Source organism: Ostrea edulis, chromosome 1 (genome assembly GCF_947568905.1).
Source record: "Ostrea edulis chromosome 1, xbOstEdul1.1, whole genome shotgun sequence".
NCBI lineage: Eukaryota > Metazoa > Mollusca > Bivalvia > Ostreida > Ostreidae > Ostrea > Ostrea edulis.
Window position 1 is genome coordinate 31213623 of NC_079164.1, and position 144179 is coordinate 31357801.

Genomic DNA, 144179 nt, shown 5'->3' on the forward strand with positions numbered 1-144179 from the left:
ATAGTCCCCTTCTCGACGAATGCTCGTGATACACCAGCCTCTGATAAAGGTGACAATAATTCACAATACTTGCAGGAAAACCCTCCCTTACTTACGCTATAGTAAAGCCACGGGAATCTAGATTCGTATTTAACACTTGAAAACTGTCTGATAGAAGAGGTGCTTGTTGAGGGACAATCATCTTCCGATTCTGAACCTTCACTTTCACAAACTGCTTTCGGTTCTTCCGCTACATGGTACCGATGGTACAGGCGTGGAAATATCGGAATGTTCAGACGGCTTGCTAATTGCCAAGGTCAACGAGGTTTCAGATCGATTTCTCGCTTGAAACTGCATTCACACACACACACACACACACACACACACACACACACACACACACACACACACACACACACACACACACATCTTGATTGTTGGGATTCTCTCTCATTTCATTCACATTTGCAAAAGGCTTATTATAGAAAAACCGCTTTATTGGCTTTATGTTACAACTATCAGACATTTTAATTTTCTTGCAATAATATTTCGAGTTATGGTTCGATATGACGTATGGGTTAATGTTTGCAAAACGCTTGCACATATGTACACAAAACTTTACATTGGAAACGCCTTAAAGACACCGATTTGTCATTTGATAACTTGTACTTTGAATCATTCCATTTCCCTTCATGATATCGAAAAACAAGACACTTTTACGTTTGAATAAAAGTGAGAATTTTTCTTGACAAATTGGGAAAAATGCTACTATTTTGCAGTGGAAATGGGGCCCAATTTCGGCCCTCTACAACAGGGTGGAAAATCCCTGGGTTTAAACTGGGTAATGCACAATTTGCCACTGCGAATTTGCAAGTCGCCCTGGGACTGAAAATTGTCTATATACTACTCAAAATTTGATAAGGATCACAAGGTTATATGTGTGTAATTTACCACTAACATAACAAAAGACATAAATTTGACTCAGAAACGTGTTTACTCAGGTTATGAATGAAAATTCATGAACGGCATGAACTTTTATCAATACAAAATGCTTGAAATCTGATTACAACACCAAAAGGCATTTCATTACAAAAGGTTAACAGCAAACCAGAGAAAGAATTACACAGTTTTTGGGGATAGTCCATCATTACACTTAGTCGATGAAGTGTTAATACCGGGTATGACCTCCCCTTGCATCAATGACGGCTTGACAACGTCGAGCCATGCTGTCAATAAGCACCCGGATGTTTCCAATGGGAAGGTTGTTCCACTCTTCCACGAGGGCGTTTCCGAGCTCTGCCAAAGTCGTGGGTTGTGCTCTACGGCGTGAAAGGGCAACCTGCAGCATGTTTCATACATGCTCAATCGGGTTCAAGTCCGGCGAGCGCGCTGGCCAGTCCATACGGACAATTGTCTTCTGCTGAAGGTACTGCTCCACCACCCTGGCGAGATGAAGACGGGCGTTATCATCCATCAGGATGAACTCAGGGCCAACAGCACCAGCGTAGGGTCTGACGTAAACATCGAGGATCTCATTCCGGTACCGCACCCCCGTCATTGTTCCTCTCTCCAGGACATGGAGATCTGTTATTCCATCCCTGCTGATTCCACCCCAGACCATGATGGAACCACCACCATAACGGTCATGTTCACTGATGTTGGCATCATGGAAACATTCACGTTGTCGTCGCCACACTCGGTGCCTCCTGTCTGTAAAGTCCAAACAATACCTGGACTCATCGGTGAACAGAACTTGAACCCAATCGTTCTGTGTCCAAGTGACATGATCTTCAGCCCAGTCCAATCGCTCCCGCCGGTGTCGAACAGTCAGAGGGACTCGAACACATGCCCTTCTCGAGTTGAGACCTGCATTGTGAAGCCGATTCCGTATCGTTTGAGTGGACACATTCACCCCCGAGGCGTTCAGGAGGTCGTTACGTAGGCTGGTTGCTGTCCAGAAGGGATGGCGTCGTGCCTGAAGAGCCACAAAATGGTCTTTGCGTTGGGTTGTCGACCTCTGACGACCACCCCCATGTCAGTGGGCTGCTGTACCAAGTTTGCTGTCGGTTCCAGGCCCTGTTTACAACGCTCTGGCTGACGTTTAGTGCATTTGCAACGTCACGTTGTGAATAGCCAGCGTCAAGCATTCCAATACATCTGCCCAGTTGTTCTGTCGTCAGGCGACGCCTTACACGTTGAGGGGGCATTGTGTTGATAAACATAGTGTAAACACTCAAGTGAGTTTGAAATTTTAGAAAGAATCAGACACCGATGCCTGAGTGAAAATCGTGCAATGGTAGCAAAAGCATAAACTGTGATGAGAAACGCATTTCCCATGACATGAAATGCACGTGCAAGTTTGTTGAAGACGTTTTTGATTTCACTTGGACACAATATTGCCAGTTATGCAGTTATTAATTTTTTAAACAGAAAAATATCTATGATCCTTATCAAATTTTGAGTAGTATATTTGCGGGAGATTTGAGCAGCAGTGAGAGGTCAATAAATTGACACACCCGATTTTGAACTTGAGTTTGCTGGGGATATGTTCCCCATGTAGATCGTGAGAGCGTGTTTGTTGGGCAAGGGGGTACTGGTAGAATTATAAATCGATCTGAGGGTTGAAGTACTCACTCTGACTGTCTTGACACGTGCCGTCCATGGTCTCCATGTGGGTAGGGGATCTAATGCGGGTGCCAACGCAGGGACGACGGACAGAGTAGACTTCCTCCGGCTGGTCGGGGTGGGAATCACCAGACTGGACAACCTGGGTGGTGGTGGGGAGGGGGCATATGCAACCTCCGCAGGAAGCTCTGGCTGCTTCTCTGTTAGGGGTCTCCTCCGAACCCCCCTTTCCTGGGAAGGAGTGCCGATTGTCTGACGGCAGTATTTAAACGCAAGTTTCTCTCTGGGGTTCTGACAGGTGGCATTTGTTATTGATTAGTCGGTTATATGGTGATGAATTAAACAGATGTTGGCGGATTAAAAACGCAATTTTTTTTGGCAAGTAACTGGTGTTTATGCAGGTCACTTCCGGTGTTGCAGACATTGATTAGTTCTTACCGATAACACTTGCACAAGGCAGTAGCAATTGAATGTAAATGTTTGAACGATGTAAACACTGTGTCCAAAATTGATTACTTGATATAAAATCAAATGATCCTGATCACTTGATTTACTTCATTTCTGCATTTGAGAATGGAGAAGACTTTATCATATTGTCGATATAGAGTGTTAATTCGTGATAAGCTATGTCTGACACCCCGAACTTATCTAGAACGAAGAGAAGTCATTTAATTATTTTTCTTTCTGGCCTTGACTCATTTTACTGTACAGTACAGATGGTTAGTGCTCATTTGAAAGAAAATAGTTTTCCCTGCATGATGTGATCAGAAACTGTTATATTTTCTATTGTACATTTAATTCCAAAGGAATCGGAGGACCAATTAAAGGGCTCTTTGTTTACGACTTCTTTTCAAAACGGTACTTGTGTATGTTTACACATGTGTAATGATTTGTCATGATGCTGAAAGCTAGTGTACATTCAAATTTGATATATACTCCTGGAGTTTTTCATTTGTTGAATTGTATGTATTTAGCAGACTGGGATCCTTGTTTGTAATGTTCGTAAGCTATTGTACAACAAAGCAATTTCTGTCTGCAAATGTACTTATCTTTCCTTGATTTTTCGTTCTTTATCGACATTTTTAGAAATAAGGACGTTTGTTCAAGATTGCAACTGAGTATATATTATGCACATTTTCAACTCTCCGATACATGTTTTTTTTTTTTTTTTTTTGCAAAATTTTATTTCTTTTGTAAATTGTTCTCTAATCTGCAACTTAGTCGAACAGGGAGGATTCAAGCAGGAAGAGCTTTATCAATGATATCTATATAAAATAAATGATCTGGGCTTTCCTTTTTTCTAGTATTTCACCGGTCGCAGTAGCTCAGTGGTAGAGCGTTCGCTCAGAGTAACCCCCTCCTGTTTCGGAATGAAGAAACAACCCATGGTTTGTGACTGTGACGTTGTGGACCAGCTTCTTGCTAGATTTAGATGACCCTATGATACGCATTAACAATTATAATTACAAACACATATGTATACATGAATGTCGTTGAAAAATTTATACATAGAGGATATCTATATTGCGTGTTTGATATTTGGTTTATCCAACGAGTTGTTATGGTGTATTTATTCGCGAGGCTTGCCGAGAGAATAAATACACCATATCAACGAGTTGGATAAACCAAATATCAAAATACGCAATTATAGATGTTCTATTTATTTCATGCGTCTTCTTTTCACTCAATTTTGAGATGATCCCCAATATGGTAGAAACAGCTGATTGAAGTTGTTTTGAATCTGTGGCTCAGACGTCGTGCTTAATCTGTCTTCCTTACGCGGGAAAAATAGTGCGCTTGTAATCCATTGATATATAGTGCAAATGGGCATTTTTATAAAAGAAACCATGGATTAAAATTGTTTTAGAGGGGATTATAGTTTATAATTAATAATAGGTTTGCCATTCCAACAAAGTAACAACTATTGACCGAGTATTTTTTTTTTTTTACGTAGGCCTGACCTTCTGATGAAAGTTTGATGTCGTCGTCTTTTTCAAACAAACATGTGTAACAACGATCAATGAACGTAATATTTTAATGCCACGTTATGAGAATGTTCAACTGTTTGCAATGAAAAGTAGAAGTGTTTGTGCATTTGGATTTTATTTACGTAGTTTCTTTGGATCCGAGGGCGAGAGGAAATCTTGAGGCACTTTAAATAGGCCTAGCCTAGTAGGTAGAGCTGTTGAGATTCGTTACATTCAATATGCTCCAGAAAAAAGAGACTGTGCTTGTGAATACTTGGTACCGCAGCATGTCGAGGTACTTTCGATTATGCTTGTCCAGTAGGCGGTCGATTCCTTGTCGATGATAATAGTGTGCACATATATTTGTTTTCTGGTCGTAAGTTTTGAGTAGTTATTGACCGAGCTTGCATTCTTATGGCCGGTAAATTTGCATTATATGTCAGTGGGGACATCATTTTAATTTTACTATAAAATAGATTCTAAATAGATACAGAATATCAAGTTTTACGCTTTATATCATGCATCGATATGCATAAACACAGAAAATATGTCATCCAAGCGGGGACAGTGTCAAAAGTAGTTCGGACCGGAAGTGCTTTATCAAACGGGTGTTTGATAAAGCTAATGCTTTATCTCACTCTCAATATACACCACACGTATGAGATAAACTATATTATATTTCTGCTGCCTTCACCTGTGACTTGCTTAAATCGTTTACGACTTGTTCTGAACTGTATGATGTCGATTGACAAAGAAGGTATTGCAGTCTCATATTAATTTCCCTAGAGGTGTTGCATGAAAGATAGAAAAAATTAAGTTATTCAGATATATGACAAAGCCAATTGGAACGTATGTCTTGATTCAATAATTTTTAAAAATAAGTTTAAAAGACGTGTATTGACAAAATTAGCCAAAATATTTCGAATTTAAATCAAGCAATAAGCGATTTATATGATTTTTAGCGTTGAAATGGAGGGGTATCCCCGAATTTAAGAAAAACTGCCTCTGTGAAACAAAATAAATTTAGCACGAACATGTTCTTCGAGTTTTCCTCTAAAAAAAACTGTCACTTTGAAATTTTGTTTCACGATGGCATTTTTTTGTAAATTAAAAAAAAATCGAAACGACTTCACTGGTATTATTTTCAACTTCACCTGTACGTTAATTTTCATTAGTGATGTATGGTCTGCTGCGTGGTTCAGTGGATAAGGTCGTCGACTCTTCTCTTTAAAGATGTTTTCTATTTTTAAAACGACCGGGTTCGACTCCCTCACGAACACATTTTTTTTTCTTCATATTACGTTTTCCATCTAGATTTTTTTTTCTTAATTGAAACACGCTTCTAGTTTTTATAAATGTTCCATGTGCCGAGTTTGAAATAAGCTTCCAACCTGGACACTGTCTAGTTTGTGAATAGGACTCTCAACAAACACGCCGAATACAGCATGCATTACCTGTGTTTTAATAGTCAAGGTTGCTTGCTAACGAGAACTTGTATGTTTTTCTGAACGAAAGTTGTTGACAAAGGCATGGTGTCTTTTACGAAAAACCGTTGTGAACTTTGCAAAGTTTTGGAAGAAAAACTTTAAGGCCAAACGAGGTAAATAACCGTTAAACAGTTTGAGTTTATATGTATTCCAGTAGCAAATTCCTATGTTGAATCAAATTTTACAGGTGCATGTACATTGAATAATGTTGAATTTTATTAATGCGTGTTAAACTTCCCATATATTGTTTTGTGACCAGAGTCATGTACAGTTGCCAATTGTTGGTTGTAGAAAATAAAACATACGAGTATAAGAGCTTTTGGACTGTAGTAGTATAGAATATTGAATATTTTATACACTCGTAACATGTAACCGTATACATTGTATCTGATACCCAGGAAAATAAGAAGACAATTTAATTTTCACGATTTCAAAAATTATCTTTAGACTACATGTATAATGTATTGACAAATAAAATGTATTAGGCTTGTCCCTAATACTGTTGAATCCTTCAGGTATTTAAATGGCTAATGCGCAATGAGTATAAATATGAATGAAGGTCAGTTCTACGTCACGAATGTTGGCACGGAGCTCCGATTAGGGAAAATTCCCGGTTCTGTGCAACACCCTCTTTCATTCCTTATTTCTACTCTCAATCTTTCTAAGTCACTAATTGTGTGAGAAAAATGTCCAAGTATTATCGTGAACTTTTAAAGTTTGTAAAACTGTGAATAGCACTGTCTGTGGGCATAAAACGGAGGGGGGGGGGGGTGTCACTGTGGTTTGCTTTGCATTAGCGGATGTGCCAAGGAATTGGAACTGTACATGTAATTAGATCTGAGCAACAAAAAAACCAAAGGTATATTTGGTACATTAAACGAGCCCCCAATTTAAATCCGCCACGGTCACAGTCGTATTTGGACGTACGTCAAGACGTAGACATGACATCAAACATCGTTCTACCCTACCTTTCATCAACATTGGACTTCGTTATACATTAGGCCTTATGGTGCACTGTATTTTGGAGCTAGGAGAACACTAGATAAGGATGGTAATCCCCGTACATGAAAGTTTACAATCTTAGTACAAGGTGTGACTTTGCGAGATATCCACCATTTCTGACTAGGGACTGGGATCTGGGAAAAGAGTACCAATTCATTTCCCATAGACCTCAATGCTAACCTTTGGCCCTCTCACTAATTAACTATATCGATTTTAAACAAATGACCGCAAACATTTCAAAGTTCATTCCAAGTGTTGATAAAAAAAAATGACAAAAAATATATTGTAATGAAATCAATAGATTAACTGACCACCAGTCAGAGTCAGTTAACTGGTACCAATACAGATATGGTAGAATTACTTCTTCCATCTTACACAATGCTTGTCATTATAAAGGAAATGACCCCAATAATTATATAGTAAAACAGATTTTGAGCAATGAATGTGCATCATTTTCAACGCCTGCCACTATTTATGGTAAGGAAAGAGAAGTTTTGGCAAAGAAATTTATATGAAAAAATGTATGTTGCAGAACACAAAGGTGGTAAGTTGAAAACTTCAGGTCTTATAACTGATTCCAGTAAACCCCATTTAGGTGTTAAGTTTGATTTTTGAGGAGTTCCAGATTTTCTTTAAACTTGCAAAGGCTCCTCTGGCTTTGGATAGACAGTGGTCAACATCGATTTCAAGATCTTCAAAAGCAATGTAATTTCAGTTCTTTTATGTGGTTCAGAATCCTGGAAAGTCACAAAAACCATCTGCAATAAACTTGATGTTTTCCAGAGGAGATGTTTAAGAATAATTTTAAGTTTTTTGGCCAAATAGAATGCAAGGTGAAGATAACGAACAGTGATCAATCTCATAACTCCTACAAGCAATACAAAATAGATAGTTGGGCAAACACGGACCCCTGGACACACCAGAGGTGGAATCAGGTGCCCAGGAGGAGTAAGCATCCCCTGTTGACCGGTCACACCCGCCGTGAGCCCCATATCCTGATCAGGTAAACGGAGTTATCCGCAGTCAAAATCAGTGTGCCAAGAACGGTTTAACAATCGGTATGAAACACGTCAGACAGCATTTGACCCAATGCGAGGTTGTATTAATATCAAACAGAGAAATTTACAACAAAACTAATTAAAACAACAACAGTAGCAGAGGAAATTAAGAAGAGGAGGTGGCGCTGGCTAGGCCATGTTTTGAGAATGGATCCCACATGTTGCTCTAAGATGGACACTAGTAGGGAAGAGAAAAAGAGGTCGCCCAAACGAGACATGGAGGAGAACAGTAGAAAGAGAGATGAAGGAACAAGGATAGACTTGGGGAAAAATAAAGACTTGGTCTCAAGACAGAGTATACTGGAGGTCTCTAGTGGAAGCCTTATGTGCAAACCAGCACGAAGAGGACTAAGTAAGTAAGTAAACCTCATTTAGGTGCTTCACCAGATGGAATGTTACAATGTAAGTGTTGTGGGACAGGAGTACTTGAAATTAAATGTCCATACAAATTCAGAAATTTCACTGTAGATCAGATTTTCAATGAAAATTATCATGTTCAAAAGGATGAGAATGGGTGTATGAAATTAAAAGAGACCTCAAACTGGTACACACAAATTCAGACTCAAATGGTAGTCGCAAATGTACAGTGGTGTGATTTTGTATTTAGAAGCTGATGTCAAAAATGGAAAACACAAAATTTACAGTGAAAGAATTTACTTTGATTCATCACTGTGGAATTCATTGTTTACGGGGTACTGCTTCCTAAATGACAATGGCATACATTTTTAACCTGCTTTCTAGATGGCCACCTCAAAAACTTTCCAAATACATTGGACATAAAAGTTATCCATGTAATAAAAATCTGAGAAACTCTTGTTTTAGATATTCCAAACGGATCATCAATAAAACACTCAACGAAGCCTAAACGCAAACGAACAAGGGTAAGGATAAATTCCTGGAATAAAGTTAATTTTCGTGCTGGACCAGGTTTTCCACGTCTGTTTCTGTGATTATTTGTCTCATGAGCAGTAGATTGATCTGACCAATATTTCAATGTAGGGCATTTTGCAGTTAGAATATTAAAAATACCAAGCAGCATTGCCAGTGTTGGTAACCCTGTATATAACCTAACATTTTCATCATTTTTAGTAACAGTGTCTGTAAACGCTTCCCTCAAAAGAGTGGTCTTGTCATTAAGTTTTGACTGAAGCCGTTTGATTTCATCAGACATACTTTTAATGTCGTCCATCGTTGTATCTATCTTGGGGCCTGATGCCTGGTTTTTATAACAAGATCAGGTGAATTCAAACAAATTTTCATAACACTTTATCAAACGAAAACATAAACATCTATAATAATTACCACATACATATCCTGTTGGACATCTATCTCTTTAGAAACAAATGGGATGTCATCTTCCTCATAGTAATGTGAATTCTCAAAAATGTTCACAGCATCATCACCATCATTGTCATCACATGCATCGCCAAGGAAATCACACTGTGTAGAGTTACTGGTTCTTCTGTAAAATATTTTCCCCATTGAAAAATGTCATTTTGAATTTTATATTTTAACAATAATAAAAGCTATCAGTGCATGTTTATTTAAGAAATTTACAAAAATAAAAGAAACATACATGGAGCACTAGCTGCATGTCAGAAAATCTTATTCCAAATAATGAATTTGATATTTGAAAAATGCATTGTAAAAATACAAAGTTTACTGTCGTCTGTTTAGGCTCCTATAATGGTTACTTGATTATTATTCGTTGTAAGTGCAAATAGTTCTACTTATCTACTTAAGCATGCTTTTTTGTAATTGTTGTAAGGGAATAATGTTGGTACTGATGATTCTGGCTCAAAATGGCACGAACAAATCTTTGTGTACTTGTTCGGTACCCAAGATTTCTCTCGTCTGATAATCCTTATCCACTGCTGTCTAGCTCGCGGATTAGTCATTTTCGGCAACGAATAAAAACTTGATGTCTTTCATATGAGGATATTTGTCCAAGTTGGTGTATTTCCTCGTCGAAGACGTACATCCCGGCACGCAACAATGATACACGGGCATAGTTGTCAATGTATACAAACCGTGACGTAAATCTGTCCCACCTTCTAGTTTATAATGGGACAAATTTAACCTCCTACCTTGAAGAGCGTCGTCAAGGGAGAGTATCTCGAAACCGGCGTATTGGGTCACGCGCTCGTCTTTTCCATAACTGGTAAGAAGACTCGGACGTGGATCGGCGCATAGATTGCATCAAATCGATGCATATATTCGCCGGAAGCGCACATGTGGATGAAGTTAAAAGGCTAGAATAGAATCCCTGTATGTGTTCTTTAGATTTTTACCACAGATTCAGTTTTAGTATTATTAACGTCTTATTAGTCCCCTACCGACGAAGTCGAAGGGGACTTTACGGACTTTTTGGGTTGTGCTCACATAATTATATTCATTTGATATTTGGTACATTGCCTTACCATAACAAGGTACAGATCAAGTTCGAATTTCGTTTTGGTCCGTTGATTTTTCACTAAGTTATGGCCCTTGGACCTAGAAAAATAGCATGAATTATCAGTTTTCCGGACTTTTTTTTATGTGCTTGCAAATATTCATTTGATATTTGGTACATTGCTTTGCAAAAACAAGTGACAGATCAAGTTTGGATTTCGTTTCGATCTGTTGATTTTTCACTAAGTTATGAATTGTCAGTTTTTATAACTTTTTTTGGGGTTGATTTTACAGATATTCATTTGATATTCAGTACATCATGATTTCTTTACCATAACAAGTTACAGATCGATTTTGAAGTTTTCCTGGTCTAGGCTTTGTACCTGAATAGTAGTTGATTTCCAACCATCTCATAATGAACTTCGAATATTGTTGCGGTCCAATAATTTTTGTCTCCGGTAGGGGACTATATATTGCTATGAAATACTTTCAGAATGCTTGTTCACTCTTAATACGTAAATATATAAGTGGAAATTGATAGTGTTAGAATACCTTAGACATGTATGATATCTTAGCTGCATTTGAAAGCTCATAACGTACGTCTTTGACATCATAGTTACATTCGTGTACACATTGGCAACCGACTCTGGTTCATTTGCGGTTACGGAAATGGACGAGTAGTTACGATTGTTCTGAGATTGGTGAAAAAATATTATTTCTTGTCTAAGGTTCAGATTTGACCCAGATTATTTCCCGCACTTAAGTCATTAGAGTTCACAGCACGAGTCAGCGCCGATACATACACTGCATTCACTGTTTAAGCCGCGCTGGCTCGCTATTAAAGAAAATCTTCAAAACTTATTTTTCAAAATAATGTTTCTTAAACTGAGGAAAAATGCCCCTATGGTTTATCAATTCAAAAGGAGGGGATGATAGTTTTAAATTAATGAAACCAGTGACTGGGGGCGAAGTAATTTGTTGTTTTTGTGAGAAAAAGTAGCGTCAATCAACCGGAATTATGTCCTATTTTGGCTGAAACAGCAGACTTTAAACAATACCAAACCATTATTATATATAGAATATGAAACCTTTAAAGGATCTGGTAATCAATCAGGTATGTCCATGTTAGGTGATAGTACCTTAAGACTATTACATCTTCCTTCCTAGTATTATTCTCAGTAGATGGTACTATGAACCCTATCAAATGATTTTGATAGAACGATATGCAAAACGGTATTTAGATTAAATATCTTGCCATGACTTTTCATTTATTCTATTACTTTTATTGCTTGATTACTTCATAGCCATAACATAACTCTTCACTAAAAAGATTAAATAATTAGGCTCAGTGTTTTTGGAGATTAAACTACGGATTAATATTTTTTCAGATTCGGAAACAGCACCATATCCGACCCCAACTTTTCAAAAGGTTTGCATTTTTACATATTTCCGGTGTTGACATAGCGATCGAACGGTCACAATGCACCTGGGGTAAGTACGGTTCTCGTTGCTTTATTAACAATATAATTTTAAGGATTAACAAGATCTGATGAAGGAATGATTAATATCGAATGATATGCAGATATATCATGTGACCAACAGGCGACAAGGCTTGTACAATGCGCCGGTAAGCATGGGGTCATTTGTAGCATATGATATAACAACTGGTACATTTTTCTGTTGTTCAGAACTTGTTGGAATATTTTTTTATTGTTTATGTGAAATGGTAGATAAAGCAGGTCGGCAGGGGACTAGAAAAGGCACACGGTACAAAAAAACTGTAATATATAGACGTGTGTAATTGAAGTAATCTTGGCAAATGCACCTACTAAAAATGTAGTCAGAACAGTTTGAATAGACGTCTATCAAACATTATGTCTGCAAAACTGTTTCACAGATTGGAACAACAGAGAAATATACTGTTAATTCGCAGAGGATGTTCCCCTCTCGTTACACTGAAATAAAGATAGAGGGAAATATATCAAACAGTTATGTACATAGTATAATAGATATATGAAATTCATTTCAGAGATATACTTTGCAGTTTTACGTGCACAATGTGCATATTTGTAGTGTTTCTACGCTTCATTGTATGAAATTATCAAAGACAAGAGTTTAAATCAGCATGTAAAATTTGCACGTAAATCATGTATATAAATGAACTAATGTTATGCATGTAGTTATGTAGAAGTGTCAGAACTGATCCCCCACCCTTAAGAAATATCAAAATAAAGCTTTGTAGTTTGTTATGATTTAAAACTTTAGGTTGGATTTGGTCATTTTGCGCTATGAGGTTTAAACACCTGTCTCGTTTTAAACGTGGCGTTTTTAATTTATACTTGTATAATGTTAGAAAATTCCTTGATTATATGTTGCTTGAAATCAAATACAATGGGATATCTTGTCAGCAAGTTAATGAATTGTGCAAGGTATAAACTTATGAATTTAATACAATATTTAATCCTTTTCAGTAATTGAAGTTCTAGTCCCCGATGCCCCTAAGATTTAGGTGAGCTCACTTTTCATCTCAGCATCTTGTTTCTCAACATATGCTGTGTATAAAAGAGATATTTAGATCAATAGTGAGCTCGTCTCTTTCTAATGATTTAGGGGACATATTAGCATACATGTTTTATTGATTGATTGAATATTGTTTAACGTCCCTCTAGAGATATTTCACTCATAGGGAGACGTCACCATTTGCCGGTGAAGAGCTGCAAAATATAGGCCTATGCTCGGCGCTTATGGCCTTTGAGCAGGGAGGGATCTTTATCGTATCACACCTGCTGTGACACGGGACCTGGGTTTTTTGCGGTCTCATCCGAAGGACTGGGGCGCCCCATTTAGTCGCCTCTCATGACGATCTAGGGGTACTGAGGACCTATTCTAACCCGGATCCCCATGGGATGCATACATGTTTTACGTATGCTATGTATAAATATGATCATAATAAACAGCACTTTAAGACGTTTCAGTTAAAATTTGGATTTAACAAATAAAACACATTATACTAACAGCTTAATTTTATGTCATTACTCTTTTAGTAGAAATTCGAACGTGCAAATAAGTACAGTGTATCAGAGAAAGATTTGGCAGAACAGGAACACCTTGTTTCATACCAGGACCATGAAAAGATGGACTACAGCAGCAAGTGTGCTTTACTTCATGATTTTTAGAAATCATCAATCACTTGATCAGCAGAATTTCATCCTACTATGTCTATAACAAACGTCACACAAAAATTATACATTGCTTCTCATTATATTGATGTAAAGAAAATATAATCATTCTGAATTTGGAGTTCTCTCTTATAGTACATAGAGTTTCAAACTAAAGTATGTGTTGTTTTCCCTTTAAAATAGGGTAAATATGGCACAACGTGATTGAAGAATAAATTTGATTTTGTTTTTCAAAATGCGTGTCTTCCTGTAATGACAGCTGTAGTTTTTCGCGGACCATGTCACTTTATTGTTTCTGCGTGAAAATGCAACGCTAATCAACGATGCCTTGTTTTGCTGACCTGACAGATCCAAAGAGATACTAACTCTTTTTAAATATGAAACCCCTACCGATGCTGGAAATCAGGTATGTCGATTCAAATTGAAAGTGCTTCCAACATTTTGCAAACATTACAAGTTTTTGTAGATCTCCTGTCATTACTTACTCACCAGACAGTCATATATAAACATGTATATTTCCAACTTTTTTTAAAAAATATTTACAGATTACCGTTTCATAAGCCATCATTGTTATGCAAAACGTTGGTTGGTTTATAAATATCTTGTCTATTTCTAGCATGCTCTTCATTTTATTTTGATAAGTAAGAAAATAATTTGACTGCACTTCAAAATCACAATAGAACTATTCAATAGTAAAGAGTAAACGATTTTTACACTGTATACTAGATATTACGACTACGAATAAATAGTTGTTTCGATTCGGAAATAACACCGTGCCCGACCCAAACTTTTCAACATGTTTGCATTTGTTAAATAGTTCCGGTGTATACATGGTCATCGAACTCGCACTATATGCATTCCAGATGGATACGGTTTTCATGGACCTATAAACGATATGGTTTGAAATATTAACAGGCTGATGAAGGAATGTTTTTTCTTGAATAATAATCTGAAATTCGAAATGGTCGAATCTCCTATCAGCATGATGTGCAAGTGACAAGGCTTTGAAGATACGCTGGTAAACATGGAAAGAGTTGTGACTTCGCAATGGGTGCTTAAGCGTTTTACAGCTTGTAAAATTATGTTGCATAGAGTTCGATCACAAGCGGAGCAATACACGTTGAATAGGGATTGATTGTCCGCCATTCATTATTCAACTCAACAGTTTGTTTTATAAGGACAGAAAACATAACCGTCTTGGCTGAGGTGAGAAAAAATTTGGGTACATTTTTCTGTTGTTCAGAACTTGTTGGAATATTTTTTTTATTGTTTATGTGAAATGGTAGATAAAGCAGGTCGGCAGGGGACTAGATAAGGCATACGGTACATAAAAACTGTAATATATAGACGTGTGTAATTGAAGTAATCTTGGCAAATGCACCTACTAAAAATGTAGTCAGAACAGTTTGAATAGACGTCTATCAAACATTATGTCTGCAAAACTGTTTCACAGATTGGAACAACAGAGAAATATACTGTTTATTCGCAGAGGATGTTCCCCTCTCGTTACACTGAAACAAAGATAGAGGGAAATATATTAAGCAGTTGTGCACATAGTATAATAGATATATGAATTTCATTTCAGAGATATACTTTGTAGTTTTACGTGCACAATGTGGATATTTTTAGTGTTTCTACGCTTCATTGTATGAAATTATCAAAGACAAGAATTTAAATCAGCATGTAAAATTTGCACGTAAATCATGTATATAAATGAACTAATGTTATGCATGTAGTTATGTAGAAGTGTCAGAACTGATCCCCCACCCTTAAGAAATATCAAAATAAAGCTTTGTAGTTTGCTATGATTTAAAGCTTTAGGTTGGATTTGGTCATTTTGCGCTATGAGGTTTAAACACCTGTCTCGTTTTAAACGTGGCGTTTTAAATTTATACTTGTATAATGTTAGAAAATTCCTTGATTATATGTTGCTTGAAATCAAATACAATGGGATATCTTGTCAGCAAGTTAATGAATTGTGCAAGGTATAAACTTATGAATTTAATACAATATTTAATCCTTTTCAGTAATTGAAGTTCTAGTCCCCGATGCCCCTAAGATTTAGGTGAGCTCACTTTTCATCTCAGCATCTTGTTTCTCAACATATGCTGTGTATAAAAGAGATATTTAGATCAATAGTGAGCTCGTCTCTTTCTAATGATTTAGGGGACATATTAGCATACATGTTTTATTGATTGATTGAATATTGTTTAACGTCCCTCTAGAGATATTTCACTCATAGGGAGACGTCACCATTTGCCGGTGAAGAGCTGCAAAATATAGGCCTATGCTCGGCGCTTATGGCCTTTGAGCAGGGAGGGATCTTTATCGTATCACACCTGCTGTGACACGGGACCTGGGTTTTTTGCGGTCTCATCCGAAGGACTGGGGCGCCCCATTTAGTCGCCTCTCATGACGATCTAGGGGTACTGAGGACCTATTCTAACCCGGATCCCCATGGGATGCATACATGTTTTACGTATGCTATGTATAAATATGATCATAATAAACAGCACTTTAAGACGTTTCAGTTAAAATTTGGATTTAACAAATAAAACACATTATACTAACAGCTTAATTTTATGTCATTACTCTTTTAGTAGAAATTCGAACGTGCAAATAAGTACAGTGTATCAGAGAAAGATTTGGCAGAACAGGAACACCTTGTTTCATACCAGGACCATGAAAAGATGGACTACAGCAGCAAGTGTGCTTTACTTCATGATTTTTAGAAATCATCAATCACTTGATCAGCAGAATTTCATCCTACTATGTCTATAACAAACGTCACACAAAAATTATACATTGCTTCTCATTATATTGATGTAAAGAAAATATAATCATTCTGAATTTGGAGTTCTCTCTTATAGTACATAGAGTTTCAAACTAAAGTATGTGTTGTTTTCCCTTTAAAATAGGGTAAATATGGCACAACGTGATTGAAGAATAAATTTGATTTTGTTTTTCAAAATGCGTGTCTTCCTGTAATGACAGCTGTAGTTTTTCGCGGACCATGTCACTTTATTGTTTCTGCGTGAAAATGCAACGCTAATCAACGATGCCTTGTTTTGCTGACCTGACAGATCCAAAGAGATACTAACTCTTTTTAAATATGAAACCCCTACCGATGCTGGAAATCAGGTATGTCGATTCAAATTGAAAGTGCTTCCAACATTTTGCAAACATTACAAGTTTTTGTAGATCTCCTGTCATTACTTACTCACCAGACAGTCATATATAAACATGTATATTTCCAACTTTTTTTAAAAAATATTTACAGATTACCGTTTCATAAGCCATCATTGTTATGCAAAACGTTGGTTGGTTTATAAATATCTTGTCTATTTCTAGCATGCTCTTCATTTTATTTTGATAAGTAAGAAAATAATTTGACTGCACTTCAAAATCACAATAGAACTATTCAATAGTAAAGAGTAAACGATTTTTACACTGTATACTAGATATTACGACTACGAATAAATAGTTGTTTCGATTCGGAAATAACACCGTGCCCGACCCAAACTTTTCAACATGTTTGCATTTGTTAAATAGTTCCGGTGTATACATGGTCATCGAACTCGCACTATATGCATTCCAGATGGATACGGTTTTCATGGACCTATAAACGATATGGTTTGAAATATTAACAGGCTGATGAAGGAATGTTTTTTCTTGAATAATAATCTAAAATTCGAAATGGTCGAATCTCCTATCAGCATGATGTGCAAGTGACAAGGCTTTGAAGATACGCTGGTAAACATGGAAAGAGTTGTGACTTCGCAATGGGTGCTTAAGCGTTTTACAGCTTGTAAAATTATGTTGCATAGAGTTCGATCACAAGCGGAGCAATGCACGTTGAATAGGGATTGATTGCCCGCCATTCATTATTCAACTCAACAGTTTGTTTTAGAAGGACAGAAAACATAACCGTCTTGGCTGAGGTGAGAAAAATTTTGAGTACCATGAAATGTCAAGAATAACCATGTAGGTTCTAGATAATCTCCTTGCAATATATGTAAAATATGAAAGTAAGATAAATTTAGGATGTACTCATTATATTTCTTCAGTTCTTATATTGTTTATATAAAATGTGTATTAGTATGCATGGGCATATGAATTAGGGATTGGGAGAACGTTCCTTTGGTGGAAGGGCGTATGTATGATTAGGACATACAGAACACATTATCTAAACATATATGCAATGACCTGATAATTATTGCTATCCAGTATAAAAAAAATAGATAGAAACTATTTTCAGTCGTCATTTCAAGGACCACACATGTACACTTTTGACGACAAAATTACATTTTTAAAAAAGTAAAGGGACGTGAACTAATATCAGTTTAACATGCACTTGTTTCTGTCATTATCAAAATTAGTAAGTAGCATGTATTTTGAGCGTCTTAGCAGACCAACGTGTACCGATACTTGTACATATAACTGTTACAGGATATCCGTAACAGGTACGGTGCACCTATTCTTTGTTGAGTAACACCTATAATTTATATATACATGTATAGTTATTCAACACCAGATTTACTTTCTGACATATAGGATATATACTACATATTTATTAATTGAATTTAATAATTAATACTATTTTATACCTGATAAAAACTACATGCATTCACTGTGTGGACAAGGAAACATCAAACTAAATCGATATTGGTACATGGTGACTTGATACCAACGTTTTAAGCCACAATTCAAGGTCAACCGACATTAAAATCTAATGTACATTCTTTCGCATATTACGTAAATCCGTCAATTAATGGGGGCACCGGTAGGGGACATGTATTGCGTATGCAATATTCTCGGAATGCTTGTTGAAAGGTTATTATGTTGGAGATTGTAGATGCAAAGTAAATAGTAGAGGGAGAAAATAAGACCATGCGGCGTTTAAGACGTTTTATTGTTCAGCTCTGTGAAATATACCGGTTGTTAAGGCGGCATAGTAAGACATAATCAATAAATGACTGTTCAAGACCACATGGTCGACCGTCTATGACAACACTGTGTCAAAAAGCGTATGTACGGCAACATCGCTTACAGAATATGTTAATGACTGGTGTGAATACGAAGAGGAAAACGACTGAACGTCAGGGTAGCTCCATTCGCACTCGTATAGTGTCCATTACATATGGCGGGTGTGACTGGTCAACAGGGGATTCTTACACTTGATACCACCTCTGGTATATCCAGGGGTCCGTTTTTGCCCAACTCTATTTTGTATTCCTTAAAGGAGTTACAAGATTGATCACTGTTCATTATCTTCACCTTTCCTTGAACTGTCATGGAATCCGCTGCTTACAATTTAAACCGCTTCACTGACGTTACAGAGTGCAGTCACGTGTACCAGACAGAGGCTGAATCAACACCAAAATTGTACACGGTCATGCTCTCTAACGATTCTAGATTTTACGTTAGTAGTTACCTCCATGTAGACACGAATTAAATCGGATCACACTCGTCCTTTTTCGTAACAGGGAAGAAGATTGCATCAAATCGATGCATTTATTCGCTGGAAGCGTGCATGTGGAAGAAGGTATAATATTAGAACCGAATCCTTATATAACGAGTTAATAAGAAGCTAGATTAATTTTCACCAGATATTCAGTTTTGGTATCATTAGCGTCTTGTAAGTGTAACTTGATAGTGGTAGAATACCTTAGATATATGTATATCTTAGATGTATTTGTTTTAGCCCCAAAGCTCGTGTTTCATAACCGGTTGCGGTAGCTCAGTGATAGAGCGTTCACGTCGTAACCGGGAGGTGGTGAGTTAGTCTCACTAAGGCCATGGCTGCGTCAAACCTTAGACGTTGAATAGGCAATGATTGCTCCTTCGTCAAAACGCTCGGCATTTAGAAGTGAGAAACACGGGTCTTTTGGATATGATATTGTAAACGGAGGTCCCGTGTCGCGGCAGGCATTGGCATGATAAATAACCCTAACTGCTACGTCCTTGAGCGCTAAGCATAAGTCTAAATCTGTGATATTTCACATACAGCTGGTGATGTCTCAATTCTCGACGGGACGTAAAAAAAAGCCAAATCCATCAATCAATTAGTCAATCGTGTTTGAAATTGTAACATCTGTGACGTCATAGTTACATTAGTGCACACTTAACAACCGACTTTGATGTCGTCGATCTATATACGAGGTTTCTGAGCGGTTACGGAAATAGCCGAGCAGTTACGATTGACAATAATTGTAAATGCTGACGTCATCGGTATGTTGTGACGTAATTTTGTTGGAAATTCTCAAGTTTTCTTTAAATAACGCGATACAAAATAGCCGCAGCGAATTACCAACAACTGGAATATTTTTAAGTCAGCGACGAATGTCCAATGACAAATTGGGCAATACAAATCTTCTGAGATTGCTTTTATTTTATGCACATAAAATCCATACAACAGGTTTTGTATAAGGACCAAAAACACAAGCGCCTTGACTAAGGTGATAAAGACCCGTGAGTACCATAAATTGATAAGAAAAATCTTGTAGGTTCTAGATATAGAAACCATTGGGTAAATCAGAGTAAGTGTTATCTACTATCGCGTGGAAACAAATGCAGTCTTCATGCAATGTATGTAACATATGAAAATAAGATATATTTATCGTATTTGTTCAACATATTTTAGAGTAGCATACCCTACCCATCAACGACCCCATACGACAGAGGAGACCAAAAATAGGGAATTTTTGAGAAACGACGAAGTTCTAGTGGACGACATTCAATGAAGACACCTCGTATCATAGGTTCTCCCCGGCTGAGTAGACTGGTAGTTTATCCTTTTGGTAACAACAAGGATGGCAGGGACTCTTCTCTTTAGTACTGAGGTCAGAAGGCAATTGCAATTAGAACTATAGATGCAACAGGGACACTTGTCTAACGCGAGCATACTGGAAGGACAGTATTCACCATTAAACAATACAAGGAAAGTCACCCAGATAAGAGTGCGCAATATTAATAATGAAAATGATAGAATTAAGGTGGATATTGAGGTACATCTATTTTCTAGTGCTTTGACTTTTCTGTTAGTGAAAGGAATAGTTAAAATATGTTGTATACTGCATTTTTAAAATCAACTTATGTCTGTTTAAAACGTAGATGACTCAGAATAATTTCCATTTCAAGAGTGGGAATAATGAAATACGGTATAGAAACCAGTTCTTGACGTGAAGTCTGAAGCTAATAATCAAACTAAAATGCGAATTGTGTAAGCTGAAATTTGCATATCGTCTTTAGAAATTCTTCCCAGGTGCATGTAATTTGTTAGATATGCAATCTTTATGGATTTTATTTTACTGAATGCTGTTTAAGAAAGTGCTAATATTCTGTCCATGGACAGGTATTACATATGGGTTTTATTTTTAAAATTCTTTCAAAAATAGTGATGCGTGTCGCTATATTGCAAATATTGGACTTTTGCTAGAAGAGCTGACCTTGGCAGTCAACGGCTAACTTTGACGGTTATACCTGTATATTGAAGCACGATGTCGTTAAATATAATTTAGCACTTTCTTAAACAGCATTCAGTAAAATAAAATCCATAAAGATTGCATATCTAACAAATTACATGCACCTGGGAAGAATTTCTAAAGACGATATGCAAATTTCAGCTTACACAATTCGCATTTTAGTTTGATTATTAGCTTCAGACTTCACGTCAAGAACTGGTTTCTATACCGTATTTCGTTATTCCCACTCTTGAAATGGAAATTATTCTGAGTCATCTACGTTTTAAACAGACATAAGTTGATTTTAAAAATGCAGTATACAACATATTTTAACTATTCCTTTCACTAACAGAAAAGTCAAAGCACTAGAAAATAGATGTACCTCAATATCCACCTTAATTCTATCATTTTCATTATTAATATTGCGCACTCTTATCTGGGTGACTTTCCTTGTATTGTTTAATGGTGAATACTGTCCTTCCAGTATGCTCGCGTTAGACAAGTGTCCCTGTTGCATCTATAGTTCTAATTGCAATTGCTTTCTGACCTCAGTACTAAACAGAATAGTTCCTGCCTTCCTTGTTGTTACCAAAAGGATAAACTACCAGTCTACTCAGCCGGGGAGAACCTATGATACGAGGTGTCTTCATTGAATGTCGTCCACTAGAACTTCGTCGTTTCTCAAAAATTCCCTATTTTTGGTCTCCTCTGTCGTATGGGGTCGTTGATGGGTAGGGTATGCTACTCTAAAATATGTTGAACAAATACGATAAATATATCTTATTTTCATATGTTACATACATTGCATGAAGACTGCATTTGTTTCCACGCGATAGTAGATAACACTTACTCTGATTTACCCAATGGTTTCTATATCTAGAACCTACAAGATTTTTCTTATCAATTTATGGTACTCACGGGTCTTTATCACCTTAGTCAAGGCGCTTGTGTTTTTGGTCCTTATACAAAACCTGTTGTATGAATTTTATGTGCATAAAATAAAAGCAATCTCAGAAGATTTGTATTGCCCAATTTGTCATTGGACATTCGTCGCTGACTTAAAAATATTCCAGTTGTTGATAATTCGCTGCGGCTATTTTGTATCGCGTTATTTAAAGAAAACTTGAGAATTTCCAACAAAATTACGTCACAACATACCGATGACGTCAGCATTTACAATTATTGTCAATCGTAACTGCTCGGCTATTTCCGTAACCGCTCAGAAACCTCGTATATAGATCGACGACATCAAAGTCGGTTGTTAAGTGTGCACTAATGTAACTATGACGTCACAGATGTTACAATTTCAAACACGATTGACTAATTGATTGATGGATTTGGCTTTTTTTTTTTACGTCCCGTCGAAAATTGAGACATCACCAGCTGTATGTGAAATATCACAGATTTAGACTTATGCTTAGCGCTCAAGGACGTAGCAGTTAGGGTTATTTATCATGTCAATGCCTGCCGCGACACGGGACCTCCGTTTACAATATCATATCCAAAAGACCCGTGTTTCTCACTTCTAAATGCCGAGCGTTTTGACGAAGGAGCAATCATTGCCTATTCAACGTCTAAGGTTTGACGCAGCCATGGCCTTAGTGAGACTAACTCACCACCTCCCGGTTACGACGCGAACGCTCTATCACTGAGCTACCGCGACCGGTTATGAAACACGAGCTTTGGGGCTAAAACAAATACATCTAAGATATACATATCTAAGGTATTCTACCACTATCAAGTTACACTTACAAGACGCTAATGATACCAAAACTGAATATCTGGTGAAAATTAATCTAGCTTCTTATTAACTCGTTATATAAGGATTCGGTTCTAATATTATACCTTCTTCCACATGCACGCTTCCAGCGAATAAATGCATCGATTTGATGCAATCTTCTTCCCTGTTACGAAAAAGGACGAGTGTGATCCGATTTAACTCGTGTCTACATGGAGGTAACTACTAACGTAAAATCTAGAATCATTAGAGAGCATGACCGTGTACAATTTTGGTGTTGATTCAGCCTCTGTCTGGTACACGTGACTGCACTCTGTAACGTCAGTGAAGCGGTTTAAATTGTAAGCAGCGGATTCCATGACAGTTCAAAGAAAGGTGAAGATAATGAACAGTGATCAATCTTGTAACTCCTTTAAGGAATACAAAATAGAGCTGGGCAAAAACGGACCCCTGGATATACCAGAGGTGGTATCAAGTGTAAGAATCCCCTGTTGACCAGTCACACCCGCCATATGTAATGGACACTATACGAGTGCGAATGGAGCTACCCTGACGTTCAATCGTTTTCCTCTTCGTATTCACACCAGTCATTAACATATTCTGTAAGCGATGTTGCCGTACATACGCTTTTTGACACAGTGTTGTCATAGACGGTCGACCAGGTGGTCTTGAACAGTCATTTATTGATTCTGTCTTACTATGCCGCCTTAACAACCGGTATATTTCACAGAGCTGAACAATAAAACGTCTTAAACGCCGCATGGTCTTATTTTCTCCCTCTACTATTCACTTTGCATCTACAATCCCCAACATAATAACTTTTCATAGTTTTGAACAACGCCTAGACACGTTCGTGCAATGCAACAAGCATTCCGAGAATATTGCATACGTAGTACATGTTCCCTACCGGCGCCCCCATTAATTGACGGATTTACGTAATCTGCGAAAGAATGTACATTAGATTTTAATGTCGGTTGACCTTGAACTGTGGCTTAAAACGTTGGTATCAAGTCACCACGCGGGTACGTTAAGGCAGGTTATGAAAATCTTTACTGGGATAAAATCCGCGGAATAACATGACGTCATAATTGAAATACGTATATCACTAAGTATATATCAAATCCCGATTTTATTTTTATGTAAGTTTTATTTATGCATGAAATAAACCATACAGCTACTAAGATCCAAAGAAATATGGAATGTTATGCTGCTGTCGTGTAATTTCTGTCTGATCAAGATGAAAGTAAACTTATGACGTCATAACTATACATCGAGTGACGTTGACACATGTGAAGAATTTATTAAAGTGTGCCGTGTAAATATCAACAAAATGTTGAGTATTTGAAATATATGACATGGGATATATGGGATGTATATGTGAAACGCTGAGAAATTATTGATATTATGAAGGTATGTTGATTTCATTCAATGACAACTTTGTTTAACGGAGAAAATATTCCATTTAGCATGCCGATCCGATTTTCTTCTGTCACACACTTAAATAAAACTGCAAAAGTAGCACACTACTCCGCATACTTTTAGAGACTTTTTATACACCGTGTGAAAGGTCATAAACTAATGTACACGGTAATTACTGATAGAATCGTCTGTTAAGAAAACTTTTAAAGAAAACTGAATAGCATCAGTGCAAAATGTAAAACATGGGCTAGATGGTTTCGTGCTTAAATGTTTCATAATTATTTCTTACTGAAAGTGGTAGGATTCTATCAGTAATTTTGATAAACTATGGGTGTTTTACCGTCATTATCGCCAGTTAGACCAATATTTAAATCCTGGGGTAATGTGCTACTTTTCCATTTTCTATTAAGGTACATCCATGATCTCTTTATAACAGTAATGCAATGACGTCATACGAAAGCGCATGTTTGTCATGTTGTTATGATACAAAATGTTCTCATGTAAACAACCAAAATAGTGTTTAAAAGTTAGTAGCTCCCTCTCTCTGTGTAGGACAGATTTTAAAAATTACGCAGTTTACGTGCATAAATTGAGCATGACCTGCCTTAGCATACCCGCGCATGTGTACCGATATCGATTTAGTTTGATGTTTCATTGTCCACACAGTGGATGCATGTAGTTTTTATCAGGTATAAAATAGTATTAATTATTAAATTCAATTAATAAATATGTAGTATATATCCTATATGTCAGAAAGTAAATCTGGTGTTGAATAACTATACATGTATATATAAATTATAGGTGTTACTCAACAAAGAATAGGTGCACCGTACCTGTTACGGATATCCTGTAACAGTTACATGTACAAGTATCGGTACACGTTGGTCTGCTAAGCCGCTCTAAATACCTGCTACTTACTAATTTTGATAATGACAGAAACAAGTGCATGTTAAACTGATATTAGTTCATGTCCCTTTACTTTTATAAAAATGTAATTTTGTCGTCAAAAGTGTACATGTGTGGTCCTTGAAATGACGACTGAAAATACTTTCTATCTATTTTTTTTATACTGGATAGCAATAATTATCAGGTCATTGCATATATGTTTAGATAATGTGTTCTGTATGTCCTAATCGTACATACGCCCTTCCACCAAAGGAACATTCTCCCAATCCCTAATGCATATGCCCATGCATACTAATACACATTTTATATAAACAATATAAGAACTGAAGAAATATAATGAGTACATCCTAAATTTATCTTACTTTCATATTTTACATATATTGCAAGGAGATTATCTAGAACCTACATGGTTATTCTTGACATTTCATGGTACTCAAAATTTTTCTCACCTCAGCCAAGACGGTTATGTTTTCTGTCCTTATAAAACAAACTGTTGAGTTGAATAATGAATGGCGGACAATCAATCCCGAACGAGTCTAAAGGCACCTCCCTGCACACCATGTGACCATAATTGTGACGTCACACACAAAGTGAAAGTAGGCCTAAATTCTAGTAAGAAAACGGTCAAATCCCCGTCTCAGTAGTCTTTTGCTTTTTAATTTAATGTTATGATATTTAATGTGTTACTCAAGGTAACAAAGATATTAACTTGCTTGGAATGCTAACTCAAAGTATAAGTGGTTAAAGATACATAGACCGATCGAGCACTGTGGAATTTAACACCCCCCCCCCCCAAAGGCCAACTTTATGTTGCAAAGTACACCGAAATTTAGATAAGAAAAATATGTCAACTGCCTGTGATATTTTGGTAAATTAAGACATACATGTAAAAACACAATAATGACCACATAGAATTAGAATATTTATTCAACCAATTTGTGCCCCCAAAAGAGCATAATGATGTACACTGACAAAGTCCAAAATCACAGAAGCACATGACAAAGGAAAACAAAGACAATTGCACTGCATGATGAACAGAGAGTTAGCCATTACATCTATCAATGCATAACAAGAAGTACTGTGAGCAATGCTCCCTAAGAATACCCCCCTTACCCCAATCTCCCAAAGGGTGTTGTTAATAGGTATAAATTACCTCTTTCCTGAGTGTAAAAATATGGTCTGCCTTTGTAGAAGAAAATGGAGAAAGATATAGTCCAAACACAAATCCATGGTATAAACCTATAATTTTGACATTGAGATCAAAGGTCGAGGTCATAAAGAGGTCATGAATGTACATGACACATAGTATCATGGTGATACATCCATGTCTTATGGTATGACTATATGTCAAAACCCTTTGATGATCTCTTTAATTCAATTGAAAATACCTTTAAATCATTTACAATGCTTTTGTTTAAGGAAATAATGCGCGCATCAATTCTTTTAAAGAGAGCAACAATTCAATTAAAGATATCATTAATTCAGTTGTGGATATGTTGAATTGAAGATATCTTTAATTATATTGTTGCTCTCTATAAAAGAATTAATGCTCTCTTCAAATGAATTAAAGATATCATTATATCAATTGAAGAGAGCAATAATTGAATTAATGAGCGCATTAAATCAACTATTGATCTCATCAAATGAATTAATGTGCACATCAATTCAATTATTGCTCTCCTCAATTAATATCTTTGTTACCTTGAGTAACACATTAAATATCATAACATTAAATTAAAAAGCAAACGACACTACTGAGACGGGGATTTGACCGTTTTCTTACTAGAATTTAGGCCTACTTTCACTTTGTGTGTGACGTCATAATTATGGTCACATGGTGTGCAGGGAGCTGCCTTTAGACTCGTTCGGGATTGATTGTCCGCCATTCATTATTCAACTCAACAGTTTGTTTTATAAGGACAGAAAACATAACCGTCTTGGCTGAGGTGAGAAAAATTTTGAGTACCATGAAATGTCAAGAATAACCATGTAGGTTCTAGATAATCTCCTTGCAATATATGTAAAATATGAAAGTAAGATAAATTTAGGATGTACTCATTATATTTCTTCAGTTCTTATATTGTTTATATAAAATGTGTATTAGTATGCATGGGCATATGCATTAGGGATTGGGAGAATGTTCCTTTGGTGGAAGGGCGTATGTATGATTAGGACATACAGAACACATTATCTAAACATATGCAATGACCTGATAATTATTCCTATCCAGTATAAAAAAAATAGATAGAAACTATTTTCAGTCGTCATTTCAAGGACCACACATGTACACTTTTGACGACAAAATTACATTTTTAAAACAGTAAAGGGACATGAACTAATATCAGTTTAACATGCACTTGTTTCTGTCATTATCAAAATTAGTAAGTAGCATGTATTTTGAGCGGCTTAGCAAACCAACGTGTACCGATACTTGTACATGTAACTGTTACAGGATATCCGTAACAGGTACGGTGCACCTATTCTTTGTTGAGTAACACCTATAATTTATATATACATGTATAGTTATTCAACACCAGATTTACTTTCTGACATATAGGATATATACTACATATTTATTAATTGAATTTAATAATTAATACTATTTTATACCTGATAAAAACTACATGCATTCACTGTGTGGACAAGGAAACATCACACTAAATCGATATTGGTACATGGTGACTTGATACCAACGTTTTAAGCCACAATTCAAGGTCAACCGACATTAAAATCTAATGTACATTCTTTCGCATATTACGTAAATCCGTCAATTAATGGGGGCTCCGGTAGGGGACATGTATTGCGTATGCAATATTCTCGGAATGCTTGTTAAAAAGTTATTATGTTGGGGATTGTAGATGCAAAGTGAATAGTAGAGGGAGAAAATAAGACCATGCGGCGTTTAAGACGTTTTATTGTTCAGCTCTGTGAAATATACCGGTTGTTAAGGCGGCATAGTAAGACAGAATCAATAAATGACTGTTCAAGACCACCTGGTCGACCGTCTATGACAACACTGTGTCAAAAAGCGTATGTACGGCAACATCGCTTACAGAATATGTTAATGACTGGTGTGAATACGAAGAGGAAAACGACTGAACGTCAGGGTAGCTCCATTCGCACTCGTATAGTGTCCATTACATATGGCGGGTGTGACTGGTCAACAGGGGATTCTTACACTTGATACCACCTCTGGTATATCCAGGGGTCCGTTTTTGCCCAGCTCTATTTTGTATTCCTTAAAGGAGTTACAAGATTGATCACTGTTCATTATCTTCACCTTTCTTTGAACTGTCATGGAATCCGCTGCTTACAATTTAAACCGCTTCACTGACGTTACAGAGTGCAGTCACGTGTACCAGACAGAGGCTGAATCAACACCAAAATTGTACACGGTCATGCTCTCTAATGATTCTAGATTTTACGTTAGTAGTTACCTCCATGTAGACACGAGTTAAATCGGATCACACTCGTCCTTTTTCGTAACAGGGAAGAAGATTGCATCAAATCGATGCATTTATTCGCTGGAAGCGTGCATGTGGAAGAAGGTATAATATTAGAACCGAATCCTTATATAACGAGTTAATAAGAAGCTAGATTAATTTTCACCAGATATTCAGTTTTGGTATCATTAGCGTCTTGTAAGTGTAACTTGATAGTGGTAGAATACCTTAGATATGTATATCTTAGATGTATTTGTTTTAGCCCCAAAGCTCGTGTTTCATAACCGGTCGCGGTAGCTCAGTGATAGAGCGTTCGCGTCGTAACCGGGAGGTGGTGAGTTAGTCTCACTAAGGCCATGGCTGCGTCAAACCTTAGACGTTGAATAGGCAATGATTGCTCCTTCGTCAAAACGCTCGGCATTTAGAAGTGAGAAACACGGGTCTTTTGGATATGATATTGTAAACGGAGGTCCCGTGTCGCGGCAGGCATTGACATGATAAATAACCCTAACTGCTACGTCCTTGAGCGCTAAGCATAAGTCTAAATCTGTGATATTTCACATACAGCTGGTGATGTCTCAATTTTCGACGGGACGTAAAAAAAAAAAGCCAAATCCATCAATCAATTAGTCAATCGTGTTTGAAATTGTAACATCTGTGACGTCATAGTTACATTAGTGCACACTTAACAACCGACTTTGATGTCGTCGATCTATATACGAGGTTTCTGAGCGGTTACGGAAATAGCCGAGCAGTTACGATTGACAATAATTGTAAATGCTGACGTCATCGGTATGTTGTGACGTAATTTTGTTGGAAATTCTCAAGTTTTCTTTAAATAACGCGATACAAAATAGCCGCAGCGAATTATCAACAACTGGAATATTTTTAAGTCAGCGACGAATGTCCAATGACAAATTGGGCAATACAAATCTTCTGAGATTGCTTTTATTTTATGCACATAAAATTCATACAACAGGTTTTGTATAAGGACCAAAAACATAAGCGCCTTGACTAAGGTGATAAAGATCCGTGAGTACCATAAATTGATAAGAAAAATCTTGTAGGTTCTAGATATAGAAACCATTGGGTAAATCAGAGTAAGTGTTATCTACTATCGCGTGGAAACAAATGCAGTCTTCATGCAATGTATGTAACATATGAAAATAAGATATATTTATCGTATTTGTTCAACATATTTTAGAGTAGCATACCCTACCCATCAACGACCCCATACGACAGAGGAGACCAAAAATAGGGAATTTTTGAGAAACGACGAAGTTCTCCTAGTGGACGACATTCAATGAAGACACCTCGTATCATAGGTTCTCCCCGGCTGAGTAGACTGGTAGTTTATCCTTTTGGTAACAACAAGGAAGGCAAGAACTATTCTGTTTAGTACTGAGGTCAGAAGGCAATTGCAATTAGAACTATAGATGCAACAGGGACACTTGTCTAACGCGAGCATACTGGAAGGACAGTATTCACCATTAAACAATACAAGGAAAGTCACCCAGATAAGAGTACGCAATATTAATAATGAAAATGATAGAATTAAGGTGGATATTGAGGTACATCTATTTTCTAGTGCTTTGACTTTTCTGTTAGTGAAAGGAATAGTTAAAATATGTTGTATACTGCATTTTTAAAATCAACTTATGTCTGTTTAAAACGTAGATGACTCAGAATAATTTCCATTTCAAGAGTGGGAATAACGAAATACGGTATAGAAACCAGTTCTTGACGTGAAGTCTGAAGCTAATAATCAAACTAAAATGCGAATTGTGTAAGCTGAAATTTGCATATCGTCTTTAGAAATTCTTCCCAGGTGCATGTAATTTGTTAGATATGCAATCTTTATGGATTTTATTTTACTGAATGCTGTTTAAGAAAGTGCTAATATTCTGTCCATGGACAGGTATTACATATGGGTTTTATTTTTAAAATTCTTTCAAAAATAGTGATGCGTGTCGTTATATTGCAAATATTGGACTTTTGCGAGAAGAGCTGACCTTGACAGTCAACGGCTAACTTTGACGGTTATACCTGTATATTGAAGCACGATTTCGTTAAATATATGTAATACTGACTTGTTAGTATTACGTTTTAGAATATCTGTACTTCGTTCATTTATCTGACAATTATTGAAATAAAAACAAAAGACTAATCATTTCATCTTTGCATGCATGATTAGGTGTCAAATCTTCACTCGTACATATACCTTGATTCATGTTGGAACTTTAGAAAAAGTCTTTGCAGTATGAAAAATCGATTGTAAATTTATTATGCATAAGTCTTGTATTTTCTTTTATTATAAAAGTTGTTATACAATTTTATTCAGTCAAACTCACAGGTACGACACAAATCATGCTAAACATGTCACGAATTCTGAATTATATATACACCTGTATTAGCGACAGACTGACACCTCAACTGTATGACAAACGGGATGATTTCAGCTTCTCCGACCATCGTCAACTTCCCATCATTATGTAGCAATATTCCATTATCAGCTTGTTCTGCGTATGGTCAGTTTTTAAATTGAGGCAAGCTACTGACAAACAAGTTGATGGTAAAGGGGTTTCAACAATCTCGATTAAAGTCAGCATTTCGCAAATTCTATGGTTGTTATAAGGATCTAGTTTGCCAATACAACCCATCATTGGGTCAAATGCTGTCTGACGTGTTTCATACTGATTGTTAAGCCGTTCTTGGCACACTGATTTTGACTACGGATAACTCCGTTTACCTGATCAGGATATAGGGCTCACGGCGGGTGTGACCGGTCGACAGGGGATGCTTACTCCTCCCAGGCACCTGATTCCACCTCTTTTGTGTCCAGGGGTCCGTGTTTGCCCAACTATCTATTTTGTATTGCTTATACGAGTTATGAATGATTGATTGAATATTGTTTAACGTCCCTCTTGAGAATATTTCACTCTTTTGGAGACGTCACCACTGCCGGTGAAGGGTTGCAAAATTTAGGCCAATGCTCGTCGCTTATGGCCATTGAGCAGGGAGGGGTCTTAATCGTGTCACACCTGCTGTGACACGGGACCTCGGGTTTTGCGGTAAAATACGCTCTTGATCGAGTATTGAAATGTAATACTAATACGTTATGATACCCTAGTGTGGCCAATCCGTTTTTAATACTGATATGTAAAAACAAAACTTGGTGGGGATGGAGACCAAACTAATGAAAGCCGTCAATTTTAACAGGTTTTTACCCTACCCCCTAGACCCTGGGGTGCAGAAGTCCTGAAATTTATAATTTATACCCTCCTTGTCCCAAAGCTACTTCATACCAAACTTGAAAAGAATTGAAATGGTACCGGTAGTAAAATGTTCAATTGTTAACGCATAACGACGGACGCTGAGCAACTGCAATAGGTCACCTGTGTGACTCAGGTGACCTGTATTTGTTGGGACATTATTTCATATAGACTGTTTTAGAAAGAGTACGGGTATGAAAATGAGCCAGGCTTTGAATTAACTGGCTACCGATCATGCCTACGTTCAGAAACGAAGTATTTTCAAGCTGTGGGGTTTCGCTTCAGATGAAGCTTTAATCAATGCTTAAAGATGTTTGGACACAAGTTTATATGGGAGTATGCTAGAATTTTTTTATATTTAATTTTTGAGACGGCAATGCAAGAATACAGCGATTTGCGGCTTCAGGTGTGAGATTTTTGTGCGCTGTAAATCGAAGGTTTTATGAGTTGTGGATCTGTAGCTCTTTGGTCTGCCGCAGTATATTCTTAGAGAGTTATGTTTTAGTTGCTAACGCATAGATCATGGTTTAGTCAATTGAGTGAATTTTAGTGACTTTATTGATACTACTGTCGCCCTTCTCGTAAAAGTTCAATATTGAATACTGTGTCACCAATATTCATTCTCATCTGTATTCAGAATATCCTTCTAAGGAAGCTCAGTTGATCCGACACTGCAGGCCATGTATATCCACTATTGTTTAGGTCTAAAAATATCCATTCCTCATCAGACTTACCATGAGAGGAATAAATGATTGTCTTTATGAACCTAGTTGGACTGCATGTGTTAGTCTAAAAGTTTCATCAAGTCCAATGAAACTCGAATGATTAATATCAACATTTACAAAATGCTAACATTGATTTTGTATAAATGATTTCGAAATTTCAAGAAGACCACACGATATTTTGTACTTATGCTTTCCAGAACTGTCTGCAGTTCGACGAGGAATGCTATTTAAATGACAAGGAAGATAGGTCAGTCTCAAACATGGTTTTCCTCCAGGACAAGAATGATAGCGTAGACGATAAAGCATCCGCTTTGAGATTGTAAGGAACTGGATGTGAAAGAGGGAAGACTCTCAATGTAGATTATGGTTAAGATTTGGTTCCCATCAATATACATGTAACAGAAAATTGTATTGATATAAACTTAAGTTTAAATTGGTTCTCAGATAAGGTAATCCCATTTTTGTCAATCTTTGCTCCCTTAAGGAATGATTAGATAAAAGTTTGTGTTTTTTTAATCGTGTTAATCTAGGAGTAAGAAGTCAACATCAAAGTTGACCTCTCGAAATTTTCCTCATTACCTCTATTCCCAAAATCCCGTGGGGATCTGGTTTAGAATAGTTGCTCAGTACCCCTTGCATGTTGTAAGAGGCGACTAAATGGGTCAGTCCTTTGGATGAAACCGCAAAAACTGAGGTCCCGTGTTACAGCAGGTGTGGCACAACAAAAATCATTCCCTGCCGTAAGCACCGATCATGGGCCTAAATTTTGCAGCCCATCACCGTGAATGGGGACATCTCTCTCTCTCTCTCTCTCTCTCTCTCTATATATATATATATATATATGTGTATGTGTATACACACACACACACACACACACACACACACACACACACACACACACAGATTTTGGATTTTGACTACTTTATTAGTTGAGGGAATTTTGGTGATTTTTTTTTGCTTCTGTGGAAGGGTGTTTTAAACCATTGCATCTATTTCGCAAAGCCGTCTTCGTGGTCGTTTCTTCCTCTTCGTTTGAAACGATTTGTCATGTGTTAATCCATATAATTTCATCTTCAGTTCTAGTTGCTGAAAAGATATCTAATGCAAAACCAAAAAAAAAAAAAATAAAATAATAATAATAAATAAAAAAAGATTTTAAACTTTAAAGAGTTGTAAGGCGCAGTTCCTTTTTCACCACTTCACCAGAAAAATGAGGAGTGTGTATGGAAATCAGTCATTTGCTTTTCCCCTTATGACCTCTATTCTCAGTATATTCTTCACATTTTGAACTAGAATGTTAAGGTGTTGGTAAATGTACTTCTATACCATTTAATGTGGCTCTTGTCGGTGCCGTCACATGCTATTCTTTTCTTAATAAAGTTTATGTCTGTTTCTGCTGCATTTGCGGTATTTGAATAAAAGTTGGATTTACTCTCGGACGTGTGTCATCATCCAATCTTTAAACACTGCATCTAGTTCGCAAAGTTGTCTTCGAGGTCGTTTCTTCTTCGTTTCAAACTGTTCGTCATTTGTTAATGAATATGAAGTAATCTTCAGTGCTAGTTGCTGAAAATATACAAATACAAAACATGAACTCATCATTGAGAACAGAAAAAAGTTTGAACCATTAAGACGGCAGGAATCTTAAATGATTCAAATGATTGTCTGTATTGTTGAAATCAGTTGTATAGAAAAGTTCATACCACTCTACAAAGCAGGATAATTTATTATAAGCCAGTTACAGAAAACACGATGTTGGTGGGTGAGATCTATTTTTATACCCCTGCAACAAGTTGTGGGGGGGGGGGGGGGTATACTGGAATCGGGTTGTCCGTCTGTCTGTCCGTCCGTCTGTAGACGCAATGGTTTCCGGGCTCTAAAGCATTATCCTTTCCACCTACCGTCACCATATCATATATATGGACTACCCATGGGACGAAGATGTTCCCTATCGATTTTGGGGTCAAAAGGTCAAAGGTCACGCGCACTGGACATCGAAGTAGCAATATGGTTCGGTTTGTCATGCCATTTGTTTTTTACACTCAGAAAAGAGGTAGTTTATACATATTACCAACACCCTTTGGGAGATTGGGGTAAACGGGGGGTATTCTTAGTGAGCATTGCTCACAGTACCTCTTGTTCAAACACTCATCGTCATCCACACCATTAATCCTAATAACTCTTGGCATTTTATGCCCCTGTAATAGCATTTACTTTCAGGTCTCTCCGTCTGTCCACAGAAACTTCAACTTAGGCTATAATTTGGAATGGTTAGTAATATGGCTTCCATATTTCATATGTATATTCCTTGTGACTACACCTTTCTTAGGTAACGAATTTTGATTACTTCTTGACTTTGGAGTTTGACCTACTTTTGAAAAACGTTAACTTAGGTCAGTGATAGAACCTTCAATTTCACATGTGTATTTTATGCAATAATTCATACACTGGGAGAGTATCTACATGTATATATAGATTAATAGATAGTTCGATATTGTAATAGCGCATGTGTTTTATTTCATTCTATGAAGGTGTATGATACTGTTCTAAGGTATCCTAGAGTTCCATTTATGTATTATATAAAATGTTATTCGATGATAAATGACACCTGTTTGGAAATCCGTGTTTTGATTTATTTGTCAACACTAAACCACTGAAGTCAAGGGAGTGTTGGGGTTCATAGAAGGAAAGTTTAACTTCAATACCTTTGTTATATGTACTGACGTAAAACATAAAAAAAGTACTTTATTGTTTTTTGTCATGACTTCATGACAGTCAGCTTGTCCATCAACTTCCCATATTTATGTAGCAATTTCCATTAATACCTGCATATGGCATTATGTCTCTCAACTATTATATCCGGATAGGGCCATTTGCAAAAGCGTGACTGCGCGTTAGTCACAACACGCCGCCACGCCAACTAGCAACGCGCCTTCGCGCAGACAAGCAACGCGCCTTCACGCCGACAAGTAACGCACCGTCACACCAACAAGCAACACGGTGCGAAGGCGTATTGCTTGTTGGCGTGACGGTGCGAAGGCGCGTTGCTTGTTGGCGTGACGGCGCGAAGGTGCGTTGCTTGTTGTTGTGAGAGCGCGAAGGCGCGTTGCTTGTTGGCGTGAGAGCGCGAAGGTGCGTTGCTTGTTGGCGTGAGAGCGCGAAGGCGCGTTGCTTGTTGGCGCGTGAGCACGAAGGTGGTTTGCTTGTTGGCGAGAAAGTGCGAAGGTGCGTTGCTTATTGTCGTGAGAGCGCCAAGGCGCGTTGCTTGTTGGCGTGAGAGCGCGAAGGCGCGTTGCTTGTTGTCGTGAGAGCGCCAAGGCGCGTTGCTTGTTGGCGTGAGAGCGCGAAGGTGCGTTGCTTGTTGGCGTGATGTGACTAACGCGCAGTCACGCTTTTGCAAATGTCCCTATCCGGACACCATACTCAATTGATTCGATGTGCGAGAGTATGTTCAACGTATAATGTTTTGAATCAAGACAGACTAATAACAAATAAGTTGATGTTTCAACAGTCTCGTTTGAATTCAGCACTTTGCAAATTCTATGTTATAATGATCTTATTTGCAAATACAACCTGTCGCCAGGTCGAGTGCTATATGACATGTTTCATAGCAATTATTAGACCGTTCTTTACATACTGATTTGAACTACGGATTATTCCATTTACATTATTAAGGTAGAGGGCTAACTGTAGGTGTAACTCACCAAAGACTACGAAGATATTGTCAATGAGGAACTATGGCTTCTTTTTATATCAACATCAGAGTACAGATGGATGTTGTGAACTTAAGTCGAAACAGCATACACATTTTGTTATGTATTGATTTCTGATTATTGTATCAAGTAATGCCTACACTTTATCACACCTGGATGAATCAGATGCTATTTTATTCTGCCATCTAGTTCGGATTCATTGTTTGTAGCTTTCAAGTACTACTGCAACTTTTTTTTTTACATTTTCAGTGAATTTGCAAATTGTTAAATTAAATACAGTCTCGTGTGGTAATTATTGCACGTGCTATGTGCTTTATAAATATCTGTGCATCGAAATTCACCGTGCATCCGTTATCTGTTAGGTGTATTTGAATGTTTTTGCCTGCGATGTTTTCTTATTATACGTGAGAAGAAGAAATCTCTTGCTGTGGCCTTCAATTCGACATTTCGATATATCGATGACGTTTTGTCTATTAACAATAATAACTTTCATTCATATGTCGATTTGATATATCCCTGTGAGCTCGAAATGAAGGACACCACAGAGTCGTCCACTTCTGCTTCATACTTAGATATTTTATTGGAAGTAGACATTAACGGCAGACTGACAACTCAACTGTATGATAAAAGGGATGATTTCAGCTTCTCCATCGTCAACTTCCCATATTTATGTAGCAATATTCCATTATCACCTGCATATGGTGTTTATATATCTCAACTGATTCGATATGCAAGAGCTTGTTCTGCGTATAATCAGTTTTTAAATCGAGGTAAGCTACTGACAAACAAGTTGATGGTACTGGGGTTTCAACAGTCTCGATTGAAGTCAGCATTTTGCAAATTCTATGGTCGTTATAACGACCTAGTTCGTCAATACAACATATCATTGGGTCAAATGCTGTCTGACGTGTTTCATACTGATTGTTAAGCCGTTCTTGGCACACTGATTTTGACTGCGGATAACTCCGTTTACCTGATCAGGATATAGGGTTCACGGCGGGTGTGACCAGTCGACAGGGGATGCTTACTCCTCCTAGGCACCTGATCCCACCTCTGGTGTGTCCAGGGGTCTGTGTTTGCCCAACTATCTATTTTGTATTGCTTGTAGGAATTGAGATTGAACACTGTTCGTTATATTCACCTTTCATACAGACTGTCCAACGACCCTAAAATTTCTAATTTTAGTTTTGTTATATTCAAGGGAAATTTTGGCTGTCAATTCCTATTTTTTAAAAATATATTTCTATTCTAGCAAATTTGAAGACGCATTCAAACTAAATTTGACCATTGAATCCATGTGTCAAGCTGTTTATTGCTCGTGACTTTGTAACAATGATGTGACTATCAAGGGTATAGCCAATATTAGCTGGAATACGCCCTTCCTGCACGGAGAGTGTTTTTGTGAGGTTCTTTATTGTCAAAATCGCGAAAGTAAGATCATTGAAATATCTGAATTGCTCTAATGTTCTTATGAAATTCTTAATTTTAGCCCTAAGTTTTCGTAAGTTAAGCCGTAAAATTAGCCCTTATTTTTTGTCAGAGAGTGCTGCACAGCCTGCTTATGTGAGCGAATTTACGCTGAGCGCCAAAATTTCAATTCCATAAATATTGTGTTTCAATTGTAGTTGGAATAGATTAAATTGCACGACCTACCACTGCTTTAAATTTTAATTGATTGTTTAGAATTAATTAAAATGCCAAATATTTTTAACACTGCTACACCTGCTCTGCGCCATTTAACCTTTACTTTACCAAGCGCTATATTTAGGCATGTTTACGAAACTATTCTAAGACGAAGACCATTTTTGGATGTGTATCATAGTCATAAAATGCGTTTTATGGAAAAATATTTCATAGGGAATATCTAAAATTTCCAACATTTTAACTTTATTATATGTATCCAATGTGTTTCATTCATCGCAAGTTCGATATGCTTGATCAATTTGTACCTCCTTAAGAAGAAATTACTTTCATGCTTTAATTTGGAATACGTTTTGATAGATTTTGTCTGTAACAGCTATTCAATGTATACAATCTTTTTACACAGAAAAATGAGTGTCGCGATTCCCGTTTTTGTACCAAGGTTACATGTTTTTCAGCGTCACGACATCTTTTAAATAAACGACCTTAAAATTCCATTAGAATAGGCATGTTGCATACTGCTGACTTATTACAAAGCTTGTCCTATAACCAGTACAATTGTACGAACATATTAATGTCTTGTTGCAAAGGAGAACTGCTAAACGTTGGGAATACCAATAAGGTACAAAAAACATTGGTGTTTCCATCAATTGTCGCCCGGGGAAATTTCGAGTGTCAACTTTTTGTTTAAAAGAATATGCTGGAAGAGATCTTTAAAATTTGTCATTAGACAAAATTGATATACAAACTTTGATAAGAAAAATGTGTCAAATTCGGTAAGAAAGTACTGGAAAGATTTACACGGGTTTTGTTGGTAGTTTTATGCCCCCGAGATCGAAGATCGGGGACATTTTGTTTTTGTCATTCTGTCTGAAACTTTAACATTGTTAATAACTTTTGAACAGTAAGTGATATTTCATTTAAATATTCCTTGTGACAAGACTTTTGCGTGGGTACCAGCATTGTTGACCCTGTGACCTTGACCTTGGAGTTTGACCTACTTTTTGAAAATTTTAACTTTTGAACAGTAAGTTATAGAGCTTTGATATTTCACATGAGTATTCCTTGTGACAAGACCTTTCCGTAGATACTATACCTTTTGACCTTGACATTTGACCTACTTTTAAAAAAAACTGACATTGGTCATACCTTCTAAATGGTAAATATTAGAGCTTTCATATTATACATGAGCATTTCTTGTGACAAGATCTTTCTACTGGTACCATATTTGTCCTTGTGACCTTGACCATTTTCGGAATTGGCCATTATCGGGGGCATTTGTGTTTCACAAACAGATCTTGTTTGTTTTCAATATTCATACGAGTAGTAATACATGTAAAATATAGTTTTCATTGCCTTGTTTTTAATAGCAGACCTTTTGATCTGTAAGGTTTATCTATTATGAACAGTGATATGACCTTCAGAAAACGGTTTCTGTGTAGGATTTGAATAACAAGAAACCACTGGGCCACATCGGTCACCTTGGTCGTGGTCTTCCTCGGCTGTTGTGATTTTAAAAAGATTTTTATACCACATGCATGGAGTTGCAAAGGGTATAATATTTTGACCTCTCCGGTCCGAGCTCATATCTACTAAACCTTTCATTAGAAATTGATATATTTGATCACAAATGTTCTTTGGGACAATTACCTTTAGTACAAGGTCTTTTATGATCATTTTGGAAAGGTCAAGGTCACTCAAAACTTAAGTTTCTTATCTCATTATTTCTTCATATAAAAGTTCCTTCGCCTAAACTATTAATCAAAAATTTATTATAAATGATCACAAATATATATAGAGACTTTTGGACCAAGGTCGTATTGGAAAGGTCAAGATCATTCAGAGATACCTTATAATTTTCTTTAATATAACAGCTTTGAACAAGTGTTAATCATATTTCACTTAAATAATTGATAGGCAAATAGTTTTAGACAAAGGTCATTTTGTAAAGGTCAAGGTCAATCAGAACATATACCTTATATATGAAAAACTTTATTTCAATGATATTTCAACAGTTATTGGTCTTTTGAACCAAGGTATCTCGTGGTTTATTTTGGACAGATCAAGGTCACTCAGAACATGCACTACAGGCCATGAATATTCCCCGAAAAACACGAACCCTCGTGGACCAAAAATCCATGTTTCATCATGGGCCTAGAAAGAAATCGGTGCCTTCGACGTTGCTATTTCTGCACCAGCCTTGAAACCGAGAGCCCTCCGCGTAACACGGTGTCACACGGACGATGGAATTTCGTTCATAATATGTGCAGCATATTTTTTCTACAAAATATCACTACAGATCATTTTGTAAAGGCCAATGTCACCCATATTTAAAAAAAATCATTTCAACAATAGTCCCATCTTCACAAGTCAAGGGTTATTGATTCGTTACCTCGCACTAACCTTTGACAGCAGACGCTATATAAAAGTTGGGCTCATTAAACCATTACTCAGTCAACTATAAATAAAACATCCAATGAAATATCTGCATCTTGTTATGGTGTACTGTATTGATAAACACGCGTAATTATAATATTTACACTACTAATTTCGTTTATTGATAGTAGATCAAGTTGGGAAATCTTTTTTGTTTAAGACAATATTGCTTAAACGATTGAAATAGCCATAACTGTAAATATCAATACACGTGTTTTTATTTGAATCTCGCTTTGCGTTGTTAGTAATAGAACCGCATTCTCATTGGTTCCCACCCATTCGTGGGAACCAATCAGAACAAACTGATGTCAAGGGTTAGTGCGAGGTAACGAATCAATAACCCTTGACTTGTGAAGATGCAATATTTCAACAGTTATTGATTATTGTGCTTATAACGATCTAGTTTGCCAATACAACCTATTATTAGGTCAAATGCTGTCTGACGTGTTTCATACCGATTGTTAGGTCGTTCTTGGAACATTGATTTTAACTACAGATAAGTCCGTTCACTTGAACAAGATATAGGGCTCACGGCGGGTGTCACCGGTCGACAGGGAATATTTTCTCCTCCTAGGCACCTGATCCCAGGGTCCTTAGTCACAAAATATCTTACGATTATGTCGGGAAAATAATTCTATCTGAAAATCAAATACCGATCACAAGGTCATAATTATGTGTACATGTTTTATAAACCATGGATGTACTTTACATATTAATTAAGAAAGTCTACAAGAGATGTAAAATAAGAAAGTTACAGTGTTTGTAAAGTTTGATCTTCGTCGTAAGATAGTTTGTGAATAGATCCCACCTCTGTTGTATCCAGGGATCCGTGTTTGCCCACCTCTCTATTTTGTATAGGAGTTATGAGATTGATCATTGTTCGTTATCTTCACCTTTCATATTTTAAAGCAATACAAGCTGTAACTGACAGTAAGTGAATTGAAAAATAACAGGACAAATATTTAACATATATGTGATTGAATATATTTAACTTAGTATAATCAGAAGCAATAAACCCGTCCAATTAGTAGAAAATGTTGATTCATGAATCACTGTCATCCTGTCGGTAATTAATCTCCGATGTGCATTGACCTAGGAGGTCACCAGTTCGGAAAAAAGCGAAAGAGAGACACCGAGCACGTGTCATATTTGTAAACAATTTTATAGAAAATCCACTATCAAAATTTCATTTGAGTGGCACATTTACGTAATTATTACTTTCTTACACGTATAGTACTTCTTGTCATTCATGAAACGATGTAATATTTTAAACAAACGAAACGTGTAGTTCCTCACGTCAGTTTCCATCTTTGTATGTGTTTGTTTTGCTGTTTTTCGCCACACTCAACAGTTTTTCAGTTATCTGGTGGCGCCCAGTTTTTATTGGTGGAAGAGAGAACCCAGCTACAAGCTGGTCTCCACCGATCTTCCTAAAGTAAACTTGGAAACTTTCTCACTTACCGGCGCGAGTAGGATTCGAACCCGCGCCGACCAGAGGTGAGAGGCCGTGTGATTTTGAGCGCGATGCACTAACCACTCGACCACGGAGGCAATCATCGTTCCTATTTCCGTGTATACAACACAAAGGCGGGTTATATGAAACGCTCATTGTAATAGGTATGCTCTCAAACAATATTCCCTTTTTTATTTTGCTGAATTTTTTTTTTTTTTTTTTTTTTTTTTTTTTTTTTTTTTTAGATCTATGGGATTATATTAGTTATACCACTTTGAGTTGATTGATGTATAATTGGATAGTTGAGGGAAAAATGTCGTCAGTAACAGTTTGTATTGTTTTAAGGAGGTATGCTACACCAGAGAAATTTGATATGGATGAAAAGGGGATATGTACAACAATATTTTGAAATTGAAAACTTTCAAATTTACTTTATTTAGTAAAAAATTACAGTTTTATTTGAAAGCAATTTGAGAAAAATTTAAAACCCCAGCTGGACTCAAACACACGCACTACAGTTCAGCAGTCGACGTGCTAACCTACTCAGCCAGGCGATACTTTTTTAAATCAATAGACAAATATTGCTGATATTTATATTTTCCACCATGTTTTAAAAGGAAGTCAGCCATTATGCCGTTGTAGAGTACCCCTTAATCTCGGTTGAGATTCGGCTCGGCTGAATATTTTGACTGACACCTTCGCCGAATCTCGGAGCAGTCCTTCATGATTCATGTCTGGAAATTTACTTTCAGCTTCAGCCAATTCTAGCAATTTAAAATGTGCACTTAGGTGACACTGCTGTTCGCTTCAATTAAGTGATTTGACTGTTAAACTAACTCTCTATCACTATTAATGCTGTATTACTTACCATTTAGGTATAAAAATCCCAAAATGAAAACAGGCACTACATGTTCCGTTCAAATGAAGATTTCCATGACACAATATTTTATCTCCTGGAATTGAAGAGTTCCTATAGTCTGCTTTATCTAGTAACTGATACATCGTATCTCTACATACCTACTTGCATTCCGCTAATTCAAAAAACAAACTATAGGAATTCTTCAATTTTGGGAGATAAAATATTGCGCCATAGAAGTCTTCATATTGAACGGGAAAATTAATGATGGTTTATTTTATGGAATTTACATATTTAGACGACAAGTAATACAGTATTAATAGTGATAGAGAGTTAGTTTAACAGTCAAATAACTTAATTGAAGCGAACAGCAGTGTCACCTAAGTGCACATTAATTGCTAGAGCTGGCTGAAGCTGAAAGTAAATTTCCAGACATGAATTATGAAGGACTGCTCCGAGATTCGGTGAAGGCGTCAGTCCAAATATTCAGCCAAGCCGAATCTCAGCCGAGATTAGAGTACCCCCTTAACATATCTTACACAATTGATATTTCTAAACAATATTACATATGATTTAAGTAATGACATCTACTCACATAGATTAAAATAGCATAGTATAGCACATAGGCATAAGGAATTTGTTGTGTTTTACGAATAGTCATGATTTATTTCCCTGTGCGTGCAGATTCGTTGATTACGAACCGGTACGCTATGTTGCTATAGGATACAAATTTGATCGCGATATCTTTCTTGATCGAAGATGATCACCGTTTGAGCTACGATTGGACCCCAACTGGTGTGTGTGTGTGTGTATATGTATATATATATATATATCTATATATATATATACATACATGTATACACACATGTATATGTAATATATATATATATATATATATATATATATATATATAGAGAGAGAGAGAGAGAGAGAGTTATATATATAGAGAGAGTTATATATATATAGAGGTTGATGACAATGTGGCATTTGTAGGATGTTTGTATCATAACTATCTTGACAGATCGTGGTGCATTGCAACGCATCGCATCAAAGCATGGTGTTTACCTTGCAAAAGATTGACCGGGATCATCACGATTTGGGAGCACGATTAGATGCGATATGTTTCGGGTTGTTACGATGCGAGATGATTGATGCGATTATAACGACTGAAAAGTAATCGTGTTAATCGTTAAAACATTTGACAGTCAAAATAATTTCTACGATCAACACACTGACGCCAAGGTTACGTACGATTTGATACAATCACCACGATTAAGACCGATTTCAATCATGTCTCGAATCGTGATAGTGGAACGTAGGAGTATCCAGTATTCTCTTAAACAAAAGCGTTCTTGTAAAAGCACATTCAGTCTACCGACCAAGAAGTGCAAACCAACATGCCCACTTTTTGCAAGGGTGCATAAAACTTGAAATTTGAATCTTTAAAAAAAAAAAACACCTGCTTTTGTATGTGGAATATGAATGTGGCTTGATTTGATAGTTTCAGTCTGCTGTATGATTAAATCATTCGGTTGATATATGATGCAAACGTAATTTGCAGTGCATTATTATACTGTATATTTCAACCTTGATCTTGATACGTGCAAGTGAATTGAATCAGCTGTTCAGGTTGGTCCAAGAAGTATCCAAAGGGTATAATGTTCACCTATATGTACATGTAATACATTAAAATATTTTAAGCGAAGAAAGTAATTACTACAATACAGATAAACATATTTTTATTCATATCCCGTATAGCATATATTGGCATAAAACAAGCGGAAAATGGCAGTATATAGCATTGAAATTGGCAGTGTGATTTATATTTCATACAATGCAAAAATACCACACATGTCATAATATCAGTTATATTGGCAGTTGTTAAGATTTGTGAATTTCAATTTAAAAACCCCCCCAACTTTTTTGTCAATTGTCTCTTCTCAAGACAGATAACAATAAGCCTACAAACTACACGTACTCGCACTACTACTTCAACACTATATAGAATCAAACAGTTTTTTGTTCCGGGGATTATAGAAACAAATCAACGCTGGACATAAAATCTGATTAAATACACTAAAATGCTAATATAAACCTACATCACAAATCCTTATCTGAAATGCTCCTTTGATGTCTGTGATGTGTAAGCTATGCAATATTTATGGGATAAACCAAACTTTTTCCCATATGAAATGAAGAAAAAAGTGCATACATTATTTTGATGGACAAATATCAAATGTGAAATGTTATTTTAATAGTTCTTTCACAAATCAAGATGCGTGAATTTCTGTTTCATAACTTGTTTACATATCTGTATTACCAAACGGTAAAAAAGATTTCATTGTCATCTTCAGTGAGCATTCCATTTCTGTCATAAGCCACATTTAATAAGAAATTATGGAGGAATTACAAAAAGTAATATCAGGGTCAAAGGAACCCCATTTCTAAAAAGCCTTATGATAATTAGAATGAGAAAATAAAATTCACTACCTTAATGGCCTAACAGGAGACAGGTGTAAGGTATAGCTACGAGTTCCAAGTCAAATCAATATCTGATGATCAATATACAATCGCATAGTCATTCTAAATCATAATTGGTTAGAGTTTTGCCACACCAGTCTTTCATAAGATAATACACATATATTTTTGTGTTAAAATACAGAAATAATATAATGATTACTAGTATGTCTACCAATTTGGATACGCGGCTGCCAACAGCAATGCTTTGCACAGTCTACACAATTTCTGAGGTTATTGATCTCCCGTTCACTCAGTAGAATTCTCCGAAGAATGCGACTCAAAAGACGAAGGAGATCCGTCAGATTTCCGAAGTAATTCCTCCAGCATATTTGTTGTCACCGACAAGGGGGATAGCGTAGATGAAGACCTATCTTCACTTGGAGAAGGGGAAGGAACGGATGTAGGAGAGGAATCTGATTCTGCCTCGGTTTGAAGTATGGTCAATTGGTCTGTTCCTAACAAATCTAGGAGAATATTGCATTGATCCAAGCTTAACTCTGCATTGGGTGGCAGTTGAGTAGATCCAACCATGTCTTCAATTTGTGGGATGTATGTTTGTTCAGGAATCGTAAGATGCAGTTCCTTGCACTCCACTTGATCTGGGAAATGAGAAGTCTGCATGAAGGCCGAAATTTCGCTATTTCCCTCCTGACCTCTTTTCCCAGCATACTCTTCACATCTTGAACTAGAATAGTGTTCTGTCGATTCAGTTTCCAGTTTTGTTGTACTTTGAGATGTTTTCATGTGGTCCTTGCTTTTGGTGATTCCAGATATTCTCTTGTTAATGAAGTTCCTTAAACCTGTTTTTGCTACATTTGGACTGCAATTAGATTTACTGTCAAATGTAGACTGTCGATTGATCTGACGATTCCCAAACCTTTTATCTGCTTTCTGTGACAGACTGTTCTTCATTAAATCATCAACCATTGCATCTATTTCGCAAATCCGTCTTCGTGGTCGTTTCTTCCTCTTCGTTTGAATCGATTTCTCTTGTGTTAATCCATATAATTTCATCTTCAGTTCTAGTTGCTGAAAAGATACCAATACAATGGAATCTTATCAAGAATGGAAACATTTTCAATTATTATGGAAACAGAAATTGTAGTTCGTTTCAAATTTTCATTATCGTTGTTATCATATCCCGTGATGCCTCATTCTAAGTATCTGTATGCATTATCATACTCATTTTATTTAGAAAAATTACTTACAAATATCCTTCTCAACATTTTCTGGTATTTAGCCTCTATTGCCTTCTGGTTGGCTTCAAATGAAGCCAGTTTCTTTTGGTCACGTTTCAATTCCTTTACATATTCCACTGATGCTTTTAAGATAGACCCTTTATTCAGTTTCATTGCTCTACAAATTAGAAAATAAATATGGATTCATCTGTTTGACGACTTATTGTTGAGGACATATGATTGCCGAATTGTATCACAGTATAAATGACGAGTGGGATTCGTTAGAATACAACAGAAAATGAAGAAGCTCGTTTGCCCGTTTGTTCATTTTTACTAGCACCCTCGGGTGTTGGCATATATGTTATTGTTTTTGCAGCTAATGCGCATGCTTGGGCGCCATAGTGCGGCAATCTTGGAAAATCTTTTGATAAAGCTGTTTTAAAAATTAACACAAAAAATGTTTAAATACAAAACTATAAAAGGCTATAGCAATAATCAAGATTATTTGATACATATCAAATAGTCCACAATTAATTAAGATTGGTTAATACAGTTCGTACCGTTTACGAAATAAACCTGGTTCGAACTATCTTGCCTCTTACAATTCCGCCTAACGGGGAAAGAGTTAACTTTTCATTCTGCTCAAACCTTAGATTCAACACATTGGGAAAAATGATTTTCTTAATGACAGTCCATTGCCATCGAGCTAATTTATTAACATCGTGCAATCGTATACGCAGCCAAACAATCCTTTATCAGTGCAGCAACAGGATGAAGCCAAAAAAAAAAAAATAAAAAAAAATGGGACAGATAGAAGCAATACCGATCGATTGGATTTTGATTTGTTTTGTCCATGGTGAAGATAACGAACTGTGACCTATCTAATTCCTATAAGCAATACAATAAAACATCTCTTCCAACAATAGAATCGTCACCACTGTCGGCGATGGGTTTTTAAACTTTGGCCTGAGTTAGGCGTTTTCTCGGCCACTTAGCGGGGAGCCTCAGCCTCAGCGATTTTTATCGTGCCACCTGTGACTCGGACCCGCGGTTTAATTTGACGACCTGTTACAACTGCGATGGGTGCTGTGGACCTTTCTATCCTGGATCCCCACGGGACTTTAGTCCGAGACTAGGAGGGCAAGGCAGTGAAGCACGGCAACGTTACGGTCACCCCCCCCCCCTCTTTTAAATGCAGGAGGTACCCATTCACCCGGTGATGGAGGTTTAATCCCGGAAGAACGCTACTAGCCTTTCTCAAGGTCAACCTGAATAGAATCGTCACCAGTGTCGGCGATGGGTTTCCAAATTTTGGCCTGTGCTCGGCCGCTTTGTGGGGAGCGATTTTTATCGTGCCACCACACACGGACCTTTCTAACCGGGATCTCCACGGGACTGGAGCTCGAGACCAGGACGGCACACCAGACAGGCAGTGAAGCACGACAACGCTGGTCCTCCCCCTCCCCTGAAGGCAGGAGGTACCTATTCAGCTGGCGATAGTCGTCTAATCTCTGACGAAGGCTACCATCCCTTCTCAAGGTCAACATGGTGAGTCGCTGCATTTATTTGATATTCCTTAATATTCACTCAGTTCAAATTCTACCGGCTGTCGTAAAGCACTCGCACAACATAGCCCATAGGGCGATACCATACTCAGACTTAGTTTCTGTATGTATCTTCTGGCAGCCGCCATATGTAAATTCATATCCTGGTCATGTCCTACACCACCTAATATACCTAACATTGCCGGTGCTCTATTATTATGTATCCCAATGGCAAACCTATGGCACAATTTTGATTGTATCTATTTGGCCAAAATGCCATTCATGATTCAAGGTACTTGGTTAACGTAGGTTTCATGACCTTTCATAGGCATGGCTAGCGAGTCGGTCAAGCAAAGGGCACCAGATAGTCAGATCATGCTACAAATTCCAAGGCTTGCTTACTCTTAATTCGTCCCATTCTGTAATCAGTTCATTATGTCGCGTTACTTGTATTTATTCAATTACATGTCATACACAGATGAACCTGGATAACGTTCAGGTATACCTGATTGTGCCATGTCGGCACTGCATAGACCAGGGGCTCGGACCTCAACCTACCACGAGGTTCAATTTGCAATGTGGCCAACCACTACATTATCTCGCTAGGTTTACTTGCTAGGCATTATTGGGCCCAAGTTTCAGGGTAGGCATCGCTATTCACGGCCACAGGGGTTCACGGGTTTTTACTACGCACAATCGTAATTTTAGGTACCAAGGACCTCACCGGTCAATTTACGCAGAGTTATTAACTTCATAGTACTTACCTATTATTAACATCCCTATGCAGTATGCAATTACGTGGTATTCTTGCTATTTCAGCAATTTGCCTCTTTTTATTTTATGTAGTTTACTGATGATTTCGACAACGTACGTGACGTGGAGCGCTATATGCTATTTCGTACACACGTTTCAGGTTTGTGCTAGAAACAGCATCACAGCGTACGATTCGCAGTATATTCTCACCTTGTCGTTCTTTGGATATTTAGCAATTTTCATAGCACAGAGACCCTAATTACATATCATTAGTTGCATTTAATTGCAGTTTTTGTTTCCGATAATTGTCCACAATCTCAATTTAAGTTCGGATTTGCAGATTGTTGATCGGTTCGTTGTTGTTTATTCTCAATGTCAAGCCTAACCAAAAGTTATTGTTTGGTTAACCTTAAGTCAATCACACTCCATTCCATTTTCATGTAAATAATTGACTGGTTTTGTCTCAGATGTATTCGGCGTTGAATTTTTCTTTCCATAATTCATTCAATAGGCATTTATTGGAGTTTGTATGGTTCCAGCAGTCGAGAAACCACGTCAGGAAGTGTTATGTTTTGTTATCCAACTTTTTCCGAGGAGGCGTGGCTTTGAGGGTAGAGGCTTAGGGGTGTTAATGGGCTGGGTCATTTTCGTATTTTGGCTCGAGTAATCGGTCTTAATTTTAATTCTTAGCTGAGTTTGGGTTAATTCTCACTGGCTCTGGAACGTTTGGATTAGTTTGACGAATTTATGAGGAATTTCCAGTCGAAAAAGTTTGATCCATTACAGTTTATTGTTTTATCTTAGGAATCGTCGAAAATGGTATTTAACAATGTGCCATTCTGCTATCATTACCTTAGTTTTTACGGAAGTATTTTCCTTCAGTAGAACTGGGAGATGGTTTGCTAAATTGGTGTTTGGAAATTTTGTCCAATTTTTGCTTTCCATCATAGGAGTTATTCAGAGCTGACAAGTCTTATAGTCCACCTGAACTGCGACCACTTTGTTGTTAATCTTACGTCACCTTTGAGATTACACATTTTGAAATGGTCATTTCAGAATTCAGTCTAATTTAGGTCAGGAATCCTGAAGTTTTAGCTATTCTCTTGAAAAATCCAGGGAATTTAAATAATTTACAACTTTCATAATCACTATCAAAATGTGTCAATTCGGTGATACCAGTGACCTCTTGGTTAAGTCACCATGCATTGCTTGAGAGTACGCAAGGGGGTTCGAAGGGGGTAGCATAGAGATAAACGCTCTCCCATAGTGCCTCCAGGGGGCCTGGGTGACGGACGAGAGTGCACGTCGCCCACCCCGCAGAATTGAGATGACCTTGTTAATTTATTACCTTCGAGGTTACACTTTTTGCAATGATCAACTTCAGAATTCAATCTAATTACTGGTCGGAAATCCTGAAAGGTTTAAATATTCTCACGAAAATTACAGGAAATGCAGGTAATCTTCAAGTTGAGAGCGATTACCGAAATGTGTCAATTTGGTGATAACTTGGTCTTAGTAACCATTGCTTGAGAGTGCACAGGGGGTTCGGAAAGGGGAGCGTAGAGATAAATGTTCTCCCCTCGCGCCTGCGAGCCCGGGGCGACGACGAGGGTGCACGTCGCCCACCCCACTGTTTAAGTGCCTCCAATTTCAAGTATGCATGAAGAAAAAAGGAAACAAACATACAAATATCAATTTTTGTGGGGGACATTGTTCCAATGTCTGTGGCGGACTGGGGAGTGCGTTGGGGGTAGTTGATCACTAATTCTGCGCCAAACCCGGCTCTCCTCCCACTTACTACTAAAGCAGGGGGCAGGTATTTCACGTGTACCCTCCAGACGACCATTAAACTAGGTCAAGGGTCGGTGGATAATCATAGAAAATACTAATTTCTTGCATAACTTGCTGAAGTTTAATTCGTGGGGCTCTCAGCTAGTTCATAGCTGGAGCCACATCCACCTCCTACTAAGGGAGGGGATGCTACAGGCTAGTGCATGTTGCGACAACTGTAGAAGGGTCTACAAGCTTGCTCCGCATTTGCTAATTAAACCAGGTAGCACTCAGGAGACCGGTGAGATGCACAGAGATCTCTACCTCCCTTAGAACGTGGGGACTCGTTCAGGTTCGGGCACCTATGTCCACATAGGACCCCTGTGTTGTCCCTACTTTGGTAGTCAAACTGGCACACTGGCCGCCTCCCCAGTTCCCCACAAAACGTTTGCATGCGACCCTTTCCACCATATATGTAAATTTGCATCCTGTTTCTGATCCAATTAATAAATATTAAACTTGTATCACTCTTGTCATTGCAGCTGCTAAGCAGCCTATGAGGGATTACAGGGCAGCCAGTTAAGCTTCGACACACCTACTGGTCTATTCAGATATTAGGTTAAGGTCACTATTCAATTCGGGTAGTAGGTCAGATGTCTTGCGGCTGGTTGTGCTGTATATTAAGTTTATTTTAGCACAATGGCTTCTCTAGGTAAATTTAACACACCCTAGGTCAGGTCATGGTCATAAAGCCAATTCTTTTATTAATGCAGCTAGGTTACACAATGCATGTTTGTCCTACTGAGCTTCGACTACATGTATAAATAATATTGTTTTCACATTATGATATAACTGTCGATGATTTAGTACTATACATTTAGCTTCGAGTACCTTTAATAATGATAAACAGCATGTAATTTCTTTACGTGTGTTTTCTTTCTTTATTTCCTATGAAAAACTTATAATTACCCTACCAATATTTTCACCCAAAATGCATCCCACGGGATTATATGGTAGTACAAGTGAGGTACGATCTAGAAATATTTCAGGAAAAATTGGAAATCACAATGAAAAAATGGGTTGGTGGGTGTTAAAGAACAAGAAGTTTACTTTGCCAAGCCCGATTCGGGAAATCGTTCTTTTCCAACTTAAATGGTCCAATCAGTAGTGGGCAGAGGCGACTAGGTTGCTATATTCATTTAGATATGGATTTGGACTTTGCCATGAAAAAGAGGAATATGCGTAATACTGTACGTGCATTATTTTTTCGCAATGAAGAATACTTTTACAATTCTAAAAAAAAACATGATATGTAAACTACATTATATTTATTGATATTCTTAAATTTTTGACAACCTTCCGCTCGCGCCGGTAAGTAAGAAAGTTTCCCAGTTTGCTTTCGGAAGGTCGGTGGTCTCTTCCCAGGTACATTGTATCTGGGTTCTCTCTTCCACCAATAAAAAATGGGCGCCACCAGATAACTGAAAAATTGTTGAGCGTGGCGGAAAACATCTAACAATCAATCAACCGTATGAAAAAGTCATTAGCATGTATGCGGCAAATTATTGGTTTTATTTGAAAATTAAATACTTTTTATTATATCCGGATTCCTTAAAATGACCATGATTTATTTATTAAAACTTTTTATATTTCTATCATGCATTGCAATGTGCAGTGTAAACCAACTATGCAATAAAATTCCCAAACATTATTTTCAGAAAATATAGGTCCTACAAATCTATAAATTCTAAGTAATCCTGTAATTCATTTAAACATTTCTTATAGCTTATTTGTATAGCACTAGCATTCTAATCTTTTTTAAAACAAGGTTGTTTATCTTGCAACATTACGTGTACATGTACCATTTTGATAATACTGACATAGTGAAACGTTAAACATTCAACTTACATTCCTTTTAAGACGACCTATATTTTCTTGACATTTTTCTTTGTACCTGTATTTGAACTTTTTTGTTTTAATTTTGAAATGAAGAGAATAAGAAATCGTCTTCATTACCTGAATATATGATTGTTTTTAATGATTCTTAATTAATATTCACAATATTATATAAGAGGACCTACAATATCACTTTAGCATTATTAGGCATTCGCTAAAATTTAATAAAGCTAACAATTTGTTTTCGCTATGGAAAACTAGAGTTATTTATCTTGGCTGTCGCGAACAGTGTCTGGTAGCTACAGACCCCGTGGTGTACTACTTCACCACGTGGATTGTTCTGTTCTTCACTAGTACCGTTCCGTTCAAACCGTTTAATGTTCAGTTCCCAGACCAAATCGTACCATCCCCATCTAAAACTGTTCGGTCGCTGAAACCGTTCGTTTCTGTATGATTATTTGGAACTCGGCTAGCATTTTTGAGTCCTTGTAGACAACATTGCTCTCAATGGATGGAAATAGAGTATCTTGATACGAAGCAGTAAGGTTGTGCAACGCTGAACTTTTGATAATGAAAGTCCGTAAACATCTGTAGCTAGCCACTTGCTCAATATGTGTTCACCAAAACAGGTGCTTTATAACCCGATATCACAACGGTTCGCGGTAGCTTAGCGGTAGAGCGTTCGCTTTTGTAACGGGGAGGTCATAAGTTCGAGTCCCACTCGTGCCATGACCACGTCAAACTTAAGCCGTTGAAATAGGTAGTGATTGCTTCTTCGACATCTCAACCCAATCGTTCCGTTTTCAATCGTTCGTTCCCGGATCAAAAGTGTCCAAACCGCTCAGAGACCGTTCCCCTGGTGTAGCAGTCTTCTTCCGGGTCTACATTCTCGTTTAAAACATAAGGAAAAGGACGGGTGCTTGCTTATTATTAAGATTGCATAATTATCACTGTAATAACATTTTTTTATATATAAAGTTTGGATTTCAGCATTTCTGGCAAGGCTTACCAGATGTGAAATGTTACAATAAAACAAAGAAAATTGTAAATTGTAATTCACTTCTAGATTAAACTCATGTCTGATTGCAGGTAAAATTACACTTTTAACGTTTGATTAATCAAACTTGTAACGGATATACATACCAAACGCTTGCACATAGCTCTATATGACCACAACACTGGTCTAGTTCTCATTAAACCTGAACAGTGGTTTTTTTTATTACCCCTAATGATCAGAGAAAGTGTGTGTGTGTGATAGGTATACAGAAACCCACAAAAGCGCACTTCAAGAAACTAGCACGAAATCAACAGTTACATTTAGTTCTTGGGATACTTGTATGCTCGTTTTTGAAAGAGTATTGTGAATCCTTTATAATCTCACGATCTGGTTTATTTCTTAAAGCGTAACACATTAAAGTGAACAAGTTCCGGAAGCAATAGACGGTGTGGTTAATATTTGATTTACTTTTCCAATGTCACTTTGCCTCCATGTTACTCCATGCATGTGAAATACTCATATTATTAGAAATGAACACCAACGCCAATCATTGCAGTCTATGGAGAAAACGAACAATTTTCATTGTATACGAAATAGTCTCATTGGGCAAAATTTTTCATGCAATAATATCAAATTATGCTCAAATTATGGGTATTTCTACAATTTTTACACTAGTGATGAAGAGTAAATGAATTTCTTGCATTCATGATATTTTTAATTCTAGTGGTTTATTATACATTTTAGGATGAACATAATCCCTGTATTTAGTACTGCTAACCGACGGTGAAAGGACCAGTATAAAAAGAAAAACGGTACGAAAATACATTTAAAGTGGTAAAGTACCATACAGGAAAAAGAAATGACACTGCCGTGGCTTCATATTTTTTTAAAGTTCAAAGTTGGAGCTCTGCTAAAGTACTACTTAGCTGAAAATGAATAGCCCAGTTGTGTTAAAGAGTCGATTATTTGACTAACTATGGTGTTTTAATGATACTTTTTAGCTCTTCTGATCCAAAGGCTCAAAGAGCTAATGCTATGGCCATTTGTGCGGTGTGCGTAAACTTTTTAGAAAAAGGGCTATAACTCAAGAACCCCTTGGCCAATTTTTTTCAAATTCGTTACAGGGTATCATTGGTCCAAGGGCTTTCATACATACTAAATAGAGGGATGTGACCCTTTAACAAGGGGAGATAATCAGGAAAATACAAACAAAAGTAGTGATTGCTAAAAAATCTTCTTCTCAAGAACCACAGGGCAGATTATCACCAAACTTACACATAAGGATGAGGATATGTTGTAGATTAAAAATTGTTCAAGGCATTACCCTGGGGCAAGGGCGTGGTCTCAAGGTCACTTCAAAGTTGACATAAATTAATTTTTTTTTTAAATTCCTTAAATCTTAGATATTTTAGTCATTATAAGGACTAAGATCATCAAATTTCGACAGTTGATGCATCTTAGGACCTTGTGTCAAGTTGTCTCAAAAGTAGGTCACGGTGACCTACTTTTTGAATTTTGCAGGTATTTATTTTAAAATTAATTTTGATGCATATCTTGGACACTTTGAAGCCTATGATCATCAAAACTTGTCAGTTGGTGGATCATGGGACCTTGAAATGCGTCAACTGAAAAATAGGTCACCGTGACCTACTTTCTGAATTTTATGGCTTATCATTTATAGATATATTTTAAGTTGTTATTTCAAATACGGAGAGGTTTAGAATCATCAAATCTTGTAAGTTGATGCATCTTAAGGCCTTGAAACATATTTTTAAAAAAAGTAGGTCACAGTGACCTTTTTGAATTTTGCAGATATTCAAATTTCACATTTTCAATTTTAGATGCATATTTTGGGCACTGTAAAACCTAGGATCATCAAACTTTGTCAGTTGATGCGTCTTCAGTCTTCGGTTTGTGTCGACCAAAAAGTAGGTCACCGTGACCTACTTTTGGTATTTGACAGCTAAATTACTATATTTCAGACACTATTTGACCTACAATCATCAAACTTTGTCAGTTGATGCATCTTGAGTCTTCGGAGTGTATCGACCAAAAAGTAGGTCACTGTGACCTACTTTTGGCATTTGACAGTTATATTTATGTATTTCAGTCACTAATTGACCTACAATCATACACTATTTGACCTACAATCATCAAACTTTGTCAGTTGATGCATCTTGAGTCTTCGGAGTGTATCGACCAAAAAGTAGGTCACTGTGACCTACTTTTGGCATTTGACAGTTATATTTATATATTTCAGTCACTAATTGACCTACAATCATCAAACTTTGACAGTTGATGCATCTTGAGTCAACGGAGTGTGTCGACCAAAAAGTAGGTCACCTTGACCTACTTTTTGAATTTGACGGCTATATTTATATATTTCAGATACTATTTGACCTACAGTCATCAAACTTTGTCAGTTGATGGGTCTTGCATGTTCGAAGGGTTTCGACCAAAAAGTAGGTCAACTTGACCTACTTTTGGAATTGGACACCTATATTTATATATTTCAGATACTATTTGACCTACAGTCATCAAACTTTGTCAGTTGATGCGTCTTGCATGTTCAAAGGGTGTTGACCAAAAAGTAGGTCACCTTGACCTACTTTTGGAATTGGACGGCTATATTTATATAATTCAGATACTATTTGACCTACAGTCATCAAACTTTGTCAGTTGTTGCGTCTTGCATGTTTGAAGGGTGTTGACGAAAAAGTAGGTCACCTTGACCTACTTTTGGAATCTGATGGCTATATTTATATATTTCAGATACTATTTGACCTACAGTCATCAAACTTTGTCAGTTGATGGGTCTTGCATGTTCAAAGGGTGTTGACCAAAAAGTAGGTCACCTTGACCTACTTTTGGAATTGGACGGCTATATTTATATAATTCAGATACTATTTGACCTACAGTCATCAAACTTTGTCAGTTGTTGCGTCTTGCATGTTTGAAGGGTGTTGACGAAAAAGTAGGTCACCTTGACCTACTTTTGGAATCTGATGGCTATATTTATATATTTCAGATACTATTTGACCTACAGTCATCAAACTTTGTCAGTTGATGGGTCTTGCATGTTCGGAGTTCGCTGACCAAAAAGTAGGTCACCATGACCTACGATTGGAATTTGACAGCTATATTTCAATATTCAGATACTAATTGGCTTAAAATCATCAAACTTTGTCAGTTGATATTTCTTGGGTTCTCAAAATGTGTAAACCAAAAAGTAGGTCACATTGACCTACTTTTTTTTAATTCTTAGGATTTAACTAAAGATTTAGAATACTAAGAGGCTAAGAATAGAAATGGTGGGGTTGTACAATTTATCAGAAGAGCGATTCTAGGCCCTTGGGCCTCTTGTTTGTTGTTTTAATTTGAATCTGTATTTTGTTAATTATGATCTAATCAAATAATTTCCATGTTATAGAATTCCAGTGTTTGTTGTAGTTGTTTTATCGCATACCAACTGGAAATATGAATCACATTCTAGTTTTGCATTTAGAGATCAAAGACGAAATCTAATTTTACTTGATGTTTTAAAAAACAACCCAAAAAATTACGCTTTGTATTTCAGCTCTGTTTGTATGAATTAACTTTATCTAGATATTTTATTTATAAGCTTTGCTCTCCCTTCAAGATAAATATTATCCCGTGCGGATCCGGGTTAGGATAAATCCCCAGTACCCCCTTGCTTGTCGTAAGAGGCAACTAAATGGGGTGGTCCTTCGGATGAGACCGCAAAAACCGAGGTCCCGTGTCACTGAAGGTGTGGCACGATAAAGATCCCTCCCTGCTCAATGGCCATAAGTGCCGAGCATAGGCCTAAATTGTGCAGCCCTTCACCGGCAGTGGTGACGTCTCCATATAAGTGAAAGATTCTCGAGAGGGACGTTAAACAATATTCAATCAATCAAGATAAACATTAAAAATACATACGGATGAGTCGTTGGTGGTAAAAGAATCGCCAATTCTTTGATTCTGTCGTTGATATTGTATCTTCGTCTTCGCTCAACTGTTAAAACAAAATTTGAACATTCTGATTTACCAATACTTTGTCATTAGCAGTTTATTGTTTGTGATTAAAACACTGCGATCATAACGTCATATTTTGAATATGTGATGCGTTACTGAGTTCTCAACTTGACATAGAAACCTATACTTAAGTCTGTAAAACATATGTATACATGTATGTTGTATAAATATCTGCTATTCTATAAGAATAGAGACACATTGTAAGCATGCGGTAATTTCTGCATACACGGTTTGTCTTCTGGATATACTTGTAAATATTTTTTTAATACATATATATGGAAAATACAATTAGCGCTTAACCGTACCTGTGGAACAACTGACAAATCGAAAGACTTTTCAAAAATATTTTCGATCAGAATACAGGCATATTGAGTGTCATGTGCCTGATACACCGTCTGTGGTGTCCACGTATTGATAGAAAAGTGAAAAGAAACAATGCGACTACTGAGTTAAAGGTTAACAAAATAATTTTTTGAGTGGATTTTTCCATGCATATATCTCTGCAAACTGTAACACGGGCTGCTTGCTTTCGTATGAAATGCGTTTTGCTTGTAAATAGCAAATTTTATTGAGTGTAATGTTTGCCTTTGTTGCAAGGAGATGCGAATGTGGATTATACAAAAAGATGTATCTATAGACAGGAACGCTTCAAATCAAAATCCCAAGTACAGACACATCAAAAACCAAACCAGAAAGATATTTATTCATCGAAAATTGATGAATAACAGTTTTAAATATTCCACATCTGGTTTGGGTTAAAACGTTTGATGTGAAAGTCTTACTAATGTTGTGGTTGTCCTTTTTGATTCTGTCTTTTTTCCTGATTTGCTCGTCTGTTTTTGACCCAAATCCTTTTGCATGGCTACCCTCTACTGCAAGTGATCTGTCCTTTATTATATGACCGTCTTCAGGATTGTCTTTACTCTGAAGTACAGATAGACACAAACTATAAATCATTTCTTGAGATATTGATAACCGCTCTTTCCTACAGTATTACATGAGAGAAATTACCACACTCATGACAATTAGATACACTAATGTTTGTTTTTGAAATGGTTGAATCTATGAAATACCGAAATAGTGACGTTTAAAGATCTTTTTTAAATTAGTATGTTTGCTTTCTGACTGATCTTGGGACATCTGTAACGACCATTGTTATAGACAATGATGTGGGAATGTCCTTGGAAGCCGAATCACATGTTTACATACCTCTCCCACCTATCCTATTCTACCGATGTACTTACCACAGCTTGTTCAATACAATAAAGATCCTCGTCATACGATGAATCAACCTGGATGGAATTGATGACATTACCGATTAAGTTGTCTACCTGAAAAGACGAATCTTTATCAAAACTAAGATTAAGGGTGGATGTGTATTATCAACAGGTCAACGGTCGAGAAGGTATGAACTGTTAACCTGTGTGATATACATCTTAAATGCTACACAGTTCTTCTCATGCAACGCTTGGATTTGTCATATTGACTAATTAAAAGATAAAGGTGGTTGAGGGTCTTTCTACTATCTTCAATATTTAAAGCAATTTGACGGCAATGAGAAAAAAAAATGTTTTGGTTAATATCTGCAAGAGTTATCTTTCTTTTTTCCACGGAAAAGTGGCATTGGGTTATTAGCACAGACAACTAGAAATTTCCAGAATTGATGGCTGTTTTGAAAAATGTTTCCTACCTTGCACCCTGACGAACAGTATCAATAGATGTTTTACTAATTGTCGGTCAAGCAATTTTAGAGTTGGTAATGTACATATAATTTTGATGAATAATGATAATAAAAAACTGTAAAGATCGATTTTTACGTTAAGGGTGACAACCAAAATAGTTTTACTTTTGATGGAATCGATTTTCTGTGTTTTCTTTAATTACTTTGTGCCACTTCAAGAGTACATCACTTTCATTGAAGTGTCATCAACTACAGGCACGGTTGTAGAGAAGTACATATTGTACATGTATTTAAGGACCAGAACACGTTTTGTTCCAGCTCTCAGTACCACAGTCATGTGGTCGCAACCGAGGGAACCTCCTCTACGTCTACTATATTTATGAGCGATCGAAACTGATACATGTACATATAGATCATCTTGCCCTACAACTCTACCTGTGAATTGCAATTAGGGCTTTGACCTCTAGTTATGAGTCACGCGGACGTTGACTGGATTAAAAATAACCCAGAATACTGGTTTATAACAATTGTCAAAGTAGTAACAACAAAAAAGAGAGAAAAGAAAACTGTTTAAAATAAGAATTGATCAAATGAATACTTTATTTGATCCAACGAATGTAACATACGTCGTCAATGTCCTCCATATTTGTGATAGCTCGACGTAATTCATTGGAAAGTGGAATGGTTTCCTGAGAATCATGCTGTGGATTTTCCATCAGAGTGGAGAACATAGCTTCAACATGCTCAAAGTCATCCGCGGTGGAAAAGCTAGAATCTTCCAAACATGCCTGGAAATTCGACGATTCCGTTTGTTCTTCATTTGATACTGTAGCATTTGATGTTTCTTCTTTCGTTGTTGACTAAAACATTAACAGTTGATGAAAATGATAGTCATAAATGTTTTTTGTCAAACATGAATAAATTTGAATCAAAATATTTCGATTATTCAGAAACAGAAATTCAATATCATTCGTAAAAGTTAGCACACACATAAAGTGTAACAAGTCATTTTGAAATAAATAACTTTCCGGCCTTTACATTATACAATCAGCACATCAACTTAACCCCTTGAATTTTCGCAACAACGAAGTTAATACGTGCTTCAAGGAATCAAACTACAGAATTTATTCCAGGGAGTCCAACTTTTTCAAATATATTCAAAGAAAAAATACACATGTATCAAAGTAATTCAGTTTTTGTTTTGTTCTTTATTATTATTATTGTAATTCTTTGATATTTATTTCCGTGTCTTTGTGTGCATTTATTTATTCACTATATGACGAGGGTCTAATGTGTTATGGAGTATCTCTTCATCTCCAATCCCTCTAATCAGCAATGAAGTCCTCCATATACATGTAGGACCAAGCGTGTGATGCTCTTAAAAACTCGTGTAAATATATCTTTTTCTGTTCATATTGTGCTCATAATTTGAAATAAGCTATCTTTGTTTTAGAATAAAGGATCGTATTTTAGAGAATATTTTCTGGGACATAAATTGAGGATGTGATGAGGCCCACACCAAAGTCTTATACAATATATTCATACACACAGAACGTGATGGCCGAGGGAAGTTTAACACCCAAAATTCGGCGTTTATATCTAATTTAAGTTATCACTCTCCGTCTAAACAGCAAAACACCATATATTACGTTATTTTAAAAAAATAAAATGATTTATAAAATCATACATGTATTTTGTTAATTTTTTCAAAATGTTCTCATCAGAAATGGCACAAATCTAATCGGTATTATTCAACAAGATTACACAATCAGGGGAATGTCCTATCGAATGGAGAAAGTCAATTATTATACCAATTTTTCAGAGGGGGTTGGTAATGTTGCAATTAATCATAGAGTCACCTTGCCAAGTTACTTAATTCGTTGATTTATGACACATGCATGGATGAAGTTTAATTGAGAATGTAATAACATAACAGATGTACTATTTGGGTTTAATCCAAAGAGGAGTACCAATGATGTATTCCCTTCACATGGCAACATTTCAGAAGCAAAAGGAGAAAAACTGAATTGTTGATCAATAGACTATACTCAAACCTTTTGGCGGTGTGAATGACATATCTTTATGAAGCACATAAGCATTCTAGTAGTATAATAAGTAAACATATGATGGTAATTAGAAGTTTATATACAGCCTTAAAGCTTATGTAAGGAATAAAGGAAATATGATTTACTTAGGTAGGTGTCATTCAGGGCGAGACCCTTTCTCCATTAAAGTAGAGCTGTAATGCTATTGTTTATTCAATTGATACAACAGTACAGCCCATCAGTATTTAAATGTAACAATAAATACATAGTTATCACTTAAAGGGAAAGGCAACCCAAAAGATTTTTACATGATAAATGATAGGATTAATCATATGATAAAGATTTGTCATACAATTCTGTTGATATATGGCCTAGATAAGTTTCAGTACTAATTTGAAAACGTCAAAAATTGAAATTCCCGCGATCTATAGAGGCTGCCATGATGTGTAACTCTTTTGTATTCAAGACCACAAAAATCAATAATTTTGACGTCACACCGTCTGTTCCGGTTTTGATGAGATTCTAAGATCATCCACAGGTGCTTGGGTTCAGGACCCCCCCCCCCCCCCCCCTTACGAATAAGCTATAGTTTTTTCTTGAAAATATTTCTAATATATGTCAACAACGTCTTGCATACCCATAAAGTCCCAAAATAATTCAAAATAAGCCCTTTGAAAAAAATACCCTCACTGGTTATTTTAACAGAACTTATAATAACCAGTGAGGGTATTTTTTTTAAAGGGCTTATTTTGAATTACATGTATTTTGGACTTTATGGGTATGCAAGACGTTGACATGCATTAGAAATATTTTCAACAAAAAAATTAATTAAATCAACTCCTGTAGCTTATTCGGAAGGGGGGGGGGGGTCGTGAACCCGACTCAACCAAGTCATTTGAAAAGAAAAGACTACGTAATGACAAGTTGAGGTTCAAGACATATGTATGAAGAACGTTTACCATCTGCCTTGTCTTCGACTCGACCGAACGTCTTCTTTTCTCAATTTCTTCTTGCGAAAGAATGGGCTCCAAACTTAACTGTTCGTGACTTGTCATGTTTACAGTGGTGCTGATGAAATAAACCGGAATAGACGGTGTGACGTCATAAATTAAACTCCAATGGCCACTCTCTTAGAGGCGGGTAATTTAAAATACATGATAGATTAATATTGATTTAATTGTTAATCAAGGATTTTTGTTGTTAAAGACTGTCATTTACAATATCAGTAAGCAATACTTTATTCATAAAAGCAAATATGTGGTTTGGGTTGCCTTTCTCTTTAAGAAGTCTAAAAAGGGGGAAGAAACCCCTGATCAAGTGTTCCACAGTTCCATACGTCCAGTGTCTTGTAGATCTGTTTATATATGATATTAAGCAGAGTTCAAAGTACAATACATAACTAGAAAGTAATATAAAACAATATTGAACTATAATACAAAAGGCATCATGCACACGCATATATATTAAAGCGACAATTTAGCATTACGTGATGCAAGGGCATATTAAAGATATTTTCCTAGAGCAGTCAGGGTAGGTGTCTGTTGTGAAGCCAACTTGACGATTTGTAGTAGTATTTTTGAATGTATTTTTCCCTTAGAGAGGAGTATTTCGGACATTGAGGGATAAATTGAAATTCATTTTCAATTTGTTGGGTGTCACAAACATCACATAATCTATGCTGCCTGCACTCACCCTGGTATCTTCCAGTGCGAGGAAAATCTAATGAGAGAGATATGGTTTTTTTTTAATTGTTGTAAATACAGGACTTTCGAGATGCGGATCCACTATGACTTTTACGCGCGTTGAACGTAATTTGTAGGGCATGTCACCTCCGAATTACAATAACAAATAAGTGAACAAACATGAAATTCTTCAATTGCTATCAAATTCCTGCATTTAAATGCTATCTTTGAAAGAAAGGAATCACTACAACCATTTTAAAGGAAAATGCAATTGATTAAATTATGCGAGTTGGCGAGGGAAATAAATCTAGCGAGTATCTTGAGGATATCGTAAAACTTCACGCCTTGCATCCAATGATACGCGTCTAAATGCGCCTTTCCCTTCCATCTCATTTACACCCAGGTACTAAGCACCAATAGTGACTTAGATCGTCATCGTAGGACTGCGCATAGCGCATAACTCCTTACGGACCGTCTGCTAGCGAAACACCATATGTATCGATGTCAATTTGGCCCTACAATTGGTGTATAAACGTCAAATATAATCGGTCGTTCCGGCACATCCCGAAAGTTCCGTATTGGTTTTGTTAAGTATGATTGGATTCTACAGAAGTCATGAAGTACAGAATTATGCCATAAATGAGTCAATTTTTATTTATTTTACTATATATTTAATTGGAAACAACCACTTTTCTAAATCATTTTCATTAACTCACCAAGATTCAATTTATAGAAACTTTTACACCATTAACAGCATAAATATCTGCAGTTTATATTATCTCTCTTACAAAGAATTATACAGTGTAAAGAAATGGATGCTAAAAATTGATGTTAAAGTTTCATTAGTCACATTTCTACAATAGAGGTTTTGAAAATCATGAATGGAAATTATGTCCAGATGTTTTGTAATAAATATTTTAGATTTCATAAAAGTTGGAGCAAAAATGAGTTCAGAATTATTGTTCACACCGAGGATATTTTTCAATGAAATATATTGTGTAAAATGTGAAAGTCGACTCACCTATGGCACTACGCTGTACTCCTTATATGTAAATGACTTTGTATCTTGTCGTTTAGAAGACAATTTTGATGATTTATATTTAGGCCGCAATAATTTACAGAATATTTATTAATGTACGTAGATGATAAAGTTTTATTTGCTTAATCAGTATCAAAACTACTGAATTTATTGAATAAGTTTGAGGTCAACTCAATGTCACGGAACCTGCCTGTAATATCGCAGAAACGGAGAATAACGCAGTGACCGTCGTTCATATGACAATCGACAAGTAGAAATAGTAGATAAATTAAGTATTTAGGGGTTGTTTTTAATTACAATGGAAAATCTAGTATTATTAGGAAAGGAAGGCAATATGGGGTTACAAAATTTGTGTCAGAGCGTCAGTTTTAATGTTGTTGCTGAATCGTATCTATTTGATAATTATACTATCCCTATACTAAATGATGGTAGTGAAACATGGAGATTTCACAAAGCTCCAAATACAGAGAAAGTATTTACACAATTTTTGTGTTGTAAACTTTAAAGAGGTGTTAATAAAAAATAACAATAAATGTTGCAGTTTTTAATGAATTAGTTGTGTTATCAATAAAGTATAGAAGATATATGGTTATCAAATATTAAAGCACTTTGTTTAAAGCTGTATGGTCCGAATTACAATATTTTTTTCCATCTCGTAAAAACGCTATTAAATCATCGCACGTATGTAGTTATTAGACTTTACGACATATCATAAATTATTTCACCTGTTTTAATCCAAATAATTTGATTTTAAATCGATGTTTACAAATAACCGCGTCACTGCCATTTCAAGTGACAGTCACGTGACCAGTTCAAACTCTCAGATCATCGGTGGTCTTATCTGTGTAAAGCTGTGTATTTTGTTATAACAGTACCGTACCATAAGTTTAATAGAAATAAAAATATCAAATACCTCTTAGTAATTCGTTGTTTACGCTCTTTCAGCCTTAAAACTAGACTTTTGCATATGAGTTAATACATCATGTTGGGATTCCCCTGACGCGCGTGGGTCTATTTATAGACGTCTATTATGGGATGATTTATATATGTAGCCACTATATTTACTTTCTAAATAATATTCGCACTGTTTTCTTTTACATGCAGATGTTTTCAAGCATGTAATTAAGGGAAAGTTAATAACTTTATAAAGTAATCAATCTGCTTTAAAGTAATTATGATGCTTCTTTAAAGCTTGTATGTGTTCGGGGATGATCTGGCGAAAAATTGTATATTGTGATCGACGTGAATGATTCACTTCAATAATCTTCATACCATATGTTAGATTGATTGTATCTTTTCATTCATATGGAGACATCACCAAGACCGTTGAAAGGCTCCAAATAGGCCTATATTCGGCGCTTACAGCCATTGAGCAGGGAGTTCTTTAGCATGTCAAACCTACTCATTCTCTCACCAGATGGCGCGTTACGCAAGCTTCACTTACACCCCTGTCAACGCTTGGAATCAAGTGACAATATAATCACATGATATAAACAATAATTCTCGTTTCCTTTCCCTTTAAAAGGTCCGGCAACAGGTGATACAACAAGATCTTTTCATAGCCCACTGGCACTTTGTTAAGTACGTTTTTACCATTTACTGTAAATGTATTACATTTGACTGTGTATTCTATTTAACTTTATAAAGTAATTAATCTGCTTTAAAATAATTATGTACAAAACTAATACATGAACATCGGGTCATACAGCTTTAAGACTAACAAATGTATTTTGAAAGAAACATACATAGAACTAGTAATCCTAATTGTTCGCGAACAATTAGAGGGCTTTCCACCTACGATGATTTAAAAAGAGATATTTAAGAATATTTAAGATGATGTTAGAAACTCAAAACGACCTTGAAAATAAAAATAATAGTTTTCACGATGACCTTGACCTCATTTTGAAGGTCAAGGGTCTTTATGCAAATGATACCATGTCTCTATCTATATTAATATAAAAGCTATAAGCTTAAAAAAGGTTAATCAAGACATTCAGGGGCAACAACTTTGTTTAGCGGTTTTCGGTTCCTTTCGGTTAGCTTCTCAATGCTAAAAATACTATGAAAGACCTTGAAAATGAAAAAAACCCAATGATTTTGATGATGACCTTGACCTTGACCTCATTATGAAGGTCAAAGGTCATCGGTCTCAATGCAAGTGGTCCCATGTCTCTATCTATATTAATATAAAAGTTATAGGCTTAGATAATGATATTGGAAACTTTCAGGGGCAATAATTATGCTTAAGGGGTTTCGTATCCCTTTGATTATTTTTTCTTTGCAAGAGGGTTTTACTGTGAATTCATTAGCGATGGTTTCATGTCTCTACGACTTTCTGTTAAGTAGGAATAGCGATAACAAGGTTTTTAACGCGAGTCTCCGAAATTCACAGAAGGGTCAAAGTTCAAAGTTATAATGCATACTATCAAAACCAATCAAGAAGTCAATACTTACCCATATAAAATTCCAACGCTATCTTAAGCAGGAAAGAGAGTATAAAAAGTGCTATTTTTTCCTCTTTTCTGATGACCTTGACCTTTGACCTTGACCTCATTTTCAAGGTCAAAGGTCAAGTATACTATTCCAGTTGGTCCCATGTCTCTACGACAAACCGTTCTGAAGTTCGACATGTTTTACGAATAAATCGCAAAACGTAAAGAGGCATTAACTCCCTATAGGGGACACCGAATCCCTTCATTTGAAATTTTTCGCTTCTACTAATTACCCTCTATGCTTTAGAAAAGGTTTCATCTTCCTATCATTTACGGTTAAAAAGTAGAAGCGATAACAATGATTTCTGCGAAAGGTCCAATAACTCCGTAAGGGGTCAAAGTTCAATTACGTTGGGTGAACTGTATTCGTTTCTCAAGAAGTACTATATGATGGACTATAAAGTTTTTCGATAAGTCTTAAGACGAACATTTTTTTTTTGACGGCAGGAAAATAATAAACAGAACAATAACAATAGGACTTTCCACAGAAAGGTGGAAAGCCCTAAATATGTTGATAACATGTAAGGAAAGTGCAAACTGGGCTACAAATCTTACGGATTTATTTATTATCCTCTAAATGTTATGTCTATAATTATAATTTTCTACTAACAATTTTGAACTTCGGGTTTTTAAAAAAAAAAAGTTTTCTACAGAACAATGGAAAAACTCATCCAAAAATATCGGCACGGTTTTTAAAATGGTCAAAGGAAAGTACATGTATTTGAATAATGAGAGGACGAATATAATTTTGTTTTGATGTGTTCTCTATATTCAGATATGAGAATTCCATTTGTATATTTGAAAATATCGCTGGTTCAGATCAAACCTTTACAATTACGAAGTACCAATAACCTAAAAAAAATTTTTAAAAAATTACGAAATCTAGTGAAATTTGTGACAAATGCGTTTGAGAGAAAGAGTAATTCATCTATTCAAATGGTAAATGTTAGAATTGTGTTGATCTATCTATTCACGACCACTAGCTATCATCACTGTTACAACAGTTTTGAATTTTGTGAATACATGTGACACGTAGAAATCAGATATGACATGATTGGTTTTTTTTTAATAAACACAATGCATGCATTTGTTTTACAGTGTGGTTTTTCAAATATATTTTGTCACCCAGTGCTTCCTGGGGAAACTTTCAAATCACTCAACTGTATACAACTATATTTATATCATCTAAGTTCCTTAAGGTCGCATAAACCGTTTTAAATTGCTTTTAAACATGCGTAGAATGTTGAATAATCAAGGTTTCATAAGATTTTTTTTTATTTTGATGTACTTAAGAAATGAAACTTATAATTCTTTGTTTGATGCATGTATCAAACGAAACATTGGACGGAAAACTTCATCAATCCCCCCCATACAGAATGCGGTCATATTCAATTACAAAGTTTGAAGACTCGTTTTTTTGTTTTTTTTTCTAAACTCGATAGGCAACATAGTTCTTGTTTATTACTTTCCCCAATATATACTGTAAATTTATATATGAATTCCTAAATATGGTTTGATATGATATGGTTCCCAAATAGGACTTCCAATTAATTGAAATCAAAGTTCGCTTAGCTATATTTCAGTTTTTTCATCCGATACAGAGCAAATGGTTTTGTATTTGTTTTGAACATATTTTATTGATGAAATCAAAAGGATTGGGAATAAGTTCTAACAACTTACAAGTCCCTTTCCTAAAATATTACAATATGCTATGCAAGGTAATAATTAACAGGTAAAATGCACAATAATTAAACGAATCTACAAGTTTCTTCTACAAATTTATGAACATCTGAAAAAATATTTATATTAGTTTGCAGAGGCAATTTGACATCACCACATAATAACAATTTTGTATCAATATTAACAAAGTCAAGCACGAAAAGGCGATTAAAAAGATGGTGAAATGGTGAATAAGATTCATATTGCATGTAATACTACACATGCATCTTTCTAAGATTCATGCACATCATTGGCAGAAAAAATGTTTTTAACAAAGTCACTCGATTTTTTTAAAATCAAGTACAAACGCTGAATAGTACTCTTTTGTCAAAAATTGGAGAAGAAAAATTGGGAAAAAAAAGAATTAAAGGCTATCAAAGTATGAAAAACATCTAAATAGGTCTATATTACATCGTTGTTTTCTGTCTGCTTCTTGGTATAATATCTTATATCTATACAGGATTGCACAATTAGTTATATAAAGTAGCATACATAGTGGTCCTGCCTATAACATATATACATAGCATATATAGTTTGAAAAGTTGATCAGAATGTCATTTACGTTTTGCATCTTTTGATACCAAGATTATAAGAAATTTAAATTAATATTTATTGTTACTTTTTAAACCGAACGTTCATTGAGGACTGATAGATAATGAATACACCTACTCTTTCATAAATCTAATTGATTTTTATGTGGTACATTCGTGTGCTAACAATTTCTAGGAATTAAATGTTCAACTCTTTATTATTAAAGTATACAAACAAATATGAATTATTTAGCAATAATTTACATCCACGATGTTGATATCATGGATATGAAATAAAATTGATTGGAAATGATATTTGTCGTTTGATACAAATATTTAAAAACTTTTTGTTTGTTATGTATGTGTTCGTAAATGGGCCATGTTCGTGAAATCGGGGTAAAAGACATACCTCTTCAATAATATCAAAAGATCCAAATGAAGCTGTTTCATTAGTATTTTCGTTTGATGAACTGTCCGTGCATTCTGTCTGAAACCCCTCTCGGTACTGCTGGTCCATTAGTATTAACTGCTTACGAATTGCATGTAACTGTTTGCTAGCTTGAAACTTCGAGGTCATATTTTGTGGTTATCTTCTTTTTTACATGGAGTTAAAAGAAAAATATACTTTATCTGTCCTGGTACGTCGTTTGAACAACACTGGATGTAGAGCATGCTATATCATCTTTTAAAAGAAGTTAGAACGTGAAGTAATCTTCACTGCAGTGAACATATTTCAAAGACAGGCTGTACGAAGTTGACATTTGTCCCGCCCCCTGTGTTCACATATCCATTATTGTAGAGTAAACTGTCCACTTTTTGCCCTAACCAAGCGCAAAATTTGCGACAACGTCTATATTATATTCTTATCACTCAGTTGCCGCATAATTAAAGGTGAAAATACGATCTTAGATGACTGCTGTGTCTATGCCTGTTTAATGCACGGGTCCTGGTTGCAGTGACGGCATTACATAAAGTTTTACAATTTCTTTAAAACATGCTTCTATTGAGAATGCCTGATGCATAAAATATTTTCTATACATGGATAACTGATTTAAGAGAATGGATAAATGATTTAAGAGAAAAGCAAATCTATTGATTTGTTATTGTAATTAAGAGTTTGGCAAAACCTCTTAAAGAGCTATAGAACACTTTGACCTTTTCATACTATATGATGTTACATTTATATGCACAACCAGTATTGCAATATTCATCATACGCCAATGTTTTATCTATCAAATGTGCTATTCTTAATGCAAAATCAGAAAGGTTAAAATATTTTTATGAACTGTAACATCTTCGACGCTTTGATATTGATATAATAGAACAAAAATATTGTACACCTTTTTACCGTACATATTTGAAATTGAACTTGAAATTGAAGTTATATTTTGTTGATCGTCAAATTATCTATCCTAGTAGAGTAGCGATGGGTGAAGTCCTCATGAGAGAAGTTTGATAATTTGGCTATCATATGCCTTTTTACCATCGGATTATGCAATCATTATCCTTCAGTTTAATGATATTTCTGTGTTATATTTTGGCTCTAATAGATTGTCAATGTACACACATGTAGTTATTGGAATATCGCGGGGTGTGTGTGTTAAATGCACATACATCTGTAATACATTGAATTCATTGATTAATGAATAATTAAGTAACCAATTGAACTTGTTTCATGAAAAACAATTGTTCTGCGTACAATATCAATCCATAGATTTATGTGGACGTCTGGGTATACGCCTAGCTACGTCTCCTCTGTTACTTCCCTAGACTTGCTCAAGTCTCTATGTTGTTTTTATTACATTATCATTTCATCCAAATTTTACTGTGTTTCTCTGCTCTCTACCATACTTAATGTCACCAAACATGTTTGGCATTATCAAAAGTATTAAAGAGAGCACTGATTATTAAACATAGAGACTTGAGCAAGTCTATTACTTCCCATACACCGAAACATAGTGGCCATGACATGCTTGTCGTTGTGGTCCCAAGTAGTGGGAAAGGGCTAAAATAGACTGTTCCTGCTGCCCAATCCCATTAACTTATTTTGTGAATAATTATTGTTTAAATGTACTTAAACAGTATTGACAAACAGGATAGAATAAGGCTGGTGGTACCATTTTTTCATTATTTGTGCTGAGTTTTAACAAGATGTATACTATCTGTGATAAAAACAGTGTTTTGTGGAGAATACTTTTTAAAAGATGTACATTTCGTCAAATTGTAGGGTTGGAGAAGGGGGTATGAAAAAAAACAACCGCCCACAGCAGACACCTGGAGATAATTTAAGCGCAATTAAAGCATATAATATAATCAGGCGTGCAGCATCGTTTTTGAAGGAGGAACAGTCAGAGAAGCTGATTTCATCATTGTTTGAAAAAAAAACAAACCAACAACTGACAAGCAAAATAATACATAGTCTAAATCTTTAGTTTAATCCATCAGTTAAGTTTTACATTTCCACTACAATTCAATACTTTTATTTGAATTAAAGAGGGGGGGGGGTATAGATAGATAGAAATATGAAACAGAATTCAGCAGACATATTACACTGGAGATACCGATTTGATACAATTAACTTATTCCTTTCATTGGTACCTGTTGTACAGTTAGCAACAAGTTATTTTATCCACGTCGTGATTGACACTTATAATGTTAGGCATATCTAATTGTATTTTGTTCAACTTCTTCGATTGTCAAAACTGTTGATAAGAATTACTGATATACGACAGGTAAAGACACCCTGACCCAAATCCAGGACAACGCGACCGATAGCGATAAACACACGACGCGTGTTACCTTCAGGCTTCGCTACGGAGTTTAATTTACAGATGATAAATATCAATGTTATACATCTCTGTTTAAGGGATTTCTGATACATTCTATTTAAAATATATTATAAATTTTCTTCTTGCAAGCAAAAGTGAATATATTTTGATGACCATGTTTAGTCGCGAAATGACGTTAATTTGACAATTTGACACGCTACATGATTTTGGCATGGATTTTCGTATAATGGGCAAAACGTTTTTACATCAGTATTTGAAATAATAATAATACCTTTAGAAATATTGTTTTTTTTATCCATTTAAGTTTTTCCTTGTCTCAGAATCATGTCAAGAAACTGAATTTCAAATACATATTTGATTTTCATGCAAAAATTGAAACCAAATCTAAGCAACAAGCACTTTTATTCTTATAATCAAAAATAAATCTAGATAGCAAAAGTGCAAAAAAAATTCTCCATTAGTTTTTATTTGATCGATGTTGATGCAAATTCGCTATAGCAATCCCATATGAAAAGTTGTCGTAAAAGTGACTCAGTTTCAGGCTGAACGCTGTTGATGTCCAAAGACAATGATAATATCTTTATTCTCTTAAACTGAATTACAGTGCAGAGGTCGAAGTATCCACGTGTCGGCATGTAGTGGTAAATTAATCTTTGAATGGTGGTAATTAATGAATATTTTTTCGCGGAAGACGTCAAATCCGGATTAGGTAACAAGGGTAGTTAACAACTTGCCAGGGATTTACGATTTAACTAGGTTTATGTATATTTGGTCAAGATAACTGTTTTGAAGGGGTGGGTGGGAGTAATGTCAGTCGAGAGGCTGTCTGCCCGTAACGAGCATCATATTGCTTCTTTTGCATGCATGTTTAAAGTATTGCTTTCATCTCACTTATACTGCCTATTTTAACTTTCAATTAAGTTCAAATGACATTATATAGCCATCCATATAATTAGTCAAGCAATCAGCGGCGAACCCAGCGGATATCATGCGTTGCTGAGGGTCCCATGGTTAGCGTGTGGGTTTGGCTGGGTTCCAGCAAAATATCAGTGGGTGTTAATTATCCTGTGAGGATTAAAAGAATTATTTCTCGAATCTCTGAGGTATCATTTTCTTCTTCTTGAGAAGGTGTGAAAAAATACGTAATCGGACCTTTTATTTTACGATCAAGAATGAAATGAATGGGTCCCAAGAACAGGGCTGATATGTTCCGCGGAAGAAATCAAATCGGTTTACTAATCAAGAAGCAAACATAAAACCATGATCCAGTTCTATCTTTGCATTACAAAAATAAAAATAGACAACAATAAATCCGAGATTTAATGTCTGACATCAATACAGTATGGTGTCAAAATGCTTATGGTATAATTTATGGAAAGCTAAAGGGATCAACATTATATCTTTTTTACCATGTTTTTGTAACAACGCAATGAGGCAGGGGGTCTTGGAGCCGCCTTGAGGCCCCCAGTGGTTCGAGGGCGAAGCCCTGATGGGAGCCTCAGGGGCGAAGCCGGAGGCTCCTGGATTTTACAGATTGTATAGGGCTTGAAATAAGTCTGTCATTTGTACTATTTTCTATCATTTTTTATAAGGTAAAATTAATAAAATGTAGCAAATTTTAAGGGTTTCTGGAAAAATTTAAGTTCTCCCAAGAAAGTAATTCAGGAAATCAAAAGATTTTGTCATATATTTCTCCGGTAGTGAAATAAATTATTGCTTCCTTTATCGTTTAGTTCATTTTTCTTAACAAGATACCACCACTTACCTTGAAGTAGAAAATTTCAGCCGACCCCCCCCCCCTTAAAATCTGCCACTGACCACTGTAAAATCTTAAAGATCTAAGGGGGATCCCATTGGGGGTCAACATTAAAGTTTTTGTTCCAATGTTACTAGTACAAAGAACTCTTGAAAAATATCATACCTTAATTGATAGATTAATTTTTTTAAAATTTGAATTATTCTAATGAAGTCTCCCAAGCGAATTTTGAGACTTAATGTTTTTGCTCGGTTCTTATGATAGTCTTCCGCTTTCTTGAGTTTAGTGTAGGCGAGATAACTCTTGAATCTCTGATAAACTTTCCCCGGTATAGAATCTGGTTAGACTACCCCTGAAAATGGACCTAATATAGAATTTTCCCCGGGAAGAATTAACCAGGGCCCATCTTTCCCCTAGGAAAATGCGACCTAGTATAAAATTTCATCCCAAATGACAGCACACCTTTTCCGGTTTGTATGTTTATCAGTTTCCGGTTCTATTACTAGAATGTACAAAACAATGTCAAGATCTTATGCTAAAATTCATTTTATAGAATTAGGTCCTTGTCAAATTATTCAATTAATTTAATACCTTGAGAATAAGTTCTTGTATGTATTTTTCAAAGACAATTTCCCGATCTGAATGATCGATTTGCTTGACAAATACATCAACAAACTTTAATGAATTGTTATAGTCTTTGATTTAGGCTGTTTCTACTAAGTTTGGGGATGAATGTAGGTGAAAACGACATTACAATATATACAGTATTGCAATGTCTGACTTTGAATACTGCGATATTCATTGCAATATAGTGCAGTTACGCTGAAAGTGATAAATTGAAATAGGAAATTCTTAATTCTTGAAGTTCAAAAGTTTTTGAGAGATTTTTTAGTCCTGAATAGAAAAATAAGCATTGCAGCTCATAACAGTTTATTGTGTATCAAATAACCGCTAAGATTATATTTTAGTATTATTGATATGTTGTACGGTGTGACCGTTGAGACGAGCGAAGCCCATTAGCATCTTGCAACACGACTTTTATCGGCCTCTTCATTTAACGCGGGAAATATAACGCGCTTGATGTAAACAGTCACAAATTGTGACGTCATATTAGCTGCAATTTTTTTTTCTTCTCTCGAACCAAGCAAAAATAAAATGTTTGAAGCTATGAGAAAGCTTGTCTGGAATTTAGAAACGTTTATGGTACTTTCTAAACAATCTAATTATTTTAATTACGGGTTTGTCAATGAAGTATACCGCAGTGACGGCGACATTTTTTCGGAAGCATTATGGGTGATACTCATCTTTTTTCAACTGATGAAGAGTAAATCATGTGACTCATATGTGTAATCATTGGAGCGAGTTCGTCGCGTCGCTTGACTCGCTATGAGTATTGTTTCATAAAAAAAATGACATTCAATCAAAAGGTGAACACACACCAAGCCTGACTGGAGTGAGACAAGGAACCTTCAATAGAAACTCTAATATGATTACGGTGTGACCGTTAGGGCGAGCGCAGCATATCTGAATACATTTTCAAAAAATTTATATTGAAAACAAGGAAAACTGATCTGGTTCACTGTCAATACGTAGGATTACTGTCTTGCTCTTCTCGCCAATGTAGGAACCAGTTTTGCGGGAAATGCAACGAGCGTGTTGTGACGTAGCCTGGTAGTTGTGACGTGACTGTTTACATTTCTTTAGACAATATTTTAAAAAGAAAAAGAAAGGAGGAAGAATATGATTTTCATCCTTTCCTTTCAATTAAGAAAGGTTTGTAATACTTCAAAGATTTTTTTAAATTATTATTTTACGAATCGAACCATCCGCCATTTTGTACGGGGGACTTCTGGGATTGGCGTAAAAAAAAAAATTCTTGTTAGAGGTTGAGATTTAGCTCGGATTATTTCCCACGGTCTAGTCATTAGAGCTCGCAGTACGAGCCAGCGCTCCGCGCTGGCTCGCTATCATAGATTATTTTGTTAAAAATTATCATTTTTCCCTTTCTTTAGGGCAAAATGGTGCCAAAGCATGATATAGTCAATATTTACAATTTTTCGTTTCATTCTGCGAAGAGTGTTGTTGGTGATTTAATTTTCCGTATTTTATTTATCTATCCGTATTTAAACTTAATTTACATATCCGATAGCATTCTTTCATTGACATAATCGATTACGTGTATGAAAATCTTTTATTCTAACATTGTCAATTAATTTTAAAAGTTTTATAAATACAGATGTATTCATATATATCGTCAAAAATCGGTATTCTTTTTTAAATAGTGGTATATTGTCATCGTGGGTTATACCGCAATATACCGGTAATATTGCACGCCCCTAACTCTTATATGCACTTGTGTACAATTTTTCAGAAGATTTGGAGCTTATGATGTTACCCCATTTAACGTCGACTTGTAACAAATATATTTCATATCAATAACCAAATTTAAGTTAGTTGGTGCAACATGGATACTCCAAAACTTTAATATGTACAAAAGATATATTTTGACTTTTTCAAATGCTTAAGAATATAATCTAAATAAAGTAGACTGCATTATGTCAATCAATATTTAAAACCACATTTATTTGCTTATATTAACAAAAATTTCTTTTCGTAAAGCACCTCAGTGTCAGTTATTTACGTTTCATTCAAGTTTATTCAGTTTCATCATTTCATTTATTTTATTCACAAAGATTGTATGTCAGACACAGCCTAATATTAGACACCTCCTCCCCTTGTAGCTAATATTCATTTCCCTACATTATTTAGCATCCAAAAGATATTGCTACAGGATAACCCAAATAAGATGAATTAAAACTTTCTCATTTAAAACATTTTATATAGCATTTAGCAAATAAGTTTCGAGACCCCATGCAAATCGGTGAGAAGCACAGCATTGCCCGAGTCGTTAAGATGGGTACCGTCGTACCTGAATAGATGTTTCTCAGCAACTGTAATTGTGGGGTGTCTAATAAATAAGACCCCTTCCATTTTTAGAAAGTGCATGACCTTGCGGTTGATATCCTTTCGTATATCATCAACATTAGAACCACTTTTGGCATTGTGCCAATACAAATATGACAGAATGTCTGATCAAGTGATGTCCGGGGTCAGTACTTTGCAACACAGGAGAGAACATTTAATGCTATCGAATAACTCCAACCCTGGCAGAATCCCCAGATCATTGAATCAGATTCAGGATTAGCCTCTAATGTACCGTACAATGAAGAGTCGAACCGTTCCAATTTCATGCCCCTAACCCCAAACCAAAACATAAATGTCTTGGAGTAAGATGCCTCCCTCCGGAACGACTGTTAACGCTACAGGCAGCCCAATGGAGGATCCTATTATCCAGACTACAGTGTGCATACCTGTAAAACTAGTAAAAATGAAACCCCTAAATATCATGACATTGTATCAATGCATGTACCATCTACAACGTATCGATACTAAGAAAATCTAATGCAAGACGTGCAAGCTGTCCCATTGCTTGATCACTACGTCTGGGATTCCCATCATTGCTGCCTCTGTTGCTGTTCCAATTCGAAACGAGTGTGTCCTAAAATGCCCCTTGTTAATAGTTGCCAGTATAGATGAGAACTGATAACGCGTTAGAGATGGACTAATTATTGGCTGTCAACTGGAGTGTTGTGGTTTCTTACGGCTAAAAAGTTAGACAATGAAGTGACCGGACAAGCTGGGTCCCTTGTTTCTAGTAAAAACAAGGTTGCTGACTGTTCCATTTGATCGGTTTTAAACTGTCGAATGGTCATCTTAACCTGTCTGCGTCTCAAGCCTATCACAATGTCGATGTCGCTACGGCTTAGCGGTCTTGCGTCATCACTTGCTAGTTAATTCCCCATCACGCAAAAATCCAAAGAATACTGAGTAAAATGCAGCCTTCAAGAGATCACAACCTCGTAATTAGAAGCACAAACTTTAATTAAAGCTAATTATATCAGAATACTACAGGTAGTTGAATCCCTTGTATCCAGACTTTGAGTACTTCTTTTAGCACCCTTTAACACTTTTTTGACTATAGTTGACTTGGTAACATCATTGAAATGTTGAATTTTGTACATGTATGACAAACCTTATATATATGTCCTAATGGATGCTGGTGCTTGATTTTTGGCTGACATATAAGCTATGAAATGCAGTTTGGTCCAAAGGTGCTGGTCATGTTAATTGTAATTAACTATTACATATGTAAGCTAAATAGATACTTGAAATGGTTAAATCTTTCAACGGCTACATTATAGATTTGGCATGTATTCTCTACCATTGAATCTTTCAAACACCTATTGGACTCAACTTTCAAATTTACCATATATTGAGAATGGGGATGGGGATTGATGTGGTACTGAATTTGCATGTAGAGCCAAAGCCCGAAAGTGGTTCCACTGACAACGACAAATAGAATTTGCTATTGCATTAAATTTTGTGTTGATGTACTAATATCTAAAGTTTACAGGTAAGTTTTAAAACGCGTAGCATGTGGATTACCAGTTTTCTTACCAATGCCATTCTGGAGATTTGGAAGATTTCTTATTGATTATCTGGACGCCGTTTCATCAAACATCGTAACTAGTTGCGTAAGCTTAGTTTGGCGTAACTTTCTGACTAGGCTAAATATTTTACGTAAGTCCGTTTCATCAAATGGCGTAAGATTAGAATTTACGCAAGTTTTCTACTAACTAGTAGAAACACTACGCCAGGTCGAGCCCTTACGTAAGTACCTACGTAAGCAAAGATCATGGGCGACTGTTAACTGTTTGTAGATATATATGAAATTTTTACCGACGAGCTTTGTGTCGTGATCGATTTTTTCAAGACAGGATGCTTTTAGACGTTTACAACGATAAATATGTAAGGCCATAAGGGTTACTTCCCTTTGAAAACTAGTAAATTTATGGCTATAATTATTTTTCACAAGTGTCTATCTGTACATGAATGATGAATGTACAGTGTTATTCCCAAATCCCTTTGTAAAGTAGTCCACCGTAAAGGGAACGTATTATATGTAGGCTATCTATAAATCTCTTCAAAACTTCGGCTCGGACTAACTTGGAACAAATGATTAGCGAGCCCGATTCAACTCGATCTCTGTCGTATGGTGGGTGGATTTACGGGAGTGTAATGTATATTTCATGAATAGTTTTTTAAAATCTACTAATTTCCATTGTATGTCTGAAATCTTGAACAAAAATATCCCGTCTTAAGAGATACATCATATAACTATATTATGTATCTATTAAGACGGGATTTTTTGGGAAGATTTTCAAAACATCCATAATAAAGTTCTTCCAAATAAAAAAAAAAGAGTCTTCGTAACATTTTGATACTTGATGAATTTCGGTGATAAGTGATGTGCAGGATAAACCGTACATATATATATATATATATTATGTTCTCAAATAAAGAAAAACATCTACATGTATATCAGGCACGAATCGGAGTGACTGGGAAGAGGGGAATCACCCTGCGTTGCTACTCCACTTTTTTAACAATACGATTTTTTTTAAAATTTGTACTGTATGTGAATGAGAGGAAATTATGAATAAAACTATTTATCGAGGTATGAGCATTAATAGAAGAATTCCCCCCCCCCCCCCCCCCCACACACACACGTTTGTAGGTAAATGTTTTGAGGCACTCATAATAGAAGACTATAACACCCCCACGATTGAAGAAAATGTAACCTGAAAGAGAGAAAATTGTGAAATTCACTACAAAGGATTATTTGAAAAGCCAACATCTAATTATGTCCCAGCTGCACCCCCCCCCCCCCCCCCCCCGTCTTTTTGCAAAACGATGGTACATGGCTCTAGATACAATGTAGATGTATCGTGTCGACCTACATGCACTTAAAATATAATAATCTTTGAAATCATAATAAAAATACTTTTTGTAGAAGAAGAGATGTAAAATACTGTATATACATAGACCTATATATATAAAAAAAACAAACAAATTTTGTTTATGGAGTGATATGTTTGATTTAGTATGCAGTGCCCAAATAGTATGGTATAGGAAAATTTTACTGCCTCTGCCAACACGGCCATCTCTGTCTCCTCCCAATTCCGCTTGTGCATTTTCTTTGCGCTCTTTTCATTCATTATTTTGGTCCAGACAACAAGTGAAAAAACCGAAAGTATGATGTACGCATGCTCAGGACGCGGTAACTAAGTACGTAAGCTTAGTTGAAAACTTAGTCGAGTAGTAACGTACGCATGTATTTACATTGTTTCGTGAAACGCAGTTTGCGCTAAACTTTACGTAACTAGATTTACATAGTCGGCGTAAGACTTAGTTAGTTGAATATTTACACTTATTGATGAAACGGCGTCCTGAGTACTAGTGAAAAAGTATCACTACTCCCAAGGGCTATGAATCTAGAAAAAAAATTTCCTGTTCTGAATATCTAAGCTAAATTCTAATGTTCAGCAACAGTATAAAACAAGATGTGTTCTTAAAACTTCATTGCCCTCAAAAGTGCATACACTGATGAAAGGCTTTAAATAATATGATAGATGTATTACATTAAAACATTAAAAGATATGACTAATTTGAACCCATCCTAGAATTTAAAAAATCACCATTTTTTTTTTTTTTTTTTTTTTTTTTTTTACATGTACATCCTTTTCTTCTATTCGTATGTATGCATTTAGATTTTATACAGTATCAGCAAACTTACACATAAATACTGTATACTAAGTTTGGCCCCACCCTGGGGTCAGAACCCCTACCCCTGGGATTATTAAATTTACAATTTTGGTAAAGGACTCTCTGTTCATTCTAAATATTTATTTAGTTTAAATTTAGTATCAATAACACTAAAGAAGATATTATTTAAGTGTTTTTAAACATAAACACTATATAGTAAGTTTGGCCCTACCCTGGGGTCAGAACCCCTACCCCGGGGATCACGAAATTTACAAATTTGGTATAGACCTTCCTGCTGTACATTACTATGTATTTAGTTTTTCTTAAACATACGCGGTTGTAGAGAAGACATTTTTTGAAAATTTGTCAATTTTGGGCAGTTTTTGCCCTGCCCCTAGGGTTCCAGAATCCTTAAATTTCAGTTTACGCCCCCCTTGTCCGAAAGATGCTTCATACCAAATTTAAAATGAATTGGAATAGTAGTTATCAAGAAAAAGTTAAAAATTTCTATTGTTCACACATTTAATAACCTACCATTTTGGCCTCACCCTGATACCCTGGGTTCATCAAATTTACAATTTTAGTAAAGAACTATTTGATCTTTCTAAATATCCATTTAGTTTTAATTTAGTATCAATAGCACTAAAGAAGATATTATTTAAGTGATTTACACATAAACACTATATACCAAGTTTGACCCCACCCTGGGGCCAGAACTCCTACCCCGGGGGTAATGAAATTTACAATTTCGATAGAAGCTTCCTTGCTCATCATTACTTTATACTCACATTCTCTACTAGGTGCCCAGGAGTAAAGAAGAAGATTTTTAAAGAAATACATAAATTTTTACAGTTTTTACCCCAAAATTAAGGCCCCTTAGGGTGTGGGGTGAGTCATAAAATTTACAATTTCCGGTCTCCTTTACCTACATATGCTACATACCAAATTTGGTCAAGATTGGCCCAGTAGTTTCTGGGAAGAAGTTGTGAGTGACTCAGGTGACCTAAAATGTCAAACATGTAATCGACTCGACAGTCATCGTCAGCTATTGGAACGCCCAATGCACAAATCCTATGAAAATTTAGAAATGTGTGACTACATGTTACGTCTCCCGACTTACCCTCGAACAAAAAGTCATCTAAGTAATGAATGATATTGGAATTCGGTGATTTTATTTACAGACCAACCAGTGTAAGAATTTGCTAAATCTGTTGAATAAGGCAGTAGATAATGGATCAAACGGCAAATATTTGTCGAAATAGTACTTATGCATTGAATACCTAGTAAATCAAAGTCACTTGGGTATATAGAAAGCAGACGAAAGACACTCTTAAGGTCGGTTTTGACCAACACTGCATTCTGCCTTAGTGTTTGAATCATAAGGACGAAACATCAATATTAGAGTATTAGACAGAACAAATAACTGGATGAATGTGATCATTGACCGAATCATATGGTGGATAAGAGAGATGGTGGATTAATCTAAAATCGCCGTCTTGTTTAGGGACAAGACCCACTGGTGATACGCTGAGAGTGGGATAACATTAAATCCTACCCAAGATTACTTCTGTAGAGAGTTTTATCTTCAACCAATTGTGGGTCCTCTTGAACAGATTTTAGATAATTGAATACCATAAATTGTCTAGGCCCGGAATATTGCAAAGCGAAACCAATTCTAAAACTGGCTAAGAGTTGTTGTCTGTCTCGTCCGTGGTAAGATTCCAATTCAATTGACAATTCATGGTAGTTAATAGGTGTGGCAGCTAAACTGTACAAAATGGACCCTACCTTATGTTTGACCCCCCGGATGAGGTGATTTCAGGATGGAACCTCAACAGAAGATGCAGGGGTATGTGAACAAAATCCCTTATTGAACGCATAACAACACTTTACTGCTTTGGTTGTTTTGTTTGTCTCCTAGTCTGACTTTGTATCTGACTCGTCCCTCTGGGCACCCGCTCCAAAGCATGGAGTGAGGGTTCTAGTCCAACCCTGACGAACTGAATTATTACTACCCGAGATGCTATTACTTGGAGGTTGTAAAGGTTGACTTGATGCTAAGTTAACATAATCCATAATCCCCTAGGATGATGCAGGGTGAGGCTCCCTCTTGAGGCAGTATTGTTCAGCGTAACTAGTCCACCCCAAATGCCCAACTCTGCTGGCAGCTATACGAATATTATGCATACATATCTTAGCATCTCTTGCATGGGCTTTATCTGGAAAGAACAAGGGACGTTATTGGCCAAAATTGGCCGCGCTTCAAAAGCGGACCATATTTTGCAGGTAGAAAGGTGATAATTTTCTCGTTTCATTCATATATAACATGTACCATTTATTTGTTGCTGATATTGAGAAAATAACGTTACAATGTTGCATTGTTAACTCTGACGGTGTCTTCCGGCGGTTGTTTTTTCGGAATGACATCATCGACGTTATAGGATTTACAGTCCCCTGATTCTTCTAGAATATTTTTCTAAAAGTTACAATTTTAACTTTTTATGTAAAAAAAAAAATACTCATTGAGATCAAAGACTATCAAAAACTGGCATGCTATGGAAAATAATTTATGCATTTACATATACATGTAACTTTATCGTGTTCATAGACATTTTGCGGAAGAATCTTGTGTTACATGTAATTAGAGTGAGGAAAATAATGCGTGTATTTCCCAAAAATTGGTGAGTAGAACGCAATCATATTTTCGAAGGCGATGTTCGATGTCCTCTAATTCAAATGAATATTGGAAAATAAGATGGCTCTTGAATTTTCATTTTTTTTTTTTTTTGGTCATGATCATAAACTAAATAAAAAAAAACGTCGATTGAGTCAGATAAATTTACTTGTTATGCCATGTACACCAAGGACTGTATATAACAGGTCTGCTTACATGTCTATGTAATATACAATATATGGTACATACGAATAAAATATGTCTGACTGCTGTGGGTATTTACAAAATATATTGAATAGAGCGTAATACTAAACGATACAGTTGTTGCATGAATGGGATATCATTTATAGCAAATATATTTAAAAACCTAACAAAAATGCGTCCGTGTTTATATCTTTACATTCCCCTAAATCGTCAACAAAGAATAGTCTCTCTCTCTCTCTCTCTCTCTCTCTCTCTCTCTCAATATAGTGTTCATCTTTGATGAATCAAAATTACATCAGTCGGAGGGCATGTCATTGCATGCACCGACATTTAGTCTAAATCTAGCATTGCTTAGTTTTACTGATGTAAACACATCAAATATGTATGTATATATCCGGAACAGGTATCAGTTATTCTTCAAATGGACTCTGGGAAGTTGTTTGAATACGTGTATAGACAATGTGGTATATTCAACTGCTTTTTCCAGGCACGTAGAATCGTAATGGGGGTTCGGTCCCACGTTATTTGGTCAATGATCAATATCTGTTATTTTCATAAGCGAATACAGATATATTGGGTGATCCCCTACTCTTATTTATATTAGATTTAAATGAGAAATATGTAAACTTGAAAATTATGAATTGAATTGGATGAGCGCTTGCCCCCTCCTCCTTATGATCTGTTATTTTCATATGCGAATAAGGATATATTGAGTGACCCCCCCCCCTTCCAATATTCTTGATAGTAGTATTGAATGAGAAGAGAATAGGATTTTAAAAAAAATTATGATTTGAACCCATGTAACGATTTTAGAATGCGAAGATCAAGCAGAAAAGGTTGATTTTTTTAATTTGCTAATTAACTACAAACTTATCCTTCGACTCCCTCAACCTGAAAAATGATGCTATGTGTCTGTTTCCAAGAGAAAGCATAAGTAACTACAACAGACCCTTTTTAAAAATGAATTTAATAAATATCATGCATGTATTTTCACTTTCAATGTGCGGGCCAGACCTATCCAGAATACCCTGGCGAGAGAGAGAGAGAGAGAGAGAGAGAGAGTACTAAGTGTCTACATCACCTTACGGTTACTCCACTGAGTTTTCCAAATCGTAGAGGGGGCATACGTCAATACTAATACATGTATAAACTTTTAGTAGCAATCTTCACAACACATGTATATTTTATAAGATTGGTAAAAGTTGGGGTGTCATTAGGCTGGTCAAGTTGTTCCCAAGGAAATGGTCGACATCACCCCCCCCCCCCCAAAAAAAAACCTGGAGGGGCAACCCTTCCCCGATACTACGGTGTCTGAATATTTATATCTACACATGTATATATACATCCTGCCCAATTGCCTTTGTTATATATGTGTACCTGTAAATGTGCATCTATTACATATACGATAGAGAAAATACTCTGCCACAACAATGGTCGAAGTTGCGAATCGATCAGAGGTGCTCGACGTTTTAAAGAAACCACATCGCGCTTGAAGACATAAATAATGATTTGTTGTTATTTTATTAATAATTTAGAACGTTTTAAGAACCTTTGGACTCAATATCTAATTACTAATGTAGTAATATTTAATTTCAACACGCATCATTTACATACGTTACAAATGATGTAAGAAAACTGCCTTTTAAAAAAGGACTTACGAATTACCAATGAGGTTAGTTGGATTAAATTTTAGCTTTAAATTTTCACGTTTATTTTTTGACGATTTTAAAATTGTTTTGCAGCGGTTCTGCGATTTTCTGCTACATTACGGGTATATGGGAAACAGTGTAACTGTGATGAGGGCATGTCCCGAGACACAGTTAGATTATTCTAACTAATGCTGAGAGTGCTGAAGACCGTCTGACGGCTTTCGATTTCTGCCCGTTTCCCAATGAAAGGTGAAAATAATGAACAGTGATCAATCTCATAACTCCTACAAGCAATAGAAAATAGAGAGTTGAGCAAACACGGACGCGTGGACATACGGAAGTTCCTCATTGACAATATCTTCGTGGTCTTTGTTGATCAGGTCTTTCAATAGTCTGTTGGAAAATCCATGGGCACAAATTGTGATTCTTTGTTACCGACCTGTTTTGATATTCCGATGAAGCAGACTTTATTTAAAAACTTCTACGTGAGAAGAAAAAATCTCTTGCTGTAGCCTTTAAATCGACATTTAGATATATCGACGATGTATTATATATTAACAATAATAATTTTCATTCATATGTCGATTCAATATATCCCAGTGAAATCGAAATAAAAGCCACCATAGAGTTGTCCACTTCTGCTTCATACTTAGATATTTTATTGAAAGTAGACATTAACGGCAAACTAACCACTCAACTGTATAATAAACGGGAGGATTTCAACTTCTTCATCGTCAACCCATATTTATGTAGCAATATTCCTTCATCATCTGCTTATAGTGTTCACATCTTTCAACTGATTCGATACGCAAGAGCTTGTTCTGCGTGCGGTCAGTTTTTAAATCGAAGCAGGCTACTGACAAACAAGTTGATGGTGCAACAATCTCGTTTAAAAATCAGCATATCGCAAATTCTATGGTCGTTATAACGATCTAGTTTGCCAATACAACCTATCATTGGATCAAATGCTGTCTGACTTTTATCATACCGATTGTTAGGCCGGATAACTTCATCATTCTATCGGTGTCACCGGTAAGATGTTTTGCCAGTATGCACCGCGGATTATAGCGGTGATCGCAGGTGGGAGCAATTTCGAAATGTAGGAATTTCTTAGTTAATCTTATTAGTTTAGATGGTTAAATGTAATTGTTGATGTACATTGTTTTTTAAATTCTGGTTTGTGGCAAGGCAGGAATTATAATACCATGGTAGTCTGGTCTAGGCAGTTCAATATGGGTAGGTGACGGGGGCATCCTAGGGAGTAAGGCACTCGGGCAGGAAAGCTTGGCAGATACTCAAGAAGGGGATGCAGAGTCGCCGGGTTCCAGGGGTATTTCGGGGGGTGACGTTACACGGGGCGTGACGGGCACCCAGGAAAGGAATGCGGGGCCACGTGGGGGACTTAAAATGGACCAAAATTACTAGCTTGGTGGAGGGTTCTACTGTAGTTTCAGGGCAGGGACATGGGACAGGTACAGTTAAACTGCCACAAGGATGAGTCCCAGATGTTAGAGGCCCGACTAGACAATATGATGGGACAGCAAATTTCAATACTCGAACAACTGTTACGAGGAGAATTCGAGATGGGAATATTGGGCGGGACAGTTCCATATTAGTGACTCAGCCGTTAGCGGGGTGTCCTGGGAGTGTAGGTAATATTCCTCAGGGACTCTTCCCAGGGGTAATTTGGGGATTTCACCTTTAAATCCAGGTTGGGATAGCTTGTGCGTAGGTCAAGTAGGGGGTTACCCTGAGCCAACGCTGCCAGTTCTTGGCACACTGATTTTGACTACGTTTACCTGATCAAGAATCAAGATATAGGGCTCACGGCGTGTGTGACCGGTCGACAGGGGATGCTTACTCCTCTTAGGTACCTGATCCCACCTCTGGTATATCTAGGGGTCAGAGTTTGCCCAACTCTCTATTTTGTATTGCATATAAGAGCTATGAGATTGATCACTGTTCGTTATCTTCGCCTTTCATTGAACAAGCAGGTTGGCTGTCCCAGCCTAGATCCCTTAGTAGTAATGGGTTAATACCTATGGGGAACAGCTGTTACGTTAGCCGCCCGTACTAATAATAACCTTAGTCCCCCAGCATTTACCTATCTGTACAAAAGCAAGTTCCCCCGGGCCCCCATGTCATCAGTACATCTCTAAGGATCGGTTAGGTGTTGGTGCATCACAGTTGTTGGGGTTGCAGACGAGTGAGGTGTCTGTGGGGCATATAAGCTATGCAGATAGTGGGGTGTATTTCGGTCGCTCACCAATTAAACAAGGGAATAGATATCATAACAGGTCAAGGTCGAGATCACAACTGGTTAGTCATGCCAATACAGAAGACTAGATATGGTCCCAAGTTGTCTAGTCAGTGTATGTTTGTAGGTCGGTCTCAAGGGACTGGGGCTCGAAATAGGTCGGGGCAAGTGCTCCATAAACCCTTATTAGGTACATGTAGCTCCGTTGCAGCAGGGTCGGCAGTTGACAGTGTATGTCATGAGGTTAGGATGCCAGTGAAATCTAGTAGTTGTGTGTCGGTGTTGGGCAGTAGGGTTTTGTCGATAAGTATGAGTGTTCAGAGGGCCCGGAGTGAAGTGGGGGTCAGGGACACAGGGTCGACACAAACAGGGGTGCTGCCAGGCGCAGATGAGAAGTTATGTGGTTGACCCGAGGGCACTGAGGCAGGTGTTAGTCCCCATGGTGGTTGGCTAGAGAACACCGGGGAAAGTGTCAGTTGTCATAATGATATGACTTCTCGGGTTAACTATGGGTGTTCTCTGGGTTTTGATGTTGACACGACTGTTGATGCGTTCTGTGACGTAGAGGATTATTCTTCCACAGTGTCCGAAGGTTAGGATGGTGACGGTAGTTTTGGCACGGTCTGGAGCTCCGTCTGGTGTGATGGTTATCTCTGCTCAGTTTGGTTTGAATGGTCGGACTAGTGGCGCTGGACAAGCGTTGTGTGGAGGTAGCTAGGACTCCGGTATGGCATTCAGTGGATGACCAGTTCTCGGATGCTAGGGGCGAGGATACAGTCAAGTGTCGTGTTGGCGACTCTGGATTGTTCCAGGTTGGGGTAGATGCATGCACGGAGGTCTGTGATGAGTGAAAGCCTGCAGGCTTCAGTGGTAGTGCTAGAGTCTGTTGCCAAGGGGCACAGTTTGATCATTACAGATGCCCCAGCCACGATTGATGGAGTGGCCTATCAGTTCACAGGGGAGTCTGTCTCCAAAGCACTTGACAAATGTACCATTGTGTGTTGGTCTGATGGAGGATGTGTTGTGTCTGGGTCTCATGGTGATGACACTGCGGATGTGGGGTTTGTGGCTCTGTTCGGTTCTGACTGGTGGGATGGTAGTGTTCCTTCTTGGACTTAGAGGCTTCCTCCCAATAAACGTCTAAGCAATGAACGGGATTGGTTTGTTGTTAGTGGCTTCGCGAGTTCCCATTGGTCGTGGGGTGATGGCTATGCATTCCAGGTTCAACTGACAGTGATTCAGGGACAACACAGACCTGTTCAGATATCGCAAGGGGACACGAAAGAAAGTAAATGAGTTATGTGAGGGGTGAGATAGCATAGTATGCAGTAACCCAGCCTTTGTTGGGCAGGGGCATTTCCTTGTGGTGTTTCCGGATCTGCTGACCATTGTAATGTCCCCTGGTGTGATATGCGATGTCCGATGTCCAAGATGACATCTGTCTTGTGACGTATTCGTGTGGCGAAGTGTATGACCATGTGTGGCATTCCGTGGGACTCTGTGATGTGACTTTCCTGTTTGTGGATTTCCCGTGTTTTGTGTGACTGACATTCTGTGTTTTGAACTATTAAAATTAGTTAATTTTACGGTAAAAGTTATACAGTCATGTCCGTTATAGAATTCATTTCATCTATGTAACGTTTTCATGTGCGGTTTTCAACACTGGCCAGAGAGGGGTTTGGAGGTAATCATATTAGTTGTTCAGGTGAATTTATCACAGTAGGGTCTTTCTATTTCGGAATTGGGATATTCCTTCTCAAAATGTGTGTGTGTGTGTGTGTGTGGGGGTGGGGGGGTGGGGTAGTGAAATAGGGTATCTAAACTGTGATAGGGTCAAATCGCCAGGGAGTTTAATCCTTTTTTACCGGAAGCGGAAACCCTGAATCTCTCTCCGGTTTTGAATAGGCAAGGTCGTTTGTTGACTGCCCAGAGCATTTTTGTCCATATCGTTATGTTTCTTGCGTGTTTTCTAATATTCGTTTATTCTTTAAGTGATCAGGTTTCTAGTGTTGTTTTTCCGCCAAAGGACCACTTCAGTGGCATGATGCACGATTAAAACTTGTACGATATTTGATATAATATGAAATTTTCGGATGTCGTTTTCGCACGAGCGTAAAAAGTTTATTATCTAAAATCAGGTTCACTTTGTATAGAATAAGGGTGAAAGAGTTATCCCTCGGAAAATAAATGCATTTATCGAAAAACATTGTTGATAAATGCCATTAAAATAGCCAACTTGTTATTGAAAAACATTTGGAATATATTACAAATATACAGTCATGGACCACTGTATTTATTATTTACTTGTCTATATAATTATACCTAGAGAGATTTCAATGTTAAGCCCAAAAACTGCTAAATACATGTATACACAATGTACGATTATCCGCTGCATTTGGCCTAATGCATCTCATTTCATCTCTTTTTACGTCATAGTACTACAGCTACGTGAAGGAGCGGATCTAATGGACAGCAACGTTTGGTGTTATCTGCAGCGCCCACCCCCAACACGTTCTTATATACCAGGATCTTGATCTCTGACCAAGGGTAGGCATAATTCGAACCCCTTGTGGGGGTACAGGGGGCAAAACCACCGGAAGCTCCAGTATTGTAAGGCTCTAAGTTTCATGGGTTATTCTAGATATACTAAATACATAATAAAATCAATAAATAACAACATATAATTGATTTAGTCAGAAAAAAGGGGTACCCGGACCCCCTCCCGCCCCGGACCCCCTCCCGCCCCGGACCCCCTCCCGCCTTTGCATTCATCACTGCTTATTTTTGATCAAACATCTGCCAAACAGACTAATGGAGGGTTTTCAACTTCTACATATACAAAATGTTTATATTACCAAGTTTGAAATAAAAATAATGATGACATTCAATAATTGGCATTCAGTTTGAACAAAATAAAGTTAAATTGTATTCAGCGTAGCTCTCTTGAAATTTATGTTACCATGGTTGGTTGAGGATGTGGGTTAAGTCAATGCCTTGAACTTTGCTACAATTAAATCTTCCCTAATATTTGCATTCGCACCTTTACGTGGCGTCATTGGTTCAATCAGATATGCCTGTAATTTCTATTCTATCATTATAAATTACTCATTACTAATTCTAATTGCAATTTATGTGTTATTGCTGTCGCAAAATGATTTATGTACTTTGAATTGATAATTTGTGATAGCATTAACATTTTATTATTTCAACTCCTTAAAAAGCTATAATTTACCATAGTGTACTATTCATTGTAACACTCAGAATTTGTAATCGAATTCGAACTCCAAGTCTATATTTAAAATAACTGTTCCTTCGCAATCACGTTAGAAATGAAGAAGACCTTAATCAAGGTTTCGTTTTACAAGGAACCCTCACAAATTGATGAACAAAGGAACTGTTGATGACAACAAATACAACCTATTCTAGATCCAGCTGCTTTGAACGAAAGACGAATATTGATTTTGACTCTAAGGTCTGTCGCTTCACAGAAATTAGGGGTTGGATAAAAAGTTATGTGACACCGATTTTTGTTTCTGACTTAAACGTGTTGTTGTGCATGTGGTCCTAGGATCAGTCAATATTTTGTAATTGGTCGAAATAAACTTTGGGGATCAAGTTTAGTCAGTGTAAATTTTACAATCAATCGAGGCCCTCAAACTTTATGTTTAGAACTTTTCTGAACATCTCAAGTGGAAATGTATTATTTACAAGTATCACTAGCCCCAAGGGCCATGAAATCTATAATAATTTTCCTGTTAATGTTATGTATACATGTACCTTAGCTAAATTGTAATATTCAGCAGCAGTATCAAACCAAATGCTCCCGAAAATACCCGTACTGATGAAAGACTTTACAATATATGTTATATCAGCACAATATACCTATTTTGGACCCTCCCTTAAGAAAAACACCGGGGTTGCAAAATTCACAAATCGTTTGTGCTTTTCCTAGATATGCAATTAATGATTACACAGTATCAGCAAAATTATAGACGTCTTTCAAATGAAAGGTGAAGATAACGAACAGTGATCAATCTCATAAGCATATTAGATTCCCGGAACAGAATGCCAAGAAAACTAATATGTTGATGGTGGTTCCGCTACATATATATGCGCGGATCCAAAACTTTTCATTGAAGGAGTTTTCACTTCATGCAATATTTTTCTTCGCTTCCTCTTTCGTATCCTCTACCAATGAAATCAACATGTTTAACTGAAGAAAAAAAAATATGAAAAAAACCCAAAAAACCCAACTCTGCAGTGAAAAGAAGGTAGCACAAATCTTCAAAATCTCTATTTTAGTATTCCTAAACAGTGATTCATTCGAATCTAATTTAGTGATAAATATAATTCCTTTTACGACTTATCTCATCGGACTCACGGCGGGTGTGACCGGTCGACAGGAGATGCTTTCTCTTCCTAGACACCTGATCCCACCTCTGCTATGTCCAGGGGTCCGTGTTTGCCCAACTCTCTATTTTGTTTCCCTTATAGGATTTATGAGATTGATTGATCACAGTTCGTTATCTTTACCTTTCATATGAGTATGGTGGTGATAACCTGAATTTTTATTTCATAATTCCCAGTGGCGGATTTAAGGGGGGGGGGGGGGTTTGCCACCCCCCCCCCTAAAATTTTCAAATTTAAGGTCAATCGTGACATCTTGTTTAGAAAACTGTACTAAACGATAAAAGAAGCAATAATTTCTTCCACTCCCGGAGAAATAAATGACAAACTCTTTTGATTTCTTGTGGCACCCCCGTAACCGCAATTCCTGGATCCGCCCCTGATTCCCATGTTACATTGACGTCAAAAGATATTAAATGTATAACGAACATAAATAATTTCATTTAGAACACGAAGTGTTATTTTCAAACTTGCGATACATATATACTGGTTTACAGAAAAATTGATGAACATTCACCATGGCGTTGCCAAAATATTACAGATTTTCATGAAGTATCGCGTTCAGTGCATCTGCAGTAAGGTATTAATATTATGTTTTACATTGTGACCGTTGAGACGTTTGATCCACCTATCATTTAATGCGGGAAATATGACGCAGTTGATGTAGACAGTGTATTGTGTTCGCTTGTTGAATTTATTGACAGTAGGCGATGTCAAGTTTCCGTCGGTCACGGAAAGAGACGAATTCTTAATTATATCTAAATAGAAATCGACAGATAATATTAAAGCTGTATGGTCCGAATTACAATATTTTTTCCATCTCGTAAAAACGCTATTAAATTATCGCACGTATGCAGTTATGAGACTGTACGACATATCATGACTTATTTCACCTGTTTTAACCCAAATAATTTGATTTTAAATCGATGTTTACAAATAACCGCGTCACTGTCATTTCAAGTGACAGTCACGTGACCAGTTCAAACTTTCAGATCATCGGTGGTCTTATCTGTGTAAAGCTGTGTATTTTGTTATAACAGTACCGTGCCATAAGTTTAATAGAAATAAAAATATCAAATACCTCTTAGTAATTCGTTGTTTACGCTCTTTCAGCCTTAAAACTAGACATTTGCGTATGAGTTAATACATCATGTTGGGATTCCCCTGACGCGCGTGGGTCTATTTATAGACGTCTATTATGGGATGATTTATATATGTAGCCACTATATTTACTTTCTAAATAATATTCGCACTGTTTTCTTTTACATGCAGATGTTTTCAAGCATGTAATTAAGGGAAAGTTAATAACTTTATAAAGTAATCAATCTGCTTTAAAGTAATTATGATGCTTCTTTAAAGCTTGTATGTGTTCGGGGATGATCTGAAGAAAAATTGTATATCGTGATCGACGTGAATGATTCACTTCAATAATCTTCATACCATATGTTAGATTGGTTGTATCTTTTCATTCATATGGAGACATCACCAAGACCGTTGAAAGGTTCCAAATAGGCCTATATTCGGCGCTTACGGCCATTGAGCAGGGAGAGTTCTTTAGCATGTCAAACCTACTCATTCTCTCACCAGATGGAGCGTTACGCAAGCTTCACTTACACCCCTGTCAACGCTTGGAATCAAGTGACAATATAATCACATGATATAAACAATAATTCTCGTTTCCTTTCCCTTTAAAAGGTCTGGCAACAGGTGATACATCAGGATCTTTTCATAGCCCACTGGCACTTTGTTAAGTACGTTTTTACCATTTACTGTAAATGTATTACATTTGGCTGTGTATTCTATTTAGCGCCTTTGGCGGAACTCAGCTTCCGCTAAATCAAGTACATCGCTAAATGCCATCCGTAAATCTAGATGTTTAAAGTAATTCAGGAATGCGCTAAATCAAATCTACGCTAACTTGTTGAAAAAACGATTTCCGCCAAATATTGTACACGCCAAATATAATACGTTTACAGTATCTCTTTGTCTTTTATTTTAAAAGTTTAATCGTATTTTTACAGCCTTTCTTACTTTTGATTACATGTTTACATCAAATCTCCACCACGTGAATGCTCTTCATCCATACGTATAAATTACGAAGAAGTTCCAAATTTAAGATCAGAAAACATCGATTTTAAGAAAATTACAGTCAGCATCAATTTAATTGCACCAAAAGCATTTCATAATATGACTTAATATTTAATCAAATATATAAATGTTGGATATTAGAAACTTTTACCAGATTTCTTTTTAAAACCGTTGACAGAGGTATAGTGCAAGTTATGAAGTAGCGCACGGAACCCTGAGTAGAGAATGACATCAACTGTGACACGAGACATCCGTTTTTAAGGTCATCTCAGAAGACCTGTGACACTCACACCTGATGCCGAGCGTTTGGCAATGGAACTGTCACAACCTACTTTAACGACTTAGGTCTGTCGCTGCCGGGATTCGAACCCCGACCTTCAGCGTACGAGGCGAACGCTCTACCTCTAGACCACCGCGGCGTTGAATACAAAATAAATCATGATTTACATAAATGTATATTGGAATACACAATTTTCGAAATACGTCCAAGTTATTTCCCTTTAGATAACTTTCGTACTCAATAAGGCACGAAACAATTTGTTCACCTACGGGAGTGGGACAAATATCCATCAATTTGCATACGAAATATGCTCATGAATTTCTCACATGCCGTTTCATCCACAGGCAATTGCATCGCTTGGGGTCGAATTACTATATAAAGAGTACTCTTTATATAGTAAATTCGACCCCAAGCACAGGGGCATCTTATCCGCTCTGTTCTCTATCACACATATATAAATACACAAGGGAAGAATCGAAAGTAGCACACGATTTGTAAACAAAGTCAAAAAACACCTTACTTGAGAAAAGTTGCACAAATCCTCGAATGCACTGATGCAAATGATGTCCTAGAACTTATCAAGACTAAAATATTCCAAATATTTCCAGTGTAAATAGTTTTTATCCACATAAAATCCCAGCTTGCTGCACAGTTATGAACTCTTAGGCCAAGAAAAGATAACTCCACCTCAGACGACAACTTCCGGTTTTCGGAAACTTACGGGACTCTTTATATCAAGTGGTATAAAATCAATAATCAACGTAGTAAATAGGCGGCAAATTCTAAATTTTCAATGTCTGAAAAAATATTTATGTTATGGTAAGCATAAAGTTGATATACTTTTATTTTAATTAAAATTGCCTAATTTATTCCACAACTGTTGGTAAACAGACAGGCAATTAAAAGATATATTTTCCTTCAACTTTTAAAAATAAAATTTTAAAAAATGTGGGAATTTTTTTTTTTACATGTAAATTATATGAGAAAGTTATTTAGCACAACTTGGGAGAAACAGATGAGCAATTATAATATCACATTGCCGATAAAGTATTCTCGACTAGTTTCTTCAATTCTTCAGTGAATGAAAAACTAAAACAAATAATTTTAAAAAATAATGATAAAGTAAAAACTAATAAAACAAAAAGTGAAACTAGTTGAGTCTACCCTACCCGCTTTGTGATATACAAGTATAATAATAAAAATATCACAAAGCCCATTGAACATACTCGACTACTTTCTTCAATTCCTATTAATTTCAATTTATATAACCAGAATATATTGATTTGAAAATTAATTTTTATATAATATATATGAAATTGATATATACATGTACTACTGATGAATTGAAGAAACTGTAATCAAGCATGCTCCATCGACTTTAAGATATATATATATATATATATATATATATATATATATATATATATATATATATATATATATATGAACAGGAAAAATAAAGGAGATACATGCTATTGTTTTTATTATATATATTTGTCTAATATATATACTCACTGCTGTGTACTTTCTATGTTAGACCACTGCCATAATACTTGATTATTCACTGACATGAACTACAGAACCATGTATCGGGAAGATCACTCAAATCATGTATGTTTACACACTTGCCATGATACCATTGTTCACATTTATCACACCCAACAGAATTCTTACTGGCATCTTTATCACAGACACCACAGGGCCATTTTATCTTCTTCTTTCTTTGTCTTTTCTGAGGTTCTGAAGTTTCTGCCTGTTCTGTGACATTTAACTTCATTCCATTAGCTTCTCTAATGAAATCACCAAGTTTTATGACCAACTCTTTCTTAGATTGCATTGTTTTGAATTGATAAAATTTACAAAGTTTGTCCAATTCCACTTTAGTAAATTTCTGCAGAAAAGTTTTATCTGAAATAATATCAGACTGAAGTCTTTTGTGTGACGCTACCTTATTTACTGTAACATCACTTTCAATTGTCTTGAAATTAAAAACTCCTTTAGTGCGGTGTTGTGTCCGCATTTGTATTTGTTTCCTGGTTGCTTCTGCTTTCTTAATTTTTTGCTCTTGCAAATAGTCTCGTCTCAGTTGAGAGATACTCATCTTTAGATATTTCTGAACTACTTCTTTATACAGTAGTCTTATATGTTCCTCAACACCCATCTCCTGTACAGTTGTCCCAGTACTTGTTTCATAATCTTGAAATAAATTTTGCCACAACTTGTAAAGAGCTACAGAGTTGAGGACCCTCTCACTCAAGTATGTGCCAATATTTTTTCCATGAACATTGATATTGGCCTTGTTCTGAAGTCCTCTAACTAAATTATCAAACTCAATGAAAAATTTGAAAGCAGAATCAGTTATGTGTGTTAATCCTTTACGGAAATTTTGTCTTCTGATTGTTTCACTAAGTGTTTCAATGAAGGCTGAGCTTTGCATAATGCTGTTCTCGGAAACTGCAATTATGTGATCTATCAATTCCTTTTGAATTGTCAAAGTTGAAATCAAATCACTTTGCTTAGGGTTGTAAACATTAGCCATTATTCTACGAATTTTCTGCTTCCTCACACTTGACAGACACCAACCGCCTAAATATCGGATTTTCCCTTTTCCTCCATCTGATTCGACAAACTGTTTACCTCGACCTGTTAGTGCATCTTTTTTCGCTTTCTCTTTGATGTGTTTCACATGTTGACTCAAAATGTCCTTTCTGAGGTGTGTTGCTAACCGGAAGGCAATATTGTAATGTTCATCAGAAAGAGTGGTGTTAGGAAATAACTTTTCACGTATAAGTTTCTTGTAAGTTTCAGAAGTGGCCAATTCTTGGAAGCTTTCGAAAAAAACATTCATGGCTTTATTGCCAACAACATCAACAGCCTCAACAGATGTTGACATGGATTTTTTCAATTTGTTCCAGATGTACTTCAAAAAAAATTCAGCACAGGTCAGGTGACTAGAAAGAAATTCCAATGCCTGGTTTTCTTGAATTTGAAACTTGTTTGAGGATTTTGATGTATAAGCATTGAAACTATGTTGCAACTGTTTAAATGAGCTGGAAGTGATACTTCAAATTCATCCTCCAGATTCAAGGGGGTCGAGATATCTTGCTGCTCCAAAGATTCCAAAATTTCCAGTATCAGCTGATTATCATTATCTTCATCCTCATCATTATCATCATCATAACTATCCACAACATCCACAGGACTTCCCTTAAGGGTTTATCAAAAAATGAATTTCTACAACATGATAGGTCATTTTCATAATTTCTAAGTATTTCACTTCTGAAAAATGTAGTAACGCTCTCTGGAGGCCTGAGGATAAATTTGTTAGTGAAATTCAAAATTCGAAGTCCCTTTTTGTTGACAGCTCTGCTCACTGCAACCACAAGTTGGCCATACTCAAACATGCCCTTGCAATCTACTTCTAAGCGGTCCAAAGTCATTCCCTGACATTTATGAACAGTTATAGCAAAACATAGCTTTAACGGTAGTTGTGTGCGGCTGCCAACATCATATTTTAACTTTGGGTCATACTTTGTGAAGTTAAAAGGCCTAACATTCACTTCCCCAATGTCAGGAAAAAGTATTTTCACATACTCATCATGCATCATTAGTACAGTTCCTTGCAGTCCATTCACTAATGTCTCATTTAGATTTGCAGTTAGAATGACCGGGGCCCCGATCTTTAAATGAATTTCACTTTCACTTTGTATTCCAGATATAGAGCCCTCATCTCTGCTTCTGTATATTCTTTCTTCACCTGCAGATAAATCATTGAACATGTTAAATATCTCAATAAATTGTGACTAATTTCCATTTTACTGTACATCATAATTTAGGATAATATTTACTTAAATTGAAAAGAGGTTTGCTGGATATTGCCATGTTCATAGGCACCAAGGACGGTTATCTTATCCACTCTGTTCTCTTTGTTACAAGTTTCATAGAGAACAGAGCAGACAGGATGCCCTTGTGGAGCAAGCTCACTTCATTGTGGTGATCCATAGTACACTGTATAATGGGTCATCTAATTCAAGCGATCTTGGTACCTCTGGCTATGACATAAAAAAGACCTTATTGCGCTTTTAAAATTGCTCATCTGGAAGTCATTTTAGCTCACCTGAGCTGAAAGCTCAAGTGAGCGTTTCTGATAACCTTTTGTCTGTCGTCTGTCTGTCCATCAGTTTGTGACCTTTTCATATTGGAACATATTTTATTTTATATAAACATACAAAGGAATTGGTTACAAATTCTAGCAATTTCTCTCCCAAACTTTTTACATTTTCATTTTTTCTAGAACTATTCAGTCACTTTCAATCAAATCTTGTAAAAATTATCCATAGGTGTAGGGGATTCCAGTTTGTTCAAATATTTTCATTTTCTCCAGTACCATTCAGTCAATTTCAATCAAACCTTGTAAAAATTATCCTTTGGTGTAGGGGATTAAAGTTTGTTCAAATGAAGGGCAATGCCCTCTTCAGGGGGGGGGGGGGGGGGTAATCAAGAAAAGTGCGGCGATATATAAAAATCTTCTCATTGACAAGAATTACTGGCCAGAAAAGTAGAAATTTACAAGAATATTTTTTTTTTTTTACATTTACACAGAGTAGATTCAAGTTTGTTCACATCATGGCTCCAGAGGTAGGTTGGGGCCACAATAAGGGGTAAACATTTTTCATTGGAATAAATATTGATAACAAAACCTTTAAAAAATTTAACAGCAGGGCCAAGGATACTCAGTTGAGCAATGTGGCCCTAACTAAAATGCTTTGTTGAAATCTCAAAATTTTCAGTCAAGTATGAAGAAAATAAGCATTCCGTTTGTTGTAGGTTTGCAAAGAATTTAAAATTAGATAAAGATGGAGAAGCTCCTCTTAATGCCATACTCAGTGAATATAATGCATTTGTCAAAAAACAAACTGGAAGTTCAGATGGCTGCATCAATGCAAATAATCTTGGAAAATTGGTTACGAGCCTGTTCCCAAATGCAGTAGTATCTAGACGACGTCAATTTGATGAGGACCTTGTTAGCAAAAAAATTGTAATATATAAGGGTTTAGTACTGAGGAGTAATGACACCATACAGTCACAGAACATCAATTCCTTTAACATGGAGAGTCTTCTCCTCCCAGACATGCATTTATTGGAAAAACATGAAAATACAGTCCAATTAATGATTATGACCGATATGATCATCAATGGAAATAGAGTACTAAAGGAAGTAAGCATTGACTTTCTGAAAAATGAGTACAGTCTTAAAGTGTTTGGGAAAAATATCGATATGGAAAATTTAGGGTTATCCAAATGCGATTTATCTTCAGCTGATGAATTACAGGCCTTATTCTATACATTGAAAAGAGTAAATCTCTGCTGTGGGTTAGAACTGACTAGTAAGAAGAATATACCCCAACACATAAAGTTGGAGCACACCTCCATTAGTGATATGACCCAGAAAAGACTGAGATGCAATACCTGTGTTGCTGTGATTGGCTGGTTTGTTCTTGGCAAAACATGTTTCAGATGCATTACATGCTTAGGGAAATTCCTCAAAGAGGAAACAGCTGGACCAGGTATTGATTTAAAAGAGAAAGAGGAAGATTTTACAACTATTTTAGAGAAAATACTTCCAACAGCACCTACTAACATGAACATTCTTTTAAAATCTCAGTATGATGCATTGCAAGTTAAAGACAGCAGACAAAGAAGATGGGACAGAAATGTTATCAAAGTGTGTTTAAATCTCTGGTCAAGAAGTCCTCGGTCATATAAGGATCTTCAGAGTAGTGGTATATTGATTTTACCCTCGGGACGACAACTGCAGAAATACAAAAATGTTGTAAAACAAGAGACTGGTATAAACAAAGATGTGTTTAGATGGATGGCAAATGTGGCTAAACAACATAACATCCCACCAGCAGGTTATCATGGTGGTCTTATACATGATGAATCGAGAGTCCAACAGGATCTGGTAATGAATTGTAAGGGAAAATCAGCAGAATTGATTGGTTGGATAGATACCGGAGAAGAGGGAAATGATATTAGAGTCACAAAATCTCAGTCCATAGAATGTGCTTTAGCTACTGAAGTGTTTCAAGTGTCCTTTTTAGGATTCACTGGGTTCAGATTCCCTGTTGCACACTATCCTACAGAGGGCATAACAGCAAGTGAAATATATTCAATCATATATGACATAATATCAGAGCTACAAATCTGGGGTTTCAAAGTGACATATATACTCCAAGACGGTGGAACACAGAATAGAGAATTTATGAAGTTGCATTTCAAGGATGATAAAGATGCTAGAGAAAAAAATTTCTGCAGTTTCAATGTAGTAAACCCTACAAAGAGGATCGCACATTCTCAAGACTTTTCACATAACATTAAAAAGATGAGAAATGCAATTTTAAGCAGTCGTAATGAGTCTTTCCACACCAGAAAACTACAGATAGGTTCTAACATCATAACTTGGAGCCAGTGGATTGCAGCAGCAAACTGGGATGAAAATACTAATTCCAGAAGAATCAACCACAAGTTAACCTTGTCTCACTTAAACCCAGACTCAGCAGAAAAAATGCGTAATCATTTAGCAGAAGAAGTTCTGGATTCCAATATGCTTCATTTGATGAAGGAGTATCGACAATCATTACGCAAAGGAGAAGAGTTGGATGGAGCAGTTGATTTACTAGAGCAAACTAGTCTTATTATATCCATTTTTAGAGATAGAGTTCCAATCACAAGCATATATGACAAGCGTCTAGGCACACTACTTTCCATAAGAGAATGGTTTAGATCCTGGAGAGAAGAGGGTGGTTCATCAAAAGAGAGCAAAATGAAACCCAGCTTAAAATGTCTAGATGATATGGACAGTCTTATTTCAGCCTTCACACAAATTACTAAAGAACATTTAAAGGAATTTCCTGGAGCCGGAGTATACCCATCTCGTTTCAATTCAGATGTTATTGAAAACAATTTCTGTCAGGTCCGAGGATTGCATAATGGAAACACTACCAACCCCACTTATGCATCATATCAGTGCACCATGAACAGTGTTATTTTGGGTCAGTCATCTGTATCCAGAGGTAGGAAATCAAATGCAGGAATTCCTTCAGCAGATCCCTTTAACTATCATGTTCATTTTGGCAAATCACAGAAACGAGTGAAGAGAGAACCACTGAAAACAATTGCTGATAATTTCCAGGCCACAGAAATAAAATTTACACCTCAATCCAAAAAAAACACTATCCCTTGGTAAAGGCACATCATTATCTCATCTGAACTTTCAGCTCAAGTAAGCTATTCTGATCACTCATTGTCCTTCTGTCTGGACCTACCTTTGAAATACAAATGTACCTGACCTATTCAGCATCTCCTGAATTATTCAAGGTAGAGCTTTAATATTTTGGATATAGATTTTTTATGGCAAGACCTATTTCATTTCATACTTTGACCTTATGACCTTGAAATTTGATCTACCAATTGAGAAGATGTAACCTGTTAAATATCTTCAGAACTATTCTAGGTGAGGCTTTCATAGTTCTTATGTAGATTTCTGAAGGCAAGGTATTCATATCATACCATAATCTATGACCATGATCTTATCCAGAACAGCAAAATCATGTTAGCCATGGTGGTATTGAGGTATCTCTGTTATATGAATTCATTTTCAGTTATGTTGACATCATTTGGGGCTAATATGGGGTCAAAAAGTATCATGGGAATAAAGACTGAAAAAAAGCATCTTTTTAAAATTGCAACAGCTGGACAATGATGGGCCATTATGACTCAGGTGAGCGATGTTGCCTATGGACATCATTTTAATTTACCTGCTACTTTCAATACTAGTCATATTTTTTACCTGGCATTTCTCTGAGGCACTTGGCATTCCACAGAAAAACATCCTCCCTTCTAGCCATTAACTTGACAGGTCTTTCTCCAGGTGGGAGTGGCCTCTTCATTCTTTGCAAAAGTTGCTGTGATGAACAGGAAAGGTCCCCACTGTTTGTAAAGATGTAATACTTTATTGATTTGATTTGGAATAAAATATAATGCATATACATATGTAAGTGTGCGTGTACATGGTATGTATATATGTATGTGTGTGTATATATATATACACTTTTTTTGAATTTGTTATTGCATGTAAATATTAAATATATAATCATGTGTACTCATTGTGAATTAATTAGTGAATGACAAAATTTGATTGATATATCAAACCTGGCAATCTCATGGATGGCCTGAACTAAGTCTACCTCCTTTTGTCTAAAAACATGTGTGAGGTGAATGTGGTGAAAATATACTAAAAGCTGACTTTCCACAATGCTTTTTCCAAGATCTCCATACTCTATGGTGGGGATTGGTGGAAGTTGGAAGAAATCTCCACTTAAGATAACCTGATATATTAGTACCAGGGTATATATAACATATAAATATTTACAGCAATAGAAACAAGGCCAGATGGAAACTTCATCATTTTAAATATAAAAAATGTATACAAGAATGATGACCACAAAACATAAAATGTTCTCACCTGACAGCCTCCGAAAGGTTTTGAAACATCCTTTAAGTGGCGAAAAACATACTCTATCTGTTCAAACTGTCTTAAACTTAGCATTGAGACTTCATCTATTAATTAAAGTTTTACATAATGTCACATTGGGTTTGTTATAATAATTAATGTAATAATGACAGGAATGAGGATTTAGTCATTAATATATTAATTTTTTTTTTCAAATAATTCTTAAAATTCCACAAAATATACATGGAAATGTAATACTTTCAGATATAAAATAAAAGTAACCCCCCCCCAACCAAAAACCAATCATGTGAATTACTTACCAATGACAAGAACATCACAGCGATGTATATTCATTTTATACATCTCAAAGCTTTCCGAATTTTTTATCAAGTCCACTAACTCTTCATTATCATACCTCCCATCTTTTAGACCACAAAATTTATGAATAGTGACAGCAGACCTGTATTTATAAAAAACAAAAAAACAATTATAAGCATATGGCATATTATTTAAACAGACATGAAGGCCTTCATTCTCATAGGAATACATATACATCAGAATTTATATGTGACTTTACACCCCCACCCACCACTAACACACACACACACTTAAATAGTTATACAATATATATATATATATATATATATATATATATATATATATATATATATATATACAATACACTGTACAAAAATTTGCACAGAATTGGCACACACCAAAACAATGATCGAAGTACCCCCTCCTTCTTTTCCACATTTAATTAGCTTCCATATATATATATATATATATATATATATATATATATATATATATATATATACTAATGTAGTGGTAAGGATTGATACATAAAAACTGAGATTCATTGAACTATAAAAAGCGTGATGCATTTTTTCCCTTACTACTGTCGGTACTGACCTGTTCGATGTTCGCAACAGTGATGCTGAGAGGCCTGTGGTACTTGTTATCGCAACCTTCTTTGCTTCTGAAAGATAATCCACGATCTCTCCTATACAAACAGATTTTCCTGTACCTGGAAAACCTGTCAGTAAGATGTTGTGGCCATCCTTCGCATATTTAAATGCTTCGATTTGCAAGCTTTGATGAGTGCTAGCAGTTGCATCCATATTTCGCGGAATATTTATTGATTTTATACCACTTGATATAAAGAGTCCCGTAAGTTTCCGAAAACCGGAAGTTGTCGTCTGAGGTGGAGTTATCTTTTCTTGGCCTAAGAGTTCATAACTGTGCAGCAAGCTGGGATTTTATGTGGATAAAAACTATTTACACTGGAAATATTTGGAATATTTTAGTCTTGATAAGTTCTAGGACATCATTTGCATCAGTGCATTCGAGGATTTGTGCAACTTTTCTCAAGTAAGGTGTTTTTTGACTTTGTTTACAAATCGTGTGCTACTTTCGATTCTTCCCTTGTGTATTTATATATGTGTGATAGAGAACAGAGCGGATAAGATGCCCCTGTGCCCCAAGCGATGCAATTGCCTGTGGTTTCATCACCTAAATTCGGCTGATACATAAAGTAAGTAAATAAGTATTCAAAGAGTGATTAAATACATGAAAATATTATAATATCACGTTAATTCGTTGCTCGTGTATATCATATCAAGGATACTATAGCTACTTACAAATATAAGATTGTTTTTAAGGTTTGCAAGAACAGGAAGATAACTCGTAATATACCTCCGTGCACTTCACACTTTATGACGTCACAGTGAAAAAGTACGTCACGGCGTACAGGTAGTGGTATCGTGGGTAAAATGGAAAATGTAATAATATTTCCTCGTTTTCTACTAGAGTGTGTTGTCTACCGCTGTCAAGTGTCAAGTGGTGTATGTGTAAATCTTTTTGACAAATGGTTCTCAAATGATAATTTATTAATTTTCCTTCATATTATAAAAGTCTATTTTTATGTATAGTATGCGTTAAATTAATTTTGAACTTTACATTGTTGACCTTGATATTGCCTCTAATGGGCATCGACATTTGGAATACAATTATACTCTCTTTATTGCTTAAGACATATGTCTTATCACACCAATTTCATAAATACATAATTTTTAAATGACATTGTATGGCGGTGTACAAATTCAAGGAAGCAACGGAGAATAACTTTTAAACACGGTTTTCTCGCAACTCAAGCGTAAGACATAAATATTTCCCTAAATTACAAAGTTCGTGTACATTATGAACACTTAATAATTGTACATATTTGAAAATAATACTTTTTGATATACATGTATGTATGACGAAATTTCTCGTAATGAGGGCAAATTAATATAAAGTGGTATTCGTCCTCTATGTCATTTTTACAAAATTCACATACTCTATTTTCTCTAAGTATATTGTTATGGCGGCCTGCTTCTATTTCAAGATTGTGAGAGGATTGTCTAATTCGATAAATGTGCCTTTTATACATATTAGGTATAAGTTTACAAAGGTAATACTGTAAAGAAAAGTGATCAATAATATGTTTGTAAATAATACACTTTGAAGAACAATTAATTTGTTCAACTAAACTTTGAACAAACATATCAGTCAACCTCTGTTTTATAATAGGAAAGAAAAAGTTAGAAGTTGCATTCTCCTGATCACACCAAATACATCCTAACCCTATCCCGTACAATTTTTGTTTAATGCAATGGGCCAATTTTTGCTACATTTTTTTCATTCTATCACATTTGTAATATAATTCATCGTAACAATTTCTAATTATACAATTTTCACTACGCAACACTTTAAACCAAAATTTGAACATTCTGAATAATCGAATCATTTTCATAGGTAACCTCCCAGTTTCAAAATACACCGAGGCAGAATTAATGTTTTTTCGCACACCTAAAACAGATTTTATAAACTTAAACTGTATCTTTTCTACATCTCTTGGCTACCCCATACTTCACAACCATAATTCAGAATACTTGCTATATATGTGTCAAAAAATGTCAATAGTGTTTCTGTGTTAAGGTAGCTCATTACATTAATTTTTTATTTAATGACTCGTTAAAACACCTCTTATGAAGTATGATTTCACCATCGAAAAAGTGATAGAAACTCTGATGTATTTTATATGATTTTTGTTTGTGATTTATCCTGGAATGATAAAAAAGGTACTTTGTTTGCAAATAAGATACTCTAAAATCCAAATTTCATTGTGATTTGATGCATAATATGAATATATAAGAAAACATGCCTAAACAACTAAGATAGATATTCCAATTTTTTAAATAAAAAAATATTTATGAAAATTGGAAACATTATTTGTTAATATTTTTTAAATGTACGGATAAAATCGTCAAAAAACATGTCAATTTCATAAAAGATATATCAGAGAAATATATTTTAAAGAGAAATTGAAATGAAATGGTCAAAATTCAGAAATATTACGAATTTTCTAATTTGAACCAAGCTCGATCGGAATTATAAAAAAGTAAAAATAGAGAACATTGTAATCAGTAAACTACATTCCCTTGATGTAAAAGGGTTTACAAATTCAACGACTTTATAAAGGAAACTAATTTCTTGATGAACAGTGCATAAATATGATTATTTTAGTCATTTCTATCAATTTTGATTGGGATCGATACTTTTTCCTCCAGTTTGAATATAGTGATTATATCTAAAATTTAGTCATTTCGTTTCAATTTCTTCTTATAATATATTTCTTCGATATATCTCTTTTATAACTGACATGATTTTTGAGGATTTTATCCGTAGATTTAAAAAATATTAACAAATAACGTTTTCAATTTTCATAAATATTTTTTTTTATAAAGAATTAGAACGTTTATATCTGAATCTTATAGACATGTTTTATTAGATATTCATATCATGCACCAAATCACAGCGAAATTTGGACTCGAGAATCTCTTATTTGCAAACAAAACACTTTTTTTTTATCATTCCGGGAAAAATCACAGAAAATGCATATAAAAAATTGAGAGCTTGTATCACTCTTTCGATGGTGAAATCATACTTCACAAAAGGTGTTTTAACGAGCTTTTAAATAAAATTTTGGTGTAATGAAGTACCTTAAAGCACATATTTTTAACTTTTGATTTTAATGAGGACATAGCTTTTCTACCTTGACAGGCTAACTGTTTTTGCGTAAAATTATAGTTACCGTTAAAGTTAAATAAAACACCAAGGTATACAAATTTAATCAACGACTTCAATTGGCTGACCATTCAGATTCCATTTTTCTGTATGTTTGATTTTACGCCCATTCCTAAAAATAAATTTTTTTGTTTTATCAACATTAACAGTAAAATCCCAGTCAGTTGTATATTCATATAACTCCTCTAACATATTTTATAGCTCATGTACGCTTTCAGCAAAAATGACCATATCATCTGCATACATCAAAACATACTTGAAGTTTAGTTATCGCAAATGTAATGGCACAATATCGTGTTTTAAAACATTGACTTCAAAATCATTCACATATAACGAAAAAAGGACGGGAGATAACACTTCTCCTTGTAATAGTCCTACGTTACTTTTTAAAACTTCTGACACCATACCTGCAGATTTAACACTAGATTTCATGCTTTGAAACATAACCCGAATGATGCGTAGTAATTTACCTCTAATACCATACGTGCTGAGTTTTCCCCCCCAATTTAATTCGATCAACAGAGTCAAATGCTTTCTTGAAATCTATGAAACAATATATATATATTTTTTTTTTATCAGAAAGCGTCATATTTATAATTGAGGACAGACAAAAATAGCTTCTGTTGTACCTATTTGAGGCTGAAACCCAAATTGAGTATCAGTTATTATATCATCGTTGTAAGACCGCTGGACAAGTCTTTGGTTTAAAATCGAAGTAACATCTAATACATGTACTACTACCTCTATGATTATTGGGATCTGACGTATCACCCTTTTTATGTACGGGAACAATTTTGGATTCTTACCATGCATGAGGAAAAAAACCCTGTTCTAAATATTCTATTAAACAAATTGTGAATAATAGGCAAAATATAACTCTGAAATTCAATAAAATATTCTTTCAACAGCAAATCAGTTCCATGAGATTTCTCTCGTTTTAATCTTTTAATTGCATCAAGTATTTCTTTTTCACTTATACATGTATCACAATCAAGCTCCTCAAATACGGATTCATCAATATTGGTAAAGCGTTCTTCTGATGGTGTAGGTGCTTGCGATACCAGTTCTTTAAAGTGCTCAAAGAAAATAGATGGATCAGAGTTTGGTCTCTTCCCTTTTTTCATTTCAAACTTTGAATAAAATGCCCTAGGATTATGTTTACATAAGTAGTCCAACATACTTCCCTCTGTCCGTTTGTGCTGACGCTTCAGTCTAGCTGATAGGACCTTGTATGCTTTTTTTCGACTGTAAAAGTTCCCGATGTGTGTTTCGCGTTTTGGTGCTATTGAACAATCAAAGGTCATTGCGGTACACATAATACATATATTTATAAAGTGACAGTGAAACACGTGTGTTTGTGTTGAATTCGGGTGGGTGTTTTGGGTATCGGTAGATCGATTTGCTATTTTTGAAAAGTGTTTTCGGGTGAATAGGGTGAGTTCGTGCTACGCATGAGGTAGCCACGTATAAGGTAGAATCTCGGGCGTTTACAAATCATTCGAAGTTCGTTGCTAATTTGCAACAGACTAACCCCCCCACCCCTCCCAGTATTGATGCATATCGTTTTAACTTTAAGAATTGTTGATTTATTTGTTCTATTTTCTTTTGTATAATGTTTTTTTTTATTAAAAAGTCAAATGAAAGATTTACGGCGGCGTAGAGAGGCCAAGTAAAAAAAAATATTATTCGTTCGGACGAATTAGTAATTCGTTCGGACGAATTAGCAATTTGTTCGGACGAATTAGCTATTCGTTCGGACGAATTAGCTATTTGTTCGGACAAATAAGTTATTTGTTCGGACGAATTAGCTATTTGTTCTGACAAATTAGCAATTCGTTCGGACGAATTAGCTATTTGTTCGGACAAATTAGTAATTCGTTCGGACGAATTAGCAATTTGTTCGGACGAAGTAGAAATTCGTTCGAACGAATAAGTAAATTTGTTCGGGCAAATTAGTAATTTGTTCGGACGAGTTAGCAATTTGTTCGAACGAATTTGTAATTAGCTATAAGGCAACGCCAATGCCGTAGTGAAACATCATAAAGTGGTGGTTGGGAAGCACAAAACTTAAATTGGGGCACATGCTAAATTGGGATTCAATTCCAAAATTTTCCATATAAACATCATGAAAATGACGACGGTAAATACAGTAAACTACATAGCCACCCCAACCCCTGAAATAACAAGCTAAAAATGACAAAAAAGTTTTTCGATAGGACAAAGAGAGCTCTGTAGATACATTTACATGTAGACATATATACATACATATACAGAGATCTATAAGGTTGTAGGGAGGGTTGGCAGCGGGTACTCGTCAGGGACGTAGCAACAGGGAGGGAGGGGGACAGGAAGGGCCTGGTCCTCTCCCCATTTTTCAAAAAAAATCTTCCCTTTTTTCTTTTTTTTACATATCAAAATTCATTTTGGTCCGGCTGACCCCCCCCCCCCCCCCCCCCCCCCCCCCACTCCTTTTTGGCTGGCCCCCAGCTTCCTCCTTTCAAAAACGATGCTACGCGCCTGCTCGTGTCCCCATAACACTTTCAAAAGTAGGGAGTGGGGACAAGAGTATGTTTGTGCCCCCTCCTTACACTTCTGGGAAATTTATGTTCTAAAATTGTTAGGCCCCTAATTGCTATAAAGAAAAATTGGTATAAAATTTGGATATCCAGATTTGCGTTGACAAAACTTTGATATGCTCTGATTGGCGCATAATTGCATTATTGTCGTCCTATACAAAACTTTAGTTTCTTATTGAATGTGTTACGCTCCGTTGTACAGAAAATTTTCATTTAATATACTTTTGCCCGGGGAAGGGGCGGGGGGGGAGGGGGGGAGGGGGGTTTGAGGCCTACCTCAAACTTTTTAGACTGAGCAAGGTGTAGGGATTCCCACAATTTTTAGCTTGTTATTTCAGGGGTTTGGGGGGGGGGGTTATGAAGTTTACTGTACTTACCGTTGCCATCTTCATGATGTTTATATGGACAATGTTGGAATTGAATCCCATTTTAGCATGTGCCCCAATTTAAGTTTTGTGCTTCCCAACCACCACTTTATGATGTTTCACTACGGCATTGGCGTTGCCTTGTAGCTAATTACAAATTCGTCCGAACAAATTGCTAACTCGTCCGAACAAATTACTAATTTGCCCGAACAAATTTACTTATTCGTTCGAACGAATTTCTACTTCGTCCGAACAAATTGCTAATTCGTCCGAACGAATTATTAATTCGTCCGAACAAATAGCTAATTCGTCCGAACGAATTGCTAATTTGTCCGAACAAATAGCTAATTCGTCCGAACAAATAACTTATTTGTCCGAACAAATAGCTAATTCGTCCGAACGAATTACTAATTCGTCCGAACGAATAATATTTTTTTTTACTTGGCCTTTCTACGCTGCCGTAAAGATTGATTTTGTACATACGTATTCATTAAAAAATCTGTTGTACTAGTGCATGCGAGCTCATCCTACATACAGGTGTTTGTGTTTTATTTAATAAATGATTTATGTTCGGTTGAACTGGTGAATAAGAACATAATTTCTCTTCAGTTCAGGTGTAACCCACGGTTTGTCAATGGGTGTTCTGCTCGAGTACACATATCTACGCTGGTTACTAGTTGTTCTACTTTTCAATTCAAACAAGGGTGCCATTACGTCAGAGAGTTTAGAAGTAAACAAATCCACCGAAGAATCAATAGTGTCCTGACACTCGACTTCTGGAGTTTCTGCTGCTGAATGTAAAGTACTGAGACATGTTTGACGTGCATTTCTTGCCTCATCAAGGCAATCTGACTTCCATCTGAATGTTCTATATGGTGCTGTATGACAATGGTCTCGTGCTTCTGTGTCCTTTGTTTCAGTCAAACTAAAGGTGCTATTTAGGAGATGAAGTGGAGCATGGTCGGACCATGTAGTAAAACTTGAGACTATATTTATCCATCAAATCAAAAATATCTGGTGTAGAAATGCAATTGTTGACAAGGCTACACCCTTTTCCTCCCACAAAAGAAAAATCTGTATCCATTTGTAACTTATGTCGTCCGTTTAAAATTCGAGGTGCACTGGATTTACATATATTCTGTAATTTTACACCGAAGTCATTTACAGTATTATTGGGATTTTTTTCGTACTGACAAAACACTATCCATTTCGTACGTAAGTAATTCGGTCACTTCCCTGAGTACAGAACTATTCAAAATATCACCTCCAATGAAATCGTCTCTGTTCACGGTTCTAGCAGTCATATCATCCAATGACATGACTTTCTCTTCACTCATATATGCTGCAACCTGCTCCTCAAGTTCTTGAAAAAAATTCACAATCACATAGACGATAAAAGGAAGAATTAGGGGTGGTAAATACACACAGCCTGTATATGAATCTTGTAAGTTAATCACGTGTTTTTTTTTTGTTTTTTTTTTAATTTGTAACCAAATAATTGTATCATACTGATTTTTTTCAAAGGATATATGTCGTTGAAGCGTCTTACGGATAAGGATCACAGCCCCTCCTCCATGTATACTCCGGCTTTTAAGTCTCGGGAAGTAGTAAAAATTAAAATCATCAAACTGTCTATCATAATTTTTTTTCTAACCAGCATTCTGTCAACATAATCAAGTAATATGTGAATAGGAATTTTTGAAAACTCAAATCATCGATTTTAGAGGAGAATCCACCATTTACATTCCAGCATATACGTTTTAGGAAATAAGTTTGATTGTGATTCTCCTGTCCGTTCTATTGGTCGCCGGTCTCATTGATGGGGCCCGGGAAATTCCTTACCATTTATAAACAGCTGGTCTTTGATTAATGAAGCCCTATGCCCCCTTCGCTTTGCTTCGTTCATGAAAGGGTATAACTTCTTCCGTTCTTCCTGTACCTTCTTGGGGTATTGCTCCTGGATCCTATAACATGTTCCTGACAGTTTTCTAACTTAGGATCGCACATTTCCCCTTCCCCTGTATGAGCTGAATTTTACGACGATTGGACGGGGCTTGTTACCACCGATTCTATGCGCGCTCTCTATTTCCTGCCCAATATCAGGAAGGCCTAACTCATCTGCACAGAAGCTATCTATCAACGTAATACAATATTTTCCCTATTTTCACCCCTGTATTCTGCTAGTCCAAAAAACAAAAGATTGTCCCGCATGCTTCTGCATTGCAGATCTGTTATCGACTCTTCTAAATTTGATTGGGCTTTTTCCAACTCTACAACTTGCTCTTTGACCTCGTCCGATGTTTTCTTTAGTGTTCCTAACTTCCTATTGTGTTTCCCATTGTACCCGACTTTTTTTAAGGCTACAGATGTATGTAAATATAAATCACTCTCAAAGCTATTCACATTTTTTATAACCCCGGAGAGTTTATTGTTGATTTCGTCTACTTTTGAAAGTTTCTTGTTAATGATTATAAGTTTTTCAAACATTGCTCTACCCATAATGGTCTTGCATGTGTTTCTGAATGAACATTTGAATGGACTGGCGGTGGCACAATATTTATTTTACTAGTTTTCATAACCTCTAATATTTCCTCCATTTCACAACTTATATTTGTACCGAAAGACTCACCACCTAAGTCTATTTCCCGTTTTCTTTGGCTTTCATCTAAATTGCAGTCAGAAATACTCTTGAATACGCCCGGTTCATCGATAATGACCTCTTTGTACATGTATATACATGTACAAGGAGAAAGTCAGTGGCTTGGCGCAGGTAAACGGTGATGATTGTTTGCTGATATTTTGAGTGAAACATTGAAAGGAAAGATGTAATTATCTGCGAATCTTGCAAGGGAAGTACGATTTATTTTGCTGGGGTTATACAGTCCCTAAAACGTTCTACTTTCCCACTTGAACGGTGAACGCACGCAGAGCGAACGGTGAACGCACGCAGAGTGAACGGTGAACGCACGCAGAGCGAACGGTGAACGAACGGTGAACGCACGCAGAGCGAACGGTGAAGGCAATTTGGTGAACGGTGAACGCAAAGTGAACGGTGAGCGCACAATGGTCTATTCATTCGGTATATTTCGGATTTTTCCCTTGGATTGTACCTACTTTATAATCAGGTAGAGAATATATATACGAATGTAAAAACTTATACGGTACCAATTTTGATGCACCAGATGCGCATTTCGACAAGTAATGTCTCTTCAGTGATGCTCAACCGAAATGTTTGAAATCCGAAATAACTATGAAGTTTTAGATCTAAATATAGGCAAAAACAGCGTGCCAAACAAGTGGAGCCAAATTCGTCCAAGGATAAGAGCTATGCATGAGGGAGATAATCCTTAATTTTGAAATGAATTTCTAAATTTTATAACAGCAATTAAATATACATCCGTATTTTCAAGCTAGTAACGAAGTACTTAGCTACTGGGCTGTAGAGACCCTCGGGGACTAACAGTCCACCAGCAGAGGCCTCGACCCAGGGGTCATAATGTAAAACTTATACGGTACCAATTTTAATGCACCAGATACGCATTTCGACAAATAATGTCTCTTCAGTGATGCTCAACCGAAATGTTTGAAATCCGAAATAACTATGAAGTTTTAGATCTAAATATAGCCAAAAACAGCGTGCCAAACAAGTGGAGCCAAATTCGTCCAAGGATAAGAGCTATGCAAATACAAATACATCTGTTTGTTTATTTTTGTGCATGTACTGGATGTATACTTCTCATGAAAATGATCGTAAATTTCACATCAATGCACATAACAATGATGGACAAACAAAAGAAAATTTCATCTGTACATTGTTTACAGTATTGCATATACAGATACATGTATACATGAAAACTAGAAACATATATTTTGACATTTTCATGAATATCGGTGCGTCATCTCGGTTTGCTAAGTGTAATGATATATTTTGATTTAAGATACATAGTATTTAATTTCTTAATACAAGAGTATAAATAATGCATGTGAAATAAAGATAGTCTAGTAATTAGCCCAAGAATTTACAGATGCACATGCATGACTTCAAAATTTACGAGCGCGGTCGTTTGAATTACATGCAATTAAAAAACATCCTGGAAAGGAGTCGAGCTAAATGCATTGAACAACCAGCACGGGTAGAACAGGTACATCATGTACATCGTGTTGACACTTGAACGCTTCTAGATGGTATAAAAGGTTTATTCCCACGTATATTTTGCGTAATTCACTTTATTGTAAATACAGGTATAATATATCGACCTGAGGAAATAACCCCAGAATTAATGTACGTACGTACAAAATAAATAGTGTGACCATGAATTTACATTTAGATTGTGCAATATTTGTATATTTTTGATGCGGATAAAACTGTTTATTGCACTGAACTATATGTATATCATATGTGGGGCAGAAATATACGAGAAATATTTCCTCTTTATATTAGAGACAAACGATTCAATACTTTTAAATTTGGGGAAAGGAGTAAATATATTTATCGTCTGATCGTAAAATACCTCCGTTTCTAAAAACCAATATTTTTGTTTTTTTCAACATTAACCGTTAAAGACCATTTTTCAGTGTAAATTTCCAATGAATTCAACATAAGTTGCAAGTCAGAGGCCGATTCAGCTAATATAACCATATCATCTGCATACATAATAGAAATAAATATAATTCAATTGTAGCTCGATGGGAGCATTGCCCTTAAGCAAACATTCCCTCTCACAGTCGTTTACGTACAAAGACAAAGGTAGGGGAGAAATTATCTCCCCTTGTAAAACGCCAATATTATTTACAAAGAAATCTGATAAATTTCCCTTTAATAGAACACATGACTTAATATTATTGTACAATGATCGAAGAATCTTAAGAGGCTTGCCTCTAATACCTGGCAGAGAAATTTTGTTGGTATCCTTAAATTTGTCAAGGTTTCGATATTTCGGGTCAAATAATAACAAAGATAGGAATTTTTATGACATTTCCAAGCATTTTTCAAATAAACCTGACTATGTTTTATATCTCTAATTACTTTAAATTTCAATGCTATGGCATCTTCTACGGAAGAAGTGATTTATTGCATGACCTTTGAAATGTAGAAATATTATGAGATCCATGTTACTCGACTGGTATGATCACGTTGGAATAAAACAGGGGTCTTCTCTAGCATATTTTAGAATATTCTTAATTTTGTTTAACCAAGGAACAACTGCATAACGGCATGGATTTTGTCAACATAAAAACAGATTTGTTAAGTGTAATTTTTACTAGTACAGTTTGTACATATGTATATAAGATAACTGCAGGTGTACTTACTGCATGAGTTTCACCCATCTGGGAAGATATCCTGCCACTCATGATACTGAAAAAAATGTTCAAAAGGATTATCAGAGCATGAATAAATTACCTTATTAAACACAACATCTTCAATGTCAATATAGAATTCCTGTGCCGGTCTATGGTTTAAATAAAAGGAATGTACATGTAAATACGGGACTTTCGAGATACGGATCCACTCTGACTTTTATCGCGCTTGATCGTAATTTGTAGGGCATGTCACTTCCGGATTACAATAACAACTAAGTAAACAAGCATGGAATACTCCAATTGCTATAAAAATTTTGTATTAAAATGAGATCTTTAAAAGAAAGGAATCACTACAACAATTTATAGGAAATGCCTTTTGATTAAATTATGTGAGTTGGCAAGGAAAATAAATCTAGGGAATATCTTGACGATATCGGTAAAACTTCACGCATTCCATCCAAGGATACGCGTCTAAATGCGCTTTGTTCCTTCCATCTAATTTACAATTAGGTACTAAGCACCAATAGTGACTTGGATCGCCATAACCGGACTGCGCATGGCTCTTTACAGACCGTCTGCTTGCGAAACACCAGTTGTATCGATGTCAACTTTGCCATACAATTACTTACTATTACGTGACTGCGGTGTATAAACTTCAAGTCTAATCGGTCGTTCCAGCACATCCCGAAAGAAATTCCGTGTTCTGTATTCGTGTTACATTTTCCTAGTTTTCCAGAATTTCAATGGATCTAGATACATGTGTATTATATATAAAGCACAGGAAATTTTACCTCATTTTATTTGCATTCCCACTTCCGTCCCTACCCGGGGTTGAACTCACGACCGGCGAAACACTATCTCCTAGCAGCATGTAACCAGCGCGCTTGACCGCTCGACTATCTAGGCAAGTCTAAAAAAAAAAAACTTGCTTTCGATGACGATGGGATTCTCACCACGCTGTCACACGCTACACAGTCATTGAGAAGGGATTAACGCGCTGGTTACATGTACATGCCGCTAGGAGATTTGGCTCCGCAGGTCGTGAGTTCAACCCCAGGTAGGGGCGGAAGTGGGTATCCAAATAAAGTGAAATTTTCTGTCTTCACTTAGGGCAGTTATGTTTATTTAAGAGTTAATTGCTATGTCGGTGCTTTATATAAAATATTTCAAATGCAATGTGTATCTTGTATGATCTTAAACTGTGTAGCGTGTGACAGCGTGGTGAAAATTCCACCGTCATCGAAAGCAAGGTTTTTTGACGCCTAGATGGTCGAGCGGTCTAGCGCGCTGGCTACATGCTGCTAGGAGATTTGGTTGCGCTGGTCGTGAGTTCAACCCGGGGTAGGGGCGGAAGTGGGTATCTAAATAAAGTGAAATTTTCTGAGCTATGACGAAACAGCCGTCGGGAATATTATATATACATATGTAAATATTGCATTGTTGTCCCCTTGATATTGGATTTAAAAAAAACCCACACATCTTGATTGATTTAAGGTAGACATCCATAGGTATTGATTTATCGTATGTGTTTTTGTGTCTAAGGTAATATTATCTAATATCATTTCAAAAATTCAGATTTAACCTTCATCGATCGTCAGTTTAATTCATATCTCTTGTTTATAAAATTGTTAATAAATCAAGAGAAGATGTGATACTACAATACTTGACTAATAAGTAAAACTATATTATCATTTTTGGGCAAAATTGAAACAGTTCTTTTTAATCAAACAAAGCACGGTAGGTAATCATTTTATACAGTATAATAGTATATTTCCCAAAATATGCAGAAATGAATTCGGAAAAATTATTCTTTTTTGGTCAACTTTTAGCTTGGCCCTGGAACTATACGACTAAGCAGAATGTTTGAACATTGCAACAAGCTATTACATAGAATGTACAGCATTATAAATGTCAGTTCTAAGTTCAGCGTCTTGCCCCAATCCATAGACTGAAGTCCGTAATGGCTTCAAGTGACTGAAAATTGTAAAACCGTCTGCATTTTCACTTATCACACCCATTTTGATCGGTGCAACTAATTACCCAAAAGGATTATAGGATCTCTAACGATCTAGAAACTCAAGTACTAATTTTTATCAATATTAATTTCTTATTGTACAGAACATTTGCTAATAACAAGTATTTACAAAGATAAAAATGTCTTATTATACCGATTTTTATCCAAACCACATTAACACTGATGTTTGACGATTTATACATGTACATGTAGTAATGATGTAGATTTGGGTAGTTAAAATGTCGCAAACCTTACCTTAAACAGAAACCCCTTTTAATACATTTTATCATCTTCGTAACTGATTGTACGTCCACTGTCCCAATTAGGCATTCAGATTTCCACTAAATGTAGTTTCTACACTGAATAGCTATTATCTCGAACTGGAGTATTTTAATCAAATATTCAATCCATATTAGACAAACCTTGTTTATTTCACTAAGAAAAACAACTCTATTTCACCTTGATTATTTTTCCAAGGTTAGAATGTGTTCCAGTCCATCGTCATTTGGGCTTGTTATTTTCACACAACCTCAGGTGGTTTGAATACATTGATTGCATTGTAAACATTGGTTGATGTTTTTTTTTTTTTTTTTGAAAGGGGGTCGTTTAAAAAAAGCTTCAGTTCAGAATTGGTAAAATTGTACACGGCATTTATTAGACCTACACTTCAATATGCTTCACTTGTCCGGGCTGCTCTGTTCATGATAATGCTAAACTTTTAAAAGTACAATAATCTGCAGCTAAAATTGCTATCAATTATTCCTATTTGTGCATGAAGAGATAATCTTTATTCTGAAACAGGTTGGTAAATTTTGAAAAATAGACGTTGTATTTAAAACAAATGATTACTATGATCAAAATCCATAAAAACAAGCATTCCAAATTACTAACGGGATGTAATTCTGAATTTCTAGGTATAACAAACGAAATGAAGATCAGGTTTTCGTTCCAATATGCAGATTATGATTATTCAAAAAAGAAAAAGAAACAACTAAAAAATAAAAAAAAAAATAAATAAAAAAAAACAAAAAAAAAAAAAAAAAAAACCGAAACCCAAACTCATTCGTACCAGATGCCGTAAAATATTTCAATCTATTAAATGTAAAGGCTAGTTAAGCCATCTGAATTGATTTCTTTCTGCAAAAGTCACAAATGAAAGTCACAAATCCACCACCATATTTCCATTTGGAAAACGTCATATCAACATTATTTATACGAAGCTGAGACACAACCGTTTACTGAACTTTGATCTACTTATGCTTAATATTATAAATAGTCCTTTTTATGAGGAAAAAACGATGAATATCATAAATTTCTTTTTCGCTTGTAAAAATTACACTGAAGCTAGAATTAATTTTGTCAATGTTTGGCTTGCTCAATATTGATACTTTGCTCTGGGTTTGTTTTGATGAATTTTTATTTGTCATCTTATAGCGTAGCATTATTTAAGTTATTTTGTCTTCTTTGGGGGAAATCAGACTTTGAGTAATTTAGCTTTGCAGGTACTTTGATGTAGAATGTATTATCTGATTTCCCCCAAAATCTTATGTTGAAGATTTCTTTCGTCATTTGGTATTGTAATAAATGACAAATTTTCAATCTCAATCATTCTTTGTTCAGATTTTTTATGACAGCAAAAACGAGCTACGGTGAGCAGAGTTTGGGTAATAGAAGCTGATAAACATAAATGTTGTTATGTGGTGGTGTTGCATTGCCTTCAAAGACAAATATGAATTATGTTTGTATTTTTGTTGCTACTCACAAATTTATTGATGTAATTTGCAGATTCAATTAGCTACCAATGTACGTGTTATCTTTTTCTTTTGTATTGCACTATTTGTTAATTCAGAATTCGTACTATTATATCTCTTAACTGATTCGATACGCTTAAGCTTGTTCTGCTTTTCAAACGAGGCAAGCTACTGACAAACAAGTTGATGGTACGTGGGTTTGAACAGTCTCGATTGAAGTCAGCATTTCGCAAATTCTATGGTCGTTATAACGATCTAGTTTGTCAATACAACCTATCATTGGGTCAAATGCTGTCTGACGTGTTTCATACCGATTGTTAGGCCGTTCTTAGCACACTGATTTTGGCTGCGGATGACTCCGTTTACCTGTCCAGGATATAGGGCTCACGGCGGGTGTGATCGGTCGACAGAGGATGTTACTCCTCCTAGGCACCTGATCCCACCTCTGGTGTGTCCAGAGGTCCGTGTTTGCCCAACTCTCTATTTTGTATTGCTTATAGGAATTATGAGATTGATCACTGTTCGTTATCTTCACTTTTCATTAATATGCATGTGAATTTGGTATATCATTAGGAGAGGGACCGCTGCGGTGGCGGAGAGGTTAAAACGTTCGTCCCGCATGCGGAAGGCCGGGTTTCGAATCCCGGACGCGATAGACTAAGTCGTTAAAATAGGAAGTGATAGTTCCATCGCCAAACGCTCGGCATCAGGTGTGAATGTCACGGGTCCTCGGGGATGATCTAAAAAAACCGGATGTCCCGTGTCACAGTAGGTGTGGCATGCTAAAGAACCCTCACTGCTCAATGGCCATAAGCGCCGAGGAAAGGCCTAAATTTGAAGCCCTTCACCGGTCTTGGTGACGTCTTCATTTAGATTAAATTTAATAAGTTTCATTCTGTAGTAGATCTAACAAGCTTTTAAGAAGTTTGTGTGAGAAAATAAAAATTTCAAATATTATTATACCTCAGTATGAGAATTCTATGCAACGCGTAATCTGATTGGTCTAGACGGTTACATACCAGGGATGACAAAATTTCATGTCTCCCTCTCAAACATCATATCTCCCTATTATATTTACCCCCTGGGCAGCCGCGTTAACTTAAAATTGGGTCTTTAACGACAAGGTAGACGAAGTGTATTGTAACGTCACAATAAGTCCGAGTCATTCTACTTTCATAGTTCGTAAGGTACAAAATATGCGGGTCTCTGATACATATATATCATTACTACAGTAACTTGATCCGAAGAGTTGGATCACGTCGAGTAGACAGACGCGGATCATCAGATCACAGGAGACGCGAAGCGATCGAGTTTGATCTGATGATCCGCACCTGTCAACGAGACGTGATCCAACTCTTCCGATCAAGTTACTGTAGTAATGATAAATTTATTATATACTCCCTTGTGCATTTTAAATCCACATTTACAAGATAATAAATGTAATCCAAATTATCAAAAACACAGACATACCATGAAATTATGTTTTGTGTACGCAGTTTCGTTTGTGACATACAATGTATAGATGAGCGGACTCCAATTTCAAATGCACGTTTGAGTCTTGCTTTGTTTCGGTATAATAAACAATTTATTGCATGAATGTTCGGGAGATATTAAGATTTATTTACCCTCGGGAAATATGATTTTTCTTGGGTGAATAAATCTTCATATCTTCCCCACTATCATGCAATAAATGTATGTTATTGTATGATTGAATAATTCCTAGCTCTCTAACTGGCTGAGATCCAACAATGTAGAAATCATACTACGTTATGTTTACCTGCACGTGACCTTCCAGGTGAACATAAGCAATTATTTTTTCCACATAGGACCAGAAATAGGTCGTTGAAACTTACAATTAAAGCAAAGAACAATCTTGAAAGGGTTTTTAATCATATAATAAAACAATTATTGCTGTTTTTGAGCCCTTTGGGCTCGGTGAATATTGTACTCCTCAGGTGTCTAAATCATCTTATTGAACTCAAAAACAGCAATAATTGTATAATATTGCAATGTATTCAGCTAATCATCTAATTAGCAAATACTGGGTCGAATGCTGTCTGACATGTTTTGTAGCAATCGTTAGACCGTTCTTCACATACTGATTTTGTCGATGGATTACGCCGTTTACATGATCAACATATTTGTCTGATGGCGGACGTGACCGGTCGACAGGGGATGCTTACTCCTAGCTAGACACTTGATCCCACATCTGGTGTGTCCAGGGGTCCATCTTTGCACTTTTCCTCATTTTGTATTCTTTATAGGATTTATGAGATTGATTACTGTTCGTTATATTCACCTTTGATATGTGTACACGATGTGTATCAAATTGTCAATCTCTGACATTATCAATAGCAAAATCCTACGACAATGTTACTAAATAACTCTATCATTTACAAAAAGTGCTAGTATTGTTATTACAAAGCACTTATGCGTTTCGATACAACACTATTTAGATTATGTTACAACGCACTCATGCGTTTTGATATAACACTTTCAAGAGTTTTCACTGCGCGTTTCATCCTTCCTCGTTTATTAAGTTTTATAAGATAGGCATTTCTAGATCCGTATTCACCGTCATGAACATTATACTGTGTCAATGTTATTTAAAAAGGATAGGGCGTTCTCAGTGACCATTTTGTTCACTATAATATCTGGACAATAAATTACATTGTATGTTCAAAATCAAAAGCCCGGTGCATTTTCATTAGATATCAAGCTTTAAAGTTGGGCTTTAGACATGATCAAATGAATTTCGTTACGCATTAGGCCTACTTATTTCTAATGAAAGGAAAACGAACAAGCCCACATACCCTATAATGAATGACAATGCAACACATAATGAACGACAACGCTATACATACAATATAACAAGTTCTTTTGCATTTGTGTTATACCGTACTATCAATATGCATGTAACTGGAGGGCACTACTCAAGTCATACGCAATATTTGTTTAGAAAAGAAAATATCAAAGCAGAAATATTTTAATTACTAGTAAAAATATATATGGTTTAAAACCGGTTTCACGCAAATACATGTAACTCCAAATAAAATATTTTAGCCAACTTTCTATATTCAGTATTTCTATATCAAATACAAAGTTACATGAAAATATGTTGAGCGGTTCAGTGGGTATATTTAATTTTGGCACAGGTGAAAGCGACATAACTCCCAGAATAAAAATCGAATTAGAATGTACATCAATCTGATTAAAATCAGCTCCTCGAGACGCTGATTTTGATCAGATTGAATACACATCTAGACAGCCTGTTAAAGTGATTTTCTTTTTTGATTTCAGAATGAAAGGTTTATTTACAATCTCGATTTAACTAAATTTTGTAATTAATAATAAGAAAATAAATGGTACATACTTTTGGGACGTGCGTGTAGCTGTCTTACACGTATTAATAAATATCATGATATAGGTCTCACGTCGGGTGTGACCGTTCGACAGGGGATGCTTACTCCTCCTAGGCACCTGATCCCACCTCTGGTGTGTCCAGGGGACCGTGTTTGCCCAACTATCTATTTTGTATTGCTTATAGGAGTTATGAGATTGACCACTGTTCGTTATTTTCACCTTTCATGAAACTGTGAATATCATTGACTAATGGAATTTGTAATGTACTTGCAGATCAAATAAAATATAATTTTGTGTACATTTATTCAAAGTTCACATTCATAGATGGGTATGTTGTAATTACAATAATCATTTGTAATACATACTTTTAGTGTTTTTCGCTTCAAGCCACGGAGAGCAGTGGACTTTATACGTAGCTTTGGAAAATCTAAAATATTCATAAATTGGTACAGCGGGATTTTACATTGATCTTTTTGTACCCACATTGTTTGGCTACTGACGGATCTTCAGGAAAATGGTCATCTGTGAAATATTTTGCACATAACCTTGAAGTGTTCGTGGAAACAAATCCCTCGCATCGGAGATTTTGTAAACATATTTTTGTTTTGATTTTGGGATCTCCTGGAAGAGGTACATGACCACTTCCTTCTGCGACCTAAAACTACAATTAAATGAAGCACACTGTGGTATTTTTCAAAGATATGCAATAAATACTAAGTTATAGAAAGTGCTTTGTTTACATCAAAGTGAGTCTTTCTGACGTCATAGCAAAGGGAGATAAGCCGCAATCACCGAAGATCATTTTCGTGATCGAGCACATTTGATCAGCTGTACTGATGTTATTTTGAATTGAAAAAAAAAATGAATAAAAAATGAATTCATGTTAAATAAACCTTGATTAATGAATTCCCATACATAACTCAATTTGTTCATGATATTGTTTTATGTGACCTTTAATTCTGTTCAGCGGTTTCATGTACATGTAGTTGTACTGATAAAAAAAAATCTGACCGAGGACAAATTTTAAAGTTCAAAAAGTGCATTGCACTCAAGAAAAGAAAAACAGAATTAAAATATCCTGCGAACATACATATCTATGTGTACATTGTAGTTCCTTACTAACTAGAAAGTTTCATGGAATTCTGTTGACTTAATGTAAGAGGAGTTGCGCTTACAAGAACAAGACTGACGGACTGACTGGCAGACGAGTAAAACAAGAGGCCCATGGGCCACATCGCTCACCTGAGTCACCTTGGTCCATATAAGAAGATTTTCCATATCTATTTGCATGTAAAACCGTTGTCCATATTATGGCCCCAAACCTACCCCTGGAGGCCATGGTTTTTGCAAACTTGAATCTACACTATGTCAGAAAGCTTTCATGTAAACGTGAACTTCTTTGGCCCAATGGTTCTTGAGAAGAAGATTTTTAAAGATTTTCCCTATATATTTGTATGTAAAACTTTGATCCTCTATTGTGGCCCCATCCTACTCCAGGGGGACATGATTTTAACAAACCTGAATCTGCACTATATCAGAAAGCTTTCATATAAATATCAGCTTTTCTGGCTTAGTGGTTCTGGGAAGAAGATTTTAAGAGATTTTTCCTATATACATGTATTTGTATGTAAAACTTTGACCCGCTATTGTGGCCCCATCCGACCCCTGGGGGCCATGATCTTAACAATTTATAATCTTCACTATATCAGGAAGCTTTCATATAAACCTCAGCTTTTCTGGCTCAGTGGTTCTTGAGAAGAAGATTTTAAAAGATTTTTCCTATGAATTTGTATGTAAAACTTTGATGCCCCCCCCTTGAGGCCCCATCCAATCCCCGGGGTCCATGATTTTAACAAACTTGAATCTGCATTATATCAACAACAAAAAAAAAAAAAAAAAAAAAAAAACAAGAAAAAAAACCACCAAAACTTTGACCCCCTATTGTGGCCCCATCCGATCCCCGGGGGCCATGATTTTAACAATTTAAAATCTGCATTATATAAGGAAGCTTTCATATAAATCTCAGTTTTTCTGGCTCAGTGGTTCTTGAGAAGAAGATTTTTAAAGATTCTCCCTATATATTTGTATGTAAAACTTTGATCCCCTATTGTGGCCCCATCCGACCCCCGGGGGCCATGATTTTAACGATTTAGAATCTGCATTATATAAGGAAGCTTTCATATAAATCTCAGCTTTTCTGGCTCAATGGTTCTTGAGAAGAAGATTTTTAAAGATTTTCCCTATATATTTGTATGTAAAACTTTGATCCCCTATTGTGGCCCCATCCGACCCCCGGGGGCCATGATTTGAACAAACTTGAATCTACATTATGCCAGAAAGCTTTCATGTAAATCTCAGCTTTTCTGGCTCAGTGGTTCTTGAGAAGAAGATTTTTAAAGATTTTCCCTATATATTTGTATGTAAAACTTTGATCCCCTATTGTGGCCCCATCCGACCCCCGGGGGCCATGATTTGAACAAACTTGAATCTACATTATGCCAGGAAGCTTTCATGTAAATCTCAGCTTTTCTGGCTCAGTGGTTCTTGAGAAGAAGATTTTTAAAGATTTTTCTTATATATTTGTATGTAAAACTTTGATCCCCTATTGTGGCCCCATCCAACCCCAGGCGCCCATGATTTGAACAAACTTGAATCTTCACGATGTCAGAAAGTTTTCATGTAAAAATCAGCTTTTCTGGCTTAGTGGTTTTTGAGAAGAAGATTTTTAAAGATTTTTCCTATATATTTGTATGTAAAACTTTGATCCCCTATTGTGGCCCCATCCGACCCCCGGGGGCAATGATTTTAACAATTTGGAATCTGCATTATATAAGGAAGCGTTCATATAAATCTCAGCTTTTCTGGCTCAGTGGTTCTTGAGAAGAAGATTTTTAAAGTTTTTCCCTATATATTTGTATGTAAAACTTTGATCCCCCCTTGTGGCCCCATCCTACCACCGGGGGCCATGATTTGAACAAACTTGAATCTGCAATATGTCAGGAAGCTTTCAGGTAAATTTCAGCTCTTCTGGTCCAGTGGTTCTTGAGAAGAAGATTTTTAAATGACCCCACCCTATTTTTGCATTTTGGTGATTATCTCCCCTTTGAAAGGGACATGGCCCTTCATTTGAACAAACTTGAAAACCCTTCACCCAAGGATGCTTTTGGCCAAGTTAGGTTGAAATTGGCCCAGTGGTTCTGGAGAAGAAGTCGAAAATGTGAAAAGTTTACGGACAGACGGACATACAGACGGACGGACGGACAGACAGACGGACGCCGGACAAAATGTGATCAGAATAGCTCACTTGAACCTTCGGTTCAGGTGAGCTAAAAACATTACACCCAACTCGTGGCGTGGAATATAATAGGTAAGACGCACTACGTTATGCAAGGGTGAAGAGATTAGAAATTTAGCTAATCCAGATAAAGTTCATAATCTCAAGTCAGCGAGATGTGACCCTGTGATATAAAAAAAGACGGTCGTTAGGATTAAGGGAGTTTTCACTCGACGTCGAAAGTTTTCTTTGAATGTTGATGATGTCTATGGGCAACTGGTTAAATTTTTCTAGAGTGATAAGTTGATATAATCTAGAAGTCTTAGGATACATATATGTATTAACCATTCATAATTCAGATATGCTACATCTGACCTGTGCTTTCTAGGCGAGTAATTCAAAATATTGGATTTTAAAAAATTATATTTTAAAAGGTTCAACTTGAAGTAGTTGTATTTACTCTACATGTACACAATTCAAGCTTCCACAAATGCTGGTTTGGTTTGAACACTTTTTATTGTCCAGATGCTACATCAAAGGGATTGTGCACGAGTTCATAAAACTTAGAACACCCCCCCTAAAAGATTTGATCCACGCATGGATATCCTATAGATGCACAGAACGGTTAATGATTTTAATGGTACACCTGACCTACGTATATATTTCCTTGATGATTGTGGAGCTATCTCTTGGTAATTTTATTTCCTTGATAGTTGTGCAGCTATCTCTTGGTAATTTTATTTCCTTGATGATTGTGGAGCTATCTCTTGGTAATTTTATTTCCTTGATGACTTTGGAGCTATCTCTTGGTAATTTTATCTGCAACAATGTATATGGTTCATAGTTAGCTGCAGAGCTGTGACTTTCTGGGACAATGAGGAAAAAAAAAAACCCCGGAAGCTACGGCTCCACTCCTTATAAAATCTTCGTTTTTCACCTTGTGTCAAAACGCTTTAGAATAGTTTCTGCTAGATCTCACTAATATTTCAATATTTGAAGTAATTTGACAATTTTGGTTCAGGTGTCGTATTCCATTCCATTGAATGAATGATAATTACATGTCACTCTCGAGTTTTTATGTGATTGAAACAATGTAAAGTATCTCCATGTGTCTATAAATAGACCTCAAACGTCTGCTACGCAATCTTTGACGATTTGCATATTGGATCGTCTTATGGTGTCTCGCTTAAGGGATATCTATGCTACAAGTTCATTTTAGTTAATGTAAATCAGAGATATGTATCATATTGATTTATGTTGTGTTTATTTCAACGCGCGCACGTCATTAATAAAAAAATATTACAAAGTCTGGACCATCGGAGTATAAAAGTAAACATATGTCTACTGACCATAAAGAAGTTTATTTATTTGTCAGTATTTGATTCTAAGGCATACAGGTCCCTCTCAGATACAATGAAATAAAGATTTCCGTCACTTTTTAAATTTAGTTATTTCATAGAATAAATGAAATTTAATAAATGTTTTTAATGTGTCTGTGTTTATTTATGCTGACATAAAACACTGTGTTTTACTTTGTATATCAGAAATAGTGTCCAAAAACTAGTTGAAACTTGAATTGTCAAGGAATATAATTATACAGCTAATTTGGGTTGCAAATAAGTGCTTTTCAATTATAATAAAATTAAAAGAAATGAGTATTTATTGAATTATTTTTGTTCAAAGTCATTGTAAAAAATGAACACATCTGTTACCAGTGCTTCAGAAAAACCTAATCAAAACTGATGCATACGCATATTACAACATCTGTCAAAATGAGATATTTCGTTGGAATAACATATTGATAAAATAAACAAAAGTGTGTAAGCAAAAAGTTTAATATCAATATAGAACGAAATCGCCACCAAACACCTAGTATTATAAACTGAATACGATTTAGAATTCTTCATTTTAATGGTAAATCCCAATGTCTGTTCGTAATAGGCGAATATATTGTCATCATTCTTCTAAACCTAAGTGGAGGTTGTTTGTATCAGTCGTCAAATCCGTCCGAGTTCAATGTTCACTACGTCATCGAAACCTGTCAATCTTGGATTGCCATATCGGCATCAAGTTATGGAGGTAAGCTAGATGGTTAACATTTCAGTAAACTAATTATCGTCTCAGAAAAATATCATTGGTGATTTTTAACAATAAGGGCTACATATGTATATACAATTGCTAAATGATTGATTCGTAGAAAAGAAATAGTGGGGAACGAGTATTATTTGTCACTGTCAAATGTACATTTTCAAATCATGCCGCCAGTCCTTAAGCTCCAATTTACAAACAAAGGAATATATGCTGTCAATATAAGCAACATTCTTCGTCATAAAAGGGTTCAGTCGTGTATTCCAACTTATTTCAAGTTCAAGTCTACATCCTGTATTTCCTACAGCTATACTTCTACTATTACATCCAAACTTTTTAATTATAAACAAACTTTGCAGTGCCTAGATATAGACCATCTTATACGTAATCCACCAACGTGTTCTTGTTCTTCATCTTCTTTCAACTATAGTCCAGCTGGACTACTGGTGATGTTGATATAGTTGAAAATGAGGACCTCAAATCACTTATTCTAAAAGGTCCTAAATACAGAGAACCCCGATCTTTTAATTGGCGACAGAACTTCATCTCTATTATGAATTCTGTCTAAGATTATGCCAGACGATGGGCTAAATATGAAAAAGAAGAACATGATACATTGTCAGAATGGGTTAAAAGCATAAGAGGAATATTAAAATCCCGCATTAGACATATGAAAACAAAAGCACGTACCATCTATCCTTCTGTGTTTAGTAAACCAGAAGTGATAAAAGAATTAGATAGGTTACATGAGGAATATGTTTTGGTTCCAGCTGACAAAGCTTGTAACAACATTGTCTTTGTTTGTAAAGCTCATTATTACAACTGTATTTTCAACGAACTTGACATTAATTCCACGTTTGGTAATCGTACTTATACTCCAACTGCCCTTTCAAAAGATGAAGTTCTTTAAAATCATGCTTTAGTTTTAGACACATTTAATATCCCAGTCAATGTGTCGAATGAATATGAGTTACCGTACCTATACTGGATTCCTAAACTACATAAAAACCCTTACAAACAAAGATACATTGCTGGATCCAGTAAGTACTCTACCAAGCCCCTACCCTTGCTCCTCACGAAAATATTAATAGCTGTGAAGGAAAAACTTCAAACTTACTGTGTGACTACATATGCCAGAAGTGGTGTTAATCAAATGTGGATTCTAAAACATTCTAAAGAACTTTTAGTAAACTTGAAATCGCTGAATTTTTCCCAAATCATTAACATTAAAACCTATGACTTTTCAACACTATACACGACCATTCCTCACGATAAATTAAAGACTAGACTTTTTGACATCATAGACAGTTGCTTCTTCAACAAAAATGGAAAACGGAAATGTTCATATCTAGTGATCAGTCATTCAAAATCGTACTTTGTTAAACACCACTCTGATTCCACGCACAAGTACTCTGAAGTAGAAATAAAAAATATGCTAGAGTTCCTCATTGACAATATCTTCGTGGTCTTTGGTGATCAGGTCTTCCAACAGTCTGTTGGAATTCTCATGGGCACGAATTGTGCTCCTTTGTTAGTTGACCTATTTCTATATTCATATGAAGCAGAATTTATTCAAAAACGTCTACACGAGAAGAAAAAATCTGTAGCTGTGGCCTTCAATTTGACATTTCCATATATCGACGACGTTTTGTTTATTAACAATAATAATTTTCATTCATATGTCGATTTGATATATCCCTGTGAGCTCGAAATAAAGGACACCACAGAGTCGTCCACTTCTGCTTCATACTTAGATATTTTATTGAAAGTAGACATTAACGGCAAACTGACAACTCAACTGTATGACAAACGGGATGATTTCAGCTTCTCCATCGTCAACTTCCCATATTTATGTAGCAATATTCCATTATCACCTGCATGTGGTGTTTATTTATCTCAACTGATTCGATATGCTAGAGCTTGTTCTGCGTATAGTCAGTTTTGAAATCGAGGTAAGCTACTGACAAACAAGTTGATGGTAGAGGGGTTTGAACAGTCTCGATTGAAGTCAGCATTTCGCAAATTCTATGGTCGTTATAACGATCTAGTTCGTCAATACAACTTATCATTGGGTCAAATGCTGTCTGACGTGTTTCATACCGATTGTTAAACCGTTCTTGACACACTGATTTTGACTGCGGATAACTCTGTTTACCTGAACAGGATACAGGGCCCACGGCGGGTGTGACCGGTCGACAGGGGATGCTTACTCCTCCTAGGCACCTGATCCCACCTCTGGTGTGTCCAGGGGTCCGTGTTTGCCCAACTATCTATTTTGTATTGCTTGTAGGAGTTTTGAGATTGATCACTGTTTGTTATCTTAATTCACCATTCATCAGTCCAGAGTAGTCGGAAAACGACCATTACTGTGTGACACATGAGATGGCCACGGACAGTATCCTTTGACATTTTAGAAGTAATGTCCGTTCATGTTTATTGATATCTTTCAATTCAAAACTTGACATGATATATATTTATTTGGAAAATATGAATTTTGATCCCTGGTTGCAGATTCACATATTTCAATGTGTGTAGCGAGTTAGTGGAATAGGCAGTACTACATTATTTTCGGAAATTATGTTTTGACATAAATTGAATAAACCGAACTTAAACTTGACACAGTAATTATGCATGATAACAAAATATGTCAAATATAGTTGACAAACGATTATTGCTTAGCAATATATACATATTAAGTCATAATGAAATTAATCTAGACATGTTTCCTTTTTCTCCTTTAAATGATCATTGAAGTTTACAATTTGGAAACTTTCTTATATTTCAGCTGATTTGTGATGGCGGAATGAAGACATTTTTGAAATAAAACCAGTTTAATTATATTTGAAGAAATATAAACAGTTAAATATTTGTTTGCTTTTGTTTATGTGTCATGTATTGATATTTCATGTTTTCTTTTCTTCTGTCAATGTGATTAAAGCATATGTAAAGGAAGAGGCACAAAAAGATATTAATTGTCAGTGTTATAAGAAACAGACATAGCAAAATATGATGATTGTCAAAGTGTCAAGAGTAATATTCATACAAGCCAAGTCCATATTAATACATGCTATTTATTATTTCAACTACATGTGTATGATTAGAAAAAAAAATTAAAGTACAGATTAATACATAATATTTATCATTTCAACTACATGTACATGTATATGTATAGAGAAAAGAATTTAAAAAACTCCCAGACCTAGCAGATATTTCTTAATTTTAATTTGAAATCTTTGTATGCGTATGATCATGTGAAAAAATAAAACATTGTCCTATTTATCAGTAATAACCATCACTTTTTTAAACCAGCAAAAATATAAAATAAATGGCAATTTCTTTACTAAGAAGTTTTAGTTTAATAAATTGTATTGTTTGAGAAAGAAATTTGCTTTATGAAAACATGATCATGATTGTTAAAAAGTCCTTAATTAAACAAATATGGAAGATATTGAATGTCAATTTAACTGGCATAACTCTTTGGTTACTTTATTCAAAATATGCCTTTAGCTGTCTTTTCCTTCTTATTCTCTAAACATTTAAGCTTTCCTTAAGTGTTTACAATAACATTATCTGACCTGTTCTTTCTAGATGAGTTATTCAAAAGTTTTGGATTTTAAAAAGTTTATTTTAGGAGGTCCAGTTTCAAGTAAATAATTAGTTATTTACCCTACATTCGCATAATTCAAGCTTCTACAAATGATGATTTGGTTTGAACACATTTTGTCCACATGTTACAACAAAGGATTTGGCCCAATATCTTAAAACTTAGAACGCCCTCTCCTAAGAGATTTGCTCCACAAATGACGGATATCATATAGATGCATACAACTGCTGGTGCATCTGACCTATATGTACATTTCGTTGATGATTGAAATATTTGTTAAATTGCTGGCCTATTTTCGGTAATTTTATCTGCAATAATGTATATGGTTCATAGCTAGCTGCAGAGCTATATCTTTCTGGGACACTGAGATAAATACGAGAGATACAGCGCCACTCCTTATAAAAATTCTACGATTTACAGCATAACTTTTTCACCTCGTGTCAATACTTTTTAGAATAGTTTTTGCTATATCTCACTAACATTTCAATTTGTGAAGTAATTTGACAATCTCTCATCGTTTTGAATGATAATTACATGTCACTCTCGAGTTTTTATTTCAATTAAACAACGCAAAGTATCTCTACGTAGCTATTAATAGACTTCAAACGTTTGTTACACAACCATTACCAATTTGCATATTCCAAAAATAATATTGGATTGTCTTATCGTGTCACATTTTCGGGGTGAAGTTTTGCTGCAAGTTCATTTAAGTTAATTCAAATCAGACACATGTATCATTTTGATTGATGTTGTCATGTTTATTATGACTCTTGCACGCAAAAAAAAAATATTACAATTGTGGACCATTAGAGTTTAAAAGTAAATATATGTCTATTGATCATAAAGAAGTTCATTTATTTGTCAATATTTAGTTTTAAGACAGATGGTTCCTTCCCAGATATTTGAAAATAAAAATTGCCGTCACTTTTTAAATTTAGTTATTTCATAGAATATATGTCTAAAACAAATGTTTTCAATATGCCTGTTTGTATTTATACTGTCATGATAAAACACAGTGTTTTACTTTACATATCAGAAATAGTGTCCAAAATGAGTTCAAACTTGAATTGTTAAGGGATATCTGCAGCCGTTTTGGGATGCAACAGAGTGGACTTCAATCATGATACAATTTCCCATGTTTATTGCATTTTAAAAGAAATGAGTATTCAGTGGTTAATCTTATAAATCATTTCTGTTCAAATTCATTCTAAAAATGAACATAACTGTTACCATTACTTTAGAAAAGCCTGTTCAAAACTGATGCATATGCATGCGCCTATCACTACGTCTGTCAAAATGAGATATTTTGTAGGAATGAAATTTGTATACATGATAATAAAATAAACAAAAGTGTGTTAGCAAAACTTTCAATATTAGATTGCCATAAAGTTATGGAGGTATATGTACGTTTGATGTCGGTTAACTTTTCAGTCAAGTAAGTACCATTACAAAAAAATAACATGGGTAGTTTTTAACGATAAGGACTACATTTGAATTCGAAGTTGCAATTGCTAAATGATTAATTCATAGAAAAGAAATAGAGGAAAAATAGTTTTCTTTGTCACTGTCAAGTGTAAGTCCAGAGTAGTCGGAGAACGGTAAAATATTTTTTGACACATGAGATGTTCACGGACATTATCCTTTGACATTTTAGAAGTACTATCAGTTTATGTTTTATTGATATCTTTAGATTCAGAACGTGACGGGATATAACGTTAGTCATAAAATATACGTTTTGATCCCATGTTGCGGATTCACACATTTCAATGCGTGTAGCGAGTGTTCGGAATAGGCACGGCATCATTATTTTCGGAAATTATGTTTTGAGATAAATACGGAACTTTCGGGATGTGCCGGAACGACCGATTATATTTGACGTTTATACACCACAGTCACGTGATAATAACCAATTGTAGGGCAAAGTTGACATTGATACAAGTGATGTTTCGCTACCTACCGTAAAGAGCTATGTGCTGTCCTACGATCCAAGTCACTGTTGGTGCTTAGAAAAGGCGATTTTAAATGCATATCATTGGATGAAGGGCGTGAAGTTTTACCCATATCCTCAAGATATTGCCAACTCACATAATTTAATCAAATGCATTTTCCTATAAAATGGTTGTAGTGATTCCTTACTTTCAAAGATATCATTTAAATGCAGGGATTTGATAGCAAATGAAGTATCCCATGCTTGATTACTTAGTTGTTATTGTAATCCGGAAGTGACATGCCCTACAAATTACGATCAACGCGCGATAAAAGTCAGAATGGATCCTTATCTCGAAAGTCCCGTATTGAATGAACTGAACTTAAACCTGACAGAGTAAGCATGCATGGTAATAAGAATACGTCAAATATAGTTGACAAACGATTATTGCTAAAATAATAGATACATATTGAATTAAGCAATGAATTTATTAATTTTTCGTTGTATGGGGGTACATGTATACCACGAAAAAAGACGGAAAACTGCGCAATGATACAACAGTTTTCCGTCTCTTTTTTTTTTCGTGGTATACCTACATCCAACGAAAAAAACAATAAATTCATTCCTTAGCATTTAATACTTTAACACATTGAGTTTATAGGATAAAACATTGTTTGATTTGAGTTGAATTAACGAGTTATCTTGGACTACACTCTATGTCATTTCGAGATGGGCCTAGTAATTTGTGAATACACAACTTTGAAAAAAAAACTAAATCCGTTAGGCCTAATGGCAACTTCTACGAACTGTTGTTTACTGTTGAGCAAACGGGTTTCTTGTGGACTGAAGAATGCAGTTTTAAAAGAATGAGTTAGAAACAAGTCCCGTTGAGAGAAAATTGCAAGAATTTTGCTGAGTGGAACTGGAATTAAGTGCAAAGTTCGATGTCGGTACTAAAGGAAAGCATGAGACACATGCATAATCAAGATGTGGGGTGCCACCGTGCCAGGAAGGATTCTCTTGAGGGTTGTCACGGCTTCCAGGTGGACAAGTTAGTGTTACAGAGGTTTTTCGAGTTTTATCAGTGAATTCATAAGCTGTTCTAACGTTGTACGGAAGCCTTGTTTCGGTGCCCACTCATAAACATATGCCGAAGTTCGAAACCATAGTCGTTAATGGCTACGATATTGCAGTATCTCTTAGGGAGTGTGCGGTGTATCTGGTATTTGGGTTTGTGACTATTCTCTTTAGAGAAGTTAAGAGGCATAGCCTTCATCGACTTCTTTTGTAAGCATTCATATTTTGATTCTGGAAAACGTGTAAATGCCGGAGTCAGTGACGGTTTATGATTCGACCGACGTTTCGACTCAGATGTGCCTGGATTTACGCAATAGACAACTTGTTTTCAAACATTTAGCACTAATGCACAAAACTGTTACAAGGAAATCAACACTTACTTTCTTTTAATCCATTTTCAACATATCCCCCGTCCTGGGTTTATGTTAACTGGTCTTGGGAGCTGTCACAATAGGGGGACAGTTAAGAGAAAAGCAAGTTGACATAATCAGAGTTGTGATTTAAACTCCTCTATGCCTCTCGACTTCTCTATAGAGAATAGGTTTGTGACATGAAGGAAGTTGTCGCAAGGTGCAAACTGGACTATTGTCACCCCCGGTTGAATACATTTAACTCTCAGCCAGGAATTGCAGAAGCAGACGTGTGGGTTTTTTTTGGGGGGGGGGGTGTTCTCAAATAGCCATGCTTATTGCATTTTGCATAATTATATATTATTTATATTTGATATTTATTTTTGTTTAATAAATTTATATAGATCGATAGAACTGTTAAGTCTTTCTTTTTAGGATTCCCTAATCTATATATATATATATATATATATATATATATATATATATATATATATATAAAGCACTAAATAATCACAACTAGGTACTGAACATTTTCGCCCCAGCCCGGGGTCGAACCAGCGACGTACGGCACCCACCGCCTAGCAAGATTGTCAAACCAGTGCGTAAGTCCACTCGGTCACAACGACTTCCCTAAAAAAGGAAGCTTTGTTATGCTCCTAAAGCGCTACTTATACACACTGATGCATCAGTGTGTATAAGTAGCGCTTGATGCATCAGTGTGTATAAGTAGCGCTTTAGGAGCATAACAAAGCTTCCTTTTTTAGGGAAGTCGTTGTGACCGAGTGGACTTACGCACTGGTTTGACAATCTTGCTAGGCGGTGGGTGCCGTACGTCGCTGGTTCGACCCCGGGCTGGGGCGAAAATGTTCAGTACCTAGTTGTGATTATTTAGTGCTTTATATATTAATTAATTGATTTTCACATGTATCGTTTAGATCCTAGGGGTAAACGTAAGGTTGGGTGTTATAATTGTTTGTTTGTGCTTTATATTAAATATTCTATACAATTGCATCGAGAGATCCACTCTCCTTATAAAATATCTTAAAACACTGAATGACACAGCGACTGTGTGGGATTGCATCAGTGTGTATAAGTAGCGCTTTAGGAGCATAACAAAGCTTCCTTTTTAGGGAAGTCGTTGTGTCCGAGTGGACTTACACACTGGTTTGACAATCTTGCTAGGCAGTGGGTGCCGTACGTCGCTGGTTCGACCCCGGGCTGGGGCGAAAATGTTCAGTACCTAGTTGTGATTATTTAGTGCTTTATATATATATATATATATATACACAAAGCAACCAGAGGAATCCCCAACATTCCAACAGAAAGTAGTCCCGGTCATTTATTATTTTTTCGGTAGATACGATATTCCAATAATTTTTCAACCAATGAAAAAGCGTGTAACATGTAAAATTGAATGATTTATCAATGAAATTAATCTAGACATATTTACCTTTTCTCCTTTAATTGATCATTGAAGTTTACAATTTGGAAATTTTCTTATATTTCAGCTGATTTGTGATGACGGAATTAAGACTTTTATGAAATAAAACCAGTTCGACATTTAATTATATGTGACGAAATAAAAACAGTTACATATTTGTTTGCTTTTATTCATGTGTCATGTATTGATATTTCATGTTTTCTTTTCTTCTGTCAATGTGATTAAAGCATTTGTAAAGGAAAAGGCACAAAAAGATATTAATTGTCAAAGTGTTTTAAGAAACAGACATAACAAAATATGATGATTGTCAAAGTGTCAAGAGTAATATTCGTACCAAGTCCATATTAATACATGCTATTTATTATTTCAACTACGCTGTGCATGTGTATGATTAAAAAAAAGTGCAGATTAGTACATAATATTTATCATTTCAACTACATGTATATGTATAGAGAAAATAATGTTTTTAAAAAAACCCAGACCTAGCAGATATTTCTTGATATTAGTTTGAAATCTTTATATCAGTATGATCATATGAAGAAATAAAACATTGTCCTATTTATCAGTTTTTTAAACCAGCAAAAATTAAAAACAAATGACAATTTCTCTACCAAGAATTTTTAAAATAAAGTGTATTGTTTGAGAAAGAAATTTGCTTCATGAAAACATGATTATGATTGTTTTAAAGTCCCTAATTAAACAAATATGGAAGATATTGAATGTCAATTTAACTGGCATAACTCTTTGGTTACTTAATTCAAAATATGCATTAGCTGTCTTTTCGTTTTCATTCTCTGAACATTTTTAAAAGCTTTCCTTAAGTGTTTACAATAAAATTAAAGTAATTAAAATACCAAATAAAATGTCCTAATATCTGAGCAGGACCTATATACATACTACATCAATTGACCTGCCTTCTGCTGTTAATAGTATAAATATCCTTGCAGGTTACTCATTTTATGTCACTACAATTGAGTTCAGTACCATTGCTTAGAAATATGTGCATTTAGCAGTTAGCACGTATTTTTGATGCTGTGCTTTATTTGACCAACCTGTTCTGGTGATGTGTGTAATTATCATTGCATTTTAGCTCACTTCAGTTATACATTGAAATGAGTTTTTCTGATCGCCTTTTGTTTCACTTTTTTACTTCATCTCCAAATCTACCTGAAGTTTGAGCCAAACTTACCACATAGCATCCTTATTTAAATGAAATCTAAATTTCATTCAAGCATAGTCACGTCTTTTTTTTTTTTTTTTTTTTTTTTTTTTTTTTTTTTTTTTAAAGATGAGCTAATCGAGATGTAGTGAACATATAGGGAGTCTTTTAAAGACCCACTGGACCAGAAAAGACAAAACGTATGTGAAAACGTCCTTAATAAGTATAGATTTGAAATTCTTCAAATCATGGCCCGGGGGTGAGATGAACCACAATAAGGGATCAAAGTCTTCATGGGAGTATATAGAGTGTTTTCAATGTGTCCTTATCAAGAACAGCATGAACTTAATCAGTCATATTAATATTTAAGCATACTCAGGTTGTGTAACTTCAAGTTTGCTCAATTAAGTCATGGCCGCGGGGGGGGGGGGGGTAGGATTGGGTGGGGCTACAATAAAGGGAACAATGTTTGATATGGGAATAAATAGGTAAAAACTTAAAAATCTTTTCCCCAAGTGCGACAGAGCCAAGATGAGACATATTGATATGCATGTATCTTTAGGAAGTGCGGGTACCAGTTTTCTCAATCTGAGGCTCTCAAGTATAGTGTGGGACCATGATAAGGAATCAAAGTTTTACATCTGGAAATTTAGAGTAAAAAGTTGTTCAGTTTTCCCCATATAAACAGCTAAAACATGATTAATCATGTTTAAAAGACAAGTATCCCCAGGTAGTGCAAATTCAAATTTACATTTTTAAACTCTTATTCTCAGGGTCATGATTAGTCATATTCTAACATACAAGCATCTCAGGTAATGAAGATTCAAGATTCCTCAACTCAATGCTTAGGGGGTAGGTTTGGACCACAACATGGATTCAAAGTTTATTATGAAATTTCATCTTCCTCAGGTAGGTCAGATTAAAACTAGTTTAAATTGTGATTCTTGGAGGTGGAGGTGGGGATGGACAAAAATAGGGGATCAATATTTTACATGGAAATATATACACGTGAAAGGTGAAAATAACAAATGTGGTCAATCTCATGATTCCTATAAGGAATGCAAAATACAACATCGTAAAAATAGAGACTTGGGCAAACACGGACCCTTGGATATACCAGAGGTGAAATCAGGTGCCTAGGAGGAGTAAGCATCCCCTGTCGACCGGTCACATCCGTCGTGAGCCCTATATCTTGATCTGGTAAACGAATTTATCCGTAGTCAAAATCAGTGTGCCAAGAACGGCCTAACAATCGGTATGATAAAAGTCATACAGCTTTGACCCAATGATATGTTGTATTGACACACTAGATTCTTATAACGACGATATAATTTGCAAAATGCTGACTTTAAACGAGACTGTTGAAACCCCTGCACCATAAACGTGTTTGTCAGTAGTTTGCCCCAATTTAAAAACTGATCATACGCATAACATTCCTTGCGTATCGAATCAGTTGAGAAATAAAAACACCATATGCAGGTGATAATGGAATATTGCTACATAAATATTGGAAATTGACGACGGAGAAGCGGAAATCATTCCGTTTATCAGAGAGTTGAGTTGTTAGTTTGCCGTTAATTTTTATTTACAATAAAATATCTAAGTATGAGGTAGAAGTGGACGACTCTGTGATTTCTTTTCTTTCGAGTTCACAGGGATATACATGTATCGAATCGACATATGAATGGAAATGATTATTGTTAATAGATAAAACGTCGTCGATACTAGTACATGTATATCAAAATGTGGCATTGAAGGTCAATGCAAGAATTTTTTTTCTCATGTTGTAGTTTTTGAATAAATTCTGCTTTATAAGAATTTAAAACCAGGTCAGTTAACATAGGAGCGCAATTCGTGTCCATGGGAATTCCAACAGACTGTTGAAAGACCTGATCACCAAAGACTACGAAGATATTGTCAATGAGGAACTTCAGTATATTTTTAATTTCAACTTCAGAGAATTTGTACATGCATATATTGAAAATCCTTAAAATTATTCTTCTCAAGAAGCACTGGCCATGATTAGTCATATCAATATGCAAGCAGTTCAAGGTAGTGCAGAGTCATATTTGATCAAATCGTGGTCCTGTGGTTAGGGTGGGACTAGAACAAGGATTCAGAGCTGACATGATAGTCTATGTAGGACACATTAGAAAAATCTTTCTAAAAGTCGCAGGACTACACCAAATCATATCAATGTGCAAACATTCTCAAGGAATGTTGATTGATTTTTTTTCTCTTTTTTTGGGTAAATTATGGACCCAAGATTACCGTTGAGCTAGAATCAGGGACCAAATATAGGAAGAAATCTTTAAAAGCCTGTCCAGAGGAAGACCAAGTTAAGATATTGATTTTGAAGTATTGTTATGCTGTGTGGATTCAAGGTCCGTTAAACATGCCCTGTGGGGTTAGGGTGGAGTTATAATATGAATTAATTTTCCCCTGTGGGAATAAAGAGGGTAAACATACTTTTAAAGAACAATAGGACAATGTTGTCTCAGGTGAGCGTTGTTTCTTATGGACCTCTATAGCTAGTTTGGTGAATTTGATTTAAACAGTAATTTATCATGATAAATCATAACGGGATCAGACAGCAGGCACTGCCTATATAAATCACTTCCTTAAAGGTACAAGGTCATACAAACATCAGAATATATACATATACGAAGGATTCAATGATTTGAACATTGCAATAATGTAGGTAATTTATTTGATGGCAGCTTATAATTAAATGTACAACATTTGTATATTGTTGAACATGTATGAATTATTAAATAGTCTAGACTCTTGTAGGTATACATATTATAAAGAAGATAGGGAAAAAAGAAACATGAAAAGAAAGAAAAACTAATATTGGTTCTATGACAATAAAATGAAATTGGTTACACAAACCCCTTTTTGTAGACAGATTGAATTTTTGCACAATTTTAAATATTACAACATTGTTCGGTTTACTGTGTCATGTTCTTTTTGTAATTTTCAATAAAACACAATTGATTTGGTATAAAATTAATATGCAGCACCTTAAAACAAAATTTATTACTAAAGATACCGGTAGTCGGAACCAAAGTTTAATAATTGCGCGTAGAAGAGTTTGTTTTGATTATTTGCTCGTTTAATGATGTTTGACATCTCTTGAAAACCTTTCATTCATATGCATGTAGAAACAGCTACAAAACTTGAGATGTAGGTTTTACATTCTTTTTATTAAAGTTTGCAATGTAATGTTTAACGTTTTCACCTGTCAGTGTGTGGGCCTATGATACAAATAAACCTGGAAAATTGATTAACTTTAAAGCTGATGCATGACTGGGGCATCGCTGCTTCGACTTACAATCACTGAGCAAATTGAGCAAGCGCTCACTTTTAAGTAAAAGGTGATCTAACGATAAGTAATGCGAACATGGACAAAGTGTTTTATAGATGTAGATGTACATATTTTGCATAAAAAGTTTGTGCAATTTTCTCATATATTTTGTCGGGTTCCCAATCATTTTTGTTGTATTAATATTTTTTTTCGTTTTCTCACAAATTGCACAAATCAAACGGACTGTCAAAACTTTTCAAAGACAATAGTTTTATTGTTAATGAAATTACACAAACACGCACAGACACACAATAATAAAACTGCCTTGGCGCACACAGCCGGTTCAATTGAAAGGCGGAAAAATATTATATTACTATGCATTGTCAATGGATTTTAGTGTCGTTAACAATAGTACAAAAAGTGCAAAAAATATTAATGACCTAATATGCTAACGGGAACAATAATTTGACGATCCACAGGTGTGAAAAAAAATTGAATCGGTTTTATTGGTTAGTTATGTACTTTTTGATTTTCCTGTTTTTAGAATGACAGAAAATTGTTCGATTTGGTCAAATGCTAGAATATTACAAAGCGGTTAATAAAGGAAGCGCCTTTCTTACATTTATAGGGCGTGTTTTAATTTCATTATAGTGCAAGCTGGTTCGAGTACGACAGGTCGTTGACACTGCTTATACATATATTTACTTCCAAGCACCAATTTACAAACATGAGTTGATTTTTAGACGTTAATGGGTATCACATAATGACCTATCATTTAGGGATAGTTATTCCAGCTCTCGTTGATTTATAACAGAAGTACTTTTCTTTATCATGACTTTACATTTTAATTAACAACAAATTATACAACAATAAACTGACTTGCCGAGTGACTGTCAATGTCTTGTCCTAGAGTTTCCTTAAATATCCCAAGGACTACATCTCGCTCCAGACTGCTATGGAGAGTTGTTTCCTCTCTCCGGTGGCGAGGAAGTTCATTCATCTTGTGCTCAAGGCTACACTTTTATCTGACCGATACCTGGCGCCTGTACATCTACACAGACTGTGTACAGGATGAAGACCTGTCAATTACCCACGTACAGTATAATGTCAATATAGATATACAATTTACACACACAGTGGATAAACATGTACATGAAAAGTGAAGATAACGAACAGTGATCAATCTCATAAACTCCTATAAGCAAATAGAATATGACGTACACATAGCATAAAAATGCTTTACTACATTTTACCTCTACGGTAACAAGAACTTTTATGGAAAGTAGGGTATAACAAAAATGACACAAACAGGCTACCGTATTGGACCAAAATAAATAACTTGTACATAGTTGTTAATGTCAACCAGCAAATAGAGTTAATGTTAAATGATTTCAGAAATTCCGTAACTTGGTGTTTTATTAAGATATTTGCAGATCTATATAATATTTACTTAAAACAAATGTAATTAAGGCTTACCTCAGAAAAGCAGGGCCATAGACATGTGTGCATAAAGATTGTTTTAAAAAAGGCTGGGTTGAGATAGCCTCACTGGTTTGCGTAATAACTGGAAACAAAATCAGATAAAAAGAAGTAAGAAGCTTGTCCAGTACTTCAAGGTATTGTTCAAATGTCTTTTTGAAAATAATTTTCATCGTTAAAAAATTGCTGGCACTATAACAAACCAAAGGACATAACTCTAATTTGAAAAAAAAATCTTTACTTGTCCTGAAAGCTGTTTTTGACTTAGCTGTGTCTGTCAATTTTATTTATTTGATAAGTCAATTTTGGAGAAGTATTTTTGACCTGCAAGTTTTGCATACATTTCATTTGCGTCTAGTATTAGCTAATATAAAATCATTGTTTGTGTTGAGTGATCGAAAGTCTATACAAAATGATTGATGCCATGTTTCTTTAGAATAATAACTATTGGTGAACAAGAAAACTGAGAAGGTTCAATGATTTTCAATTTTAACAGATCGCTTATCTATTTGTTGACTGTCTCTTCCAAAGTAAAGGGAATTGAGCGGGTTTTAATGTGTATTTGCTTTTCGCTTACCATTCGGACGACATCTTATTAAACATTAGTACTTCATGGTTTGTCTTCTAGAACGTAACCAAGTTTGGATACAATACATAGGAGTCATTGCCTTTGCGTGGTCGATAACAAACCGTTGATTTCCACCTCTGCACATCAACTGAGGTTTAATTAGGGATATTCCTCTAACTGTCCTTCCTGTGTTGGATCTGTCACACAGTCCATGATCATACATGTAGCATTCACTACAACAAATGCACTATCGTCAGTTACAATATAAACACTTTCAGAATGTGACTTTTCAACATGCTTTTAAAAAAAAGATTTATGTGAAAGGTGAAGATAACAATCTCATAACTTCTGTAAGAAATACAAAATAGTGAGGTAGACAAACACGGACCCCTAGATATAGCAGGGGTGGAAGTAAACACCCTCTGTCGATCGGTCATACCCACCGTGAGCCCTATATCTTGATCAGGTGAACGGAGTAATCCGTAGTCAAAATCAATGTGCCAAGAACGACCTAACAATCGGTATGAAACAAGTCAGACAGCATTTGACCCACATTGTATTGGCAAACTAGATTCCCATGACGACCACAGAATTTGCGAAATGCTGACTTTAAACGAGACTGTTGAAACCCCTCTACCATCAACGTGTGTGTCAGTATCCTGCCTTGATTTATAAACTTATAATATCCACAACAAGCTTTTGCGTATCGAATCAATTAAGAAAAATAAACACCATATGCAGGTGATAATGGGATATTGATACATAAATATGGGAAAATGAAGATGGAGAAGCTGAAATCATTCCTATTGTCATAAAGTTGAGTTGTTAGTTTGCCGTTAATATCTATCTTCAATGAAGTATCTAAGTATGAAGAAGATGTGAAGGACTCTGTGGTGTCTTTTATTTCAAGTTCACAGGGATATATCGAATCGACATACATGTGCATGAATGAAAATGATTATTGTTAATAGATAAAACGCCGTCGATATATCTAAATATAACATTGAAGGCCACAGCAAGAGAATTGTTCTTCTCACGTAGTATTTTTTGAATAAACTCTGCTTCACAAGAATATAAAAGTAGGTCAGCTTACAAAGGAGCACAATTCGTCCCCATGGTATTTCCAACAGATATAGCGCTACTTTTCTCTCTATTTCCAACTGATAGTATACATAATTCATGTTCTTCAAAACCTCAAAAGGACCTTTCAATTGTAGAATCAACTTACTGTAGTTTGTAAGCATTAAAATAAAGGACGTGTCACCAACCTTTAAATACCCGTTTGTAGCTTTCCTATAGTAATATGTATTGTACTTGGAAGCCAATCTTTTAACATGTTCTTTTGCCAGTAAAACAATTGAATGTAATTCATTTTTTAAAGCTCTAATGCATACTGATATGTTGTTCGCATGTTTGGATCTTCTATTTTCTAAGCATAAAGTTCTTTTAAAGTAGAGATAGGACTGCGGACTAACCTTCCATAGACAAGCTCAAAACGAGAAAATCCCAAGCTTTCATGTGGTAACTCCCTAACCAAAGAGAACTGCATGTAGATACTTATCCCAGTCTTTAGGCGTCTCTGCACAAAGTCGTTTTAGGATTTGCTTTAACGTGTCATCAAAGTGTTTAACTTATCCATTGCAGGATGTTTCGTGAAGTGTAGTTACCCACTGCTTCAGAAAACTGAGAATTGGACACCCATGTCAGTTGATATTTCTCTTGGTATACATACCCTGGATAATTTCATTAGCGCTTCTGCGATTCTATCTGTCTCTATGCTTGGCAATGCTATGACTTCCGGATAACGACTTGAATAATCTACTTGAATATACTTGTTACCTTTGTCCGTTACACTGTATGAATGACCAACTAAATCGACTGTAACTCTTTGAAATGGAACGTCATTTAACACCGAGTATACCCCCAACATGCGCGGTGCAGGCTATATTGTAACCGGGGTGTAGGGTATCGAAGCTGAAACATACATGGTTGAGGTTCGTTTTTGCATAATATCTCAATTTATGGATATATTTCGCAGGAAAGCATATGGTTAGGGAAGAAAGCATTAATTCAGGAATATATGAAAACAAATATATCTAAAGGGTGTTAAGAAAATTCGTTCCGTTTGTAAATTAAAAAAATGAAATAGAAAAACGAAATATTTTTGTTTCAAATTTTTACTGGTAACACTTTAGAATTTTTGTTTCATTATATCGGTAGTAATCATTCCCTATGTGCACTCTCTCGTGTTACTATGGAGTGATGTAAACACAATGTCTATTACGTCATGAAATGAATATGCCGAGTTCGTTGAAAAAGCAGACGTCCTGTACAAGTGTCGATACAATTAATGAACGAGCTTAAACTTTGGCTTTATTGGATGCAGGATTAAGTGTGAAGGATGTGGCTAAGGAACTGTGTAAAAGTGAGCGATGGGTAACAAAGTGGAGAAGAAGGCGATGGCAAAATAAACAACTAACCGATC

At 35.9% G+C, this 144179-nt stretch overlaps 2 protein-coding genes and 2 long non-coding RNA genes across 6 annotated transcripts; 3 read left to right on the plus strand and 1 right to left on the minus strand.

Moving 5' to 3' along the window:
- Positions 1-8265: 8265 nt before the first annotated feature.
- Positions 8266-13842, plus strand: LOC125663998 (uncharacterized). The gene is made up of 4 exons (XM_056142865.1): positions 8266-8470; positions 8941-8999; positions 11898-11938; positions 13554-13842. The coding sequence occupies exons 1-4, from the start codon at positions 8266-8268 to the stop codon at positions 13732-13734; spliced, it is 486 nt and encodes a 161-aa protein (XP_055998840.1). The 3' UTR covers positions 13735-13842.
- Positions 13843-14962: 1120 nt separating this feature from the next.
- Positions 14963-17742, plus strand: LOC125663997 (uncharacterized). Of its 2 annotated transcripts, XR_008796707.1 has the most exons (3): positions 14963-15753; positions 16289-16829; positions 17287-17742. It is a non-coding gene; the product is annotated as an uncharacterized LOC125663997 (long non-coding RNA). The 2 variants fall into 2 exon arrangements; XR_008796703.1 differs by having other exon boundaries at positions 14963-16829.
- Positions 17743-27056: 9314 nt separating this feature from the next.
- LOC130047931 (uncharacterized) lies at positions 27057-33790 on the plus strand. Its single transcript, XR_008796763.1, has 2 exons — positions 27057-27160; positions 29862-33790. It is a non-coding gene; the product is annotated as an uncharacterized LOC130047931 (long non-coding RNA).
- Positions 33791-44475: 10685 nt separating this feature from the next.
- Positions 44476-117570, minus strand: LOC125664192 (uncharacterized). 2 transcript variants are annotated; one of them, XM_056142309.1, is made up of 8 exons: positions 116562-117570; positions 114302-114347; positions 59754-59987; positions 58691-58777; positions 58229-58370; positions 57351-57426; positions 46482-46629; positions 44476-46302 (listed from the first exon to the last, which is right to left on the minus strand). In XM_056142309.1, exons 1-8 carry the CDS (start codon positions 116594-116596, stop codon positions 45520-45522), a joined length of 1551 nt encoding a protein of 516 aa, XP_055998284.1. In that variant the 5' UTR covers positions 116597-117570; the 3' UTR covers positions 44476-45519. The 2 variants fall into 2 exon arrangements, with proteins under 2 accessions (XP_055998284.1, XP_055998233.1); XM_056142258.1 differs by lacking the exons at positions 114302-114347; positions 116562-117570 and adding an exon at positions 69044-69379.
- Between the last annotated feature and the right edge of the window lie 26609 nt (positions 117571-144179).

Coding starts and splice junctions, on each gene's coding strand:
- LOC125663998 (XM_056142865.1), top strand. CDS start 8,266: ATGGATCCCACATGTTGCTCTAAGATGGACACTAGTAGGGAAGAGAAA. Junction 8,471..8,940: donor ACCAGCACGAAGAGGACTAA/GTAAGTAAGTAA, acceptor CTCTTGTTTTAG/ATATTCCAAACGGATCATCA. Junction 11,939..13,553: donor CGACCCCAACTTTTCAAAAG/GTTTGCATTTTT, acceptor TTACTCTTTTAG/TAGAAATTCGAACGTGCAAA.
- LOC125664192 (XM_056142258.1), bottom strand. CDS start 69,211: ATGACCTCGAAGTTTCAAGCTAGCAAACAGTTACATGCAATTCGTAAG. Junction 59,988..69,043: donor CTTTTGATATTATTGAAGAG/GTATGTCTTTTA, acceptor TTAATGTTTTAG/TCAACAACGAAAGAAGAAAC. Junction 58,778..59,753: donor ATATGGAGGACATTGACGAC/GTATGTTACATT, acceptor TCGTCTTTTCAG/GTAGACAACTTAATCGGTAA.